Source organism: Cinclus cinclus, chromosome Z, assembly GCF_963662255.1.
Source record: "Cinclus cinclus chromosome Z, bCinCin1.1, whole genome shotgun sequence".
Taxonomy (NCBI): Eukaryota; Metazoa; Chordata; class Aves; order Passeriformes; family Cinclidae; genus Cinclus; species Cinclus cinclus.
The window spans coordinates 80617485-80761663 of NC_085084.1; the positions used below are offsets into that span (position 1 = coordinate 80617485).

The following is a 144179-nucleotide window of genomic DNA, read 5'->3' on the forward strand; positions in this document are numbered from 1 at the left end:
CCCAGATGTCAAAAGGGTTAGGGCATTCCCTGCTGACACAGACAGGCTCCCGAGAGGGGAAAAACATTTTGCCCTAATTTACAGCATGCTGGAGTGGGAGAGGGGGAGAAGGAAACAAGGTGGAAGATAACTGAGAAATAAATTGATTTACATTTAAATGTTATATTTTTATTACTATTTTTTCCCACTCTATGTGAAATCTCATCCTTTAAACTAGACAAACCAGGGTAAACTATTTTTCATGTGTGAAAAAAAATGATTGACATTCTGAGGTAATACTTTTTAAATTCCTCCAATTAAACAAAGCGAATTTAATTTTAAGTTTAATTAAAAGGAAATTTAATTAGAAAGAAGATTAAATTTTAATTAAATTTCTCCAAAATCCTTATCCTTGCCTTTACTGCTAATATTTCTCTCGGAACCAAATCCCTTTTTAATATTCTTAAATTCTATTCTAGTAAACTTCCCCTTTATATTAAAATTATATCTGCCTGGATGTACTTGCTACCAGGGAGAAAAAAAAAATCATTGCCCCTTTTAAAATACTTGAAGAGTACACCTGAGACACAGAATAACTCAAGAGCGACCAGTGGAACACTTGGATATGCTCTGAGTGCGACACCACTAAATTAACCCGCCTGCTGCTGAACACTCTGCAGGCAGGGAATCATCTGTGTGTCACCAGACACTCCTTTCCTGCATGCAGCTCTCTGCTGCTCAGCACACCCATGATACCTGTACTGCTCAGCACTTTCTGTGTGCTGCTTGTGCATAGAGTTTTCTTCTGGTGAGAGTTTTTTGGGTGGGTTTTATGCTTGTTTGCTTGCTCTGTTATATTTGCGGGGTTTTCATAGAATGGTTTGTGTTGGAAGGGACCTTTATGATCATCCAGTTCCAATCCTCTCTGCCATGGGCAGGGACACTTTCCACTGTCCCAGGTTGCTCCAAGCCCCATCCAACCTGACCCTGGACACTTGCAGGGAAGGGGCAGCCACAGCTGCTCTGGGCAACCTGTGCCAGGCCCTCACCATCTTTGCAGGCAAAAATTTCTTCCTAATACCCCAACTTTACCTGTCCTCTTTCAGCTTGAAGCTGTTCCACTGTGTCCTATCACTGAGGACCCTTGTCAAAACTCCCTCTCCAGGTCTCTTGGAGTCTCCTTCGGCACTGGAAGGGGCTCTAAGGCCTCCCTGGAGTCTCTCCTCTCCTCTCCTCTCCTCTCCTCTCCTCTCCTCTCCTCTCCTCTCCTCTCCTCTCCTCTCCTCTCCTCTCCTCTCCTCTCCTCTCCTCTCCTCTCCTCTCCTCTCCTCTCCTCTCCTCTCCTCTCCTCTCCTCTCCTCTCCTCTCCTCTCCTCTCCTCTCCTCTCCTCTCCTCTCCTCTCCTCTCCTCTCCTCTCCTCTCCTCTCCTCTCCTCTCCTCTCCTCTCCTCTCCTCTCCTCTCCTCTCCTCTCCTCTCCTCTCCTCTCCTCTCCTCTCCTCTCCTCTCATTTTTCCATCTCTGTAGTCTGCAGGAGAAGTTTGCCTCAGTCACAGCACCCATGATGGACTGAGTCAAAACTGTTTTTTCTTACCTCACATTCCTATGACATCAACTCCAGTCTACATAGCAGACTAAACTGTCTGGTGCCATAATGCTTCTGCTTGAAAAATGCTTCCAAAGCTCTGCTTGCAAGAGGCAGCTAACACACCAATGCACCGACTTTGCCTCCAGACTGTCCCCCTGAATCTCTTAGGATGCATATCTTGTGCACAACCCCACTGCTGTGCAACAGCAGGGACTGGACATCACCCAGCAGATGCAGAATGGAAGCAGCCATAGCAGGGAAATTCTTGTCCTGAGTCATGCTCTCTCCTTCTCACTTTCAATTTTGTTCTTTTTCCAGTAAAGGCAACCACATCCCATTGCAACAATCAGGTGAAAGGTGAGCTGGATGTGCTGAGAAGAGAAAAGGCACGATGGCACTTAGTGCAACTTTCCAGAGCATCCCTGTCAATCATCCCCTGATACTTAAGTGAAGCAAACTGTCACAGCCTCTGTCCACCCCTGTAACCCCACAGCCCAGCATAGTCTAGTGGGTCCAGCACAGGGTGACAGTGTGGCAAAACTGCTGTGAAAGAAGCTCAGCCTGATATTTGTGCTGGGACCAAGGGGTGGGAGGATGAGGAGTATGCCAGCCAGCACTGGCCCTTGAACTGTGGTCAGGGTTTCTGTCGCTAGGACCTTCCACACTCATTATAAGTATGTGACTCATCATCCCTGAGAGCAACCCATGTTTATTTTAGCCCGTTGCCATGGTGAGTACTAGTCTTGCCAATGGATACTGATTTGCCACACATCATTATTTGTGTAGTTACTCTTACAGGTAAAATCTCACCTGCTGGACTCAAATGCTATCTGCTTTCCCCAGCATCCCTTCTTTAAAGGAAGGACCAGACATCTCAGAAATTCCCTATCAGGCCATTTACAAAATCCTCACTATAAATGAGACTTTGTCACACCTCTACTTTACAAAAAGTACTGCAAATGCCTATGCCCATGAAACTCAGTTTTTGGTTGGTTGGTTGGTTGGTTGGTTGGTTGGTTGGTTGGTTTGGTTTGGTTTGGTTTGGTTTGGTTTGGTTTGGTTTGGTTTAGTTTTTTTGTAGTTTGTTTTTTTCCAGACATAACCTGCATGGGATGCCAAGTCATGCTGCAGAGTATTCACAAGACTTTTGTAGGACCAGACACAGAAAGCATTTTGCAGGATTCATAGAGCTCCATTTAATTTTAAAAGGAATCCAAATAAAATGCACCTTCCCTGCTGAAATTAAATAGGTGTTCCCAGGAGATGCTGTGTGTGTAAGGCCAGTCCCAACTGCCTCACTTGCATCCGAGCTGTCACAGTCCTACATACCACACTCTGCATCTTTAGAAATACTCTAACGTCTACCTGCCTACTTTGGCCATTTCTCTTCTAGTAGTTAACATTTCTGAGGTCAGTCAGGCTGTTCCTGAACAGCAGTCTTGGGATTTTTGAGGCACATCTTTTTTATTAAATAAACTTTCTATGTTCCCTTACCCTAAAGTTATCTATTTTGTCTGTGAGGGCATTATGCTCACCTTCTGATCCTCATGGTCTCCATGTGTCTCTCCCACACACTGCAAAATCAGCAGGAGCTGACCTTTCTCCTCACCAGCTGTCAGACCTGGCTGGAGTTTCTGAATAGAGGAATTATTGCCTTGTGGGACTTTCCTTTTTGTCTTCCCCATGTATCTTAAAAATAAACATGGACCAAAGTACAAAAATTCATACAGTACCATTCTGTGCTGCAGGCAGTAACCCAGTTATAGTGATTGGAAAACATGTGGAGGGGGGATTGATTAAAATATGGTGGGCCAATAGCATTGTGTATCTTATTTCTTTCACAGATGTAGACCTAAAAGTATTCTAGGACAGGCTTGAGAACATGGTGATCATCTTTTATTTATAGTGATTAAATCGTTTACATGACAAAAATTTATATTCTTGCTTCTGTGTGCCACTGCTTATTTCCAAAACCTCTCTTTTGGGCAGAAGATATTTTTATTACTGGCTTCACTTACAGTAGGATCAACACAGATGAGGTCTAATAGGCAGTGCTAAGATATAAATAGGAATGGAAACAGATAAAGAAAATAACATTACCACATTTTTAAGTGAGAAACTGAAGAATAGAGAAATAAGCTGTGGGTACCAACTACCTGAAAGTGCTCTCTCCAGTTAATTTAAAGAGTTTCGCAAAATTCACCTGGAAAATATGCTGCAAAACAGGGGCTTCAACCTTGATTTTCAGAGTTCTAGATGGCTACCTCAAGAAAAAAAAAATCATTTTTAATTAAAAACAAAATTAAGAGATAAGACAGAACATTTTTACTGCCAATGGAAATACTTTTATAAATATGATATCATATAGATGATGAAATATGATGCTGTCTAGATATGTTGGATAAAATCATGACACTATGATTTAAAAATGCAGCAGAAGTAGATAGCAGATGCTTGTGCTTATCACCTCATTGGATATTCTTTCTGAGAACATGCTCTGGACCATGTTTTTAGCCAGTGGGTTTTGTCACACTGAACTAGAAACTCCTCACACGTTGGTGTTGTGTCATGGTAAGTTGTGTCTCATGATGGCTTGCTGTTTGAGAAGGTGACTTTGAAACAAATCACAAAAACAGACACAAAACTGAAAATAAAAGCCCAAGAGCATATACTGGCTCCATTTAGTAGAGCTGGATTTTCCAGGTGATATATCCAACTTGTAGATCAGAATTTGTCTGCAGAGGAGATGGGATACAGACAGTGCCGGACTGCAGGAAGTCAGTGGTCAATCTGACTCAGTATGTCACTGGCAAGGACCAAGGAGGCATCAGAAGAAGGTTCAAGACATTTCTCTCATGAGAGAACTTTCCTGCTATCCCACAGAAGGTTAAGGTCTTCTCAATCTTGGATGTATAGGGATTTATTTCCTTCCTCTTGCTCGGGCTGAAAGAAAACTGTTCTTCGCCGTTTAGAGTATTCTGCAGACTATCTGGTGAGTAAGGAGCTTTCATCACATAGACACAAAAATAGAGAGAGTTTTATGGGGTGTGTTTCATTCCCATAGGGTGCCCACCAGCCATGACTAGTGCCCTTTGGGCCACACAATCAACCTCCTCACTCATGAAGATAAATGTCGTATCAGCCCTGCAGTAAGCCATCATCTATTCCTGAGAAACAAAGAGAGTATATAGCACGACCTTCCTTGAAATATTGGATCTATTTACACGGGTTTGCATGGACCACATTACTTATGAGTCACCAAGGGGAAACTGAGCTCCTTGTAGATAAAGCGATCAGTGCAAACCACTGTAAATAAATCTGAAATTTCTATGAAGGTCGCACAGTGTCTGATTTATACTTAGCACCCTATGAAATAATGTTGACCAGGTAAGTGATTTTCAATTATTTTTCTTTATTCACATAAGAAAAGGAAAAAAATAAAAAAGAAAACAAACAAACAAAAAAACCCCCACAAAAATACAACCAAAAATATATAAAAAAACAAAACAACAACCAAAAAAACCAAAACCAACCAAACAAAAAAACACAAAAATAAACAAACAAACAAAAAACCAAACCTTTTTTGTAGGATAAGGGACTGCTCTGTTTTAAAGTGCATCTGGTTAGAAAGATGACACATTCCCAGGAAGTAAGTTATTGTTTAGCATAAGGCTAAATGTTCCTGGACCTGGTTCTGCCACCCAAACTAGTCTGGATGACCTGAATGGGCATACAGGACAGAGAAACCCAGCAGCACCCACAGATGATCTGTAGACAGTTTGAAGCCCCATTTTCCTGATCAATTTATAGCTTTGTTTTCATTATTAAGCCCAGTAGAGGTCAAGCCTGAGTGAAACTTTCATATAACTAAAGTAGGAGCTATCATAAGCACCAGCTTTTGGTCTTGCAAGGTAAGAAATGCTCCAGTTATCCTATCAGAGTGGAAATCAGGAAAGTTGCTTCTATCATTAATCTGTTCTGTGACCAGTTTCACTTTCCCTTCCAGCTTTCATCTGACTTGTCTGTTAAAGCAGGCAAGCCCTTGGTATCAGAGAAGACTAACTGATGCAATTAGGAGCAATAATATGAGGACTCCATCTTAGGTTCAGGGATACTGATAGGTTTTCTACTTGTGGTCCATAATGGCACTGGAAGGCAAAAATGGTATCTAGTAATTGAACTTGATCACCTTGTATGTCCTTCTGAACTCCAAAATGAATGTTTAGTGTTTTAAAGAGGATGAAATAAAAACTATTTTAGAACACCTAAGCTTAGCATGAAAGGAAAAATATTTTGAGAATTACAGCAAGGCTGAATTTGCCTGGACTGTTATTCATTCTCATAGAAATAAGTTTTACTTTACACAGGAGAAAGTCAAGATTCAGGAAGACTGAAAGGGTCTTCAGAGACACTAAGCAGCCTCAGTGATCAGAGCAGATGAACTTCAAATCTGGCAAGGACAATGATGCTCTCTGGAAAAAAGAGAAAAGTTAGAGTTACTTCTTTCACAGGCTCAGTGAGAAGAGCCTTCTCTAAAATTTCCTTGAAAATACACCCAGCACTCAAACTTTAGCCCAGTTTTTAAAGTTCTTAATAACATGGTCTGAGTTAGAAGCTGATCTGAAGAACAGCCTTCCAGGGAGTCTGGCTACAATAAGGTTTTTCTAAACCAGACTGATATTTTAAAAAACAAATTGGTTAATTTAAACCTGGCTGGGACCAGCCTTTTGCCAGCATCAGCAGTTCTGCCACACCTCAGGACCTTTTATCAAATCTATGCCTCAGCAAATTTAAATGCTAGTTTAACTGCTGTTGTTAGTTAAATGACAGTTAATTGCATCCTTGTAGCTCAGATTAATCGCTTTAGCATATGAGTAGCTTACACATTGGACAGGATGGATCTGAAATGTCTCTGGAAAAGTCAGAGCAGCAGCTTTCCCTCCACTGTGAAACCACCCTTCTGCTCCACCAAGGGCAAACCTGAGCACCCATCACCTTCAATTCCATCCTCAGGAGCAGGTGGTGTCATCTGGGCTGGTGACTGTCTTCTCAGGGAAAGGATTGAGAACATCCTCATGGCACACTGGACTGGCAAAAGCACTGGAACAGGTTCCCTAAAGAAGCAGTGTATGCCACATCCCTTGAAATGCTCAAGGTTAGGTTGGATGAGGCTCTGAGCAGCTTGGTCTACATGAAAATGTCCCTGATCATTGAAGAGGTGTTGGACTAGATGGCCTCTAAAGGTCCCTTCCAAGCCAAACTATGCTGTGATTCTATAGGGTTGGAGACTAAAAAATTGTCAAAGTAGAATGATCACATTAAACAGGTGGGGTTTTTTTGCTGCTATAATTAACACCATTATGATTGTTCAGATTCTTCTCACAAGTACCAGACAGGAAGAAACCCCAAGCTGTCCCAGTCCCTGTCTAAACTCCAATCCACATCTTAGAAAACTGCCACTTAAACTTTACAGTTAAATTACATGGAGTGATCGCTAGTTAATTTGAGTGCAATGGCTTTAGAGTAATTGCACTGCAAAACCATCTATGCAAAACATTAATTAATATTTTTATTTATTTCATGTGGCAGTTGGTTTTGCTGCCTTCTCTTCACCCAGTTTTATCAGTAGTCTGGCGACCCTCAAAGACCATTTGAGAAGAGGTACAGCCTTGGCAAGGGCTAAATCCTAGCAGTAGACTCTGAAACTCACTGCAAAGCTCTCCCATTCTGTTGTTCCACAGACCCTGCTTCACCATCTGCCTCGCAAATTAGATTTTTTGTTGCTGTATTTCACAGATTTAAAAATATGGCTATTATGATCCATAAACCAGCTTTCACAGAGATTATTAATTAAGTTCCAAATATTGTACCGACGTGCTTTGTGAAATATATCTCACACGTCAGAGCACTGCTGCTGTTATGACCCATCTGCATAATATTATCTCAGAGTGCTTAAAGGCCCCAAGTTTTGTGTTTGCTGCAGGGGATGGGGGGAGGGGGAGTTTTGTTTTGTTTTGTTATCCCTCGTAGCAGTTCGAGAAGTAAAACCCGGAGCCTTAAAGTCAGGTGGGTGAGATAAATTGAAACGGATCTTATTGCTCCCAAACACTCTCCTGGAAACAATGGCATCTTGACATTTTATCAGTCACTCATGCGGTCATTCTCAGCGGTATCAGCCAGAGCTTGAAGGATAGAGCCGTAAAGAAAGGATTGTCAGCCATAAACATTCCTCAAAACCATGAAAGCCACAAATGAAAGCTTAAGTAATGGAGGACGGAATACCCTTGATATTTCAACAATTACCTGCAACAACAGGCTTTGTTCAGAACCCAGGCCATTTTTTTAAAAGCCTTTAGTTGTCATGGCCAGAATATGATGGGGGGAGGGGGGGGGGGGTGGGGGGTGTTGCAAAGAGGAAAAAAAAAAAAGAAAATAAAAAAGAAAAATGGAAAAAATTAAAAATAAATAATGAGAAGGAGAAAAGAGAAGGATCAAAAGCTCTGCTGTGAAAAGATAAACTTCAGTGGCTGCATATATGAGGAAGTATATGGAAATTTCTCATTTTTTAAAAATCAAGATTTATTGCCAGATATTAGAATTATTAGGCTGCTAGTAAGATACTTATTTTTTCTTTCTTTTTTCTCTGAGAGATCATTAGAAAGACATTCATGCTGCTGAGCTGTTACCTCTCTGGTCATTTCTGATGTCAAATTACAGAAGAAAAAAAATTACACTTGCAAGCACATGGCAATTTGAAGGAGCTTCAGTAGCAGGCAGGAGCAAGCAAGTGGAAAAGCAAAAGTGAATTCAACTTCATTACACTTTGGGAAAAATACCATATTTATGTGCGGGATTAAAAAAAATAATAATAAAAAAGAAATCTAGTTTTAAATAGTCTTTGTGCCAATATTTTAGCAATTTAGACCTCATAGAAACAAAGTAAAATGTAGTGCTTGGTATCCAAGTCAACCCAAACTCTGGAGGCAGCCAACATGAAAGATTAAATGCTCTAGAAATTGCATTTGTAGAGTTTCTCAGCTTAGGAGATTAATAGTTACTCAAAGCAATGGATAAATATTAGTAAAGGACCATTAGCAGGGAAAAACACATCAGTGAATCAGAGCTCCCCAGCTTATCAGATCAATTTTAAACAGGTTTGTCTTGGACTTTTCCAGCACCTTAATTAAGAAGAAATTGGGTTTTTACCCCACTTTGTTTCCTGAGATTTTGTTGATTTTTTTTGTTGCTTGGTATATCCAACCATTAATACAAATGGGTCAGTGTCATAAGAGTGTTAATTCCCTCTCCTTGCAGGTTCCTGAGTACCATAATTTTATGAAAGTTCCCTTTTATTAGTTTCGTCATGGTCACTAAAAATTTAAGAGCAAATGAGTTACTATTGTTCAATGTTTCCTACAAAGGAAGAAGAGACCAAGTAATGAATGTAAAAAGACACGGAAACAGAAGAATAGCTTTTTTTGCCTTTTATTATATACAGATATATATATATGTACATATATCTATATATACATATATACATATATACATATACAACAATAGGAACTGGAAGCTGGAGCTTCCACAGTAGCAGGAATAAGCCTGTGGCCAGAAAAAAAACAACAAACAAAACAAAACAAAACAAAACAAAACAAAACAAAACAAAACCTGTGTTTTCAAGCAAATATTGAACCAGTCAACTGAATAGGAAAGCTCTGTTTTAACTTTTAGATCTCCAGGAGATTTTAAAGAGCAAAACAAAATTAAACCAAACCAACCAAACAAAAAACATCAAAAAAATTAAAAAAAAAAAAGAAGAAGAAGAAGAATGATGGAGAGTGATATTTAAAATAAAGTCCTTGCTAAAGCAGCAGAATGCAGTCTTTGTACTTTATTAATGGTAGAGCTGAGAGCACAGCAGGCACTCTCTTTTTTAGCTACTCACTTGCTCATGTAGAAACCTGAGATCATTCAAAATGCTCCAGGACATGCCCGTGGCCCCTCACTGTCATTCCAAAAACACTGCAGGTCCCTATAAATCCTAGACCATTCCTGACATGGTGATATGGATCTCTTAAAACATTCAGGATTGTCTTAGATGATTCAAAATACCCAGGGGAAAGAAAGTGGAATTAACTTGGAGAGCTAAACTGTCTAAGACATGCAGATATCTGCCTTTGGGGCAGACATCTCATTGACTGTTGACTTCTATGGGCTTCAAATGACATTTGGCACCTAAATGGTTCTGTGTAGCTGACTACAGGATCTTTTTCCCTGGGGTACCTCTGTCTGGAGTTCACAAAATTGTTCTGCAACCTGGGGGCTGGGTTTTTCTCCTGACCACTTGAGTAAATCTTGATGATCCATTATCCACCTTTGCTTTCATCTGTCATTGTATGAGTTTGGTGCATTTAAATTGCTGCCTAAAAGGCTGAACTTCTCTATGCCACTGTAAACAGAGCCCAGACTCCTTTGGACACTCTCAAAGGCTGAGGTAACAGATTAGTTTCCACAGCCTTTGAATAGAGTTTGTCATTTAGGAAGGGTACTGGAAGCTATATATGCCCTAAGGGCATCTGTGAGATGGAAGGTAGTTACTTTGTGGACCTGTAAAATCTCATGGAGAAACTTGCCCTTGTCTCCAACAGCACCTGTATATCCCCTAGAGGAGGAACATCATGCAACCCCTTTCTACCCACGGATTTCACAGACCAGGGACAGCTGCTTGTTCTCCTCCTTAGCCATATAAACCTGTCAGGATCCTGCAAAAGTCTTAGTTTATATAAACCATAACTTTTCACCAAAAAATCCTAACAGGTTTTGACATCGGCAGTTTGTTTTATACATAATTTTGACATAGAAGGTCTAACAGGATAATTCAGAAATCTGTTTATACCAATTGCAGCTGACAAGCAGATGAAGCTGCCCTTATACATCTTTTCTTATAATCGGCATTGTCTGAGTTCTGCAAAGAATGATGTTAGGAAGCTTAGAAGTTTTCTAAACTGGATTTCTTTTGGATTCATATATTCATCCATTTTCATGACAAAAAAATGCTCTTTTTGTGTGAATATTTCACGCTTTTATAGGGGAAAAAACAGAGTTACCATGAGGTTAAATGTTGCAGTAGAGGTCGAAGCAAGTTGAAATACAAAGCAATGCTTCTACTTCCTCCAATGAAATATGCATTTCATCTTCCATGAAGACTCGTTTTTTGCTAGTGTCTGTCAGCAGGGGCCATCAACATAACAGTGTTTTGCTGACCTGTGAAAGAGCTTTTGGTAACCACTACTCAAGAGCTCCATTAGGATGGAATCATTTAAGCTGATTCTGTAACAATGCAAAACTTTTGTAAAATGAGGTTAGGAGGTTGATGCATTTTATATAACCATATGCAACCATTTTGGGCCTGAACTTGTGAGCTGCTGAATAGTCTCAGCTTCCATTAACGTCAGAGACATGCTCAGCATTCTATGTGATCAATATCAATGAAATTTAAAATCTTAAGATAATGTTTTAGTTACAGTAATAGCAGTGAAAGTGCATAGGACTTGGAAGGCATTTCCAAAATAAAAGAAACAAAATCCATGGCATGGTTATTTGTTAATGATGAGAGTTTCTAGTTAAATCTTTGCTTTGTTTTGCCTTGCCCTGCCTTACCTTCCTTCCTCTTTAATCTGTACTACCTTCTAGAATACATAGTAAAGCTAATCTAATTAATGACTTAATATATTTTTTGAAACTTCCTCAAACAATCACCAAGTATATTAATTTGTTAATAATTACTTGTGAAGTTCTAGTTTTTAATGAACACAACATAACACAGTCAACCCATCAAACATGAATGAAAGGGCCAGTAACCAATATAGATGAATCAGTTCAGAAGTCTAACCTGAAAAGAATCAAGTCCAGTTCCCTGGGGTTTTTCTCAGGAAAGTTTATAATTTATTCACACATATAAATGTACTAAACACTATTGCAAACCTTGTTAGAGTTCAATTCCCTCTAACTGGAGGCAAGTTCCACAGCCATATTCCTCTAATAGATATAAATGTTATCATGCTTTTCAGTCTAAATATATTCATTTATAACCTAAAAAAAGATTGTGACGATAACATAAATGTCTATGGCATCTGAACCCATAAAGGTTTTAAGTTTTTTCTGGGAAATGTTCAAGATTGTCCATTCCCACTGACTGCAGTAGGCCTGAACAGAGTCCACCAGGAAGATCAGAGCTAGGATACTTCCAAAAACTCCATCGGGGCAAGCAGAAAATGCGCTGCTAAGAAGCAGGTAAAATTATAATTTGTGGGAAGTTAAAAACCATTTCCCAAAAATATCCTTTCATCTTGAAACTTCTAGTACTTGAACACAGAGATCCTTCCTCTTTCTCAGGCTATTTATCATTTTTAGAGGCTATAAATTATACACACCGAGCACCAATTTTATACACCAACAACCATAACAATGCAGTTGCAAAACAGAAGACTCTGATGGGTATGTTCCCTTTTCAAAAAGGATAAGGAAGAATAATGATGCAATGCTCGGTCTGCAGTAACGTTTTCTTTTCAAGGACCTCTAACTGTTATAAGGGAGCCATTAACCTCATTAAACACCTGTAAGACAGGAATCTAGCCATTATCTTCACTGTTTTCCATGAAGAGGAAGAGTGGGGATGGTATCCTAACATTTGTGCACCTTAAGGGTAAGATTTACAAATGATTTCCACTCTTGCTATGACTGGTTCAACTCCATCAGTTTTAAGCAAATTCAGGAGCAATATATTGATTGTTCTGAGCCAAGACAGATTACATTATATATAACATGCTGACAACAATGCTGGATAGATCGGGCTCCTAACACCAACCGACTGATTGTTGTTAGTATTGACATTCCGTTAATTCATTGGGAGAAAAAGTTGTACTACAGAAATCAAAAGTGCACATCACCATCTTCTCTCAAGCCAGGGACTAACTGATAAAGTTTGGGATCTCCCATCACCTGGAAAGAAGCATCATTGTCTCTTGGGAGAGCTTGCCACAAATCAGAAGTGGGGAGTCACCTCAGCTCCTTGCTAAGGGGGACATCCTGATTGAAGAGGGATGAAAGGAAAAGCCAGGGCTGTTAGGGTGCTGCACGTCCTTTCCTCCTGGATAGTTCTTGGTGATTGCCATTTAGCTGAGTTCTAGATCACACATCAGATCTAACCTCCTTCTAGTCACTGAAGAGTGACTGTGACCTGGAAAAGATCCATGCTTTCACTCTTGTCTATCTGGGGAAGCCTAGAGCTGAGCTTGGCAGCCTGAGATTTTATTACATTCAGCAGCAATTCAGTCAGCAGCATATGGAACACTATTCCACCCACCCAAAAGCAGGTACTGCAGTCTGAATGCAGAACTGAATCCCTCCCTGTTTTAAATTGCTGCTATCAGGCATCCATTTTATCAGATACTGAGATGCCAGAGTCTCAGTCTTTTTCCTGTGTGTTTATAGTCTCTGTGACATTTTGACTCCTGCTTTTGCTTTATTAAAAACATTTTCTACAAAGTTTCCTAGAAAAACAGGCCTTGAGAGGCTCAACTGCTTACCTGGGGTCATCAGCACGGAAACAGAATACAAATAACCTGTATCTTCTGTGCCCAGATCACCAGGCATCACCTCCACACATGGAAAAGGTGTTTTCCACTAAGAGTAAGCTTATTTTGCAGATAAAGTCTTCTCTGAAACGTCTCCATGGCTGTCACCAGAGTTATATTGTCTCCATTCAAAATCACTCAACTCCATTCTGGAACAGCCACTGGCACAAGGAGGTCTTTCTATATTGTTGCATTGCTTATCTTTCAACTTTGATGCCTTTTCTCTTTTCAATACTAGATGTAGATTCTTAGGAGATTACAGATGTTATATATTCACACAAAAAATACATAAACTAGTAAGACATTTCTTAGCTACCTGAACAATTAAGAAATTTCAGACAGAACACAGGAGGAAATTTTCAATTTTTGCTTTGTTTTTTAACCATTATGAAGGCAAGTCTTTGTTCATCCTTGTTACCAAGTATATTTCATGAAAAATGCCAACATTTCAGCTTACCCAAAGTGTCTTTTACTTTGCTTTTTTTCACCAGCTTTTAGATAGATAGATGTGGTGAGAATATTTAGGGAGTTAGAGGTTGAGGGATGTGAGACATCAGTTCCCCAAACTCCAGCACAGCCATTGTGGTAAGAGCTGAACAAGACATGAGTCAGAGCATCCCTGAAGTGCTGAACAGGCAAGTGAGACAAAAAATGAATAAGGAAATGGCCAGAGTTATAGGAGAGGTCAAGGGGAGAATGTAACATGGATCACAAAGGTCTTGTCTTCTACTAAGTGCTCTTCCCACAAGGTGAAAAGGACTTGTTAATTTAGCCTTTTTATTTCAGTACCAATCACCACATGATACTCTGCTACCTGTTTTTCAGACTAATTATATATTTTTAAAATTGTTGAGGTTTCATCTGAACTCTCAGAAGTCAGAATGAGATGCAAAACAAAATGAGCCATGAGAAGGAAAATGCAATTTCTTTACACTTTCTGCAGTAATGTTCACAGGAAACACATGTCATCTGGTGATTTTCTAGAGAAGGCTTAATCACAGTTTTGCACTATGCTCTTAAACCAAAATCTTTCTCTCCTTTTCACCCTCCAAAGTACATATAAAACTCATAAGTATGCAGCATTTGCTCTTTATAAATATGAGTACCTGGAATATGAATTCAGTTTGCAGCATGTGCTTTGCTTGATCTGGAACTCACTTTGCCAAGAGGATACAAAAAAGAACATATAAGTGCTGACAGTTCTCCAATGCCATTTCCACAAATCCCCCTTCAGGGACAGATAAATAATGAATTGGCTGAATGGGAAACAACACTAAAGCACCTCAGCCTACAGAACCAAAGGATATGCACCAGACACACATGGGTGAATGCTGAAATGCTGAGAACATTTAGTAACACAGATAAGACTTTGGGAATCCTCATGCTTGTCTAGGCTAACTGAAGTGTAAATCTGGAGTAAATGGAGCAACAGTGATGCAGACTGTCATAACAGATTGAGAAGCAGATTCAGAGCTCCTACCATCTACCTACATGATAGGAAAAATCTTCATCATCTCTATATCAACACATATTTCTTGATATTTCTCTTTTGAATGCCTACGCTGCTGCTTTAGCAGCACTAAAATGCAAAATATTAATCTTGCACTTTCTACAGCTGACTCCCATTCTGTTAATTCAGTTATACAAGGCTTGACCCAAATGATCCCTCTCTTGTTTGTTTGGGTTTTTTTTATTGCTTTGCTGATATTGGTAGGCAGTCTTTATGTCCAAGGCTGTCAGTGAACTGAGTTTGATCAGGCAAATCTTTACTCCCAAAACCGTGCTGCTGAACTAGAATGGTAAAGTGTACTCTCCATTAAGTGCATTAAGCAAAACAGCATAATAGCATGCAGCATTTTAGACTTGTAGCCTACAGTCTCCCCTCCTGCCCATATCAGGGAGATCTATTATCCTGCAAGCACAGGATTTTTCTATTCAGTGACCACTTCCTTTCCTATTAATTGCTAACACGCTATTAACCATTTCAGCCACTGCTAAGAATTGAGCTGATGTTTGCAGAGGAGTACCTAAAATGATTTGAATAAATCAAATTTCTGATTTGACATTGCCTTTCTGATATTGTTAAATATGTCCTTAACTTCTTTATGGAATAGAGTGCTTTACCCTTGTTTAGCAGGTAGACTTAGGTTCCTCTAACTATAAGGGGACTATATACCACTAGGAATATATGTATGAACTCTGGGACTTCTCAGACACATTTTGTCTCCAAGTTTGAGGAATTAATGCTTGTTACTGAAAATATTTACTGCAGCTTTCTCTAAGCAAAAGACAATGGAAGGATCTACAGTCTTGCACGACAGTCATTAGGCTGTGGCATCCTACTCCCACTTAAAATCTTCTTGGTGTCTCCTCTCATCTCAGCCAGAGAGGTGCTCTGATTCAAGACAATGACATCAGTGACCCAGTTTTCTACTGTGGGTTTTAGCTATAACACATCTCTTTTAGTAACCTAGTACCATCTTTCTACTATCAAGCCAGCCAAGGGTTTCTTTCTAATATGACACATTTTGTTCTATGGGAGTTTTTCTGATTTTTATGAGAGACTGTCAACTTGGACCCACCTTTAACAAAAGGCAAGAAAGGGTCTTAAGCCTCTTAAAACTAGCTTAAAAGGGAAATGATTTTCATACAGCAGCTCTTTAGTTTTCAAATGGTTCTTGCTCATTGTGCTTTGATCCTATTGACACTGAATGCTCCCTTTCTATACCTCAGTGTGATATAATGGAAAGAACACCATGTGGTAGTCTGCAGAAAAGTCGATTAAACTAGCAGACATAAAACTGCAAACAGCTTTTACGCGTCACTAATGGACTGGGACCGCTTGGCTTTCATGATAGCTCAGAAAACCTTACACACCTGAGGTGCTGTAAAAATGAGTAACAGTTAAAAACAGGAAGAAATGTAAAGGACAAGGTGCAAAGATAGATGGCTTTTGGCATGAGCTGTTCAACAGTATCAGACTATGGTCTGTTTACAGGTACAAACAAAATGAGCTCTTCTTCTCATGGGAGAACTGCCTTTACCCCAAATGTACCCTGGAAACTTGGTGATCAAAAATTTGACTATTAGCAGAGTCCCTTTCCATCTGTTAAAAAGAGGCAATTGCTTTGGTCAACAGGGACATTTAAATTGTAAGTTCAATGTTTGGCTAACTAAGGAGGAGACTTGGGGCTTCTCTCAGACTTAGCAGAAACACTGGCCAATAAGTATATCCCCATATCATGTTTAGCTCTGGCCAGTGCTGCCTGTCATTCACTTTCAGACCGTCAAGGCTTTTTGTCTTGTCACCCATCTGATGCTCCATGGTGCTGTCTCTCCTTCAGGGTCTCAGGACTCAGAAGGACAAAAGTTCTGCCAAATCCTTTTCCCTTCTCCTCAACTGGCAGACACATAAGCTAATTCTCCAAGACAAACTTAACAAAGCAGTATCAGAGAAAAGACAAATTTCTATAAATAATGCTGAATACTGCAAATTATATGCCTGAAAAATCACTTGATCATTAAACAAGAGAAGATGTCTTCTGTAAAATAAATAAACCATGAAAAGAGAAGGCAAATTTGAAATTTAATATTCATAAGGTCTGAAATGTTCAGGAAGATCTTGGCCAAATGTGAAGACACTGTGTGTCATGCACTTTTGACAGATGCTGTCCCCAAAGAAAAGCTGAAGCCAAGTCTGATACCTGACTCATACCAAGAGGGAAGACAGAGAATTCTCCAATGCTGGCTGAACTAGGCAGGAGACAGCAGGGTTTTTTATGGCAAAATCTTTTGACTGTCATAAATTTTCATGCTCTGTACCTCAATACCATGATGAAAGGCGATGGATTAGATCCATTTGTCATTATTAAGATTCTTGCTCATAGTTGGAAGAAAAAAAGTTAACTTGCAGACAGTATAGCTCAATTAAGCGGAAACCACACATCCTAAAGAAAACCAATCCTAATTGCAGAGCTTTGACCTAAAATGAATCAGGTTTGGTCTTAACTGACTGAGCACCAGAATGTATATTCTATTATTTTTTATCTTGCTGTGGCAATTAATGTAAGAAATGTTTCATGCCAAGTTAACTTCGCCTGTAATGTCCTCAGATTAAAGAAATTGGAAATAGCATCTCTGTCAGAGTGGTTGCACAGTGTTCTCTTCCCCTGAAGGAAACCCAAGCTCTGCTGATTAGGAAGACTTCAGCTTTTGATCATGAGTTATTGGATATCGACCCATCATTCAGTCAGGGCTGCAGACTGACTGTCCTCAACTGAAAGGCTTGGAATCAGATCACATCCAGGGGGAACAGCTCTCCAAGCAAAACTTCCTTCTCATCTAAATCAAGTCTACAAATAGCAACTCACATTTGTCAGACATTCATCAAATGTGACATGCTTCATGGAGCTAGGCCACAAAAAACCACAGGAACCTGTCATAATGACCTCATGAAAGACAGTAGATGGTCTTGATGCTGTATGACATGCCAGGGAGCAGATATCATGCTTCCCGAGCAGGTGAATGTAAAACTCAATCTTGTAGAAAGAGAAATTGTCACTCATAAGTGAAGGGAGGGGGGAAAAAAAAAAAAAGAAGCCTATCTGATCCAATTAAAGTGTACATTGACTACCATCAGGTAGCAGAAATGCTGACACACAGGGATTGATCCTGCTTGAAGATGGTGCATGAAGCAGAAAGCCCCAAAACTGGGGGCTATTGGTATTTCCAAATCCACAAGAAGTAGGTAAACCCAGGCTCAAAAATTCTCCAGAGTTAGATATCTCAGCCTGTCTCTTAAAAACACTACTGGTTTGGGAAATGATTATCACTATTCTTTTTACTGTTCAGTACAGAATGCTGCAGTTTAGAACATCCTGCAGCAAACAGCTGCCTGCAAGTCTCCAGGCTATGCAAGCACCTGCTCCACCAAAACACACCAGACAAGATATGATGAGAAAGACCAGTCAGTGTCTATCCAAACCCAACTAGCTTCAACAGGGCAGCAGGACTGCAACAGGAGGAAGCACAAGGGGAATAATTTCAAATATAGCAGAAATCAACAGTGAAAATCTTTAAAAAAGAAGCTTTTAACAAAACTGTCTCCTTTAAAATTAGGGAGTGAGAGAAAGTAGGTTTACATTGAATATTATTCTGTTTTTGAAAGAGAAAACAAAAAAAAATCCTGCTTAAATAGATTTACTGGAAAAATCCTACAGCTAGTAACAAATTCATTTATTTTCTTGTCCTAAAAGAAAGAAAGGTGGATGGATTTGGTTCAACCAGTGAGTAGTTCAAGGACCCACTGTGTCCAGTTGTGTCGCATCCAGACACATCCACAACACTCAAATGTAGATGTTTCTGTGCCATAGACAGTATAAAATTATATTTACATTTATAATACTAAGCATATCCCCTTAGGTTAAATTACATCAATTTTCCTTGTGTCAGTTCACCCACCTTCAAATAAGGAAGAATATATGTCTTGTGAACACTTCAAAAATTCTATTTAATCCATTGACAAAATTATAGACAGAAAATATTTAAATACATGGACCTATGTATCTAATATATTGATAAATTTTCGATCAGTATATGAAGTGATGCTATACACCAATAGAAATATTCCAATTGAGTGGCCAGAAGTAATGTAAAACTTAGCCTTCCCATGGAAGAAATTATGACTGCTCAACTTTGACTTTTGGCCTTTAGCAAAAATAGGTAATTGCTGAAGCAGGCAATAGCTTATAGCTGATTTTTTTCACATAAAACAATAGATGTCTGCAGTTTGCAGGTAGAAATTATTTTCCTTCTGATGGTCAAGTTCTAAATTACTGTGACAAACATTTCATTAACAGCCTGTGATGGTTCAGAGGCTGGGTAACAATGCTCATCCAGTTTATGTACTGGATGTTGCGGTCTGCAAGCCTGAACTTACAAAAACCTCCCAAAACTGGAATGTACTTTGGAAGAATCTGCACATAGAACTTCACATAGGCATACCCCTCTTCCTAACAGAGGACATAAGAGATCTTTAATACCATGACAAAAAAGTGATAAAAACACCCCCTGGATGGTTGAGAATTGATGCTGTAAACAAAACATTATTTTGTATTGCAAATAAATAGGTCTGCTAAGTGCTGTCTAAATCCCCCCAGGTACCAGTGGTCCACAGCTCTGAGAAAAATGCATTTGCACAGCACTTAGTGTCAAGAAAGCCCATCTCTTGGTACCAAAGGGTTAAGAGCCTCTCCAAACTGGAGGATACACTCATTAAAATGGGCCATTACTGGAGAAAGAAGAATCCCCAAGACTCCTTCCCCATTTCTGTGCCAGGTTAGCAGGAGGAACCAAAGAGCATAATACAGGTTTGAGTGCACATAAAACAATAGTAAGCTCCATAAGGAATGAGGATTCCAAAGTAAATAGAATAGTGAAAGTCAGCAGAGGCAAAAGTTAACTTAATATAAAATACTTGACTCTCAGGTAAGGCATTAAGATGCTGTTTTGGCAGCCAGAACTAATAGCAGGCTTGCTGAAAGGGTATTGGCTTCAGAAAGAAGACAAATACAATCCTAATCCCTTTTTCCTGCCACACACTGGAGATGAGTGAAACCCAAGGGGGAAATTCTTATTACAGCAAATAGGTGCAAGTCCACAGGAAAAATTAAGTCAACTTGACAATTTACAAATTTCCTTTCAAGCACGAAAGGTGGATGAAAACAGAAGGTTACTTTTAAATCCAGACCACAGTATTTTGTGTCTGTTAATATCATTGCCGAAGAATAAGGGACATAGGAAAAGAGTCCATAATGAACACAAGCTTCATTTCACTGGCACAAAGCCAGGACAAAATAACTTTTGTTAGACAAGCAGTATTAGAAAATCTAATACTAGGAAGAGACATTTTTCCTTCTTCCCATCAGGGGCAGTGAGACCTGGCAATTTATCCACAGCTTTCTGGGTGAAGATGCAAACCAAGGTAAAATCTGCTTATCCCTGACTTTGCTGGCTAAGGAATATACAGCACAATGTTCGTCAGATTAAAAAAAAAAAAAAAAAAAAGAAAAAAAAATCTGTTACTGTGTGCTTCACGTTCCTCCTGATTTATTCCCCTGCAGACAAAAGAGGATTAGGTATAATCAAAGTTTGCCATCAGCATACCTGTACCATTCCACAAATGAAAGACCTTGAGCTGTGTGGAAAATACCCACACTGTTAGGTGGGCATCTGCTTAACTCTTATGGACTGCTAACACATGTTTTGAAATGCTCAGGCATGCCAAGACCTAGCAGTATTAAATCTTGCTTTTGTAGGTGGAAAAAATTGCAATCCACACTCTGTTACAGTGAATTGACTGTACAGATCAAATTATATCCAACTCACTACGTGGAGACAGATACGCTCCTGAATCTTGGGCTCAAATGCTCCCAACTCCCTTCTGGCATCCAACAAGCTACACTTCCACTGTTAATTTTGGGGATGGAAAATAAATACCTCCCTCTCCAAATGCATTGTGATTTGGGTGTACAGCAACACAGGCTTGAGAGAGTCAGTGAAGATTGTACCTGGGGCAAAAACAGCTAGTTTGGGGATGAAATGCTAAATACTAAAATTATATCTTTCTTTGGTGTTCCAAAAAGTAGTTGCTTGGCTTTTTTTCTCCCATTGTAGATCCAGATGTCTCTTCTTGTTGAAAGAGGAAATCAAAGCAGACCACTCTGTCCAAGTTGCTGTATGAGCTCTAAGCACATGTGCCTGCTATGAAAGCATGATTGACAAGGAGAAAGGATCTGATACTGAGGAGTAGAGAGATGCTGGGGGAAAAGAAACTGCATCTCAGACACTGGAAGAAAGAATTTTACTCTTATAGACCACATAGGAGGAGGAGTCAAAAGGAATGTGATAGATGAGATGAGAGAACTTGTTTGGAAATTTGCTCTGTTTCTCACAGAGGTCACATGGGTGGAGAAACATGTCCAGTCCTAGAGACAGTCTGTGAACTTAAGACTGAAGCTGTGCAGCAATAATTCCCTGCAGGAAAAAAAAAAAGTCAATTAAAATTCTGAAATGGAAAACATCACAGAAGCTCAAAACCAGTCAACATTTAAATGTCCCTGTCAGCAGATACTCTGCATTATCATGTGCTACCTCAGACAGCAAAAGAATTTCCAGCCAATAAATACAACAAAAATGCCCAATCACAACAAAATGATTCATGACATTTCCACACCAAAAGAGGAGTCCCTCTAGTAGTATTTTTTAATTATTCTGCTCTATATGACTTTTAACTTAATGTAATATAGATATATCTTAGCTAACATGATGGGGTCTAGTGTGATATAGAATAAGTTAATTACATAATTGCTACCATGACTTGCACTGTAATGCTATTAATATACAAAAAAGTGTTTGCAGGATTGGGACATAAGCTGCTACCCCATAAAACTTACCCCAAATTCCTAGTTAATTATTTTTCAATACTGTTCTTCTATGACAGCACCTACTTAGAGGACTGTTTGGTGAGAGATTTATATGATTATCTGTATTGATATATAAATATTAATATAAATAAACACATAAGTATCTATAGATGAATATATAAATATCTTTACATGGAGGCATTTGAGCCAACATCAAAATATATCTTCCTTCCAGCAGTGTCATCAAACAAGATGCAGACTTCTGAAAAATTCAGTTGGTTTGGGTTTTAAGATTTTTTGGCAAAGATTCATCCTCAATAATTTTAACTATTTAGTTATTTGTTATAAGTTAGGTTTTGGTTACCCTTGTATTTCTCTATAATTGAAAGAGAGAAGGAGATTAAGATCTTTGAGAAGGTGACTCTGCTCTTTTTTGGTTTTAATTCACTCTGAAGGTGCCTATTTCATCCCTGCCTAAGCAGCCAATATAGGATTACTTCTTATTTAACATACAGATTTTAAAAAATGAAATTGAATTTGGTGCTGAGTTCTAAATTCCTTGATCAGCCAAACAAAACAATGTTTTCTATTATCAGGAGCAGATCAGTAGAAAGGTGTTTGAAGACAGTGAATTAAGCCTGGTTTGTTCAGTGGCTGGCCTTATCTTGGGGCATGTATCTGGAACTGGTGACATCAATTCTAGAGGTGCCAGCCCAACGTGACTGACCTCACATGATTTTGTTACAACTTTTTCATAGGTGGAGTCACATGAAGTGCTCCTCTTGCTCTTCTTTTTATAAATATATAAGCATGCTTCCTCTCATCTGGGTGCATCTCAGATTTTCTTGAAAAGGCACACCTTAAAATTGAAGCACAGCAAGGATGAAACATAGTGGGGTTTCTTCTTCAATCCCTTACAAGACTGTACCTATCATTTGGGACAGAAAATTATTTAAGATTGAGCTAGACACCCAGGTTCCATCACAGATAATAGAAAGAGGCAAACATGTTCAGAGGGCAATTAATGCCCAGGGTTGGTCTTGATTTTGGTAAAGTGCAAGTGGTTTTGTGGTGGGTATGAAAGGGAGGAATGTCTTGGAACAGTGATAAATAGGAAGAGTCATGTTATGAGACAAGAAGAGTGAAGGCAACAATATAGCTGCTAAATATCTGAACTAGGGGTGTAAATGTTGAAATTCATCTCATCAAACTTCATCCACTTAAAAGATCCTTTAAAGTCAGGTCCAAGTAAATCTAGGCTCTTTTCTAGTTGATGGAGAGAGCATGACCAGAGGGCCCATCTGATATCTCCATTACTGGCAGACAAAACACTCATGGCATATACCAGCATTTGTCATCAACTTTAGCAAAACCTTGATAACTAGTTGCTGGCCAGCTTACTTTTAGCCAACTTAAGTGAGGTGAGAGAGATTCCATACCAGATATTTCCTATAATTCCTATAGAATTTGCCTAGAGGCAAATTCACTTTATTTAAATGTTGAGTTGAGAACAGGACACAGTCCTCCAAAAATTCATCTGTGCTCTCTGTCAGAGTGATGGTGGGTAGGACGGTCGGGACAGACAGAGACAAGAGATCTCTGAAGCCCGGTCTTGAAACGTGTGGCTTATTGCAAAGGGTGTGGGTGCAAGGACCCTGCTTGGAGCTGCCAGCCATAGCTTGGAGCAGGCACCAAAGAGCAAGAGAGAAAGAATAAGAGAGAGTAGATGCAAGAGCAAGAGCAAAAAGAAGAGTAAAAACAATAGTAAGAGAGTGAAAGAGCGAGGTTCCCATTACATTAAATCTTCTATGCTGAATATTCTAATTTTCACTAACCAATCTAATAAAAGATACAAATCCTATAACATTTACATACATACAGCCTATAAGAATCATTACATTACCATACTGTGTTGCATTTTAAACCCTAAAAACTACTCTTTGGAATCCTTCTGTCAAGCTAGTAGGGTCTGCTCTGACCATTGGACCTGTCTGCAAGCAGAGGGAATTGTACAATCAAGAGGGGATTACTTTCAGCTAGCCATACTATTGTTTTCTAGCTGTTCAGTAACTAAGGTTTGGTATCTCAAAGATGGCTTTCATTTCAATCTTGCTTATAATTTCCATATTCTCAAAATCTTTTGCCAGGCAATCATATTTATAAGGTTTTCCTGTTTCATCTTCCCCAACACTATCAGCTCAGGAAGTATAAAGCCTGGAAAAAGAGTATTAGCTCACCTAGTCTAACCAACTGGATATCATCACTTATTTACTGCCAAATAATTATAATTGCACCAAACCCAGACAGTGCTTTTGCTTAAACTTAATCTGTACCTGGCTACATTTACTTTTCAGTGTTGGACTGAAGACATCAAAAGCAAGAGAATTTCCCTCATCTCTGTAGCTTGTTCTGAGAGTTAATTCCCTTCCCCACTATAAATGTGCACATTTTTCCCCATTTGAATTTGCCTGGCTTACAGCCACTGATTCTTGTTAAGACTTTATCTTCAAGATTCAAGATCCTTTTACAACCCAGCATATTTCCCTTAGGAGGTAACTTACACATGGTCACAGAGGAAATATATAACAAAGCGAGGAACCAAACCTTACACTCTGAAATCTCAGGATAATGCCAAGATCATCAGCTCATCCATACTGCTGACAGCTCTTTGGAGAATGGGGATGGATAATGGTTATTAATACAGCATGCAGAAAGGGTTTTTACAGGTGAGAGTATGAGAAAGGACTGTGTTACCTCTGCCTCGTCCAGGGATACACTGCATGTGGCAGCTGAGGCACCACAGAAGAGACCTGGTTATACAGAACACAAATGTCTCAAGAACTCAGCAATCTATGGCTCTGGCCTCTCATGGGACAGACTGTTTCCAACATTTCTGCTTCAGCTTGTTTTTAACCTAATAGCAAATGTCTGCCTTGACTGTACTCTGACTTTCATGAACCAGACAATTCTCTCTGCAATACTGCAAGGAGCAGGTGCCCCTGAGCCTGACATCCCTCATCCTCTTCCTCCAGCTTCCCCTGCTGTCATCCTGAGGTTATTGTGGCCAAGACACATGAAAGGGCACACAATTTTATGGGAAGTGGCAAAATTCATATATGAGAAAGCACCTTCTCCCTCCCTGGAGCTTCACCTTGACGTTGTGAACTGCAGCTCTGCTCTCTGTCTGCTGCAGGCCCGCATAAAAAAGAAAATTGTTTCTCATAAATTACCTCAGAAATGCGCATTGCATGTTAATTGTAAAATAAACAGTTTAAATTCATTTCATTGAACACAGCATCAGAAAGAAAATGAGCCAACTGCAGTAGATTATTTTTGTTGGATAGGTTTCAATCATCTTTACTGATACCCTCCATTCTTCTCCTGATTACCATCACTAAAAACCCCCATAGCAAATTTCATCTGAGTATCTAAAAATAGAGATATTTATAACTTAGCTGTTTTTGTGTCACAGTTCTCCTCCCCCTTTCCTCCTTGCATTTCTGATCAGACTTATTTCAGAAATATGTAAAACATCCATACAACAACTATGTATGGACAGGAATCTGGGGACATCAGTACATTCTTTCATCTCTACTGTAGCTGGCCAAAGGGGTAGGTTTAGCTTATTCCCATTTGCTCTGCTCAGTGTTTTCCCATGAGACTTTTTTCTCCCAGCTGCTTATATGAACAGTACATATTGACATTCAGATCCAGCCAGGTCACCATAGAATTCCTAATTTGACTAAAAAAGTTCCTAATTCGGGGGGAAAAAAAAAAAAGTGAAGCAGACAACACAAATAGTCCATCTCTCAGGTCAGCAGCAGGAGCAGAAGGCAATAGGTGGGGCAAGACAGAGAGCAGCATCTTCTTCAGCAAGTTGAGCTACATCCGGGACATGAGTGATGAAGGCATAATTCCAAATTCTCAATTTGGAATGTAAGAGTCATAGCTCTACTTAGTTCACACCAGCGAGGAGTCAGTGAATAAGCTGGATGCAAAACCATTAAGTTTCACATGTCTCAGAGATGGGTGTATGTCACCCTTCTGTGTTTGATCTTTTGTTTGACATCCCCAAAATTAAGCAATTCATATTGAAGTCAGAAGCCTACACGCTGAGCCTACATGATCACTCTGTAGGTTGCAAGTCATACCTTAAGGCGCAAGATAACTTGAAACTTAGCCCAGGCTTGTTTAAAATTCAGCTCAGGTTCACAGAACTACAAACCTCAGTTAACCCTGTGAACTTGGCTCAGTTTTAGGGTTTGAACAGTCCAGCTCTAAACACATTTAAAATACTTTTTCCGTTTTCAAAAGCAGCCTGGACAAGAACTGAAAGCCTTGGGAAAAGTTCCTCTGCATAGGAAAATAGCTAATGCATCAAGTTATGGTTTCTTAATGGCATTCAATTAACACATCACCGTTGTTAGTTGATTAAAAATTAACTGTGAATACACATTTAACATTTAGTACTTACAAATGTTCCTTGATTTATTAAAATTGTCAGGAGTTAAGGAGTCTTGGGATAAGCAGGGAATATTTTCTTTGCCTATTTTGGTAACTCTGTAATGAAGCAAGCAGCTTGTAATAGAGAATTCAGACTTGTTGAAAACTTTTCTGTAAAGCACCTTATAAATCATTCTTCAGATATTAAACACTCACTTTGCTCAGTTCATGCTGTTTGTGAAAATGTGTATTGAGTAGCCGCCATTGCACTAGAAGAAACCCCCTACTTCAGAATTGCAAAAGAAGGGACTGTTTTTGGGGAAAGAGCAAATGAGTTTCCTCTCATATCATGTCTGCCAATGGGAAATCTCCACACTCTCTTTCTGAGTTGCAGTATGGCAATTAAATGTCACCATGGGTCTTTTGCTGCATGGTATCCCAATGCCACTGCTACATCAACAACGCAAGAGGCGACACCCCCAGCCTGCAGTTAGGAACAAGCAGATGGAAAGCCATGCTCAGGAGAAGCACAGCCAATGCTGGACACGATGTGCAATCCTCCACATGGAGGGTTTTCAGTGGCTGGTATTCCCACCCCACCTCTGACGTGACTTACAGGACCACTTCTGGCAGACCCATCGATGCAGCCAGCCTGTGTTCCCTGTCATCTCACACCAGTGTAGTTCCTCCTCTGTGGGCTCTCACTAAATTTGGATGTATCAGTACTGATGCTGTATACTGGGCTGGCTCCCGCTGCACGTGCAGTTACTGCAGTCACATGTTCAAATAGACATTTAAGCTTCTGAAGAAATATTTGTACTCTCAGATGTGGCTAATGTGTTTATTGAACCAGACCCAGGCAATGACAGGCATGAGGACACTGCGGAAATAGAAACAGTCCAACCAAGAAACAGCAATAGCAGCGCAAAGAGCTCAACATTTCAGATAAAAAAAAAGTCAGGGAAAAGAGGGCTTTCCTCCTACCTGAGCACTGACATTTCAGGTCTGCCTGCTTTAGTCCACGATCATGCCTCTCTGATAAAGTGACATATGGATGCAGATCACGAAAACAAGACCCCTACAATGTGAACAGTTGGTCACCCTGCTCATGAGATGCTGACAAAAATATCTTAAACACAGAAGCTTATTTTAAACACTAATTTTCTGTCTTTGCTCTTCCAATTGTGATATCCCCAGTATAAGACAAATTAGGGGAAAAAAGAAAAAAAAAGTAAGAAATGAAAAAAAAATTAATAAAACAAGCTTGGGAGCACTTTTTATCACGCTCCCCTCTGACTTGCGCCCAGGGAACACAGCAGTGTTTTTCCTTAGTTCTGAACCTAATGAAACTCTTGTCATGATGCAGGGATTAATCTGTTTATTTATTATTTGCATTAGGATGATACCATCTGCCCTTCCTTCCCCTCTCATCTATTCCTCTCTGAATGATTAGGGATCTGTTGTGTTGAGAAAGCCGGGCACTGTGTAAAGAAAAGGTGGCTATCCCTGTTTTAAGGAAGGGAAGTGAGCTGGGAGAATTTAGTGATTTAGCTGGGGTTTGTGGAAGCACAGTCAAAAACATTCTATCCATTTCTGTCGGCTGTGTATCAGGCCCTAAGCATAAGCCTGCTCTGCATAAAACATCACTGTGAGATACAGATTTAAATTGGCTCCAAAATACTCCAATGTCTGTAGTGCAGCATCACCACCCGAGGAGAGGCTAGTTCTGGCTGCTGAAACACACTGGTCATCCCAGCTTAGTGCTGGTAAACTGAGGTCCTGCAGCATCTTCATTCAAAGCTCAATATACAGCACTCCAGGCTGTTCAAACACAAACACCCAGAATAGCCTCACTCAACCAGCACAGAAAGCAGCAAAAGGAGAAAATAATGTTTTCAGTCTTAATAAGTACTTAACCAATATCCTGTCTCAAAGTGTATCTGCCATGCTGACAAAACAGGGTACAGGATGAATGGTAAATAAGAACATTGCTTTCAGATTTGCCTGCTCTCATGTATTCTGCTGTATTTATTGTGTCTCTTACCAGGTCTAAAAATCTAGTTTATGAGAGACACCTGAAAGGAGACCTCATCAATGCCTTTCAGTGTCTGGAGAGAGGTGTCAGAGGATGGACCAGGCTTTGTTCAGTGGTGCTCAGCAATAGGACAACGGACACAAACTGATGCACAGAGAGTTTCACCTGAACATGAGAAAGATCTTGAATTTAAGCATCCTTGAAAATCTGTGTCTTGTGTGCACTTAAAAATGAAGTGTCTGTGCATATCTGACACCCTTAACTGTTGAAATATTTTGCTTCCATTACTTACAGACAGTGATGCCCCAAGAAAAATCTAGCACTAATAATAACCCCTTTTGCCCAGTGGGGATGCTGACTTTCACTTGGTAAGAAGTCCATGAGCTGATGACCACATCCCCCGTCTCCCCAGACACACCCTACCTACTTAGTAGACTGGTCTTGTCTTGCCACTTGCTTACATGAACTACACACTGCTGTTACCAGCATTTACTGCTTAAATCTGAGGCTGACATTCTTCAAGGAAATGAAGGGAAAGGGCTTACTCACCCCAATGCTCTTCGTGTAACAAGGATGACAGAGCTTATATGCCTCAGAGATAAAGAAGGATCTACGCAGGCAACAAGAAAATTCAGTCAGAAAGCAGGTATTTGTCAGGCTATGAAATAAAAGGCTCATCTCCACACACACAGAGATGCCCAGAGCATAATAACGGTGAAGGAGGGGCACCCAAATAATTTCAGGGAAGAAATGAACCCCTGCCATAAGGAGCATCCACCCACTCTGGTGAATCACAGGAGCTGCTCTGTGGAGCACCTCAGGGACAGACAGAGGTCAGTACCCAGGGGCACATTATGAGGTCCACTAGAAGAGTATTTTGAGATAGGACAGAACTCATGGAAGTAAGAGAAGTAAGAAAACTGAAAACTTGGGAAAGGGAGGAGACAAGTGATTGGGGACAGCCAAATACAGGGAAACGGAAGGAAAATGAGATAAAACAGTCAGCTATGTGTAGACTGGCTAGTGCTGTTGTCTGGATTCTGTGTGCGTGTGGGTGTGTGGGTGTGTGTGTCTTTGATGGTGTGTGCAAGGTGTCTGTGCCGCCCTGGGCTGCAGCCTCCCATTTACAGGTGCCAGGGAGATTGGGATTCACAGGTAGCTACTGGTCAGACTGAGTGTCTGAGCCCAGCTACTGGTGGATCCACATTTTTTCCAGGTATGAATATTTTACACACTTTCACCCTGACCAGCCAGAGAGGGGACAGGATGGGCTGTGGGTGCTGACTGTGTGTGCGCAGTGTCTTTGAGGAGTGTGCATCTGGATGTATTTCTATATAAATACATACATGTTTGTGTGCCTGCAGAAAATACACATTCTGTCTCTGTACTCGTGGGACCTTTGGTGTGGATCTGTAGCAGTCTCAGCTCTCCCAGGCTGTTGAATTTGGTGTTTCCCTAGCAATATTTTCAAGCCACTAGAAATGCAGTTGTGCATATGCAACAAATTCTCAGTATTCAGAGTCAGACTTTGGAGGCTTGGAGAGGCTACTATATCGTAATGCTCTGTTTGATAAGCTCTGCCAGCCAGATCTGAGGAAAGGAAGGAGAAAAGGAGGTACCTTTGGACAGTCCTGCCAGGCAGATGGACAGGGGAGCTTTTCTTTTCAGTTGAATGATCCCAAGCACAATTGCAGGGAACAGTTTATGGTGCAAAAGGAAAGATAACAAGAATAAAATGTAGAGGAAATTTTCAGATTAACAACTGTCTTCTCACTCTCTCCACAGGCTGATATTGCTTGGTGCTTTCATTTTCTGTTACACTTTACATCCAAGCAGACTGTGATCTCTCTTGATGAAGGCACTGAGACAAAGAGCAGTTGGGTGCCTAAATATCTCTGAATATCTCTATGGACATAGCTCTGAAGACCCTGAGCATTCAAAATTCAAAATGGGGTTAGATTCCTCCAGCTGCATAACAATAACTTTTATAGCCCTTTTCCCCAGACAGTCTCAAAGCCTAGAGTTTGAGACTATAATGAGAAGTTTAGAGCAATTGAAGTCTCTTATTTCATATTCATCTGAATGAGGACAGCCTGGAACCTGGGATATTTCACTTTTTCATTTAAATAGCTAGACCTTTTTTATCTGTGGAAAGGGCCTTGAGTGAAGTAAGGCCTTGTGCTGAACTTGAAGACATCAGGGAGGGTTCAAGTTATACCTATCAGATTCAGAGGCTTAAGTTTGCCTAATTCCTGGATCTCACTGGGATTTGGGCAGGAGTTAGCTAACCCACTGTTCAGATTTAGGGGTGGCCAGGGTATGTTTCCAGGGTAAACAATAAAGACCAAGAGATTTATTATTCTCATGGATTAAACAGCTGAAAGGTGGTGTGGTTTAGATGACAAAGTGAGAGCATATGTGGAACCAAATTCCTTGTTTGAGAGTGTTCCTGTCATGAATTTATGAACAACAGAGCAATGGGCTTTTGCAGGCGCTGTTTGCAACAGGAAAAGGTTTCATCCCACCTAGTTTTTCCCATTCCATCAGGTAGCACTGAACCTTCCACTGACAGAGGTAAGCAGAAGGGACTCCTTCTGCAAGCTATGCAGCATGAATTACCTTCTTCATGGATGTGTCTCTTTCTTTCTCCTATAAGAATGAAATTGGATATTCATCTTAAAATGAGAGCAGGGAAGAAAAGATTAACCTTTCTTGGCATCACACTCTTCCCAAAGCCTTGTCCTAACTGTCACTGAGTTTAAACAATAGAAAACTCTGGGAAATGGCCACTCATTCCAAAATCTTATTCTGTAATTGGAAGATGTTCACTAGCATGATGCAGCTTGTTAATTATGAAGCATTAAACATACCAGGCCAGATTTTGACATTTTGACAATGATGGCAATCTTGTATACAAATAGTCCTGCTGTAATAAATTGGACCATTTGTGTAATGGGATCTACCCAAGGCTACAAGTGACTCTGTGAATCCAAAATCTGACACCTAATATTTATAACAGGGCGTTAGATGACTCAGGGCTTCGTAACAAAACACAGAGTTTTTCAGCCTCTGGCTACCTGCTTTAATCTCACTGCTGTCAACCGTGACAAAAAGTCAGCACCACATGACAGCTGTTCAGAGACATCCTAATGAGCAGGTGATGTTGGAGGTCCCGGCGGACATCACCCTGGGAAGCAGAGCTGTGCCCTGGCCCCGTGCTGGCAGCCACAGCGGAGGAGCACTGGCCTCCGGGTCAGGGTCGGACCATGTCGGGTGGCACAAAGAAACCGGCACCATCGCAATCCTGCGGCATCTGCTCCGGGAGAAAGGCATGTCTCGGCAGTCCAGCCACGGTGAGGATGCAGCACCCCATCAGCATGCACAACCAAAAATAATCTCTCCCCCCCCACCACCTCCCCCTCGACAAGTTTGGCTCACCACTGAGGCCTAAACCATGTATTCTTCAGGGAGTGCAGCAAACCCGGAGACCATAATTAAAATATGTTAATCTACACTGGGCACTTACCCATGGATAAACACTTCCATTTGGCACAGTTTCCTGCAATCTTCTGAGATTTGTGACTGATCTCAGAACCCCACTCCTTTCCCTTTTGTCATTTTTGGTCTTACTTTTGAGCCAAAAGTGAATAAATAACAATAAAATTTGAAGGAAAGAGGGGGGGGGGGGGAAATCACACTTTTTTCCTCATAAGCTTTGTAATTCCAGTTCATTTTTACCGGGGGTGGGGGAATGTTGTCGCTAAGCTAAGTGTTCATTACAGCCAGGGGGAAAAAATGAGGTTGGCTCCCAGTTTTGCTTATGTTGTTAAAAAGAGCCTCTGAAGCTGCAGTTCTGGAACAGGTCTCCTCTTTCTTTGAAAGCATGCTGTTTGATAGACTGTCATTTGTCCCCTCCTTTCAGAAGAGCCAGCTGGCAGCTAAGTGCTAAAGCCAGTGACTTGCATGTGTTTTTCTGACATTTAACAAATGGGAACAGCTTGCAAATCTGCATTAACTCACTCTGTCTCACAAATAATCATCGGGTACGCAGTGTAGACATTCGAACATTAGCGCAAACACAAAAGGGAGCAGGAGTCTGTGGGAAAAACAAGTTGGCAAATAAAAGATGTTTCACTAAGGGACAGATAAAGCTTTTTGGTTCAGATGGAGGGTTCGGATACAGTTCCTGAAGATGGGGTGTGAGTGGAGGTATGAGAAGAGCATGGTGAAAGGAACTAATCCTCTCCCTCAATCGCAGGGCAACTTATCAGATTTTCACCTTAAATTACAGTGTCTTTCCTCACCATTCACAAGTGTTTATCACTGGAGCATTTTCATTCTGTAGCCTCCACCTGAGACAGTCTGAGGAAAATACAGAAAGTGCTCCCAATGCCAAGCTGTTTACTCATCAGTGTTTCTGTGTGGGAGCTTATGGATGTCCCCAGTTGTTTCTCTTTTTAAATTAGTATAAGAGTCTGCAAGTAGCATAATAAATGCTATGGGAGTTCAGGTAACAAAGGAACATGGAAAAACTCAAAACATGATTGGTTCTGAGGCTGAAATATAGAAAGCAAAACATTTACTTTCTAGGCTTATGGCAGAGATTTGGACTTTTCACTTGAAAAGGAAATACCTACTTAATTCCTTTAGCCTCTCTGAAAACTACAGCCACAGATTTCAGGGAGTGAAAGACAAACCCAACTGTTACTTCATCTTAACCTCTGTTTCTTTCCCCCTCCTGGAGACTGAATAGGCTCATACCCAAGTAACAATGTGGACATTTTCCTCTGGTGTAAGCATACCTCTTTTCTTTGTTGGTAAACAATCTTATAGGCAATGGGGACAAATGAAATGTAAAATTATGGGAGAACCTTGCATACAGACCATAGGAGTTTGTGGTGATCATCTTCCTTTGAAATAACACTCAAGCCAGGACATTTAGACCAAAACACATCTCTTACTGAACCTAAGTCCTGTGCCTGAGAGTCAGCACAGACTTGTGGCACCTGCAGGTACATCTCTCAAGGCTGTGAATAGTGAGCTGCAGTGCAGAATTGATCCCTTTCTTAGGCAAAAGAAAACCCCCCACAGTAATGGCACAGTTATGATTTCCAGAAAGTACCTGATGGAGTTCAGTGCAATTACAAATTATTTTGCCAATAGAGTCAAAATGCTTTGCATCATTGGTAGCTGGGAAGGAAGCATGCCTTGGCTGTCTCATCTAGCACACCATTTCAGAAATGTTGGTGTTCATAAAAAGGGTGACTGCACCTGTATTTCTGACACAATTTAACCATGATTATATAATATCTATCTATATCTACATATCTATCTATATCTATATCTATATCTATATCTATATCTATATATCTATATCTATATCTATATCTATCATCTATATCTATATCTATATCTATATCTATATCATCTATATCTGTACCATCTATCTCTGTACCATCTATCTCTGTACCATCTATCTCTATCTCTATCTCTATCTCTATCTCTATCTCTATCTCTATCTCTACCATCTCTATCTCTATCTATAATCTATCTATATCTATATCTGTACCACTTTGTCCCTGAATTCTCCTACGGTAGTTGCAGTTTAAAATATGGATTATATGCAAATCTTTTACTTATCTTAGTAATGTTGAGAAAAAGAAGGCTAGGATCAAATCTCATGCCACCTTTTCCACTAGGCACAAGTCAGCAACCTATAAGACCTTGTGAGGACACAGCCTTTCTGGAACTTGCCTGGTCTATAGGTAAAGTCTTAGCGTGCTCAGGACATCGTAGACAGCTGAATTCCTCTTCCACTGGGAGCAAAAGCAGCCCCATACTTTCCTGGGTGTGCAAAGCCTGTCCCAGAAAAAGTGCTGGATGGCTGTGTCTCCCCTCTACTGAAAATCTGCAGGCAAGTTTTCTTGGGGGTTAAAGATTCAGGTTTCATTGAATCAGCAACAAGATCCAGTGGGTAGCATCCCTGCTTACAGCAGGGAATTGGGATTAGATACTCTCTGAGGTCCTTTCCAACCTGAACCATTCTATGACTCTTGGCAAATAAAATTATTATTTGTGCTTAGCTATGTTGCTCCTTTTCCTCCCAGTGTCCACCAGATATATGGTCTACTAGTAGGAAATCATCTGGTCATTCCAATCAGCTACAGGAAGTTCAAGACTGTGACTGATAAATTATATGCACCATCTCTAATTACTATGTTATCTCTTTTCTCTGAAGTACTAGGCAATTTCAATTAAACCTTAAGTACGAAACTCAAGTCATACTTCCTTGTCACAGACGCACTGTACATTGTTTGCCTCTCTGAAATATAAGCACTGCCATTTTTCCTGTAGCATCCATATTTCTTTTCACTACTTCCCTCTACATCCTTCTCACTCTCGTTCCTTCTCTTTCTCAAAACAACTGGCAAGTTTATTCCTGAACAAATGCCCATCTGTAAAAAATTAACAGAACAATAACACCTTGTAAGCATGATGTAAGTGTTGCTTGGGTTTTATTTTTGTACTGATACTTACATATTTAATTAAACAGAGTCCTGGCAGCTTTGTAATTGCTTAAGAGAATTCTAACAAAAGCTTAACTGCTGAAGTGGGCAGAATTGCATATTCCTTCATTTTTCTTGCTCTCCTTTAGCACATTCTGTGCAGTGCAGCAGTGAATGTAGATTTATTATTGTCCTGGAACAATCTCTACAAAACCTTTCTTCTGATTCCCTTCCCCACCTCTGCCTGCTCATACACATATACACATTTTCTATCTGGAGTGGTCCCAAGGGAAGACCTGATTCACCTTGTATAACTACCTGAAGCCAGTGAAGTTTCACCATCACGGATGAGTTTGGCCCCTTCAAGCAAAGCTCTGTGGTGGTTACAAAATATATGTGAAACAACCCAAAAGGTATTCTCTTCCAGATTATGAAGCAGCAGATCAGGCAGACAGATGGAGCAGCAGGCAGACAGGAACAGACAGTATTTTCTCTCCGAAAAAAAAAAATGGCAAATACTTCCATGGCTGAGCTCAGAGTAATGTAGCTTTGGAACAAATATTTGAAATGAATATCAGGGACTTGGAGGCAAGTTGCAACTAAAAAAAACCAGATGTTGTCAACTGCAAGAAAGAGGAAAGTGTTCTTAGGCATGCTTGTGCCAGGTTCAGGTCCTTGACCCTCTTGGTGCCACAGGGCACAACTAGGCAACAGATATAACCAGTGTGTGACTTCTGAAGATATGGGGGTGTATCCATATAAAATACAACAGAGTAAAACAAAAAATAACCAGAAGTTTACTTCTGAACAACATTCACCCTATAGAAAATAAGTTATTCTCAGACAATAGCTAGTCAAAATCAGGAACTATAGAGTAAACCTCACATTCAAAAGTTTCACACATGGTCTTACTGCCAAAGCCAACCCTTTTGGTGCAAAGCTATTATGCAAGAGCAAATCTCAGCAATGAGATCAATGCTAGAGTTATTCCTGAAACTTTGTTTTTGTGAAAAATGTTCCTGCTCACCATGACTGCCTTGAAACTAATGAATGGACTTTGTCCTCTGACAGAACTTGTCCTCAAGGAGCTTTAGATCAAGCCTAAAGCTGTTGGTTTTCTGTGATGAAACTTGGCATGGAAAAGCAAAGAAATATGAAGCAGCAGACAGAGACTGACCTTTCCTAAGGAAAAGCTAGGCCTAGGTAACAAAGTAATTCCCTACTAACTCTCTGGATCATTTAACACTTTATAACATTCTTAGATGTACATTTCCATCCTTAATGTCATTCACGGTTGTTTGTACAAAGATATCACAGGAATGTTTGGGTTTGCTTTTGTTGTTGGGGCTTTTTTGTTTGCTTGGTACCGTTTTTGTTTTTGTTGTTGGATAATAAGAGACATCAAACAAATATTTGGAGGGTTTAGAGCTCAATGACACAGAATACCTTAGAGACAAATAATTTTAGATACTTTTAGAAAATACCTAGCAGGATTTTTTTTTAGAGAATAAGAATCAGCCTAACCTTTCCATGTACATTGAGCAACAGTATCGATCCACAAACCTCCAGGGACAGTTTATAGGCAGAAGGGGTCAGGAAGAAATGCTCCCCGTTCCATAGCAGGGTGTTCATCGGGAGGAACCACAGAGGAGACATTTGTTATTCACGATTTCCTGGAAAATCTCACTGACCTCTCTCGTGCTACTCTGTGCTGTAAAAAATTTATGCGGAGAATGAGGTAAAACCAAAGCACCAGATTAAACTAGTGAGCCTGGGACCAAATTGGAGAGGTTATCCAAAACAAATATAAGAACAGGTTTGAGTTCAGGCTAAAAAGTCAGACTGAAAGTCCAAAATCTGCAGCCAGGTACACTTTTAAATTTCTGGGTAGCCCCTGCAATATCATTCTTACACATGGAAATTCCTCTCCTAGTTACTTTTGGAAATAGACTGTCATTTCTGGAAACTAGAATGGGGAAATGAGAGCTGCTGCAATTGAGCTGTCACTTCTTTCAAGCTGTTCCCTATTTCTTCCAGCCTTTCCCCCAGAAGTTGCAAAAATTGCAAAAAAACCCCAAAAGATAACATGAAGGCATTTATGGCTGTGCAGACATGTGTTTGCATGTATGTGAAAGAGACAGATGGGGAGAGGATTCCTGACCCAGAAGTGTGATTAAATCCAAAGCAGGTTGATAAAGGATCTACTGTAGTAGAATGTATTAAAAAAGAGAGTTATTGTATCTTCTGAACTGATCAAGGTGATAAAGTAACTGATCACATAGAAGAACTGCTGGAACTGCACCCAATTCTACTCTATAAGTAAACAGTCCTGTGGCTCATTCAAGAGGCTATAAATTTAAGCTTAGTATTTCAGGTCTATATCTAAAGACTGACAGAACCTCATATCTCCTGATTCATCCAGAAAGAATGCATCATCTTTTTGTACCAATCTAATCAGAAACACTTTTGCCACGTCCATTTTTCTTTTTTAAGTCAAAAAAAGGCACAGAAGAGATTTAGTTTGGAGTTTTCTTTCCCTCCCCTCCCCACCCCCCCTCCCTCCTGGATATGGAAAAAATAAAACCAACCTCGACTTTGCTAAGCCTCTGACACAGATACCCTCATGACACATCTCACAGCAGAGCAACTCATTCCAATCCTGTGCTTTAAGTACCATCTAGTGGTTACAAACATATTTGCATTTCTGTTGTTGGAAGATCTTCGGATTCAGATTTCCATACCTTTTAAGAGATTAACTAGCCTTATCATTTTCTGAAATGAAATAAAAAAGTAACACTCTTCCATTTATTCTTTCCCTTTTTTGAAAGACAATCTTCATGTCTTTTCATTGTACATCTTCTCAGTTCCACTGCAATATTTACCAACTGAAGAGAAAAGAGGGCTCAAGAAAAATGTAAATGTGTCTTTTTTTTTTCTTTTACAGAGAGAAAATAAATATCAACACATGATCCTGCATTACCTTTTATTTTTTTTAAATGATTTTCCATTAAGAGTTCAACACGTCTGAATATGCATTTGAGAAATGGCCTTCAATTTGAGCAATTTATTATTTTTGAAAGTACTGCTCCATCTACCTGCCTATCTTATATTAATATCTCTCTTTGTGTGTTCTCCTTTCCATATTGCCTGCCATCTGTTACATGATAACTGAGAGATAAGCCTGGTTCACTTGTTTGATTAGTTATCTTGCTTTCTATGTCAGTGGACATTGGTTAAATGTACCCATTGTGTTGCTCACCTGATATTAGCAAAGTTACACTTTAAACAGGAAAGGTGATCTCTTTTCCACCAAATCTATGTGATTCTCTTCCAGCACAAGGCTCCAAATGTCAGTTAAGTAATCACATTCAGGCCCCATTTAAACAATGGTTGGGGAGAAGTTAGATTTTGACTCATTCTAAAATAGACATTTATGACAGAGTAAATAAAAATGTTTAAGATACCTGTCTTCTCCCTGATTACAAAGATTGCTCATTGATACAGGTCAGGTTCCTTGCCATCGACCTTCAGTGATGGTCAAGCTCCTCAAAATAGAGACTTCAGGAGACTCTCCTCTGCCTGACTGGCAGCCCAGGGCGGAAGGGTACCACAGCAGCTCAAAGGGCCTGAAATCAGGAAGGATGAGATGAGTCCTCACGTGCTTCAGCTCTCTTGACATGCTGTGAGAGCCATCAGTCAGTGCAGCTCATGGAGTGAGGGCATGATGCTGTTCCAGGCTCCAGAACTACTCCAACTACCCCAGGAGTGACAGGCAGTGCTGTAAAGACAGCCGAAACGCCAACCTGGGCATAAACATCTCTAGGTGTCTAATTTCAAGTGTTTTATTTACAGACAATATCCCACTCAATACTTCAGTGAGCTAAAATTTGGCAAGACAAACTCCACCACAGAAGGTTACTAATTTCACCTTCTAAGTCTAACTGGCAAGTGATGTGAGAAAAAGAAAGACAATAAAACATTTATCATTCTCATACTGTTTCAGCACGGGTTATTACCCTCTCTGAGTTTGTCCCCACAAACATTCAATTTGGTGTTTGTCACAAGTGATGGAGCAGGATCCTGTAAAGAAGGTCCTGCTGCTGATGGAAAATGTTTCTGTCCCTGGTTCTCAGACCCAGCTGTTTATGCCCTCTCCTCCACAATGCAGATTTCCACCAATATTTGCATATAACCATAGTCTAACTGGAGCTACCAAAAATATGTACATGGGGAGAATTCTTATATGACAGTTAAGTTCCTAACCGAGAAAAGCACCATTTAACTATTCTCCATTTGACAAAATTTAGAGATTCCCCCTTTTCCTGATAGAATACTGTTCATGCTGCTTGTATCATACATCATAAATTGCTGCCTAATATTGAGCTGTGAATTTTCATCCTAGAAGTTCTGTTGGAGACATTTTGACATGAGCAAAAGATTTATTCCTGGGCAGCCAGTAGATCTGACATGTGTGATGACAGATATTCTTTTTTCAAATGAGTATAATGACACAGGAAAGAACAGGATCAAACTTAATGTCCCTGAAGTATTTTTCTGTGAGTTGCACATGTACCTGAATGCAGGTTTCTGAGGAATCCCCACCAGAAGCAGGAACATCACGTAGGATTATGGGAGCAAGAAAAATGTGCACATTTGTTTCATCAGGCAAATGCATCCTGCCCGCAGGGTAGGGGAGGGCAGGAGGGTGGAATGTGGAAACATGGATTGGAGCTAGTGGAGACATCCTGCTCTTACAGGGGAAGATACGGCACATCTGTGGGCTACAGCACATTTCTATTACGTTATCCAGAGTGAATAGTTTATTACGTATCATTACCTCCAAACAACAGATAATCAATTTGGATGTGTCCTTATTTACCTGGACAAACACTGAAAGGCTTTGCAATTTAATGGCCTAACTGTTTGTTAGAACAAATAGACCTATTCAATTCTGAGATCACAGTCAATCTGATGGTTTATAGCTGGTTGGTTTCTGCTTTCGAACTGTGAAACCCTGATTTGTTTTCAAGGTGTAAAATTAGCAGTAACATTTTCACATGCTAACGGATAAGTCCCTTATTGAAACATATGACTGCACTTGCTCACTGCAGAGTGAAAATAGCCTTGCTCAAAAACCCAGCACAAAGCCTGTGGCCTGCCTGAATTCCACACAAGCCCTGAAGTGATACCAGGTGGGAGCCAGCCCAGACACCAGCTGTCTGCTCAAGAGTAAATTTCAACTATTAATATACAGGTTGGAGCATGAGGTTTTCCACTCATTATTAAATTATATTATTTGTATACAGCCCTGCAGAGTAGCAATGGAGTGCTTGAACCAAGAATGGGCATTTAAAACAGTAATTCTCTGAAATTACTAGCCTTGGTAAGCACACTGAAAAGCGGTGTTACATCATCTTCCACTGGTTTAGTAATACATTCCACCTTGCAATCATGCTAGCGTAAATAAGCACAAGGTTAAAAAATGAAGGAATACATGAACTCAAACATCTGCCTGGAGATCTTAGAAGCCAAAGGAGTAAGAGGAAAGGAAAGGAAAGGAAAAGCAGCAAGAAAAGAGGTGAAAATGCATTTTACCATCTTAAAGCATCAGTTATTTTCTTCTGTTTAGTTGGGTGGGCCAAACTACATTCTCCAAATCAAAGAGCCAAGATAAATTTTGAAAATATCAAACCAGACTTCAGTGAGAGAGTTGAAGATGGAGAAAGAAAGGGTCTGGCAAATTAAACATCCTGCAAATCTGGCCAGTGTGGAATGAGTTGCTATTTCCAGTACAAACACCATGTTATCCAGCAATATCTCAGCATTAATCTACTTGAGAGACCTGCTGGAATACAGACTTATTTTAAAAAATCTATTACAATGCACTGAGAAATATATATGGAGTGTATATGATAAAGGAGATAGTGTAAATACACAGTGATATTCAAAGAGGATACTTCAAAGTGCCAAGTAGGTGTTTCCAGCACTCTCTGTCCAGAGGACAGCTGCACCCAGATATGCAACTTATCTGCACCTGTCAACATTTTTCATTGCTTTTATTTAACTGGAATACCATTTGTTCCCATGAGGAAAGATAATTATACAGCAATAACATTACACCCCCGCCTTTCTGCTGCCCCTTTTATTTTAAAGTCTAGTCTCTTTTAAAGTCTCCATGTAAAATAGGTTCTATATTCTCCTGCTAATTTTAATAGTCCTTCTCTGGAGCCACTCCATTTTGGACTTGTCTTTTTGTAGGCAATAGTGCCTGTAAGTTCCTGTACAATTTTTCTGTACTTGCCTTTCCTGTAGTTGCATCAGTGAAATGATTCACAGTCATCACACAACTTCTATGAAGCTTGGTTTTTTTCCCTTCCTCAATAATAACTGATCACTCTTTTAAAATTAGAAATGGCTAAATTACAATTCCTCCTAAGCTCATCAATGATACTACAGAACTGGTTTAAAAGGAACCCTACTAGCAGCCTGAAGAAAAGTCCACATCTGACACCATGCTTTTATTAAGTCCATTTACATTTTGGCTATTCACCCTTGGCCATGCTGAGATGGATTATTTTTGTTTAATAAATGTTCCCTTAAATCCCACTTAAATAATAGAAATTGCATATAACAATTTTCTGAACAGGGTGTTGCTTAATCACCAACCTACAAAGAGTAGACGCTTTATTGGATACATCACGAGCACCTTAAGGAGGAGAGGTTTCTGAGAAGTGAAACCACACACAGCACACAGAACACAACTGCCCCAGTAGCTCTAACTCGTAGGGGGGTATCCATGGACACAGTGTGCTTCACTACTATATTAAATTCCCAGTGATAACATGAACATCTCTGTTTTAAGACTAGATCACCCAATAATAAAGCTAACAAAACCATCACTTAGATTTTCCCATCAAAGAGCTTCAAAAGCTGTAGATTTTTTTGTTTCCAGTTTTTGTTCTTACCACTCTTCACATAAGTGGTATTTTTCAATATTTTACTGTATTTTCAATTGAAGGTTCTCAGAAAATAGAAGAAAAAAAGACACTGTGACTCCTTTTCCTTATTACCATTAACACTAATATTATCATTGTCATTATCTGATACAAAAGTGAGTTCTTTAGCTTTTAACAAAGCTTCTTGCCTCTGCATATCTGTATATATCTGTATATCTGTGAATGACATAGGACAGGCTTTTATTGGAGGTCCTGAACAAACTTGGAGAAACATATTTGGACCAGGGTGCTACGAACATTTATTCAGTGATTTCTAGGGATCCATCTTTAAATTAACTGTGTCTTTATAGTACAAAAGCTCTGCTTTTTCATTATTGACATAGCTTAATTGCTTCACAACCAGGGGGAAAAAAATGAAATAAAAAGAAGAAAGGAAAAAGAAAAAAGAAAAAAGAAAAGCAGAAAATACCTGCCTGAATTAACCACATTAAGCAGCATGGTGCAGAATATAACTTAACAGTCCAGTGAACTGTCAGTGGCAGAAGTAATTGGAAATTGGTGGGATAGTTCCCTATGTGATGGGGATGGGAGTTTTTCATGCCTGTTTTTAATGGGCAAATAGCTCTCAGGGCAGCTTCATATTCTGTCATTAATTTGTAAAGATCCTTTATAACGTAGAAAAGTTAAGATAGCAAAAAAAAAAATCCAATTACATGTTTAATGACTTGGCATTTGTGGTAATGCTATCTAGCACTAATTCACCTGTTAGAAAACAGTCTATCTTTTAGTCCCTGGGGTTAATAGAGTGCAAAAGCCTAGTCTTATCTGAGAGTGGGAGAAAAGTGAGTAATTTTTTCCTACCAATAACAAAGAAAAGCAATGACAAAATTGATTATGAGTTTTCAACTTGCTTTTTTGAGCTTAGCCCTTCTATTTATTAAACATTTTTTTAAAAAAAAATAACGTGCTTCTATTTGCTGGTGTCTGACTGCTCCCCTGGATTTTGCAGAGGCATGTGGGACTTTGTTCCCTTTGGAGCCAACATGAGCACCCACTGGAGTGAGGCTTATACCTATATCATATCACAGGGCTGCAGAGGCGATGCTGCAGACCCTGCCCTTGAGATCAAGGCCTGTTTCATTTCCACATAGAAATGGGATCCATAATAAATATGGTTTGGTCACTCAGTAGATAGACAGAAGGATTTGTCCTGGCCTCAGAGGCATGCTCATAACCCCACTGAAATCAGCTGTAGATGCTTAAAGGGGACTAAGAACAAATTTTTTTTCTAGAGCAGCAAAGAAATACAGCTTATGCAAACATACGTATTCATTTTCATGTCTCCCTTTATCAGTCACTGCTTTATTTGCATCTCACCCTGAATAAAAGGTTAGAGAAGGCATTTGTAATGAACACTCCCATTTTAAAACATTTAAATAGTCTGCAGTATAAATTGCAAATTCTGATTGCTCTGGTGTGAATTTCTGAGTCCACTGAAAGGAAGAGAACAGCATTTGCTGTGTTTATGCAACAACTTCTTTGCTTAATACCAGATTTGTCTGTGTCACAGCTAAACCAGGATTTGCAGAAGAAATGCTAAATTATGTTAGAATGCATACATTTCATCTAGCCAATGTAAAACATGGAAACACTGTAATGTCAAACAAACAAGCAAGCAAACCAACCAACCAACAAACAAAAAAACCCAACTGTCATTAGTCCAGTGTCTAAAACTAGGAGTTTAAATATAAGTTCTGACTAATGTTGGAACACAAGCCTTGAAAATAAAGACTTATGATCCCTGTTCCTAGCTCAGGTTGTGGTTCACCTGGCTGGAGATTGCTAATGAATGCTGAATACTGAGCATCCAGACTAATGAAACCCAGTGAATTCTGTAACCTTGGGTTTTCTAAGCAGGAGCCCCCATGACCTGTACCTGAACACTTTAGGGTCATTTATGGTTTTGTTCTTAGTGTTGGGTGGAGATGAAAACACTGAGCTTCATATTCCCAGTTCCTGACCACCTTTCCACTGGGGCACGGAAGATATAAAATCCAACACACCCTGAAAAATGCGTACATGTCTGGTGCTTGGAGAATTAACACTCCCAGTGTGCCCTTTAGTGATGTGGAAATTACAGAAAAAAATATATAAATCTCAGCTAAAAGAGGGATTCACCCCATTTAATATTAATTTATAAACACAGGGTTTAATACAAGTAGGTTGTCTAAGTTCCTTTTCTTTTCTAGGAGAAAAACAGGACGGCAAATGGTGGAACATCCTGACTTCACACAATTATTCAAAGTACTTGTGACTGTATTGCCCTTGAATATTACTGTCTCCTCTTGACTCTAATCCAAGATGAGATTACCCCAGGCTGGGGAAAGTTATGTATCCCAACATAACAATTTAGTTTTAAAGAAAATAATAATATTTTATTTTTGGCCTGAATCCTTATTTGTATTTGGATACTATGAAAATGGGAATCTTCTCTAACTGGATGGATGGATGGATGGATGGATGGATGGATGGATGGATGGATGGATGGATGGACAGACTTAATTTTTATTTACTGCATGGTCAAAACCTACCATAGGGTTGGTTTCTAGGTGTTTTAGTTGGGTTCTAGGCTTGTTATTTTTTAAAAGTTGCTATTATTATTATTGCTTCTTATTTGGAACAACCTAAAAGAGATGTTCAGCTGCTTTGGGGACACATGGGTTGCAGAGTCAAACTTGTTTTCCCTAAGTTAGTTGAAAGTGATGTACCCTCATTCCCATGGTAAAGAACATTTCCTTTAGGAGCTGACAAGTTTTTCAAGGTGTTTCTGCACATCCTGTAGGGAAAGCAAATTGTCATCAAAATTGAAAATTCAGAATATGTTTTTTTTTTCCCTGAAGGTCCTTAGGGCTCTTGAAATGCTAAGTAGAAAACTCAGCTCAATGCATATGGAGGAGATTTTCATATTTTAAAAGTCAGACAGAGTGTCAGCCAGCAGACGCAGCAACTCCAAGGATCTTCAAAAAGGCAGCAAAAAAGTTTACTGCTTGTTCAACGGACACATTATTTTAGCCTCCGTTCTGCAGATTTAGATGCAGATTGCCTAGGGTCAGAGGGTGACCCAGCCCTGCAGCAAGAGTATTATTATTCGTCCTTTTTTTTTTTTTTTTTTTTTTAAACTGCAAATTTACATTTGGCTGCAACCTGCCTCCTTAATGATGGATCAGCCTTTTGTGCAGGTATAAGATCTGACTGATGGAGCACAGGAATAGGAGAAAACAAGTTTATAAATTTGACATAAGATTTGAATCACAGCAGGAACTCTGCCAGTCTCCTTATGTATAAAACTGGACTGGCTGAAGATATGTACTGCATGTGTGATGTTTCAGCACTTACTGTTTTCATTCTATCTTTCCTTACTCAGTTAACAGACTACTGGACTTTTAAAATCTAGCAGACTGGGTTTTTTTGGTTTTTTTTTGTTTGTTTGTTGTTTTTGGGGTTTTTTTTGTTAAACAGATTTTATGATGCAGGCAGGGGAGAACATACCTACATGGCAGAACCTGATCTGAGACAACGGAATAAAATTGATTGATTTCACTCAAATAACACTGATTTTCTTAGGTGATGACCTAACTCAGTATTCTGATTTGGTTTAGCTGTTTTTTTGTTGTTTTTTTTTTTCCCCACTTCTGAATTGGCAGTGTTGACATTTCATGTTTCCTATTATTATTATTCCTTCCCCCTCTTTATTTTGGGAATTATACGGCTTATTGACTAACAGCATTAGAAAACTAAAGTTAATGGACCAAACTCTTCTTTAATGCAACTTTATTGAGTTCAAGTTATATAGAGATGAATGAATTCAGCAACTCCTCCAAAGAGAGTTATTCCAGAGGCTTATTCTATAACAAAAGGGAAGTCCAGAGCTTTCTTGTCATTTCAATGGAAATTAAAAGTTTAAATAAGTCCAGTGCTTCATATTCAGCTGATATGATGAGACCTGAGGGTATTGAGCACAAAAATGTAAAATCATACCTTGTTTTAATGGATTAGAACAAATATTTCACTACTATCAAGAATTCACTTAATAATACTCTTATTCATGTCTACCTGTTCCCTGGAGAACTGAAGCTGTAAGCGTAACTCAAGTGCACATCTTCTCCATCATTTCATCATTAGTAGAGGGAATTTAAAAGACATGGAGTTGAGGTATATGGGGACATAGGTTAGGAGAAAGTTTGGCAGCGCTGGGTAAATGGTTGGACTTGATGATTTCAAAGATCTTTTTCAATCTGAATGATTCTATGATTTTTAAAATCCGTTACTGGCAACAGAGGGCAGAGCTGGCAGTTACGACAAATGTCCCAGGGAGTAAGGTGAGACTGTGAGGATTGGGCTCCTAAAACTATCAAAAATGCACTAATCTGGATTGGGGGAAGTTTCAGGAAGAAGGGAAGTCTTGGGAAGTTCAGGGAAGTTCAGGGAAGGGAAGGGAAGTTCAGGGAAGTTCAGGGAAGGGAAGAAGTTGTGGTGCATGTCTATTTTATCCAGTTTATTGTTACAATGGTTTGTTCCTATGTACCCCTATGCTTTCCGCAGTTCGTTTGTCCCCAAGTTGCATCCACCCCTGAAACTACCTTCTTTGGCATTCCCCTTCCTTGTCCATCACTGTAACCCTGCCTTGTTCCAGTCCCTTCCTTGTCCATTGCTGTAACCCTGCCCCTTGTTCCAGAACCTTCCATGTCCATCATTGTAACACTGCCCCTTGTTCCAGAACCTTCCATGTCCATCATTGTAACCCTACCCCTTGTTCCAGAACCCTCCTTGTCCATCATTGTAACCCTACCCCTTGTTCCAGTCCCTTCCTTGTCAATCCTACCCTGGGCCAATCCCAGGTTGTTCCACCCCTTTGGAAATCCCCTGTTACTCCAGGCCCCATTGGCCCATCTGACCCTTTCTCCTCTCCCTGCTTCCCTCATTGTTTTTAACCCTGTAGGACCCTGCCCTCCACTCCTCCCCTAACGATCCCTCATTAGTTGATTGTTTGTACCCACCCCCTGATCTGCCCCCATATTTAATCCCAAGCACAGAGGTGCTTCAGGCTCTTTCTGCCTGAATCCTTCAATCCTAATTAATCCTTTGGAATCTCAGAAGCTGAGCGCCTCCCTCACCTCCTTTGTCCAACATTAGACATGGACCACACTGAAGAGCAACTAGCTCTGAAGGTTCTGCTCCCAGAAAATCCTACTCTAAGGCAGCTCCCCACACCTGGCACTGTGTCAGCGTGCCTCTGAAGAGCTAGCCTGGGCTACGGTGGGCCATGTCAGAAGGGAAGGGATGTTTTCTGAAACTCCATTCTTGCCCATATTTAAAGGAAATGCAGTAACTGTGTGCTAACCACTCCTCCACTGCAGCTGTGGAAACCTGATCACTAAGGTTGTACTTGAACAGCAGAAACTCTCTCTGCTGTACATCCAGCATGTAAAGTCTTTCTCAGGATATTGCCAGAGGAAGAAAGCAGTTGCCTAGTCAGTTTCATTCCATTTCTTTAGTGAGCCAAACTAATCGTCTGACAGATGAACTAAAGCTTATGAATAGTTCCTAGTCATCTCAGCCCAGTTAGTAGTGGACAGAGGTCAACATTCAGGAAAACTAAAACTAGTTGGACAACACAGCTACTTTCTGTGTACTTGTATGTTTGTTTTTTTTTTATTTTGTTTTCTGTTTTTTTTGTTGTTGTTTTGTTTGGGTTTTTTTGTTTGGTTGGGTTTTTTGTTTGTTTGTTTGTTTGTTTGTTTTGTATTGCTTTTTTTTTTCTGAAAGTCTTTAGAAGCAATGTAGGACATGGCTGGGCATCTGATCAGTCCTCTTCCCTATCGTGGTAGTCCCATCAGCAGAAAATAGATGGTGTATGAGGAATCAGTGCTGTCCTCTGGAAGATGGCATATATTTTTTGGTGGGATTGAGAGGTCAGATATTTCTCTGTGGCTATCAGTGGAATGTGAACTGCAAGTGACACTTCTGCTTTAAAACAAGAAAAATAGCTCCATTCCCTCCAAAGAGAATTGTGTCAGCAGCAGACCTCTCTATTGCTCCCACTGTTTTCTCAGTGCTTCAGACTTCTGGGAGCTGACAAACTATCAGACTGAAAAACAGAAGAGGGGTAGAAGGAGATTCTAATGCATGAGCAGAGCAATGAAGAGTGTCAATATCATGCTTGCTATATTTTTTCCAATTAAAAGAATAGCATAATATCAACAAGTAGCTAAACCTTCATGTAGTTAGCCAGTTACTTGCAGTCTTCATGAGTCAAAAACGGATTTATCTCGGTGGACTTTTATAAAAAAAAAAAATTTAAACACATATGCTGAGTTAAGTTGGCATTGCAAGATAAACACTTAAGTAAATGTCAGAACACTACAAGAATGTGTTTCTGAGCTGTCCCAGGGCTTTCCCACTGCATCCTCCAGAAAGAAGACTTTCAGTGCTGCCAAGGGCAGGTCCAGACCAAGGCATCAGGAACCTCTGTGGGGCTGGGACATTAGTCTAACAGTGGGAATTGGCTCAGTGGACTCTATGGCTGGGTCAGGCAGGGCTGTGGTGGAGCACTGCTTGGACACAGAACTCCCTGAAATGGGACTGTGGGCTGTAAGCAGGATGGATTGGCCAATAGTCTCCTCATGTCACTCTCAGCTTTTCTCCAAGCTTAGAAGGGACAAATGCCCCTTCTTCTGTTGGCACAATGTAGGTCAGAATTTGCACCAGGAGTCTTGACACTGGTTTGCTTCCAGAACATGTTCCCACTATCAACATATATGTAGTTGTATACTAATTCGCTCCTGGGCTCCCTTGTGGCATATATCTATTAGTCTCCTTAGAAAGAAACCAAGGGGGAGTTGACAGGAGTTTGCTTATGGGTGTGCTGCAGATCAGCAACAGAAGAACTGATGTGCCTTGTTTGAAATGCAAACACTTTGAATAATCCTGCCCTGCTTCAAGAGGCCAAAACCAGAAACATAACCACCACAAAGTGCTCTCATGACATGCCCTAGATGTCACACTACAAAAACTTGCCCACAGATCGTAAAACAACCCTTAAACCATGAAATTATAGAATGATTTGGATTGGAAGGGATGTGAAGGATCCCCTGGTTCCTACCTCCTCCTCCTCTGCAATGGGCAGTAAAACCTTTTTCTGCACCAGGTTGCTTCAAGCTCTATCCAACCTGGCCTTGAACATTTCCAGGGACAGGGCAGCCAAAACTTCCCTGGGAAACGTGAGCCAGCAGTCTGCTACTACATCAGGCATTTTGAGCTGGAAAACACATACACAATCATATCTTTTGGCCACAGGAGCGGTTGCTGAAGCTTAGAAGAGAGAAGAAATGGTGTAGTTGGGGTATGGATGGACCACTACGCACGGGCCAGCTCATGTGAAGGTAGCTGTGAGTTATATATATACTTGACTCGGGGCCAACAGCTCATGGTGGTTGCTTTTATCATTTAGTACAGATGTTGCCACAAATGTCAAGTGCCTTGAAGAACACACAGACATAGCAGCAGAGAGTAAAGCAGGAAAATGTCCTTATCTAGCTCTGCATCTGCTCCACAGAAAAGGTCCCATTTGGCTTTACTGGCTGTAGGTGTGTGGCAATACAGACACCAATCACCTCCAGCCAGAACTGTGTCAGAGCACAAGCAATGACCCTGGATGTTCTTCACTGCCTCTTCCAAGTACCTCAGGACCCTTCAAGCTGAAAAATACTCTCCCTATTTGCCTCTGTGGCAATATCTGAGAACCTAGAAATGTAAGGTTATTAACATGAGAAAGTGGTATAAAGTGACATTTCTGATTGAAATGGCATCTTTTTTCAATTTAATTGTCAAAAAAGTCTCTCCTAAACATTTTTCTCTTAACTATTTAGACAATCAGAATCTGAAAAGCTTAGGAGATAAACCACTTCAAAAACCTTAATGCCTTTTTTCAGAGGCCTTCTATAATATTTTTCCTTAGGTTTTTTTTCTTTTTGTTTCTTACACAAAGCTTCAATAATTACCTAAAAATGCCTGTAATTGAAGCAACAGACTGCGATATTATTAAACTGATACCACTAATTTCATTAATTGAGAAATAATCTAATTTTTCCTGACAAAAGACCATGCCAAAACAGGTACACACATGTGAGTGTACTTATTGTTTGTGCAGAGAGGCATACATTGCTTAGCTTTAAACCAGTGAGATTCATCAGTCTTTTAATTTTTTGCAGGATTATGTTCTACTTTTTCTTCACACCCAAGGAGAAAAATATGTTTATTCCTGTAACAGAAAGCAGGGATTTTACATTAAAAAAAACAAAACAAAACAAAAAAAAAGACAAAAAAAACCAATAAAAAAAACAGGGATGGAACCACAATAACAAACAAACAGAAGTCATAAAAAATTGTGAGGCAGGCAAGAAACAAATGGCAGCTGCCAGGACTGCTGAAAATGTAAATGTGACCAGAAAATGGAGAATTAAGATAGAAAAGATGGATAAAAGATCACCTTTATGGTGCAGAGACATTTTTAAGTTTAATAATACTTAAGTTATGTTTTGCACTCAACGATATATGCCACCATGGTAGTGGTGGAAATCAAAAGACTTCATTTTAGTGATGTCAATTCTGGGCTATGGACTTCTCCAGCTTCTTGTTTGCTTTGGGGAAAAGAAAAAGAAGGAAAGATCTGCTCACAGCACTTAAGGGGAGAACAAAAAGTGTTGAGGTTAAAAAATAATTTTTTTCTTAAAAGAAACATTGCTCCCCTGCTTTGGCCTCTTCCCTCATACCTGCTGACTTGCAGAAAAGGAGTAGCTGAGATGTCTTTCCGCATGCACCTGTCAACCCTGTCCTGCTGTGAAAATGGAAAACAGTGTTTCCAGGTGACAATGATTTTTTTTTTTTTTTTTTTTCAGTCTTAGTTGTGCTGTGAGAGAGCACCTGTCTGGATACTTCCTCAGGACTTACAATGTTCCAGTGAGCTAGAGTAAAATAGCCCTTCTTTTGTTCACCAGTCCTAAGAAGTCCAGCAGTTGTGATGGATCATAAAACACAAAACTTCTGTTGTCAGTGCTGGCTGCTTTGCCTACACAGACAGTAAGTATTGGCTAATCATGACTATATGCACGTAGTATGTGTATTTTTGCCACTAAAACGTGCTCACAGTGTGCAATAATTCTCAAAACACTAAATATACATATTTAAGTCATATGTTAATTGACAGTATTTTGGTTGTAGGTAGTTTCTGGCTGCCTGTGCCAGATAAAGAATCATTGTGTGACTGGTGAAGGCCCTTTCATTGAGCTGAGATTAGCTAACTTGTATGAAAACGACTTAATTAATCATAATGGAGGGGCTTTGCAAGAGGAGTCATTAACTGAACTTCTGTGTATAAATAATGGCATAGCTGTATGGATCCCTGAGCTCTGGGGGGAGCCCTGGTCTAGAGGAATATGTACCTGCCCATGGCAGGAGGCTGGAAATACAGGAGCTTTAAATTCACTTCCCAACCCAGACTACTCTGTGAGGATCCAAAGAAGCCCACGAGGATGGTGAAAGGTCTGCAAGTGAAATAGACTGACCTCGTAGTGGTCTTCGAGATTCTTATGAGGGGAAAAGGAGGGGCAGGGCCAGGAGGTGGACTCGGCGATTATTGGGGGTCCCTTCACACTCAGGGTACTCTGTGATTCTGTGAGGCTGTTGCTAGCCTCCAGCCTTTTCCGCCCTCAGGCGGCACAGGAGCCATCCAGCACGCAGCCATGCCCCCCGTGTCTCCGCTGCGCGCCGCCGCCGACATGTTCCGCGCTGCGCACCCACAGCGCCGAGGGCGGGGGGCTCCGCGGGCCCGCGGCCATTTTGGTCAAGGGCCGGCACCGTCCCTTTCTCCCTTACTCAAGATGGCGGCGACGGCGCATGCTCAGAACGCGGCCGGGGAGGTCGGTGCTGCTGCCCACGGGCGCTGAGGGGGCGGGCGGGGAGCAGCAGCAGCGGCGGCCATGGCCGAGACTGAGAGGCTTTATTATGTGTACAGCTGCGACCTGGACATCAATGTGCAACTGAAGATGTGAGTGAGCGGCGTCGGGGCTCAGTGGGAAGCGGTCGCTGCCGCCCTGGGGGATACCGGGCCGCCCGCCCCTCGGCGGGGTGCGCTGGTGCCGTAACCCGGCGGTGCTGGCTCAGCTCCGGGTGCCGCGTCCCTGCCAGCGCCCCGGCCCGCCGGGAGACGACGGGACGGGACGGGGCGGGCGAGGAGCTGGGCTGTGAATGCGTGTCAGATGTGCCGTGTCCTCAGGTGCTCCACGGCAGCGATTGTCAGTGCCTGGTTCCCATATATCCTTTCACCTGTCATAGAATCACAGATTGGTTTGCCTTACAAGGAACCTTTAAAGCCTATCCTGTTAGAATCGCTTTACACGGACACCTTTCACTATCCCAGGTTGGACCCAGCCCCGTCCAGCCTGGCCTTTAACGCTCCCAGGGATGGGGCAGCCGCGGTTTAGCTTCTCTGAGCAGCCTGTGCCAGTGTGTCACCAGCCTCACAATAAAGAATTTTTTTTTTTCCTAATCAATCTAAGGCTACTCTGTCTGAAGCCATCTCCCCCTGCTCTGTCGCTACATGTTCTTGGAAATAGTCTTGCCCATTCTTTCCTGTAATTTCCCTTCAGGAACTGGAGGGTCACCACTGTGTCACAGCTCACTCCTGAGTGTTAAGGGAATGAGATAAACTGGTGTCAGTCTTCCTGCTTGTTTCTATCGTCCTGTGAAAGCATGGTGCTCTTAATAGGGTGTTTTACTGTAGGAAGGTCCAGATGCTGCAGCATGTAAATATATTCCTACCTGAGCATGTGGAGCACTTTCGTTGAAGCTGGAGTTGCCACACAGTAATGTAATTTTAAATTTGTTGTTAAAGTTACTTTTCTTCATCACAGCAATGAGAAGTTTTGCATTGGAGGGATGCGGCTGATTCTCAAATGTTGTGTGCCCAACAGTGATGTGTTAAAGTATGTTCCAATTCTCAGGCAAGCTAACTTGGAGAAGCTTATTAAGGGTTATTCAACTTTTGAACAGGTGATGGTAGTGGAAGGTGGCCCCACTCACGACAATAATGGATGATCTTTAAGGTCCCTAGCAGCCTACACATTCTGTGCCATCAGTAGTCAGATTAATGTGACCTCTTTTATAGTTCATTCCACTAAACAAAGGTAGCATTTTTTCCTTGGTTTAGCACATGGAAATATATGTCATTCTTAGAATGTGCAGTGCCAGTTCCATGCAGGTAACTTGTTCATCTTCTCTGAAATGGTTTTGTGGAAACAAAAAGATGTTTGTTTGGTGGAGGATTGATTTTGTATGTTTTCCCATCACCACCACCTCAGTTCTTTTTTGTTGTTTTGTTGTTGTTTTAATTTGTGCATCCACAGACAGATATCTAATGGGCGTGACTGTTTTCATTGTGGTATTCCATCAGTTCCTCTTAATACAGTAAATTCTGCAAAGTTCTTCAGGACTTTAACCAAATTTTATTTGAACAACCTACTTAAGTGAACTTTTTTTTTTTGTGGATTTGAGAGATAATTGACTTCCAAAACCAGTCATACATTATACAGATGTTAAAAATTAAGATTTACTAACCACAGCTTTGGGTTTTATTTTCGAAATAGTATTTGGAGCTTGTGTAATCTGATATTTGTTTTGTCTTTTTTAGTAATACCAGCATATGTCTTCTCATTTATTGTTGCCCTACTTACAGTCTGTCTGAGAATCCACAGTTGTACTAGAAGTTACTTTCCTCTCAAAGACAAAGAAGTAGTTCTTACCTTCCCTGCTCTTCCCCCCCACTCCTGCCTAAATCATTACAGCAATACACTCTGTGTTTCCTCAGCATTTCACATGCTGACTTCCTCTCTGGTGTTGGGATTTCACTACAAGCAAGTAATGCAAAGAGAGAGTAGCCTCAGTACTGGGTAACCTAAATATAAACTACAGAAATGCATTAGGATTTCTACTACAGACAGCATAAATCCTGGTTTATTTACGTTTTCTCCTTTTCTTCCTCCCTTGCCCTCTCTCCCCCCATAGAGGAAGTCTGGAAGGGAAAAGAGAGCAGAAAAGCTACAAAGCTCTCTTAGAAGATCCAATGCTGAAGTTCTCAGGACTGTACCAAGAGACTTGCTCTGACTTGTATGTAACTTGTCAGGTGTTTGCAGAGGGGAAGCCTCTTGCTCTTCCAGTTAGAACGTCCTACAAGGCTTTTAGCACTAGATGGAAGTAAGTTGCTTGCCTTTTATTTCATATTCCTCATAGTTAGTGGGGCATCGAGTATTTATTTCTGTAAGATTTGTTTTCTGTTGTCTTCTTCAAAATGGCTTATGTTTCTTCAAGTATATACCTACGGTTAGTTTTATCCAGCCAGCACAAACCCAGCCTTTTTGTGTTAAGGGTAAGTATAAAATTGTTACTTGTGTACTTGGGCATGTCTTGCTGCATAAGTAACTTATGGAGCATGGATTTTCATGCTGTTCACTGACAGCCTCATCCTTGCTGCTCATAGAGTATTTTTCTTTTGGTCTGTAGTCTTTTAGTCATGCTCTGGACAGGTGTTTGAATGGTTAAAGCCCTCAAGAAGGTAGTCCATCTGCCCTAAGAAATTTTTATCCTGAGGAGAATCTGGGTTGTGCAAGCTAATAGAGAGTACCTTGAATTGTGTAGCTTTGACTAATAAATAGTGTTTCTCTGCAGCTGGAATGAGTGGCTGAAACTGCCTGTGAAGTATCCAGACTTGCCTCGAAATGCTCAGGTGGCTCTGACCATCTGGGATGTGTATGGACCTGGTAAAGCCATTCCTGTGGGAGGAACAACAGTCTCGCTGTTTGGAAAATATGGGTATACTGCTTTTTCTTCTCTGGTGCACATCTGAAGTTCACCTATGAATAGTAACAGCACAGGTTATGAGAGAGAAGTTTTTAAATGTTTTCTAAACTAGATTAACAGTTCCATGTTTGAAAAATCAGATATGTAGGTGACTTGCTTCATTTACTCTTGGGTGTAATTTCACATGGGCTGCAGTGTTGTATAAAAGAAGTCCTCTGTATAATGCCATTATTTTTTTTTTTTTTTTTTTTACAATCTACAAGCTTGGATTTTAAGATATCCAGTGCTGAAATAGCTTCACATCTACACCTTTGTTATGCGTGGGTGCCAGTACTGATTACTTTAAAAAAATTATTTAATTGGTTCGCAGTTAAGTTGTGAATGTCCTATTATTTCTAGGGAGTAAAATGTCACTCAGTAAATCGGCACACTTCAAAGTTAATATGCTGTGATCCAATAGAGGGTGTATTCAGTAAATTTGTGGATGGTAAGATTAAGGTGGCAGGGATTGCAAGTGTGCCAGAAGGTGAATATTACATCAAAAAGATCTTGCCTAACTGCAAAGCAGACTGAAAAAATAGTTTGTCGACTGAGGAAGATTATGAATAGCACAGATAGTTTCTTGCAATTGATGGTTATGACATACAGAGTAGGGAGCAGCTGCCCAGGAAAACAAAGGAACAGACTTGTAGTTTAAAGTGAGTCTTAAATTTTGTGTGGTTGAGCATCATGGTGCTCTTCTGAAAGGCACAAACAGCTGCAGTTTACAGGTATGTGCATCAGAGACACTGCTGAACCCTTTTCCTTTCTTTTTCTTATCCTTTTCACTGAGCTGGGGTGTGTTCTGTTCTTTCCAACAACTTCACTCAAATTTCTGATTACTGGCAGTCTGTATCATTGAATGTCTAGCAAATAGGTATGATGGAGGAAGTGCTATCCCTAGTCAGGCTGAAAAAAAAATAAGTATATAGGAACATTTTTCTAGTATGTGCATACTGCTGGAAAATGGGGAGAAATAGACTGTTTTACCTTGCCAGTGGATGAGAAGTAGTAAGGTTAGACTGAAGTGCAGGAAAAGTTTAGATCATCATTAGGAAAGCTGGTCTAATGATGCTTGAATGCAGAGAGCGTCTATAGAGAGAGGTTGTATGTCTCTCATTGAGGATACTGCTTTAACGAAAAGTAACGACATTGCATTAAGGTGCAAATTTAACCTGATCAGTTGGACTGTACCCCAAAGACTGCTGGTACCTGTTAAAGCATTAAAGCATAGAACATGGAAAAAGATAAATTTCATTTGTAAGTCTTAACTCCTTCATGTGAAATTTGGATGAAGTAGAGGGACAGAAACCAACAAAAATTTTTTGAGATTTATAGTTTTTAAATGAAAACCCTTGTAGAAGGGTTCCAGTAAGTGCTGAGTAAATTCAAGGTCAGATGGTCTTTCTAATTGTTAGTTTAAATGGTTCACTTTCCATAAATGTTCCTGTCGGTTGTATTTACCTTAAGTTGTTAGAATTAAGTGATCAGCTCATATTGGCAAAGACAATGCACTTGATTTCTTGGGGCATCTTGTATGGGTGGATCAGTACAATTAGGCAAGGTAAGCAGGGTTTTGCAGAGAAGAGATGTGGTCAGTTACCCTGCAAAGTTCTGTTCACTGCACACTTTATCAATTCAGTTTCAAGCATTGATGGGAAAAGTGGTGTGTGGAGAGTTGTGGCATTTTTTGCTTGGTGAGGGTTTTTTGGTTTTGTTTTCTTTTGATTGGGCAGCTCAGAAGGTTGCTTTATGTCAGTTGACCTTGAAATGCAACTTAGGTATTTTGTTGATGTTTTTTATATATTTTTATTATTTTTTTTTAATACTGGCAGAACTAGGGTTTCTGTTATAATTTGCAAGTCAGGAGGAATACTTTCTGCTTCATTACAAATAATAAGACTTTGAAGGTCAACTTTCTCTTCAGTTTGTGTTTGTATCACCCCACTGACTTCAGGAATGACCCATTTTTCTTCCACTTGCCAAATAAGTTATCTCTGACTTCACAATTTCTTCTGAACTTCATGTGCCAGTAAAGTAAAGGCTGTAGAGGTTGCAAGGTGCAAGACACTTTTGGAGTAGTGTGCAATTATGTAATTTTGAAGTTTTGGCAAAGGAAGCCACTTCATTTTCTTGGAACTGCTGCTGAACTTTGATTCCTGACAGCTGTATTATTTTGAATTTACTGAAATGATTCTGCATTTTCCCCTGCAGTATGTTTCGACAAGGAATGCATGACTTGAAAGTCTGGCCCAATGTAGAAGCTGATGGCTCTGAGCCCACCAAAACTCCTGGGAGAACCAGCAGTACAGTCTCTGAAGATCAAATGAGCCGCTTGGCAAAGGTAATGGAGTAGCAAGTAACCCTTAAAATGTATGTGACAAGCATGCACTTCACTGGAGAGAAATGAAGACAGCTTCTTGTGTGTTCTCACATGAGAGCTCTCTTCCTTTGGTTATTTTTGTGTTTCACAGGACTTATACACAGGAGTAAAGCAGATCATGTTTAATTGCTTCTGAAGTATTTATTTAAAAAACATTCTAATGCACACAGCCTTCTGTTGGAACAACTTAAGATCTAAGTTCTTTGTAAAGAATGAAAACAGAATATGCCTTGAGGGTGCTTAAAGCCAAAATTCCATCAGGTTTAATAAAAGCATTTACTAACAGTGACTTGTGAGGACAGTCTGGTTTCTTTCAGAAGCCACCTATTAGCTTTGAGGATTACTGGCAGTGTTCAGAAGTGGGTGACATATCTCTAATACTAGAAAGAACTTGAGTAGAACTGCAAAAATTAACCCAAGTTTCATTAATTTACGCTCATGAATATCTATGTTACTATTTTCACCTCCAAGCTTTTGATGGCAGAGTATGTTCTTGCCATCAAAACTGCTGGAATGGATCAGTGTGTTGGTTACTGGACTGTTTCATTAGCTGATCTCTGTTTATTCAGGTAAGCATACCCCAAGCTTTCCAAACTGCTGAGTTCACTTACCCAGTGAGCATTCTTCTTAATCTAGGTCTCCCAGGCTTTATTCAGACCTTTGTGGGACTCTGAAGGAAAGATGGAACCATTTTCTCAATTAGAGGTGTATGACAGTGATAAACTAACTATCATTTAAGGGTCCATGTTTTGTTAGTGCAGTTTGCATTGAATTTGTAATGGAAAGTTGATTAGAGCCAGTAGTGCCCATTTCTTGATCACAGTAGAATAAATGCCCTCTGGCCTAAGGGGTCTCTGTAGAGAGACACTAAATATCGAGTCTTATTTCCTGTTCATCACATGGTTATATGATGGATGCAGTGGGTTTCTGAGAAAGGCTTTTAGAGTGTAGGCCATGTCTTCCATGTTCTGTTACACAAACCTTACTATTTACTCTCTGTTGCTCAAAAAGCACAAATAAAGTGGAGTATTTCAGTCTTAAAATAGCTTATTCTGTTTTAGTCTGTTACTTTGGCATTTGGAAGATGATGCCCAAGGCCTCTGAGGAATAGGAAGGAATTATTTTCAAATCCCATTTCAGAGTTGTAGTTAATTCTAATAGAAAGCTAGTATTATCACTGCCCCCATTTTTCTCTTCTGAAAGCTGCTTTGGGAGACGCTAATTTCTGAAGGAGGAGTGTTTTCACTGGTATATTGTTGTGGTTCTTTTTATAAAACCATTCCACCATCAGATGATATGGAAATTAATAGGGTTTCTGGGTAGTGTGTCTGGGAGCTTTCATTTGCACAGCTGTTCACACAGCAGAGGAGGTTCTTGTGATTTGTCTCTCCTAAATAGCCATTGTTCAAACACAGTCACCTTCAGTTATTATGTGACGTACTCATCAGTTTCTGAATGCCTCTTCATGCTACTCTATGTGAAGGTATATTTAAGTGTAGGCAAAAGGACTAGGACTTACGTACATACACGGCGAGTTTGTGTGAACTTTGTTGTTTTTGGTTTGTTTTTTTTTTCTGTTTATTGGAAAGACTTACCCAATGTTGTGCTGTTGATTGGTATCTGGTACCAGAGCCCAGAATAGAATCCTCCAGATAGCAGGTAACTTTGGAGACGAGCTTGTGAAGGATCTTTTCTCCATCTGAAAGATCTTTTCTTGACATGCTTCTGAGTTTATGTCTGTATGCATTTTTGTTGTTGTTGTTGTTGCATGGAATCTTTATAAAACCAGTGACTAGGTTGTCAAGGGGTTGCATCCTTTTACCTTAAATAACTGATGCTGCGGCAAGTCTCCTCCTTCATGTTGGGGTGCCATATGGTTATGCTCTCACAAAACACATGAGTGTTGCTGGTAAAACTGCTAGTGATGAAAAAACTTGGCTTTGCATTCTGGAGGCATTGTGAATGCAGATTCTTTGTGTACAAAGGAATATTAATGGGAAGAGTGTGGAATATTTTGCATGCTCAAACATGAATGACATTAAAATGTTTCTCTCATGAGTGGTATGTTAATTTATTCTACTTAAAGTACTTTAAAGTTCTTTTTGATCCATTCATTTCCCTCACACCTTTTTCTGGCTTAATGAAATTAAGAGATAATAATAATGCTGAGATACTGGGTAAAGGAATGCATCTTACTTAGTAGCAGACGATTAATGATTCTTTCCCTGAAGGGGATATACTAGCTTCTCTCTTATTTTAAACTCTAAATATTAATTCAAGACAACAGTTCTTCATGTGTACCTGTCTGCTCACAGATGTTTCAGGTCATGTATGCAGACCTAATTAATTGCTGTGTTGCAATTTTTTTCCTCTATAAGGGAGGTTTAATGATTTAAAACATTAATAATTTTCTTCTGAAACACACAGAATGACTTTTATTTTCTTTATTCTTTAGTGCAGTGAGGTAGAAAATGAACTAAGAATTTGCAACCAAGTTTTTTTTTTCCTCCCAAGGAAGACAGACTTCACCCCAACATACTTGTGGCTGCACTGTTAAGACATCAGTTTAATGAGAATGTGAGAGAGAATAATGAAAGGGTACAATTGGTACAAACTTCACTTCTCTATCTTCATAGCCACTTTTATTTTTAGTGTACCTCTAGTGTTGTGCTATGGAAGGTCTAGTGCACGTATCTGACAGACTGTGCAACCTGGACATCTCCCAGTGTATCCCAACTCTTAAATCTTCTGTGTTGTTTTTTTGTACTAATACCATCTCCAGTTCTATGTGGAAGCAGCAGGCTGCTGTTGTGTTCCCCTGCATCCAGTACTTCCATTCCTGCTATCCCAGGTCTCTCTATCTTGCCTGTTCCCTAGCTGGGCGAGAAGTGGCAGCTGGTGTCAGTGTATGGCCTGTTCACATTCAGATGCTCATGGGTGGGCAGGCTGACTGCAGAACAAAGTTAATGAAATAATGGTTGTAACTTTTCGCCGAGTAAGAACAATTTTGAGGGGTTTGCTTTGCTAGCCATTTTCTGGACATTTACTGCTTTGTTCAGGAGATGAAGGAACTTGATGTCTTTCTTCTAGTCCCTCTGCATCTCTTGCATTCTGCAATAATTACTGCTGTTTTTTTGAAGAACACTTGTCATTTCTTAGCAGTTGAAAAGGTGATCTTCATATTTGTGTGGTCTGCTGCTGGATGTTTCATAAACAGTTGTGTTAGTGTATCTGAAACTCCAAGTAGTATGCTCTCATCTTATCTTCTATTCTTAATGAGTCCTTTAAACAACTTGGTTGCTGTTGCTACAGCAGTTTGTACACAAAGGAGTAAAACTTGAGCTACTTATCAAATGGCTAAAAGGGAGAGCAAGCTGTCTGTAACTTGCTCTAAGATCTTCAGCTGACCCGGTTATAGTCCCAGTCTGGAATCCTGTTTAGGTAAGGCTGACACAAGCAGAATTACTTAGTGTGGTTAGTTTTTGAAATAGTTTTGTTTTGTTTTTGTTTTTTTTGGCTTGGTGAGTTTTACTATATGAAACATAGTAATGTAAAAAATGGGATGTCTTTCTTAGATGACTTTAGTTAAGAAATAGGTTCCTGTTTTTTGCTGTGTTAAAAATGCAAAGGTGGTGTGCTTGGATAATTATTATGATCTCTGCTGGGATTGGTATTTTAGATAGTAGACTTAGTTTTTGTGGCATGATTTTGCTGTTCACAAGGTGCATAATGTGTTACTATGTATGTACAAGGTGAGGTTTTTTTTCCAGTTCCTTTATTTTTTTCCTCTGATTTCATATTAGTATCTCTGTTATAACTTTGGTGTTATTTTTCTTGCTTGGAGCTATTTAAATGTTATCATTGTGGATTTTTCATGCAGCTCACCAAGTCTCACCGACAAGGTCACATGGTGAAAGTGGATTGGCTGGATAGACTCACCTTTAGAGAAATAGAAATGATTAATGAGGTAAGTCATTGTACACCAGCTTTGGAATTTTGAGGGGTTTTATCATGCTAATATGAACCTTCACTTGTTCAGGAGATATAACTCATACCTGCTTGTGGGTTTTGGTTTTTTTTCTTCAACTGCCAGTGCATATGGTAAAGGAAAAAGTAATTCCTTGGAAGCTTAAAGTTCATTTTACTTTAGCAGTGATGAGAATCACAGAATAGATTCATTTAGGAGGTGTCTTTAAAGGTCATGTAGTCCAGTCCCTCTGCAATAAGCAGGGACATGTTCAGTTGGATCAGGATGCTCTGAGCCCTGTCCAGACTGTCCTTGAATGTTTTTGGGTGTGAGGTTTCCATCATCTCTCTGGACAGCCTGTGCCAGTGCCTCGGCACTCATAGTAAAGTCCTCTCACTCCATGCTCCAGCTCTCCTGCCGGTTCCCTTTAGGCAATGGAAGGGCCTCTAAAGGCCCTCGAGCCTCCTCCAGGCTGAACAACCCCAATTCTCCCAGCCTTTCTCCAGAGCAGAGGTGCTCCAGCCCTTGGGGCATCTTAGAGGCCTCCTAGACTCTGTCAGTTGGGTCCCCATCTTTTTCGTGTTGAAGTCGCAGAGGTGGATGCAGCTGTGCAGGTGGTGTCTCACAGTGCAGAGGGGCAGAGTCTCCTCCCATGACCTGCTGCCCACCCTGCTGAGTAGCAGATCAGCCCAGAGTTTGTTTTGGGGCATGGCCAGGTTATGCCCAGCATTTCATCTATCATGGTACACGGCTGTCTTAGCTCTTTTCAGCTTCAAGTGAACTTGATAATGGAAGATGGACTTTATTAATAGTTTGGAAAAGCTTGGACAGCAGCTCTTAGGCATGACTAATTTAGCTCAAGGATTTTTGGTTGTGATTGGAAGCTTTTTAGACATTTAGCCTTTACCTTGGCTTCAGACCTGTTCAACTTTATTTTTTTAACTTGGGTTGCTGAGGAAAGACATTTCTAGTTTTGAATGAATATTTTTTAAAAAGAAAATAATCTGGTAGTTTAATTCCTAGATGAGATTATAACCTTCATTGATCAAAATCATCTCAAACTATTTGTTACACTCATCTTGCACCAAAGAACTCTGTTTTTTTCATGTGCCCTGAGATTTTTGTTGTCTTACTGGTAACTTGAGCTTTGGAAGTCAGATCCTTTATTTAACTAAAATCTGTGTTTTTATAACCTTCTACAAATATTTCAATGCTTTTTAGAAATTAGCCTATCATACTTTTATCCTTTTTTTTTTTTTTTTCATTTTCCTCTTCACTGACCATAAAAATGTGGTGGAATAAAAGTTCCTAGATCTGTGCTTTAAACAGAGAACCACTTTGTCTGTGGTAGAAAGTCAAGCCATTATGAATGCATTTAATGAACTGAAAATACTCACTGTTAAACTTCTTTCTTGTTTCCCACACAGATTTTAAAGTTCTAAGCACATTTTCTAGGTAAAGCATTTAAAAAAATGGATACATGAGAAAATCTTCCTCTGAAGATGAATAAGCTGGCAATCTAATCTTTTAGACCAATTTTATTTTTCTCTCTTTTATGGTGTTGGTTTAAAAAGATGAATTGTTTTTTCTGTATCTTCTGTTTTTTTCTTGATGTGCATAATTATAGGTAATGATTTAGGAAAAAAAAAGTAAACACCAACCATCCAATGGTCATCTGATTATTCTGCATTGCATTTTTTTGTACCTGTAGCCCACAGCTGGAAGCAGTGGCCATTTTCATCTGTTAAGTGTGAGTGTGTACCATGAAGTGGGAATGTTAGGTAGAAAGAATGTCAGGAAGGTGGTGTGGTTCCAAACAGTTCTATGAAATGATTAACTAAATAATTGCTACGACAACTGATAACCTAATTAATCAGCCACAGCACAAAGGAAGTAGGGTAATTGCTGTACTGAGAATGCTGAAGATTGATGCCCTGCAATAAATGATACACATCTGTGGTGGCTCTTTCCTCAGAGGGAAAAACGAAGCTCCAATTTTATGTACCTCATGATTGAATTCCGTTGCGTCAAGTGCGATGATAAAGAATATGGAATAGTTTACTACGAAAAGGTATGTGCCCTGCAGGCTTTATGGTTGTCTTTAAAAAGCAGCATATGCACCTAAAATGAATGGGTTTTTCTGCTGAGATGAAATACTCTGCTGCAGTAGAGCAGCAGACAGCTGTCAGTGGCAACTGTTTATGTACATACAAATAAAATAGTATAGATGCAACAAGATTGCAGATGTCAGTCATTTCTGTAATAGAGTTCAAGATTACAGAATTTAACAAGTGTGAGTGATTAAAAACATCCTGATTTATGGTTCCTTTAGTCATCCAGCAGTACTTTCTGAGTAGCTGCATGTAAAATTATGACTTAGATCTGGAGGAAATGTACGTGTATTGAGTAGTAACTTTATAAAATATGAGTTGTTAAAACTTTGTGCAGGAGCTCTGCTGTTGAACATTTTATGTAAAATGAACAACTGTAGAAGTTTAGTCTTTCGTACTGAAAATGCTGTAGAGTAATTAAGTAAAAGACTTCTGTGTTGAAATTTCTTGCATCTTTTCTTGCTCTTTATGAAACAGATCTGCAAAGCAATGCCTTCAGTATTTTTCTAAAGTTAAAGTTCAGTGGGATGAAGGGCTAACAGTAAGAACAGACATCAGTGTAGTATTTGAAGGTAATATCACTCTTAAGGTCCTATGTATTGTGGAAAGACCCACTAAGATGGAATAATCAGTATATCTATAATCTGGTTTCAAAAAATTGTTTCTTAAATTTTTCATCATGTTTCGATTCATAAGTCAGTAAGTTACTGAATAATGCAGTTCCATTGGAAAGAAAAAGAAGGTGGAAAAAGAAACTGGAGTGTTGTTGAGACCAGCAGCACTAAATTTAAGCAGCGTTTATTCTGAGAATTTTATAAAGCTTAATTCTGTACACAAAATGTTAGCATAATGGAAGATGGATTACAAGTATTTCTGTGAATGTGACTATTACCAGTTGAGCTAGACTAAAAGAGCTGTGATCTAACTTAAAATTCTTGAAGGAAGGCAGTGAAAAATCCAGTAATAAATAGTAAAAAGCAGGATTAAAAAAAAATCATAATCTGCTTCAACTATTGGATATATTGTATATTGCAAGTTAGATCTTGGGGTTTTTGGCTTTCAAGAGTCTTTTCTGAGGGCACTGTTTGGTTTGGAGCTGTTTTGTGGGGGGACAAAGCAGATGTCTAGGCTTGCTGATTAGCATTTCTTTCTGGGAACTGTAGTTGACAGTGAGACCTTTTCACACATTTCAAATCCTTTTGGCTTTAGAGAGTAGCGTTTTTCACAGTGCTTCTGTACACTTGCCCTAGAACCAGCAATGGTAGAGGATTGTGCTGTTGCCAGACTGTCTTTTGTTACACATCACGAAGAAGCCTACAATGTGTCAGATTTCCCCATGAACAAAATAAAGGGTTTTTTACTGCTAGGGAAATAAAGGAAATACTTGTCTGGAGAGCATAACAGAATATGATTAAAATACTGAAACTTTTTACTAACAGCTAGCTCTTTACATGAAAGCATGCTATTCCTTTCACAGGTGCAAACATATGAGCACATGGCTTTGTGTCCTGTCAGCTCTTTTCTTTTTATAAATGAACATGGCATTCCTAAAAATTACTTCTCTCCCTTATCTCCAGCAGCCTGCCATTATAGATGAATTATTCCTGATTTACACACAACTTCCTTTTTTTCCCCATCATTGTGGTTTTATAGATGTGCATGATGCAGGAAAGAAGATTCAGACATGCAGATGCATGCATCTTTCTTTTGACAGATCTTTCTGAAGCATATTAAAAGTGCATGGAAGAGAATAATTATTAGTTTCCTGCTTTTACAGAAATATAGTAATTGAATCTGTAGTAGTACATATTAGAGCTGTAACTAACTCCAGTTTAGGGATTTGTTGTTACAAAGTAGCTTTCCAACAAGTTCTTGACCATTTTCTGACAGCAGTGGTTTCGAAATGGTACATAACTTAGTGCCTGTTTTCTCAGTTTTGTCATGCTTCCAATTACAGTCTGCAGTCTGTGTATTGGGCATTGCTAGTCCAGTGCACTGAGCATAATGAGAGAAGGTTCTGTTGTCACCTGCCTGTGACCGATAGTCAGAGTGGAGATTACTTGTCACGGTTTTGTTGATATATTTGGTTTCAAGTGTTTAGGAAGAACTGGCCTGTTAAACAACGACTGATAGGATTTGAGGTTCTTTGACTTGACATTCAATTACAATGAAGTGAGGTGGCAATGTCTCTTCCCATGTTCTGTGTTAACTTCATTTAAATACAGCATTCAAGGTGTGAGGGATAGGATCTGCCAGTAATGACAGCATCACTTTTGATTATTTGTTTAGGCAGAAATTCTGTGACTAACCAAGTACAAATAACACCAGCATTTTGCCACTAATGTATTTTTGTGCAGGTTTCAAGTGAAACATGTTTTTGGATAAATGATTGCACTGCTGTATCCAGTTCATCAAAAAATACAGATAAATTTTATTATCAAAGAACTTTTAATGGATTTAAAGGAAGAAGTAGTGTCTGCACCACTGGTTGTCTGTCTTTTTTGGTGGGGGAAATGATGGTTTGCGTTGTATTACTTTAAATGGTGTTTTGATTAAAGAATAAGATAATAGAATCTCGTTGTTTATGCTCTGAGACTGATTGTTGGGCAAGTACAGAGGAATGTTGCTGGTTTAGAAAATTCTGCAACTGTTTCTAATACTCGACCTTATTATAATGAAATATCTGCAGAGCTCTGTAACACGGGAGTTTAAAGCAGGTTAGTGCTGTTCAGTATGGATGCTGCTTTTGTTTCCCAGTGGCAAAATAGCAGGTCATCTCAGGTTCTGCCGGTGCTAGGAAGTGTTGCACACAAGAGGAGCAGATTCACTGAAGGAAGAGTCTGGTGAAGGCCCAGTGTTCGTACCGTGTTCTTGTGCTCTGGTCTATCTTTTATCACATCCCACGTGGCTGTTGGCAGTTAGAGGATGTCAGGGATTTCTGAGATTTCCATGACATGAACTAAAGCTGGGTATGATCTACATGGGTATGATCAAGAATTCAGAAGGAATGCACTTGGCCAAATTCAAATGCTAATTTTTTTCTTTTTTTCTTTTTTTTTTTTTTTTTTTTTTTTTGCACTGAGGCAAAGAGACAGCAATGGGTGTTACTACTGCTTATCCCCAGCAAATCCTCATGGGACCTGGATACTATAAAGAGTTCACAATCTTGTTAGTAGCAAGTTGCCACTGAATCCCCACCTGTATCAAGCTTTTCATGCAGGGTTTTTTTTGTGAAGGTTCTAAACAGAGTGGAGTCATATCACTGAGACATTGGAATCTCCTGTTTTTGTAAAAAGCAAAGTCAGATTACGGTCTTATAGTTTAGAATTGGAAGATAAAGTATTGGTAGATAGAAATCAGGTCTGTCATCAGATGTGTTTATGGAAAGGATTCCTCCCACCTGCAACAATTTCTTTTTTTTATGTAATTTGACTTCATGAAACTATTGTGACATGGTCTGAGCATTCTTCCTGGTGAGATGGCAGAGGCTTAGTGCATTATGAATGCTGATCTGTCATTGTGATTCCAGCCCAGTTCAGTCTACTGTTAGTGATGCAGCATGTTCTGTTATTACGGAAATACGTCGATGCTGTTACTTCTGTGCAGTGAAGTCAGAGCTAAGTTCATTACTTAGGCAATATGCTCTTAGAGCAGAGGTACTGTAAGTAAATGTCATCTTTGCCTCTTCAGTGTTTGCACGCATGTATTTTTTAAAAACTAATGAGGAAGGCAGCCTCCTCATGTTCTAGGACCATCATCAGCTACAGGCAGACTGTGTTTATTTCTCTTAACTAGGAAGGATATGTATGTTCTTACTGCTTTTACTTCTACTTTTGTCAAAATTGTTGCTTCAGAAAGGCATAGGACGCTAGTAAAAGCCAATCAAAGTGTCTTTATGAAGAAAGACACTGAAGAAGCATTTTCTGCTTTCTGAGGAAGGATTTTAATAATAAGAGATATGTTACTGTAGCCAGCAACACTAAATTTATGTAGTAGGAAAAAAGAAAAATGTATCTCCTGGGAGGCTAATGGCAATTTTAACTCTTGTTAAAAAATTATTCTTCCCCTGGAAACAACCTCTGCTTTGAAAGTTACCTCTGAAAAGCATAAAAGTAAAGCTATCCCAAAGAGCATATGTAATTGGAAAAGTAGGAAAAAAAATGAGAGTGGGGACAGAAAGAAACCTGAGCAAATTACTTCAAAACTTAGTTACTGGGGGAAATGTTGGTATGTTGAAAAAATTTTTGATCTCAAATTTTGGTCTCAAATTTGCAGCAAAGTAAATGAAAACAGACTAAGTATAATTACAGCAGAGCCCATGTTATGCTGGGCTTGTTTTGTTCTGAGCTTGACTGTTCTATTCTGTATTTTATTTGAAATGTCCTTTCATAGCTTTTATTAATGCTTAGTTGCTCTCTGGAGGTTACGAATCACAAAACCATACTGCTGTGTGTCTGGAAGACAGACAGAGTTGCTACTTCTGTGATGTGGTGGCTGGCTTTTAATTTTGTTTTCCTTGTGTCTGTGTCAGGAATCTTTCAGCTTCTCCTTTCCATATTCAGGCAGCATACATTAGACTCTAAGCATGTAGAACCTCTAATAGGGTTGCATATATCTTGCTATGTTTGTCTGTATTGAACCTTTAGGAGATACCTTCTGCAATGTGGTGTTTTTTTTGTAGAAGACTCTTGGGTTTGGTGGAAATACAGAGCCTGTCTTTATTACTCCTCATGCCAGAAGACATGACAGTGGTGGCAAATGTCTCCACTCACCTGTGTATCAGCATAGTAGTGAGCTGTCGAACTGCGTCTCCTCTGGCAAACTTCTGTCTGTCTTGCCATCATTTTTTGTCTGGGAAAAAGACAAGAAAAATAATATGTTTTTTATTTTATTTTTTTCCCCCTTAAAACTGTCAATAGTTGAATCATTCTTCACTGTAGTAGAGTTCATAATGCATTAACTTGAGATGTTTAATATGCCTTCAACTTTTTGCCATTCAGGATGGTGATGAGTCATCTCCAATTTTAACAAGTCCTGAAATTGTTAAGATTCCAGATCCCCAGATGTCTGTGGTAAGCAAGCTCTATGTAATGCCATCTGTATTACAGAGTTACTGTTGAACTTTTCATAAATATAAATGAAAGCTTGCCATCTTAAATATTTTAAAATTCCAGTGGAAAGATATATTTAACCAGTTGAGAAATATCGGTGGGTTTGAATTTTTTTTCCTATTTCTTCTGCTACTAGATTAAAATAAAGGGATTGATTTAATGCTTATGTTCACCTCCTCCTTTCCATTTCTAATGTGCTTGCTTCTGAGTTGTAAGAAAGCAGAGAAGGGGAGTTGTTGGCAAAGGAGGTCAGAGGGTGGGAAGGTAAGAGGGAGCTGAAGAACAGGAATGTGGAATTTAGAGACTGGTGCAGTAACTCTTGGTCACTTCTTCTGTTAAAATATTTTCTTCCTACACTCTCTTGTATGTTGTCTTTCATGTAGACAGTGCCTAAATACAGTTCTAGAAAAGATTTCCATTATTGTGGATGCCAATTCAGTGGGACTGGTATTGGCAGCTTTGGGAACGTTAATGTAAGTGGGCTTGTACTGGCAACACTGTTTGAGCACCGTGTAATCTAACACTGCAATAGCAAGTCTGACAATGCTGGAAACTGCCTTGGCTGCTGAAAACTCGTTGGCACTGTGGCTCCTATTGTGGCTCCTACTGTTGCTAACATGGTATTAACAGTGGGACAAGTTTTTGAGATGTTTTTTTCTTGCATACAAAGCTTTATGCTGCAAACATCATTCTAAAGAGAATGTTTATAAAAGTGTCTAGCACGTTTGAGTGCTGTCAATCATGGATGTGTGGACGGAAATGCTTACATGTGGCAGCAATTCACCAAAAGGCTAGGTGGGGTTTGTTAATGCTAAGTCATAAACTGAAACAGACCCTCAAAACTCCCAACAACCCTCCACATATTATTAAAGGACATTTTTTTTTATTTGTAAATAAACAAACAAGTACAAACAAAAACAGAAGATGCTGTACTTTTAGATGTGACTTTTCATTGCCATGTGTTTTTCATGAGACTGGTGAATCTTCGCTGGATGGTTTTGTTTCAATAGTAATTTTCTCTGAAATTTAGTATTTATAAATACTGACTTACCCTCTGTATTTAGGAAAACTTAGTAGAAAGCAAACATCACAAACTTGCTCGAAGTTTAAGAAGTGGACCTTCTGATCATGACCTGAAGCCTAATGCAACTACACGAGACCAGCTTAATGTAAGTTAGTCATAGGATGGCTAAATTCAATTATATTGGGTAGCTGGTAATAATATATGGTGACAGTTTAAGGAGAACACAGTTAATTCCAGTTAATAGAAAATAATTAATTAAATGTTTCAGAGTGCTTAGTTAGAAGGGCCCAACTCAGAAAGGAACGAAAGGTGCTTGTGCTTGTTCATTGTGTTTTGGTTTTTTTAAAACCATTGAGGGAGGTTAAGGATGTGTATTTTGTGCATGTCATGTAGGTGTGAATAGTACACTTAAAGAAACTGTGTTTGCTTGCACTGTCAATTCAATCAACCATGTAACTGGGGAGCATCACCATGATGCCATAGCTTTGTGTTACTGAAAGGCTTTTATCCTTCCCTAGCTATTTTTGTGTTGTCAGTGTTGTGCTTTCTCAAAGTATACTTTGTTAACTTGGTGCTTATGCCTGCTCACATTTTTAAACTCACTTTCTGACTGTGTATCAAATAGATCATAGTGAGTTATCCACCAACAAAGCAACTAACCTATGAGGAGCAGGATTTGGTGTGGAAATTCAGATATTACCTTACTCATCAAGAGAAGGTAAGTTGAGTCATTGAATGGTTTGGGCTAGAAGGGACCTTGGTACATGTATCAGTAAGCTTTTCCAGGTCTGTGCTTATGTAAATATAATCTGAATCTAGTTCTACCTTTGTGTGAGACATTAATTTTTGAAATAATTTCTTCTGGCTAACGTTTTACTGATGAATTGGCCAATCTCCTATTTAGGCCTTGACCAAGTTCCTGAAGTGTGTCAACTGGGATCTACCACAAGAGGCAAAGCAAGCACTGGAGCTGTTGGGCAAATGGAAGCCCATGGATGTGGAAGACTCTCTGGAACTTTTGTCATCTCACTTCACCAACCCAACGGTGCGGCGCTATGCTGTTGCCAGGCTCCAGCAGGCTGATGATGAGGTATTCACTGGTCTGTGGGTACATGGAAAGGTCAGCTGGTCTCAAGATGTTTAATCTCATTGAGTCATTGAAATATTTGTTGTTTTTTACAACTTTTTAGTGAATATTGGTAAAGGAAAACAAAAGATAATTCACTGTGTTGCTAATTATTGTAAGGTTTTTGGGGAGCAGTCTTCACATTATTAAGTGTCACACATTGATAATTGTTTTAGCATGAACATCCAGTAGTAGCTGGTTTGGTTAAATAAGGAAAAACTGTGGTATGCTCTCACCAAAACCCAGTGATAAATTTTGAGTGTTAACCTGTGGAAGTGCTCTGAACTTAGAGAATAGAAAGATTTTCAGCAGATATGGTAAATTGAAGCAGTATGTCATCATACTCTTATTTCCTAAAGAAAATAAGTAGAAGATTATCTGTGGAAATGAGGTTTTTCTAATTGTATACTGATTAGAATGTGATGAGCTGTGATTATGAATAGAGCCCACTTAATGGAATCTAATATGGTAAATATCAGTGATTTATGTATTTTATTTTGACAGTTAAAAAATAAAGCAAACACACATTTGAATGTATTGCTGTAACTCTTGAATATTTGGAAATTAATAGAGTTTAAAATAAAGAGCATAAATATAATTTTTCCAGCCTACTTCAGATGCCTAGGTCATATTGCTTTGACATTAAAAATGTACCTTTTAGAAAGTACTGGAAGGTAACTGAACAGTTGGACAGTAAAGGCAGCAAGTTGATTTTAAACAGCAAGTGGTTAAAATTCTGTTTTCCCATCTAAAACAGATTAGATATGTGTTTTTTTCTCTTAGATCCTTAGCTATACAAAGGATAAAAAACAGTCCATAAGAGATAGTCCATTCTTGATACCAGAGTCCAGATTTTATGCTTGAATTTTCAGTTTTCTTCTTGTGAGACACCAATTGAAAACTTTATTCTGTGGATGCTGGAAGCAATTAGAGAATCTTAACTCAAGAGAATTGCAGTAGTAATTGCACTTGAATATTACTAAACTAACACTGTCAGAGAATAGTAGAATGGTAATTCAGTATTTTTTTGGAGTCAAACTGTTTCCAACACCAGTATTGCTATCATATATTGCTTGTTTAGGGAGACCTCAGTTTCTGTGTTGTTAGAGGTAACTAAATCCTAAGTTTATCTGTAAATTAGAGTTTTGTAAACAGAAGGAGTTCTAGTTTGCCTTGACTGACACCCTTATTTCACTTGGATTTTTTTTTTCATCCATAAGGACTTGCTGATGTACCTGCTACAGTTAGTCCAAGCACTGAAATATGAAAACTTTGATGACATAAAGAATGGCCTGGAGCCTAGCAAGAGAGATAGTCAAGGTTCCATGTCAGAAGCTATGACAACATCTGGATCTAATGCTTCAGAAATAGACAGGTAAGAAGCTTAGACTTCAAGCAGAAAGGCAGAAACATGTAACATTCTGAGGCACCAAATTATTACATCTTTTTAGAGGAATATTGCATATTCAACATGTTATTTTGTAATCTGAACATTAAAAAAAGACCCCAAGCATAAAAGCAAACCCAACAAATCCTGAGCATTCATATGAAATGTGTTTCCTGATTACACATAGTTTACAGAGCAAACAGCGTTTAAGTTGTGGCCTTTGATCTTACTACACAAAAGGAAGAAACCTTCTATGGAGCAGAAAAACCACTGTCATTGCTTCCTTCTGTGTTTCCAAAAGTTAAGATGACTTCGCTGAAACTATATGAGTTTTCACTTCCCACTTTCATCAGAGAATGTGGATCTAAAAGTCCAATCAGTTTGAAGCAGAAAGAAATTTCATCTTGTTTATGCAAAGAATGTGTTGGGGGAGGCTTGTGGCAGCATACTTCTTATACTTGCAGCAATCCAAAAGAAAGACTGAAGTAGCTAATAAAGTATTAAGCAAAGTGCAAACGAACTTGGTAACCAAAGTCTTCTGTGAATATTTGTTATAGATTTTCAGTCTTAAGCTTCTAATGACTTTTAACATGAGGGTGTATTTTTTATGTTACAATTCTACAGCTTTTAATTGATCTTTCTGCGAAGCTGTAAAAGTGGGTGTGGTGGGAAGGGTAGTGTATTTTGAGGCTGCAGTGATACTTAGGAGAGCTATTTAATTACTTCCTTTCAGGTAAATTTACCATCTGAAAACTTTGCCTTGCAAATAAGCATTTGTCTACTCTGTTGTGTTTAGTTGCATTCCAAAGACTAGTGCTTGCAGGTGTGGTGTATTAGCAGTTTCATCTTGGAACATTGGAGAAAGCTCCTAAAAATGCAGATTTGTTGAATTCCTGTCTGTGTCTGCTTATTTTGTATGGAAGATGTAATAAAATGCAAAGTTAATTTAAGTGAGTGTCCTTTGCAGGCATAAACTGTATAGCTCTCTAGGCACAGATTTTTGCTGTTTTCAGGAACTGCAGCTGTCAAAGTTGCTGTTCATGCAGTTTGTTCTGAAACACGGTTGGGATGCTACCTTCAGAGATACTTCTCTTCCAGTTCTCTGAATTTATTATGCTGTGGAAATGAAATTCCTTGTGATTTCCTTGCATGCTGTCTGGCCCCTAAGCAAGAACTTCGAATTATGCCAATTATGTGCTTTCCTTTGTGTAGTTCCCAGATTATGAGTCCTATTCCACCTGTTTCCTCTCCACCTCTTACTTCAAAGACAAAAGAGCTTGCAGAAAATGAAAACCTTGATGTAAGTCACACCATTTACTTTGTATTTATTGTACTTTTCTGGTGACCTGGTACTGTTTCTTGCTTCTGTTCATGAATATTTGGATCCTTTGGGTATATCTGACTAAATATTTAAAGTTCCCAAAGAATATAGATTTAAATTAAATGCTAAGAAAATAGCAATAGCCTAACTGAATTATTTGCCGGGGCATCTATTTACATACATGATCACAGTATCCAAAACTGGGGACTGGAAATTGAATTCTTCTGTAAAGGAGAAAATTAATATGTGATAGCAAAGGCTATCACACACTGTTTAGACACTGACAACAGCATGTGTTTGAGGTGTCCTAAAACAGTCTTTTACAGAAAACAGTTATCCAAATATTTCAGTCTCAGCAATGTGTTCTTTCTGTAGCCATATTCTTTGGCATGTCGTCTCTTTTTGAACTGTGTTGATTTATTTTTGCCAAGGACTATACTCAGTTTATGCCAGAAGTAGACGAGTAATAGAAATGGGACTGGAGGAAGGGAAAGATAGAATGTAAAGACATTATGAAGGAATCTGATTTTAATCTGATATGCGGATTGCTTGGTCATTGAACTATAGATCCATTCCCTCTTGCAAATTGTCCTATTTGAGTCTTAATACTGCATAGAAAATAAGCCTCAAATTTAGCATATCAGTAAAGATACACAGAATTCTTGCTGCCTTGATTATTAAACCTGAAAGAAGCAGCTAAATGCTCTGTATCCTATACAAACTTAGTTTCTCGAAATGTAAAACAACTTCAAGATGGTTAGATGCTCTGGATACAAAACAGAGTGTGCAATCTCTGTGGGGGTTAAATGTTGTGGCATTTACAGCAAGGTGTAATTGCATAGAAAGAAAGAGTAATGTAAGTAGAATTGCATTAAAGGTTTCCTTTTGGAGAACGTCAAGTGCTTCTTATATGTTGGTTAACACATTACTGGACTAGCAGACCTTTTCCTTTTACTGATGTTGCTGGATTTAAAGGAATATTTAAGTTAATGTAATTTAGATTAGGTTGGATTGGATTCAGATTTTTGAAGGGAGTGTATCTCTCACAAGTCTTACATTTACTTGGTGTTTTTCCTTAACTTTGTCTCTCTCTCAGGTGCCTTGATTTCTTTATAACTTTTTTGTTTACTTGTTGTTTTTTTTCTCTTCTTAAATCCCTTCCAGCAAGACCTTTGCACTTTCTTGATATCACGGGCATGCAAAAATTCCACGTTGGCAAACTATTTGTACTGGTATGTAGAAACTGTTTATTTTCACTGTATCAACATGTAATTGAAATCAAAAATGCCCATAAGGATGCTCATCAAAAAATGACCTGTCTTGAGAGCTTCGGAATCTCAGTTTTCTGAGAGTAAAGTAGTAGATTTAAAACAATATGCATTTGGACACAGTAATTTATAAATGGAGGCTTATAAAATGCAGAAATGTGCTTTACTGTTAGACAAAAGAGGATGATGTTTAAGACATTAGGTACAGTGTCATAAAAAGCAGCCTGACTATGTTAAAAATTGTCATTCAAGTTATTTATGGTGTTGGGGAGGAGATGAAGTTCACCTTTGCTCTATTTTGCTGTCTGTGTGGTTGTAATTTTTTTGCTTATAGCATTTGACAGTGTTGGCTGGAATATTGAGTTTCTGCACTTAAATACTAATCAAAGTTGTATGTTAGGAAGATTCACAAAGCATTGTTTAATGGGTTTTTTTTGTTGTAACCTAATTTTAGTTTTATTCCATTTATGATTATGAGCACAAAGTGTCATTGCAGATACATGCATTCTTAAGGGGGAACTTTAGTTGTAAATATTAGTTCATCTATACTGTAGAGAAGTAGGATTGTTTATCTTAGGATCTTGTCTCAATGCATCAGCTCAGTGACTTAAGAGTAAAACTAGATGCTTAAGGTAGTAATCTGCAAGCCTTCTGAACAAGCATTTGCATGTAGGAATTTTCTCATTTGAAGCAAGCTGAGAAGAGTAGAGCTGTACTATGGAAGTGTGTGTCTGTGTATGTTAGTGTACAAACATCTGCATATGTACAACACTGACAGCTGTTTACTTGTATATACACATGTATTTTAAAAGCAAGACCTTAGGTGTGTTTTACATAGCTAAGTCATGATTCTCATTTGTAACCTTTGCAGCTGCATCAAATAACTAAAAATCCTAATGAATATTAACAAATTTTAGTGTGCTAAGGGCATTAACCACAGTTAAGTTATCAATTGGGAACTAAGTGTGATATATGATGTAAACATAGCAAACTGTTTTTATAAAATACTTAAAGAAACTTATAAACTACGCTGAGAAATTCCATTTATAACTTCAGACATATTATTGTATAATTTTATTTAGTAGGTTGACTTTTCAGATACTTAACTGAATGACTTAAGTACATTTGCAAGCAGTAGTTACTTCCATTGCAGTGGCCAAAGATAATGTTAGGCTTCATTAAGAATTACTTCTAAAAATATAAATTATTAAAATAATTGCAGGCTGAATTGGTGTGAGTAGAAACCAAGTGCTTGACCTAATCAAATATTCTTCATTAAGATAAATGATGGTAGCTTAGCTTATTTCTATCAGGTTGACAAAAACAGTTCTCTTACATTTCGGCAGCATCTCAGTCTACAGAAAGTTCAAACGTCCATAACTGTGAAGTTTTTGACTTATGACTTAAAAAAAAAAAAATAAATTCAACAAAACAAATAAGTTAAGTCCACCAAGCCAAAAACCGCAGTCAGTTTATTCTTTGTTTTCTTTCCAGACATCTCAATTTCTTAGTGACAAAATACAAATGTTGCAGCCACTGTTTGAGCTGATGTAGCCATAAATCCTCATGGCTGCTGATCAAGTGTATGTTTCAAGTATCCAGACACAGCATGCAGCTAAAGCAATCAGTGGAAAAAGTACACTAACCCTTGAAAATGAAACCTTCTGCTCAGTCACTTGTCACTGTAAAGCTGTACTGTCCTTTAACAGTGGCCTCAGAAGTCAGTGCTACTGCTTTTTCTGTCTCCTCTTCGGGCATGCAAGACACCTACCCAAGTATAAAGCATTGCTCTTTCTCCTTGTTTCAAGATACCTTTTAGAAACTGTTCAGGGCTTTTTAACAAATGAAGATGAAAATGGCATGTTTCAATTCATTTCTTCCTTTTTTCCTTCAAGTTTAGGTGTGCAGACTTCAGACTTAATTTTGTACACACATTGTGAGAGAACAATCTATAACACTGCATTAGCAAGGCCCTAGAAGGAATCTTTAGTTACATATTTCATTGGGGTTGTACACTTGGAATTAGTTACATATGCTTTATTCTAGTGGCTGTAATATATTGTGTATTTGTAAATAAGATTGCTAAGTTCTGATCAGCTGCAAATGGCAAACATCTAGTCTTGTCTTACATTCTGCCACAAAGAATTCTGCATAAGTACAAAAGGAAGGTGTAATCTTGTTGACAGTGTAATGTCCAGGAGACTGTCTTGAATTAGTCACTTTTGAATCCAAATGCAGTACTTGAGGATTTACTCTGATGATAATTTCTTCCTTTTTTAATTGTGTTTATTATGTTTTTACTTTATTATATGTTTATTGCATGTTTTTGCTGGATAGTACTAGGTGTACATTGACCAACAGACAGAGGATAGGTATGTAGCTTTCAATAAATGGTTACTTTTTACTTGTCAGTACTGCAAGTAGAAATTTTGACAAAAGCATTCCAAACGACTGCTTAACATCAAAATAAATTTTGAGTTTAAGTGTTCCAGATTGTACTGTTAAGGTTTGTATGTGATACATAATTTAGAAATGGAAACTCTAGGTGTGTAGATTCTGCGAAGCTGCTTTAGGACCAATACCTTTTCCTCTACTATTTCTAATGGTAAAATAGGGAGCAGGTAGGGTGGGATTCTCCTTGTACTGCAGGTGCTCTTGAATAGCAAGTTTGCAGCCATAAAATTATGTAGTAGGTGGTATCACAGTGGAAAACATGCTCAGTTGCACTTGTCTGGAGTGTTCATATGATTTGGACATCCTCTTCAAGTGATGACACTTCATAGTAAGTGAAAAACCACAGACCCTTGGATAGACTGTCTTGATCCAAATGGAATTGGGAACTATGCAATTTTCAGAGTTCAGCTGTTGATTGAGGTAAAGATCTCAAAGCTCATCTTCATTTTTAGTTCCATGTCTGTAATACAGGGGTACTGTGTTTCACTGTAACTGTGTAGCTCCCAGAGTATGGCATGACTTAGTTGTTTTTATGCTGCAGGTATGTAATAGTGGAGTGTGAAGACCAAGATACTCAGCAGAGGGACCCAAAGACTCATGAAATGTATTTAAACGTGATGAGAAGATTCAGTCAGGCTTTGCTGAAGGTAATGCCTCGGTATAAGGAAGTCCATAATGGTTTGGGATAGTACTTCCTTCCTAAAAGGTGCAGGTGTCTAAGAGGATGAGTTGGGTTTTTTAGTGTATGTATATCACATGCATTAAAATTTTACAAAAGCTTCCATTTCTGCTTGAATTCTGAATTTGTAGTAAGCTGAAGAAACTGCCAAAAAGGAAAAGAACAAATATTGAGAATTCTTTCTTCGCTTTAGTTGCTTGTCCTTGTTAATAGCATACTGTTTCTAAAATGCTGTGCCTTACACTGGGTCTAAAACCTTCTAAAAGCCTTGTTTAATTAAGGTGGTTTATTTACTGTTTGTTTGTTTATTTATTATAAACTCTTACCCTTGAAGTGCAAGAGGAGAGAGGGGTATGGAACTCAAAAACTGCACTTGCTGTTCTGTTTGTCGGCAGCAGAGGGCGCTGGAGCAGCGGGGGAAAAAGCCTAAAAGACAAAAAACTCCCGTGAATTGGAAGTTTTACTGTGTATCAGATGTGCATTCTTTCTAGATTTTCATCTGTCTTACACTTAATATTATTTCCAGTTTTAAGGGGGGTTTCTTGAATCTGACTCTTGTTCTTCATAAGAATATTTCGCAGTTATCGTTCCTAATTGACTTAGGCTGTATGAATTGGTTTGTCATGCATGACTGTTCACCGCTGAAATTGTTGAAGCAAATTGAAGTGCACTGTTAGGTCAGATAATTGATTGCCAGCTGCAGTGACTATGATTGTGCTTTACAGAAAATACCTTTTGAATTGACGGGAAATTGATCATTATTCACTTAACCTCTTAAAAGCCCAAAGGTCTAAGAACAAAGGAATGATTTCTAGACAAAATAATTACAGAACGAGGAATTAATTCTGTTTCTTTTCATTCTCTTAGGGTGATAAGTCTGTCAGAGTTATGCGCTCGCTTCTGGCAGCCCAGCAAACATTTGTAGATCGACTGGTTCATGTAATGAAGGCAGTGCAGCGTGAAAGTGGGAATCGTAAGAAAAAGGTAAATAAAGGATTGGAAAGCCTGTGTGCAGCTTAAATTTGACAATGGTTAAGAATGTTAGCTTCTCAGTAAAATTCCTTAGCACTGAGACCTATAACAGATGTCCATCTTCTGTAATAATTTTGGTTAACAGTGAATAAACTTTGGAAAGGTTTTAATAGTTCAAAGTTCCAAAGTGTGTTCCAAGTTCATAGATGGAAAAAGAAGAAGAGCCCTTGAGAACACTCATAGGGTGTTTTGGCCAAAGAAAGGTACGAGAATAATTAAACAATTGATGATATAAATGAACATGTTGGGGGGGACATGGGAGAGTATCAGGTGTTTGTCATGTGAGTGATACACCAGTACAGATAGTGAAAAATCAGCTCTCAGCAAGGCTTCATTTGTTCCAAGAGCAACAAAAGTATTCTTCTGTAAGGTATGGTTCTGCACCAGAACTCAGCTTTCTGTTGGGTCTCCAGGAAAAGGCTTTCTATTATATGTTTTAAGAAGCTTTGTCCTTCTTAGCTAAAGTGATTTAAGTGCACCTGACAGGCAGGTACAGGAAAGAAACTGGAAATCGGAGAGGGATTTCTACTTGTGTGTAACTTTCCTTTGACACACATCAGTATTTTTAAACATGAGTATTTCAGTGTGATGATTTCTTTAAATGTATGGGATATATTTATGCAGAAAAAGAGAGCCGTTATTTACAAAAAGTGAGGCAACTTCTGTATATCAGTAACAAAGGCTAAAAGAAGAGGGAAATTCTTCAATTTGTAAGATTCTGTTTCCTGCTTGTGCATTGATAGTGTTCCATTGTATATTCCTTTAGGAAGTTCCTGTAAAACTAAGAAACACACAGCTTTTACTTTTAGATTGCAATCTAGCTAGCAGCAATTAACCACTGGAACTATTCCTAACAGTTGTGGGCCTCCTTGGTGTCTGTTTGTGTCTGTTATATTCAGCTAGGGAAAAGGCTAGAGACTTTCATATACACAAACTTTATTATTTAGGACACCAAGTGTAAAGTACTCAAAAAAAATTGATGAGTTTTTTGTTTCTTATAGCTACATATATAGGAATGCTTAGCAAGTCTGGAAATCAGATCAGTTCAAAGCTACTGGCCATTTGGTTCCTTCGTGGAATTGAGGGATATAAAGTTTCTGAGTTGGATTTGAATCAATTTATGAAACATAAATAACATGTAATTTTGGAAAACAAATCATCCTGTGCTTTTTGTAGGCAATTTAGAAATTAGGTTTTTTAAAGACTTTTATGTGGAACTTAGAAAATTGCTTGACTATACTAACACTAGATGGAATATTTGTTACTCAGATTACTGCAAATAGAGAGTTTATTATCCTGGAGAATATGAGTGAAACCCTGATTCTTTGTACAGATAAAGAACTGAATAAATGTAGTATTTGTTAGTAATGCATCCTTTGTTTATGGACTTATATATGCACCTAGTGTGTATTTTATGTTTTGTGATATTTTTCTTAAACAAATTTTCATTCTTTTAGAATGAGAGGCTTCAGGCACTGTTAGCTGATAATGAAAAGATGAATTTAGCAGATATGGAACTTATTCCACTTCCTCTGGAACCTCAGGTGAAAATTAAAGGAATAATCCCTGAAAAAGCCACGCTCTTCAAGGTAAATGAGAGCTTCTGAACAGCTGAAATACAAATAAATCTTATGAGTTTTAAGCTTAGAAACATCAGTTGAAAGATTTAAAGGGACAGACATAGTCAAGGCAAAATGCAACTATATCATGTTCTTAAAGTGGTTAAACAACTCCTTATATTCTTTTGTTTTTCAATTTATTTTTTTTAAATTTTAAAGCAGCTTCTATAACAGTGTTACAGAGCTATGAAGTTCAGAGTTTCCCAGTATTTTGTTCCTGTGTTTAACAGGAGTACTACTTCAAGACCAAAATCATGCAAATGAAGGCAGGTGTGCTGTGTCTCATTTAGATCTGGGGATCCATTCCATTGCTAAATAAAGGTTAAGTTCATAGAGAATGTAAGGCACTGTGGCAGTCATTTCATGCAGTTGCAGTCAGCCTGGCAGGTAAATCCTATATCCCTGTGGTTGGTAATACCTTAAACCAAACTCTAGCAGCTGCTTGTGACCATAAAACAGCTGATGTACTGCTGAAAGGGCTGGGGGTATTTTGTTTATTTTACTGCCTGAAATGTAAGTTAATACTTGCAGTGTTAAGTTATTACCTGTGCTCGGTGGTGTTGGACCATTTTACAAATTTGCATTCAGTTCCTGTAGGTGACTGCGGTCTAATATTAGGATAAGCAAAATTTACTGTACAAGTCAGGCCTATGTCCTGACTTGTCTGCCAGTTAAGAAATTCATGCAGGCTGCTGTGATAGCCAGTATTAAATCTGTCATCTCTAATAGGTCCTAGATTTACTATGCGTGGTAGTTTCATCAGACTTCTTGTTGACTGTGTTGTAATTTGAGTTTATTTAAAATTGGAGATTAATACTTCTTGCATAGTTTTCTATCAGTTTTGGCTTGCTTCTTCCTGTATCAAGTTAGTTCCTTTGATGCATAGACTTCTGCAGTTGCATGCTTCTTGTACATTTGGTTGGAGGCAACATTGGAAAGATTTTCTTAGGAAAGCAAACTTCTTCAAACTCAAATCATCATTTTGTGTGAGTATGATTTAAGAGTTGGGGAAAGAATGTGGAGAAAAAGATTGCTGGTACAGCAGCTAAATGTCTCCTATCAATAATAGCTGAAGTTCTTCAGGACAAACGCAAGGCATTCTTTTACATTTTGGTCTTCTGTAGCTATGCAAAAAATAGAGGACCAAAAATGTGAGATGTAATTTGTTTTGAAATCAGAGATGGTTTTTTTTTTTTTTTGCTTCTCTAATTCTGACATCTTACATATTTCCATTTAATATCTCATTCTGGGCTTTGTGATAAAAACCAAACGGACTTAAAAAGGGAATAATTAATAATTTTTGGTGCCCTTGAACATCACATTAGCTTTTGTATGACTACGTAAAGAATAATTTTGCCTTCACTTGTGGAACTTAATAATTTTGTGATATTAATTTGAAAATCTAATGCAATTGCTGAAGATTAAATTCTGTACCTCGATTACTTTTGTTTAGTTTGCAGTGGAGGGAAGTGACTTGGTCAGTTGCAATAGGTTATATCACTCATGTAGGTAATTAATCCCCTTTGATCCATTTTACTTGGAGAAATTGCGAACAATTAAATGGGCTTTCTCAAACAATAATGTAAAAAGGCATTTTTGCTTCTGCTAAATAGATTTAAGGAAGCAATCAATTGTTTAAGATGACTAGCCCCTAGGAATTCTTTGCTGCTTATCGTATCATGCCGCATTTTGATCTGATCAGGTAAAATTTGTTTTGTTGTGACCTTTTGCATAGTGCCTCCTTTTTGTTTGGCATTACATGCACACAGAAAAAAATTGAATGCTTCCTTCCTCTTCTGCTGTTGTGGGGTGCAGGGAGGGAGAATGTTGATAAAAAAGGAAGGAAAGCATTATGGTATTTTTCTTTTTAAAATACAGTTGTACTGTTGATAATTGGAAGTGGTACACTCTAAACCATTGAGGAAATGCAAAGATTGTATTTCTGAGCTCCACTGTAGAAATGTGTTAATATGCTGTTGAACCAGCTTAGTAGAATATTTCCTTTTCCAGAGTGCCTTAATGCCTGCTCAGTTATTCTTCAAGACAGAAGATGGAGGCAAATATCCTGTAATTTTTAAACATGGTGATGATTTACGTCAAGATCAACTTATTCTTCAGATCATTTCACTCATGGATAAGGTGAGAATTACTAATCTTCATCCTTGTCTCTCTGTTTTCTTGATTTTCCTTGTCAAAAGCAAGACTGTTGAACACTGTTAAATGCAGCTTATATTGCTAATAATCCAAAGTTCTCAGATCTCTAGGTGGCCTTTTTTTTCCCATATAGACATGCAGTTACCTTGTGTAGATTAAGGGGGAAAAAAAAAAAAGAATTGCCTAACAGACTTTCACTCATTATCAGTTTCAGTGAAGAACAGTGGAGATCAGTGTCCAAGACACATCATTTTAGTAATTGAATTTGCCTTTCTGTTGCATTTATCTTTACTTTTGTGTATTGTTTTTTCCCAGCTGTTAAGAAAAGAGAATCTGGATTTGAAGCTGACACCCTATAAAGTGCTGGCAACTAGTACGAAACATGGTATGAATAAGTTTATTTCCTTAAAATACAGTATGGAGAAGAATCTTCTCCCAGTGCTCTTAGTGTGTAAGATAGTCTTAATAGAATGTAAGCCATGGAAGTTAACAACCTGAGTCACCACAGTATTCCATAGGTGAGTCAAATATCTTCATAAAAGAAGCCTGGTCTGGATACAGGAGTGTGTGACAATCAGCAGTTACCAATCTTTGTTGATGCCTTGCAGTGTGATTATGAATAAATAAATTAAGACTCCTATTTGGAGATCTTTGCATGAAATGGAGAAGAAAAACAGAAAAATCAAACTTGGTTACTTTTTGATACATTCTGGATAAATATGTAGGAAGCCATCTACATACTTTCTCTCATCTTGAAAACTTGTAAAAACACCTTTTGAAAGTCAGTTTGGTGATAATGACAAGTTGTTTTCGAAGTATTGAAGTCAGGAGATGGGAAAATGGGACAAAAAAGTGGTTTTCTTATGAGAAGCAGTAGCATGACTGTGTATTAGTTCTGTCCATTAATAAACATTTATTACAGAGTAGCTTGAAAATTCCATGTGTTGGAGATTTTCTCTTTTGTCTGTTTTCTGTCATAGGCTTCATGCAGTTTATTCCATCAGTACCCGTTGCAGAAGTTCTTGCTACTGAGGAAACTATACAGGTACGTGATGGGGGAGCTGTAAATTGTCTTCTGATTAAACAGCAAGCTGAAGGCTTAGATCTTGTGCAAAATTGTCTTAGTCTCTCAGCTGATTTTTTGATCTGTTAGAAGACAAATTACAACTGGAAATACTTGTGGTTATTGCAGCATATGTTTAAAAAGGTATGCACAAATGACCACTGAAGTATCTCACGTTCTAAAAGTAACACTATTTAAATAAATTACAGTAGAGTTTAGTTATGATGTTGAAATCTGAGTTTGCTGTAATGATGAATGGAAGATACCTGACACTTTTTGCTGCGTGGTTTATTTCAGAGTGCCTTTCATTCATTTGAGCTTGTCAAAATACGTTTTGATTAGTTCTTTTCTTTCTTTGATGAAGCAACTAAATAATTTGTTCATATAATTTCTGAAGCCTGTTTCCCCTCAATAGTGGATAGGTACAGTAACTTGGTTTTGTAAGCAGATTTTCTTAATTCTCATGGATTTGACTGGGTCACACAACTGAATAGTGGCACACAAAACTCACACTGGTTTCAAGCACAGCACACAAGCTAGGTAACAGAGATCAGATGGTTGAAATAAATATAGCTGGATAAAACCATACCAAATTGGTATATGAGGAGAGTAGCTAACAGGCTTTTTAATGAAAATAGAGCATATTTATTTGGATTTGATTTGTTATGGTAGCTTTTCTTTGTGATACTGAAGTTGGCATTTTTTTGTAGCTCATGACCTGTGAGTCCAGTCAATCTAGGTCTCAGCTCTTATGTATGTTAAAAATACAAAGACTTAAGTTGTTTATAATTTTTCATTATCATTTGCTTGACAAGTAAGTTTACCAAATACTTACCACATATAAAAAATGCTTGTCACTAATCAGTGACAAACATCAAGTTATTAAAGTTTGGGTTTTTTTAGCTTTCTCTTCCATAGAGGTTGTGATAAGGTACATCTGCACAGTCAACAACTTTATAGATTATAAAGTGCTTTCTTGACAATCCTTTGTTATCTTGAAGGTATAGTATTCATAATTTTAGTCCATTACATGTTTTTATAAAACAATATGTTTAGAAATGCCTGTGAAATGGTTTTCAATTACTTACAATATCATATTATGACTGGAAATAGGTGCCCTATTTCAGTTTTTATGCAGACATAAAGAGAAATTATTCCGGTGAAGAATTATTAATAAACTAAAGAGACAGTGCACCAAAAGAGTGAGGTTTTTTCTGTGCTGAGGCATGATAAAATAACTGGGCATCATAGGCCTAGGAAATGAAAAGTAATTGAATGCTTTTAGGTGTTGTGGAAGGTTGGTTTACTCTTGTAAATGTTTATTTTGGACTTCACAGCTGTTCTAGTAAAGATAATCACTTAAAATAACTATTACACTAACTACTGAAAAGATTTAAAGCCATAAACCAGTGCTGCCTGGTGAAATGCAGATCTGCAGGAAAGAAAAGGTGTTTTGGTGTTTCAGTGTTACTTGCCTTCTATCAATAACCTTAGAATTGCAGTTCATGTTCTAGAAGTTAATTCACTTAAGGGTCTTAGTTTTTCATAATGATTTTAGTAGCTTCATGCCATCCAGAGGACTCCTCTTGTAGTGCTTCCTTAGATTGTTCTTACTGGAAGTATTAGGCTTGGATATAACTGCATTTTTCTCTTACTCAAGAAGATTAAGAGTTTTCTTCTCACTGATGGGAGGATTGTTTGATCCTGTCCACATTTCACAGGAAATTCTAATTTTCCATTTGATGACTTAGGCTTATTTTCTTTTTATACTCAAAAGCAGCAGTTGGTTTGATTGAGGAAGGGAGGCATGTAAGGATGATAAACTGTGTAAGAGCATGCCCCCTCAAATGTAGTTATAAAGCAGGACTGTTAATCCTGTTCTAATTTTTGTTGATATGACCTAAACAGTTTGCTTTAGGAGTATTGTCACTCACAGTTACTGATTACTAACTTTTGAGTGCATTGTTAATTTTCTGAATTTAATAAAGGAAACTGCTTTTCAGTTTCTGTGTTAAGATTGTGTTGATTGAGATAGAATATAAGTAAAGCAATACTCAATTTCATCTTACAGGCTGTTTTGGAGGTAGTTGTTAGTTTAACAGATTGTAATAATGGCCATGTGTGATCTTGATTTAAATTCTATTTTTTTCCTAACGACCCAGTTTCGTATCATGTGGAATAACTAAATATCTTCATGGTATTCTCTCCCAGAACTTCTTCAGAAAACATGCCCCTAGTGAGACTGGCCCTCATGGAATCAGCGCAGAGGTGATGGACACGTATGTTAAGAGCTGTGGTGAGTTTTACAGTCTAACAGCTGGTAACTTCTTAGGTGAAGTCTGAAGGGGGTGGTGGATGGGGTATTAAGATATTTCAGTTTAGGTGGCTGCAAACAGGGCACTGTGCATGTACTTGCTGTGAAATGCAGTGAAAAGAATCACTTTAAGTCTGGCATGTCGCACACAAGTCCGCTCTTGGTTGTTCTTAAAGAAGAGTATGAGTTAAATACTTCTTGCTTTCCAGCAATAATCTTATCTCTGCCCTTTCTGTATTGTGAGTTGTGGGAGTTGGGGTCTTTATAATGCAGGGACATGTAAAGCATTTATATAATGATAAATAATCTGTGCCAAAATTCTAATTGGTTTTGAAAACATTAGGCATTTTGGGGGCTGTGGTTACATTTGTATGAAAAGAAAAAGTGGTAAACTTTTCAGTAAACTGATGACCATATTAAAATACTACATTTGCTGCTCATAATACTAAAAAATCCCTTTGTTTCTAAAAGAAAATAGAAGCATATTCAGGTGTGACTACTACACAGTATCCTTTACCCTTCTCTTTTTGATGGTGCAGTCTTGCTTCAACTTGTTTGATGCTTCAAACTCTTCTGGTTAGTGGGTGAAAGCAATGATTAAAACAGTTTGCTCTTGATCAGTGATGGTCTTGTGAATGCTGCTGATATGGATATCCAGGCTCATATCAACGCCTAATATTTGTTTACTGTGGCCTTAAAATAGCTTCAGTTCAAAATGTATGCATTCACTTTACTAAAATATTTCAGCTTCTTTTGAAGTACCTTTATCCCAATATTGAGCTAATTTAGTATTTTAGTGTTAGGAATGTAATTATATAGTGAGAAATTAAAATATGGACTGTAGTGAATAAGTTCCAGAGTTTTAGTACTTCAGATGTTCTTCACAGTCCTGATAATCTTAGATTATACTTCAACAGCACCACTCCTGCCCCAAGTTCTCTGTGCTGTATTTATTGCTAGTGAACTAGAGCTAAGATAATGTAATATACTGTTGTTAATTGTGTGGAACTTTCTGCTCTCCAGGAACGGTACTCATGCTGATGTTTACAATTTGCTTGTTACAGCTGGTTATTGTGTGATTACTTACATCCTTGGAGTTGGAGATAGACATCTGGATAATCTGTTGCTAACAAAAACAGGTAATTCTTTTTGGCAGTATAATTTTATAGCAACAGTTGTTTAATTTCTAATATGTTGGTACTTTTTTGTTGCATTTTCTTTGTAAATATAACCCACTGAGTATTGCAGACCACATTATATTTTACAATGTAAGTTATATTGTCTCGTTTAAGGTAATATTTTCTCCAGTGTATAATAAGATGATTTCTTAACTAGAGGAAATGAAAGATTTGAAAATAAAGCTACTTGAACTGTTACAATGGCTGCTTTGGGATAGAGGGAATTTCAGTTGTTGTCACTGAAAATAAGTTCATGTGTACCTGCATGAGCTTCACAAAGTTTTGACAAATAACATTTCTTAGAGAGGAACATCTATTTGAATTTCTTGGCTTATTTTTACTTGCTTGCTTACTTTTAACTACAGCTTCCCTAGTAGTTCTGATTGCTTGAATACCTTCATTATATGGTGGTGGAAAATTAAGAGTTATGGTTAAGTGTTCATTATGAAGTGAAATGTTTACTGAATAAGAAACTTTGAATTAAAAATGTTATTTGGAAAAAGAGACCCATCCATGTGGAAGGCTTGTTAGTTACAGGTAAATATGAAGCATATACTCCTTTTAACCATTACAGTCTGTATGAAAGAGAAGAAAATTAAGAGTTGGCCTTGATTAGGGTGAGAGGTCTTCCTCTGAGCCCATGGAGGAACAGCTAAAGCAAATGTATTTTACCTTATCTATTTGAAAATATACAAACATTCATTTAAAGATCTGTCTTGAGAGGTCTCATTTATCTGTGCTGGTGGGTATAAATCTTTCCATAGCAGTCTCTGCTTGCATGCTGAAAAATGTAATGGTTCAGTGTTTTGGTCTAGGGTAAAGCACCTTACCTGTCTGTGTTAAGAAGTACTACACAGTGGTTTAACTGGAAGAATCTGGGGAGTACAGCAGAGGGCAGTGCACATCCATCATACATTGTAGGTCTGAAAACCCGTGGTCTGCCACAAACTGAGAGCTTTTGTGAGCTATCAAGAGAAATCCTTATGTTCCACTTTTCCAAGTACAACAAAGCATTGCTACCAAGGCTTGTTTCTTGCTACTGAGAATCCCTTAGCCTTAAGTTGGAAAAAGCTCATTTCATTCTTCCCTTAAACAATGCATTCTCCAATCAGCTCCTTCAAAATCATATGACTCTATATGCATCCTTTCTTAATGTTATTTAATGAATTGAAGGTTTTCAGTCAGGTAAAGAATGCTGGGTACCAGTTGTAGTACACATATATTTTATGTATCGTTATCGTTTTTTTTTTTTTTTGGCTCAGCCTTTCATTTCAATAAAAGTAGCCACCCATATCTGTTAGACTCCTTCCAATAGAATTCGTGCATCATCTCTTCACATACAGATGTCTATGCTTATAATAGATCTATAATAGATAATTTAAATATTAAGCACTAGATACAGAAGTCTATAAAAACATAGTGTTCTACACAGTAGAGGTGTGGTTTTTTGCATGAGATGTCAGTTATCTAATGAAATAATTTCTGTTGTCTTTCAAGCCTCTATTTCCAGAAATAGAGTCGCTTTTTTGTAGGAGTAGTCTTCAATAAGACGTCTGGATTTTCAGTTTTTTCAGTGCTGTATCATTATAGTTGAAGGACAGCTGTAGAGTGTGTTTTTGGACAGAGATGAGGGGAACCTTCAATCAAAACATTCTTATCTGTCGGTAATGTTTAAAATTACAAAAAGATTTGCATCAGTTTCATAAACGTATCTTGGCTGATAACCCAAAAGTCACATTATATACTCAGTACTGCATGACAGGGATATTTATTTTCTCTGAAAACTTTGAACTTTTTGCTTCTCCTGGAGACAAAATGCATTTTCAATTGCTCTGTGTTTTTAACAGCTTGTTTCTAAATCTGTAGTAGATATTACTGCGGTTTGTAGATAATCAGACTCCGGTTTTCAGATGTATGCCTGGGTTTAGGCAACATCAGTACCTCGTTTTAGGATTACAGACTGATTTATATATTGAAGCTGCCATCTGATTTAACAGCTAGCATTCCTTTTGTTGCCTTGGAAGGAAGATCTGTGTGGTTGTGAGGCTGGATTGTGATACATGAGGTGTAGCATGTTCAGTTAACTTCCATGGAATATGCACTAGGCTTGTATATTGCAATTATACCATTCCTTTCCCTGAGAATACTTTGTTCAGCAGTTCTTACACTCTCTGATTTGATTGTAGAGTCAGAATTTTAGGTACTAATGAAATACCAGTTACAGTTGTCTTCATATTTGCAAGGCAGTCGTTAGAGTCATAAGGAGAGTTAGAAGGTATTTCAGTTTTCATAGACAAGTGAAGTCTCCTATCCCTAGAGGTATCTTAGTAATTTCAACTTGCTTTATAGACTTGCAGAGGTTTCACAAAGGTGCAGGCTATGTGTAGATATTGTAAGATATCCTAGACATTCAAATGGCTTTCTTGATAGCAGTGCTTATGTATGTGTCTGATCAACTTACTCTCATCCTTGTGAAGGCCAGCTTATCTTTCAGTCACCTGCATGAAAATGCAGGTTCCCGGTGTGAGTGCCTGAAGTACAGTGTCTTTGACCTGACCCATACACTTGAAATTGCTCTGTAACAGGAAGGAAAATTGCTATGCGGATAAAATTAGGTTGTTAATATCTAAGAGCAGGTCAAAGACTTGGTGCTCAGAAGTTGAAAACCACATTTGCTTTCGGCATCACATGTAAAAAGATGAAGGAACTGGGCTGTCTTCTTACTTAATACTTAGAGGAAGAACTGTGGTCAACTGACACCACATCTATTCTTCAGTCTTGGTTAGAAAAGGTTGTCAGGAAAGACAGCAAAGACCTGAACAGATTAATATATGAAAAGACACCATGTGTTTGTACTTCCTGTGTTTCTCAGTCAAAAAAATATTATCACAGAGTAGGTCTGAGATGGTAGAAATGGAACACCTGCAGGTTTCAAACATTCAGTCTGTATCAGTATTTAGAAAAGTGCATTTTTAAATACAATTCTGAATGTTACAAAATACTGTAGTATGTAAAATACAATTTTAAAAATATTTTTAAATGTTACTGGTCTTAATAGAGGGACATCCTTATTTTTATAAATAAATAAAAACTAATGCATACTTTTGTCCTTCAGATTTCTCTCTGGAATTCCATTTTCTGTGGTGCTTACTGCAAAAAGAACATAATTTTTTAGCTTTTGATATGCTAAAACACTTTCTCTTCTAAGTACCTTGAACAGCATTTGTCATCTAGTTTTAAATATCAGACCAAATTTATTCTTACAATATACCCGAATAGAAAGTATTTTGAGAATGGACAGCTTGGGGGAGGGAGGTGAGTTATAATGCTTAAGACAAGCTGGGCTCTTATCAGTTACGTGGGTGACAATGTTAAAATTTACCTCCACCTGCTGCTGCATACTGACTTCAAAACCTGTGTCCTGAACGGGTTCTTAAAAATTCTCATTACTGTCATTGCTGTGTAGTCTTGGAAGAGTTGTAAGATGCTGCTGATGAAAATTATTACAATAAATAAAGCATTCCAATTTTTTCATCGTGGCAGTGGTCTATTAGCAAAAGAGTAATTTTGGCAATAATATCAGAATTTGCTGTGAAAGCCAGAAAAAAACCCCATCCATACAGTCATTTTCATCAGAGGAGTTTTCATCCTAGTGCTTCAAATTTAAAATAGGATTTTAGTTAAAATAATCACTAAATTGTACATTTTTTTATATGGGCCAAGTTAAAATAATAGTGTTGCTTGAGGGCTGAGAAGAAATAATGAAATTTCAGGCTGTTTTGATTGGTTGGTTTTTTTGTTCTTCTCCAATAATGTGGACAGAGTACTTTGAAATAATTTCCTTTTTTACTGTTGCGAGACAATTGCCATCAGACTTCCTTCATTTCAGTAATTGCATCTAATTTGGTCTGTCCTCTGTATTTTTTTTTAAGGTTTTAATAGTTCTGTCTGGTTTTCAGTGTTTTTTTCCTAGCAAAATGAAACCATTTCTGTGCTGCTGTATAGGAACTTCTCGTGTATTAAAATCTAGGTATTAGCAGTGAAAGTGATGGACAGTCTACCCTCTCCAGCTGAAGTCAGGTGTTACTGGCTATTGCAAGCACCAGTTTTTGTTCTCTACAGGTCAGTGCTTCACTTAATCAAAGATCACTCTCAAGGCTGAAAGGGAGTCAGATGGACTTTGAAATCTCTGATGCCCTGCCTGGTAGTCAGGGTAACTTCCATGTTCTGTGCCATATCCTTGAAGTCTCCAGTGGCCTGCCCTCTTTAGTCCATATGTTAGAAAACCAAGTGTTGAGCCAAAAAAGGTAGTCAAAATTCACAGAAAAAAGAATAAAAATAATAATAATAAAATACTCAGAAGTATGCAACAGGATCAGCTTTTAGATTTTTATTTAAATCATTTTATATGTGTATGCTGCTGACTCCTGGAAACTTTCTTCAGTTTGTAAGTGCCTTATGTCTTGCCTTTTCTACAGTAAAATAAATGAGAAGGGCAGGGTGATTTCTAGTGCATTGGGTTTTACAAATGAGATTCACCTGATTCACCTGTTGTCTTAAGTAACTCTTGGTTTTACTTTAAATCATGACTGAAACAAGCAAGCCCCCCTCCCCAGTTTTATGATTTAGCACTCATTTGGGAACACTAGTAAACCAAAGTAGAGGTCCAGTTTTTTCTGTAATTTATGGGCATATCTAAAGATTAGAGCCCTTTTAATTAAGACGTAATAAATCAGAAGAAGTTGGATCATGGTAAAACAAGATGAGAGATAGCAGTGTATGTGTTATGACATACACAGTATATTGAAGGAAGGACATGTAATTGGTTTTTAAAACATGGAAGTTCAAAGCCTTTAGAGAAAGTAGTGTTGCACAAAGTTCACATGAAGGCTGGATTACTGGGAGGACAGGTGAGGGTAGGGTGTATATAAATGTCATTATGTGAGTATGAACTATTACAGGGAAGTGACTGAAACAGGTTGTGGAGAGACCATCCCTGGGGATACTCAGAAACTCTCTGGGCATGGCTCTGGCTAGGACACGTGGCTCTGTGTGTCTCTGCTCAACCAGGGGGTTGGACCTCCAGACGTTCCCTTATTCTTGCAATTGGAGTTATGCTGAGTGAAAATTGTCACATTCATTAATATAATGAAAGTAGAATATTCAGTGTAACATCCTGATCAAAATGACACTTGGGATGATATCTTGAGATACTTACAAACTTTTTATTTTTCTATTAAAGATTTGAAATAATTGAGTTTATTGACTTAAAGAATATAAACATGGCCTATTTTAAGTATTAAATATATATCAAATTTAATTTGTCCAAAGTGGGTTTGTTCTTCCCTTTGTTCAGTTGTTAAATCCTGGAGGGTAACACGAGTCATGTTCTATTGTAGAAATCTCTAGACCTTTAGTGCTCCCTCTGGCTGCTCCTGGTGTAGCAGCTTTGTGCAGACACCAGGGAGAACCTTTAGTTCATGTTCTGTAACATGGTGTGCTGGTTTAATCTTGCAGAAGCCAAATTAAAATCGGTCAATTCTGCATTTAATAGACAGGTTTTAAAAATATTTATTTAAATGTGTGCTTGTACATGTATTTTAAGTCAGCCTAAAAACCAGCTGAATTTTGAAGTCCAGCTAGGAAGCCTATAATAATGCAGAATGGCCTCATCTCACTTTCTAAGTGTCTATCACTCAATTTTTGAAATATTTTTGAATGTTTTAGATGTCTTTGTTACCTACGTAAATTATTAATTATCATCTTTTATTCCTTATCTCCAGAGCAAACTGAAAAAAAAAAAAAATATTTACTGCTGCAAGAGTTACTGTTTTATTCAAAACGTTTTCTTTTGACTCTGCAAGGTGACTGGTTTGAATAAGTGAACTGAAAGCAGTTCCCCAAAATTTCTTCATTAAACAGGTGTTCTAACTTAATGATGGAAGGGTTCTGTATGCGTTTACTTCCAAAAATTTGGTGTACAAAAATGATCTCTAAAAGAATCTCCTGTACCAGCCCAGAAATAATTTTTGAAGGAAGGCTTTTTTATGGCAAATTAGTTACGCCAGTTGTAATGGTAGTGGCATTTATCAGTCAGCAAATATTTTGCCTCTTGTTCAGGATACTTGTAATCTCTCTTAGAAATTGGACTGTCATGGAATTTGTTTCTTGGGTTGAAGAAGAATCCTTACAGATCTCAGAAAGCCTTTTCTATTGATACTACGATGTTATTCAAAGAAACAGTCAAAGACAGGTGATTAACTGAAAAATACGACTGCTTCATTTTTTTTTTTCCAGGACCACTGAGAACCTAATCTTATGAAATCTTAAAATGAATACACGTGCTGCGGGTTAAAATGCCCCATAGCAAATACACCCCGTCTGTAATACTTCTCAGTTCCATAATTCTGAAACAAGACTATCTTCTCTGCTGTGTTTGTCTAGATAACAATCATGTTAATAATTTTCAACCTTCTTGTTTAAAAGGTCTTTTATCTTGTATCTACATGCTTCTGCAATCTCACCATCTTTCTGTAATGGAGCTGTGGTATGGTTCAAGTCATTGCTTAAATTACACATTCCAAACTGAATGTACATTTGCAGAACACATTCAGAGACTTGACCTTTTAGTATTTAACTGAGTCAAGATTATAATGAATTGTTTTATTTGTATTAACATAATTGTTTGTATTTGTAAAATATTTATTCCTCAGTTAATCTAAGTATTTTAGATTTTTTGAAGTTACTGGTAAACTGAAGTTTACCAAGGGAAGTTCAATTGTTCATTTTGCCACCAATAACATCTCATGCATAGTTCAGTAATACTGGAAGAAAACACTCTGAATTCTCCCCGGTTGATCTGTGAGCATTATGGTGAGCAGCATGGCAGGCTCTTGATAGGAAGGGCAATTCCCTTGTGCATTTGAAGAGAGGAGGCATATGCAAGTTTTTGTTGAGTTAATGTGGGAGAAGTGTTCTAAATGAAGTCAGTTGAGCTGAGAAAGGAAAGGTAGTGATCAAACAATGCAATTTTGGTATGGCATGACTATTTAGTAGGGTATGACAAACTTTTTGGTGGATTTGAAATCCAGTTTCAAATTCAAAGTTGTAGTGATGTTTCTTCAGCGTATTTTAAAACCATTGATAAGTTTTTACCCTACCTGAACAACTCAACATATGTTTGAAACAGCATTGAACTCTGGTGTTCAGTGGCTTTGAAAGGTTGTTCATAGGATTACGAGTCCTGCTTTCTCTTTGTTACATTAGTTGTGTGTTAAATTTGTTATATTTGATGCCACAGCAATCAAATGCAAAACTCACATAAAGTATTAATACTTAAATTTGCTAACAAATTATAAAGAAGGTGCAAAGAATTAGTAGTACCTATTATGTAAACTGTGCATTTAATACCTGCTCACCAGTTTCAGTACTGGTTCAGTCTTCATGAATATATTCCACATGTTTAAAAATTTTAAAAACTGGAAAACTGATCTTGTTGGTACTCTTAATAAATTAAAAATCAGTTTTGCTTCTTTAAAGACACCATTTCCAGTTAACAGCTGAAGATGAAAAATAGAGTCTTATAAACCTTACAGACTTTCTGGGAACTGCTTACTATCTTCGTAATGATTCTGTTTTTCTAAGTTTTGCACCAAGAAAATGGCACAAACACATTATGTGCAGTGTTTGCCTTTCCTTCTTCTGCAGGTAAACTGTTTCACATTGACTTTGGTTATATTTTGGGCCGGGACCCCAAGCCCCTTCCTCCCCCGATGAAGCTGAACAAGGAGATGGTGGAAGGCATGGGAGGTACCCAGAGTGAGCAGTACCAGGAGTTCCGTAAACAGTGCTACACAGCCTTTCTCCACCTCCGCAGGTAACAGCACTGGGTTTATGCCAAAACTCATTAGAGCAACTCTAAAGCAGGAGAGGAGATGACTAAACAAATTGCTGAAGTATTTCTGTTGAAAATTCAGAGCTCATTTAAACTCGAATACAAGAACTTGTATTAAAAAAAGGAATGAAAACATAATGGTATTGGTGTAATGTGGAGGGTGAATGTAATTGTTCAAGTTAAAGTCCCCAGTTTTGCTTGTTTAATAACTTAAATAGCTTCATTTCATAACTCAAGTGGGATATGAAATTGTATTTCTTTGTGGGTATGTTTTTGCCCTTAAGCTTATTTTCCTCTGATTATTGATGATCAAGGAACTGTCATTTCAATTTAAGTCATTACTCATTTGCTGCTTTATCCTCCTCCAGTTTAAATTAGCGATGATCAAATTCTTTGGCTTGAAGATGACACACACATATGCTTAGTTCAGTTCAGCTCCTGTGGGACAAAAATTAGCAACTTGCAGTGACAATCAAGCATGTTAGAAATTTCTTTAAATACCCAGAATTGTGGCAGCTAAGAACTCCTTAAACTCTGGTGTCTGTGAACCAACTGATCTTTGTTTTAAATATGGAATCAACTTCATTATTTTGCAGTGTCTGTATTACTTACCCATCAACTTTCTGAGCTAAGTAGCTCATTTTTGTTCTGTTTGAATGGAGCACAGACAAGCACTCCTGGTCTGTCCAGGGATTTGATTTAGCACATCTTCAATGAAGAGCAAAGATTTTCATTTTAATATCAAAGATCACCTAATGAAAACCTTCATATATGTGTAAGAAATTGGTAATACGGTAAGCTTATGTGAAAAGTGCCTGGAATATAGAAAGCAGCCAGTGATACAAATAAAATGCTGCATGTAGTTCTTCAACTGATAAAAGGAAGAAGACTCAGGAGTTGGTCTAGGAACTGACATTATCAATGGGTTAAAAAGCCATTCAGCAATTTGAAGAAGTAGTGGCATGTTTTCAGTAAGCAGTATTTTTGGCTTCAGAGAACAGTCCAACTTCTGAACTCTGCTTAAAGCTATTTAGTAACACTGTATTTCTTACTTGTCATGCACATGAGTTATGTTTATTGTTTAAACCTAGCTGTTTCAGTGGAAAGATCTGTTGTGTCAGTGAAAGATTATTCATTGAATTAATTTATGTAATGGTTTGCTATAAAGATCATCATTAAATGTGTAGTATAGTGGTAACTGGGGTGTACAACTCAACTGTAAATCAAGACAATTTCATTTTTAATGTCTGGAATTGTAGTTGTAATTGTAGTATCACCGGTATTTACTCACTTTATTAGAAAATATTTTTAAATGGTTCTGAATAACTATCCTTAAGGCTTTCAACAGCAATACTGTATGATAATACTCAAAATATTGTAACTATTACTTTAAGCAGCTAGAATTAAAAATATTTAAGAATACTTGTTAAAAAAGAATCATGTGGAGCATGCAGAACACTTCAGTTCTAACAGTTCTGCATATTGACAGGAACCCACTCAGACACATCTGGCCAAGTAGTGTGAAATCATAACCTCTGATGGCTAAGACAAAGTGCAGACTCATCTCCATCAGATGGAGCTTTATTTTAGTTCTTTATTTCCCTGGGGAGTAGCCATTTCTCTACATAGTTAAAGTACTGTGTCTTGCTGAATCAGGATTCCTGGTGGAATGGACGTTGCATAGTGGAAAAAAAAAACTAAGGAATTTTAAAGTTACAGATGAAAGAATAGTTTTGTCCATTGTTTCTGGTTGTAAGCAGTTTGGCATATGGTCATTATTGTATGTTCTTTAGTTAGTTTGGGGGATTTTCTTGGGGAGTAGGAGCAAGGACATGCTTTGTACTTTTTTAATCAACACTAATCAGTCGTTCGTCAGCAGTGCTGTGGTGAAGGAGCAGCTGCTGTGTTCTGAATGTGTGGCAGGGCAAATTGTGTCTGTCAGCAGGACTTGCATATTCACTTGGACTGTAGCAGCCTTTTATACTTTCATTGTACATGATGAGCCTGTTTAAAGATGTTCAAATCCTGCTACATGTCAGTATTTCCTTTCCACCATGAATTTCCTGTTCTACATATGCTGTTACTTGCTTCAGCAGGTTCCATTGTATCACAGAATGGATCATTGGTCCCAACACTCTGCTCAAGAGCACATGGCACAATTATGTTCAGAATGTTCTGGAATACTGAGGGAGACTCTATGCCTGTCTGGGCAATCTGTGGCATAGCAAAGAATCCAGTCAAAGCATTTCAGAATTCTTTCCAGAGTGAGGCTCTAGATTGTTTTGTTCCTTCCAAGTAAGGGTTTCCCTTGCATTAGTCCTATGAGAAACTTGTTGTTCAGTTTGAGTTAGTGGGCATAGATAGGGCAAAGGAGTAGGAAGTAGTAGGAGTAGGGCCAGAAGCTGTAGTTGAGCTGAGGTTTTTTTCTTTGTGTGGGTGGGGTTGTGCCTCTGGCTGGAGCAGTTTTTCTCCAGTCTGTTCTGTTCAGTGACTGAGGGTGCTGTCCAGATCTGAATGGAAACACTGTGTGCATCAAATGGAAAGCTGTGGGAAGTGCTGCTCCTTTGGAAAGGTTGTTAGGCAGTGCAGGGTCTGGATAGTGTTTTAAAATATGGGATTAGGTGGTGAAGAGAGAAGAGCAAAAGCAAAGTTGGGTGGGATTAGGTCCATATTCACTGAGTTTGGACTGCAAAGAAATACTTTGGGAAGAATAAATGCCATAATTTAATTGGGAAGAATAAATGCCATAATTTATTATAGCCAACTGTGACATGACAATGATTAGGGAGTATTCATGCTCTTGAAAAGAGAATTGAGTCTTGGGGGACCCCATGTTCCACTGAACAAAAGGTAGTATCCTTAAGGCATTTTAAACTTAGGAATTTGAATTAGACCAGATAAGCAGGGCCTTAGTTGGGTACTACAGATAACTATATGCTTTCCTGTCCTTGTCTTGATAGTGAATGTTGGTAGCTTCAAATTTGATGGAGCACTGCAAAGTCAACAACCTAAATATTTGATTGGTTTAGGACATCTATATGCAAAGGGTCTGGTAAATATTGAAAAAATAAAGGCATGCTTGGGATCAAGCAGGTATTTGAGATATTACGTACTTGAAAACAAAAGTTGCTGTTCTCAGAAAGCACAGCAATGAGAATTTGACCTTCTGTCTGATGTGCATTTCTTTCTTGATATATGAGACCTCTTCTATGTAGAAGTAGTTTTTTGTTGAATTTCTGTAACAGTACTTCATGTACAAACCAGAAGTTAATCAACCATCAGTGCAACTGAGTCCTCATTTGTTTTGTGAGTTAATTGTACTGAGATTCAAGAAAACAAAGAATTATGTGAGAAGAATTTAGGTTTCAGTTTATGCATTTCATTAAACCTCTTTGAAACTGGGAGAGCCTTGCTCAGAATTTGTTCTGGCTCTGGATGGATGTCAGCCATTCCAGAGGCCTTTATAATGTAGATGTGAAAGATGAATTATATCCCTTGCTCGACAAAGGTGTTTGTTTTTTCACAAAACAGGCTCCTAACTCAGGTGATTCAGCAAAATCTCTCCCCTTAGATGAGTTTGGGCTGTCAGTTCACCTGTAAACCCCATGGCATATTTGCCGAAGATGTTGCCTGTAAGAAGGATTGCAGTTGATTACTGAGTTACAGAAATTTTGGGGTGAGGGGCAGAGGACAGACCTGCAGATAGTATAGTGAGCAGTTCTTCCTGAATTTTTAGGGCACTCCATACTCCCCCTAAATTACCTTTTCTTGATTTTTTTTTTCCCCCCGCCAAATGAGTTTCTTCAGGTGGTCTTATTTTTCAAGAAGCAGAAGGCTTCAGAACCATCTCTTAACAAACAATGATGCCTTGACCTTTAATTTTTTATTTTTTTTTACAAGCCTCCATCACATAAATAGCTCCAATAAGCTGTAGTGCTTATAAGCTCTTTTCCTCTGTGTTGAAGAGCAAAAGGGACTCTTGAGACTTTGGATTCTGTGTCAGTTTGAAGGGAAGACTACTGACAGAAGGTACCAGTAACCTAGGAAGAGACTTGAGAGCATGTACCTGTTTAAAAAGAAATTTGCTGGTTTCAGGCAGGTAGGAGAAAAATTCATTAAAACCTGTGGTATCTGTTCCTAGCAGCAGAGCAACCTGACTGCAAGGTTTCATAGCCAGACTTGAAATAAAATGGTAGAGTTAACTTTTCCTTCTTCTAATTATTTGTAATTTTCCTGACTCTGGCCCCTTGCCCCTGGGGAAGCAAAGTAAACAAGGCACTGAAGATTTCTAGCCAAACAGTTGATTTTAATGCTTTTCTTATAATGTCTTAAAACTTAATATTGGAATGTGTTAAGTAGTGTTAGTTCCAGAAAATAATGAAGTGTCAGGAGTTTTGGTTGGAATTAAGTTTTTCTGGAGAGATGTCTTTTTGAGCAATATTTACTTTTTAAAATACAGCTATGAAGCAGACCTTTTGTTTAACTGAAATACTTGGTGCTCCTTGCAGTTGTCAGCTAATATATATTCAGCAGCTTCCTAATAAACAAGTTTTGCTGCTAAGAATTCATTTTCTATCATCTGTGAAGCTCCTAGTTCTCTTAGCAAAGCAATATTTCAAATGCTGAAGTCAGTAACATATTTTGTGTTTTAAAGGGAACAAGATCTTTTTGCAGAGGAAGGGGAGTTTCAGTTTGTGTTGAGCAGCTTGAAATTATCCTTTGAGAAAGAAACTGACAGCTAATTTTCTGCAAGGGCAAAATGGTGTTGTTTAAAAAAATAGTCATGAGTGCTTCCAACACCATTTTAAAGCTGAAAAATCTTCTCTGATTTGTCTCTTTTAATGGTTATAGGTGACATTTGTACTTCCTAAATGTACTGTGCTGCTGCTATTACTGGAGTTTAGCTGAGCAACTGAAGACTTGGATCTGGTTAAATACTTAACTCATTATATCGAAAGCCTTACAGTGATTGGAAAAACAAGTTCTTGTACTTCTGAAGACTTAGTCTCTTTGAATATATATCATGCTGTTGTATCACTTCTTAGTAAAAAATAACCTTTGAGTCAGTATTCTAGCATATGTTTATCCTACCAGAGGTAGAAAATGGCATTAAAACTTAAAATATATGAAATCATAGTTTGTATTTGATGTGTCTCAGAGTAAATGTTCTCACAATTCTAGAAAATTGTAACAAAATTAGAGCATTTTATTCAGTTTTGGCAGTTTGAGAGATTGTAAAGGTTAAACTTTGATAGTTAATGTCAGTATCTTGTGTCCTTTAACATAACTACTTGAAACTAGTATTAAAAATGAATCTCTGAAGCACTAGCAATTCTTTACAAAATGATGAGTTAAGATGTTTACAAAATGTCTTTTGTACAAAGTGTTTTACCTCATTTGCTCTTCTGCTTAGGTATTCCAATTTGATCTTGAATTTATTTTCCCTCATGGTGGATGCCAACATTCCAGATATTGCTCTTGAACCCGACAAGACTGTAAAAAAGGTAATTGTGAAGCTTTCATTGTCTTTCAGTACCCCAGGGCTTCTCATTATGAAATTTTCAGTCACTTACGATGATGACTTATTTGTGTCTCACCTCAATAAATAATTGTTCCTGTTTTATAAGCTTTGAGCAATTTCTACAATCTTCTACTTCATTGAAGTTGAAGATAGGAGAATGTATTTGGAGAACACTTAGCACATGTGCCCATGAATACAGAATAGCTTTTTAGATCCATGCAATGCTCTACCTTCTGCTCTAGCACTCTGTTCCAATGGGTATTTTAGCTAAAAACAGCATTTCCACCTTAACAAACTATGGAGAAGTGAAGCAGTCAACACTGGCTGTATCATGAAATACTGTTCCATCTAGTCTAGAAACCTTTAAGACGTGGATGGTTTTATAAAACCAGTCTTCTTCTAGTTATAAAACAGTCTACTGAAGATTTAAAACAAATAAGCTGGTATATCTTCATCAACAAGAAATTTTTCATTTTGTTTGTTTTGGTTTTTTTTTTCTTGTGAAGGCAGACTTGTGTCCCATAATTCTAACTTTGTCCTTTATACCATCTTAAGTCATTCTTCTCCATTTGGTGTTTGAGCAATAGTTGACATGAAAAATACTGGATACATCTCCATCTAGATTTCATTACACTTACATTTTAGACAAATGTTGAGGTTTTTATAGCCTGATTTATAGTGAAGGGTTGTCTGCTTTAATTCCCCAAAAGACTTTGTGGAGCCTGTGTATCCAGTGGAAATTAGTTCAGTGTTGTTTTTATTCAGGTGGTAGATTGTCTCCCAGATAGGCTGTTCTTCACTGTTTTGAATAAGCTGTGGCATCAGAGATTCAGAATCTACAAATAAATATTTCATGTTTTAATATAATTTCGTTAAAGAAAACCAAATTATGACTTGCACAAAATTTTTCCTTTTCTCTTCAAGGATCCAAGCATTTCTATTTAGAGTTTCTTAGTTTCAAATCAATACAAAGAGTTCTTGCTACTGTTCAGTTTCATATCCAGGAAGCTAAGCTGTGTTTTGTGGTCAACATGACAATATTCCTTCCACTCAACTGTTTACCTGAGAAAATGACAGCAAATTATTTCTTCTTATCAATACTAGAACCTCACCTCTGTCCCTAAATACCCTACAGATTGAGTAGGTTACTTAATAGAATATGGGAGATAAAAGCCTAAAGTAGGCAACTGAAATGCCTCAATACGTGCCAAGTTCTGAAAGCAACTACACTTTTGTAGAAATTATGTAAATGCACCATAAATCCTAGTAAAAATTGAAGCATACATCAACAGGTAGAGCAGGGGCTAATTTGGGGCAAGTTTGTGCTTGACTGAAACAGTCACCGGGAGCTCAAAACAGTAGTTTCATTGAACTTCAGAAGTGCTGGTTCTTTAATGTTTGCACCAATAAGTTTGAGAATTATGACACATTTTAATCTTACTCCTTACTGGGCAAGTGTTCCCTGTCATTTGATCACAGAGTCCCAGAATGGCTTGGGCTGGAAGGGATTTTAAAGATGATCCAGTTACATCCCCCTGCCATGGGCCATTTCACTAGGCCAGGTTGCTCATGGGACAGTGTTGTTCATCCTTGCCTTGGATGTTTTCTTGTAAGCTCTGATACTTACCAAGAGTCTTTTGATACTTAGTGCTAATTAACATGCAATGTCCTTGTTTCTTATTAGTATCTTGGCATTGCATTTTAGGGTGGAAAACTCTAGAAATACTGTCCAAGGGTGTATGTTTTCAATAATTAATGATAATAGGATGTTAAGTTCTGTAAAATATGTGTTAATGATGGTTTTAATATAGCAATAGTTGAGTATTTCAGACGCTTCTAAAACTCTTTTAGTCTCTGTAAATTTCAAATATAAATTTATTGACTTAACAAATCAAGGTACAGAATTGAAAACCAGAAAGTATTTTCTACAGCTGAAAAGTATGTTACAGTTCACTTATGTACAATAATTAAAAATACAGATTATGTAAAGCATGACAGTATTGCATACATTTGGGGATCATTGAAGGCATCAAAATCTAAAAGGAAATTCAGAATCACAGAGTATTCTGAGTTGGAAAAGACTCACAAGGATCAAGTCCAGCTCTTAAGTGAGTGGTCCGTGTGGGATCAAACACACAACTGTGGCGTTAACCAGCACGCACTCTGACCACATGAGCTCTGAATTGGATCCATGTGGTAACTTCTAAATTCCATTACAAAGTTAATTGCATGAAAAGAGCAGGAGCTTAGTTGTTACATGACAGATCACTGTTAGATCAAATGCAGCGATTAGTTACTAGGATCCTGAGCTCTGACAGTGCTGCAGCTTGGTGAACTGTGACTTTCATCCTCATGGGAGATTCCAGGCTGTCCATTCATAGCGGCTTTAAAATGTGAAAGCAGATACAACTGATAAGGAATGCAAATCACTTTGAAAAGAAAGATCCTACTTCCCCAGGTTCTTTTAAGTTACTTTAAAGCATGTTTGTTCTTTAAAAAACAAAACCCACACTTTAAACTATTGGGAGGAAGATAAATTTTTCAGCTTTCTCAAGTTTTTTGATATCTTATGTAAGCTTTTTTTTTTTTCCCTGACAGCTCAGCTGTTTCTGACCCCTGTTGACAGTTTGGTCTTTTTGGTTCAAAAGTTACCCTTTAAATACACTCTTTGAATATGAGCAAAAGTAATGCATGGGATTACTTTTGATTAATCATTCTGGGATTCCTAAAGAGTGGATAAGCAGAGGAGCCTTCTATAAAGCAGTTGTTGATACTGCAATCTGCTGGATACTTATATCTGTGAAAGCAATTGTTTTATTTCATTTTACTATTTTACTTTAGAAAGATAAACCAGAAAATAGCTTTAAATGGACTAGGATCATTATCATCTTAACCTGTTACATAACGGTGAATAGGTCATTGTTGTTTGGGTTTTTTTTAAATAATGTGCTAGAAAACTTGTTTGGGTTATTAAATGCCCATTAGCCCATATGAAATCAGTTATAAGCTTCATAGAACTAATAAAAAAAGGAACAAGGTGTCTTGCCTCTCTTGGGGTGAGTGGCAAGTTGATTAAGTCATTTAACAAGGTAATACTGTACCTTGTTGTAGAAAAATTGAATAAATGCTTTCAGCATCTCAATTGATTTTTATTTTTTTCCTTAAAGCTTTAACAAAAAATCCATATATATTTCAACAGACTCAAATTAGGTAAAGATCCATTTCGGACTGACCTGCAAAATTAAATTACCTTTGATGTGTGAGACGAGTCAACCATTTCAACCAGGGTATCACTTTCACAGAAGATGAAGGTGGAGATATACAAATGTTTTTGTATCTAAGAAGGTGTCCTAGTGAAGAGTAGAGGTGAAGTTCATAGCCAGCATTTTCCTCATTGGTGCTGTAGTGGCAGCACTCATGCTCATTTTTTTTGTAGAGCCCTTCTTTTGCATTAAGGACTTGGAGCCATTCAGGCTCTGGGCTTACAGACAATGAGGTAGGTTACCTTCATCTCAGTTTGGAGATTAATCAGAATACTGGTTTGATGATTAAACTACAAGGAGAATAATTTCCTTTTTTGCAAAACAAAGGAATGCTTACTGAAGTAGTACATATCTTATCATGCCTATTGAAATACTGCACTGCAATTATTTTGTCAAACAATTTGTTTGGCATAAAGATCTTTGATACTTGAACTTTTTAGTAGGTGTAGGTGTATTGCTGTTATGAAGTAGGCATGAATTAGTCTAAAGGTTGTTGCTAATGAAAGACTTCTTTAATGGCCACAATTTTACTTCCTCAAAGGGAAAGCATTGCAATTTTAGGTGTTAGCTGAACTCCCAGTCTAATCTTTGTCTTAGCAAAGGGACATGCTGTGCCACCAGTGGGCAGGAAGGTACCTCGCAAAGTGTCTGCTTGCTGGTTGCAGTAAGGTGTAAAAACTGAATTCAGAAATAATTTTTGTGTTTTTTTCTTTTCTAAACTTTCAGCAAATAATCTACAGTGGTCTTAGAGCCAGAATGGAGATTTTATTTTAGTAACCATACATATATTCTAAATAAAATAAAATTTGCCTCTACCATGTGATGATGATGGCTAGAATCAAATAAGCTGAAATAAATAAAGGTCACTACTTTGATTTTTCCATGTCTTGATTTGTGGTGTTTCCTGTGGTGTATAGGTGTTTGATAATGGTATGCTCACTAGGTAGAATAGTTAAGAGAAGATGTTGGAAGGACTTTCTTACTTTTAGTCAGAGAAATTAACCAAGTAAGATCATAAGAAAACTTCAGTGAAACATACTTTTCTGTGAGGCCTTGGATGATTTGAGTGTGATGACTTTTTTTTAAGATTTAGTACTGATATGTTAAATGAGACCTTTTATATAAATAAAAGTGCAGAAAATATTATTAAAGACTGTAACTACTAACCTGAGGAACAAAGGCAGACCTTTTTTGGAGGCTTTTTTCCAAATCACCCTCTACCATCTAAAAACAGTGGATCCCAGGGAGCTCAATGACAGTGTAGTTGTATAATCAAGCCTAAGATCTAACAGAAGGCATATTGTCCAAGTGTTGTTTCTGTACAAAAGTTGTGAAATTTCTTGGGAGAAACATAGATTGAGTGAATGCAAAATTGGAACAATAGTTTATGTCATCTACAATGTTCTGTAAAATAAGTATAGATTGCAGCTCTTTGACATGTTTTATTGACACAGGATAGTCTAAGCACATCTGAGTGCTCTGTTCCTGTCCTCCCTGAAGGATCTTGCACAATCTTCTTGTTCAAAAGAGAGAAAACTATGCAAACTGGTTTATTCACCAAAGAAAGATGGCAATGGGGATAATTTTTTCCTGCTAGCATGAAAAGAAACTCCCTATGGCTTCTCCTGAAGTTATAGATTTAGACCACATCAGAATTTGGCAGTACCTTCTTGCTTACTTTGCATAGAACTTGTTTTCAGAAACTAAGTCATTGCTGACCTCAACCATGCATTCTCACAACTAAAATTGAACTGAAAACAAGTGAGTCAGAATTGACCTGAAAGCAAATAAAGCTCTGAAGTTTCACAGCTATTCTTGAGGAGCATATGGAACACTGGTTTCTGAACCAGCTGTCTGCTTGCAGTGGGTATACACAATATCACTCAGTGAGTTTACCCAGTATTTATGGAAAAATAGGCTAATATTTCCCAGTTGATAGAAAAGCTTGTTGTACTGACTCACTTCCCTCACTCCAGTTTTGATCACTACTTTCCCTATAGGAAACGCAGAAAACAGGGATTACCAGCTGCACAATATTGTTTCCATCCTCAGACCTGGAGAAACTCTTTCCAGATTCATTATGTTAGTTTTATAGTAAAAAGCCTGTCAGTTTTTGACCAAGAAAAAGTAACTTCAAAGCTTAAAATTAGATGTATTTTTGATCCTTTCATCTCCTTTTGTCCTCTCCATACTATATATAAAGAAAGCTGTCAGTATAGTGTGCTTCATCTCGTGGTTCATTACACCATCTCCTGCTTTGACTCTCTGATTTAGGCTTTTCTGAAAACCTGGCTCAAAAATGTCACAAAATGGAATAAAATTGAAAACTAGCAGAGGATCCCTCTCAGTTTGTGTCTTCCTTTCTTTGGCCTCTGAGATAATTGCCTTTAAATTTTCCACTCTCCACATATGCTTTTCCATTTCTCAGATTTCAGGGAAAAGACTGGGCTGAAATCATTATATTGACTTGTCAATGCCTTACTGATAATACAATGAAGATATTACTACACATACTTTTTTTCCTGCCATTGCTCCTTGCTGTTCCATTTCTAGAACAGCTGCAGTGCTAATTGCTAATTGTCAGGCTTTGTAAAATTAGCCAGTACTAAAAATTCTAAGTAGTAATGACTAAAATCTGGAGTTAATTATGTAGCCAGTTTTGCGTAAGGAAGAGGTGCACCCTCACTCTTCAAATGTAGCTAATGGATTCAGCATTGTCACCTCCTAACAAGAAAAGCTTTTTATTTTTCTACAGGAAAGCCAGATGGTTTCTATCTGTCCTTCACAGAAGATTTGACCTTTAAATGAGAAATCATCAGGGACCAGTGATTCATTGGCAGACAAAAGACTCAGCAGGCATTAAAGGACAGTGTCCTAATTGACTGAGCTCTGTTTCAGATGTCCATTGATTAAAGAAGGTGCTGCAAAGATGCTGCGTTGTAGGCGAGGTTACTGTGAGCACAGACACCACAAATACCTGGCTCACATAAGCAGGAGCTTAACTGCTGTTTGTGAAAGTAGCCTCATTCATTTTTGGCACCACCTTTGCATAGACACAGAAAAGGATAAAATCAAACTGTCCAGAAGAGAATAAAGTCATGTGTGTGGGGGTTGTGATACTGAGAGCACACTCTTATGTTTCCAAGGCTGTGTGAACACTGATGGGGGCTCACCTCCCTGGATAAGAAAAGGATCTAATTGTTTGGAAACTAGCAAAAAGAGAGAGCAGACATGTTTTGTTTTGTTTTTTTTTTCTTTTTACATTAAATATGTCAAAGTAAAATTATTTTTATTCTACAGGTATAAAAACTGAAGCAGAGATGTGACTAGAGGTACAGAAAGCTTCTGAGCTTTATTTCTAAACCTGAGCTAATTTTTCCAGTGTTTTTTTAATATGGCTTGTAGTGAAACTCTCACTGCTTTCCCCCTCCCATGTGCTTCCCAGTCAACCAAAGGATAAATGAGTGTTGAGTTCCCATGTTAGTGACATGGAAATGACTTTCTAAGTTGAAGCTTGATAAGCCTTTTTAGGCAGTAGATATCTGTCCCTTTTCACCTGACCAAAAATAGCAGTATTTGTTATAAGATGGTGCTAGGAAACCTTCCTGAGCTTTATTAATGCCTCTAGGAAATTTACAGGAGAAGTAAAATAATTTTTGCTTAATTTGAGTCTGTTAGTTTCATTTGTGTTTTCTTGCTGCGCTGGGGAGGCTTATGCTTTGTAAAAGTGTCACATTGCCACAGAGCTTATTTTGCTTCAGCAGACGTTCATCTCTGTCCATTTGGGTAATGATGCTGCAGCTGCACACCCAGCTTTTTTGTTTCTAGGCCGTTGATTTTTCATGCATATTAATTCATTTCAAAATATTGAAAAAATACAGAAGTTGGGGTAAACACCAAAAAATGAACCAAGTGTGAGAACACTCTTGTGCTGCTGTTGCTTTACATCAGTCTCTAGTTGACTGTAAGTTTTTGGCTGCTGTGATGAAATTCTGAGCTGAAACAGTGTCATCTTTGAGTACCGTGGTGGCTAAACCCCAGATTCTCACAGAAGTTCAATTCAGACATGTTCTCTAATACTCTTGTTGTCTTATGATTTAAAAAATAAATTAGAGAAGCCCTGAAAGGGCTTGTTTGGAAACCACATTTTGTTCAAATTGAGCTCTTGGAAACAAAGACTGTTGTCAGAATAGTCTCTCAAGTCAAGTTGTTCATTCAAATAAAGCATATGAATAGTTTGTGGTGTGAGTTGTTTGGACTGCAAGCAACAGGGATATAGCAGGAAAGTATTAACTGAAAAAGATGAAATGTGATAAGGATTAAGCCAAGCACTTAATGCCAATTTCTGCCACATGAATATTGGATGCTAACTACTGTAATAAGTACAAGGCAAAGCAGTAAAAATTATAATGAAAAAAAATACTGGGTTTTTTCTCGTTTTTTGCTGTTAACTGATCCTTGTCTAATTTTAGTAGTGCTTATATCCACTATATTGTGACCCACTGAAAAAGGACAATGAAGTCTGTCTTCAAAGCAGCTGAAGTTGCAATGAGCAATCCCATAGTAGTGTGATAAAATTGTATAAAACATCAGCAGTGTTTCTTTATGTTGCTGGAAGAATAAATACTAAAGCAGACCCCAGTCTTCAGAATGTCTGAAGACAAATTTGTCTGAAAATTAAACGGGATTAACAAAGAGTTCTCATATATACATCTTCTATATCACCTTAAAATGCATTACTACCGTCAGTTATTCTGAAGAACAGAGCTACAACTGTCCATGAAATACAGATTTGGAGGCTGCCCTGAAGATTCTTAAAGCTTCCACAGAATTTCCAAAGTTGAGCATTAAGTACCTAATCCATTTCAGATAGCATTTTACAAGTGAGAAGGTGCTTGCTAGTGAAGAGTTCCTGAGTTTAATATGGTAACTGTTGTCCATATTGTCCAGTAGGTCTGATTTGAGAACAAAAAAAGTCCATACAAATCTGCTCTTCAGTGTAAGGAAGAGGGCAGTCTTGTGCCTTGGGAACAAACGGCCCAAGTGAAAATCTTGTAACTGCAGGGAAGTGCATTTAACACACAGTAGTACTACTCCCAACTGTATTTTCATATGATTCCTCAATCCTAGGCCTGCCACACTTCCAAAAATACAAAATGGGCAAAGACAGAAGGTTGAATTTGGGGATTCATTCAGCTGAATGAAGACACTGGCCTGCCCATTTTCTCTGATCTTCAACTACCATTTTTAATAAGATGATTAGTGTTTTCTTGAATATTTCATCTCCTCTTTTTGTCATCATTTTTTTTTTTCTACTTTACACAGCTCTGTAGGGCTTAACTGTGAGTTTTTTTGTGATAGGCTTCTTAGGACATCTTTGATGCCATTTTCCAAGCATTACTCGTTTTAGTTCTCCTTGAAGACACTTCAAGGAAAAGAACAGAGTCTGAGTTTATCATCAGTTAACTGCCCATTACTCTGGTAGATGTTGTGCTCTTCCCCTCTGAGTTAGATTTTTGGGATAATCATAGTATTATCATGAAGTAGTATTTCCTTCTTTTTGTTCCTGTAAAATATTTTTCCCCTTCTTTGAGCCATTACCTTGCTAAGTTCCCTTCTTCTGTGTGATTCTGCTGCAAGTAATGACCACCTTTTATTATCATCATCAACAGTTAAGCCACAAGTAAATTACACTGGCATGCTTGTCACCCCAGCCTCACTCCCCCATATTTTCTTCTAAATTGTCCTTGATGTTCTTTTCCCCTTTTAATTTTTGCCTTTTGAAAAATAAAATAGCATCAAGAAAACTGACAGAACTTCCTTACAAAGTGCTTCAAATTTAACTGAAGTATAGCAAAATTTCTAGTCAAACAGTTTCACACAACTCTTCAATCCTCTTCTTCTGCACTTTGATACAAAACTATTCTCTGTTTGGGGGGATAGGAAATGGAGAACTTTAGTTTCAGGTTTGAATGTCAGTATCTTGGCAGACTATCCTTACTTATTCAACCTGTTCATCCTTGGAACATTCAAGTTCTGGTGTTGAGATCTAATGTTTCAAAGGAGTATTTGTATAACAAAAGGGCTTAATGTTTCCTTTTCTGGAAACAAAGCAACAGTTCAGCTAGATCAATCAGGCTTATTTTTTCTCTGTTTTGCAAATCCTGAACTATAACAAAGCACATGATTTAAGTATCGAAGTGGGAGCTCTAACCTAGTCTTTAGGTGGGATGTCTTTGATGCCTTCATGGTCGTCATCATTTGTAAGTGTGTAATAATTATTTCCCTCATCAGAATTTTACCCCCCAAATTTTCCTCTTTTTAACACCATGTAAGACTCTCTTCCTGTTGACCTCATCTGTGAGAAACTGTCAGCTTTTAGAACTCATCCCACATTGGAACTCAAGAGATTTCAAATAAGAATTAGCATTGCTTTCCTACAGGAAGTATAAGTCATTGTGTATTAATCTTCCTGCTGTTGCAGCTCAAGAGATAATCCGTAATTTTGTCTTTTTTCTTCTCATCTAGGTTTCAGCAATCACTTCTAATTCAGGGCAGAAAAACTTTCATACAAACATCTAATACTGGGCATCATTTGATCTTTCTGTTAATTGCAAACTGATTGCAAGATCTAACCACGGGTGAAGTTCTTTGCACATATATCACTGTTCCCAGTGTGTTTTGTGGGAAGTGGGTTTAATTAGTTATTCATTCCATAGAAGGAAGCTGCATGCTAATATTACTAACTGAAAATTCTGAGAAGGTTTTCCATGAGCAAATTATTAGATTGCCAAAGTGTTTGATTACTGAAGTTGTGTAAAAGAGTGGTATGGTGGTATTTTTTTCTTTTCTTGAAACTGGAGTTAATGATTTTGCTGAATTCTCATTAACATCACCTTTTCTGTGAGCACTAAAATAGATCCAAAAGAAATCTCTGCTGTAATTTTGGGATGTATTTAAGCTTTTGCATAATTGCAGGCATCTGAGTAGTCCATTAAATTCTGTTGGATTCTACCGTGTGCGTCATTCACTGTCTAAAACTTCTGATGTGGGAGTTAATAAACTTCCTTCTCATCCTGTTTGTTACGAAGATGAAAGTTCTTCGTAACAAGAACTTCTGGAATAATCTGCTAAATCTCTTAATGGTAACGTGCTTCATTGAAAGTTTGAGCTTTTTTGGTTTAATCCATTCTTTCATATTGATCAAACGTCTTTCTAAGAGGAAGTTGAGGAAAAACTCATTTTATGCTTACTTCAAACACAACAGCAACACAGTTAAAATGGTTATTTTGAATTAAGAAAGTTTATGATTATAGAACTCTTTCCTAACCTAAAGGATTCTATAGTTCTATAATCTTTGCCATAGTGTGCTGGCTAACTTAGGGTTTTTATTACAGTGCTGAAGGGCACTATTTTGGAATATGTTGCCTTTGAAAGGAGCACAGAGTTACACTAAACTGAAATCAGTTGACACTCAAGTGAAATCTTGGAGCATTTTTGCTGTCACAAAGAGGGTAGTTGAGTATGTGGTATCTTTGGTGCATAGAAAGCATATAAAATATGACATGAAGGTAGTATCAACTCACAAATTACGAAATTTTATAAATTTTATGATGAAAATTGTTGAAATCACTTGGCTCAAATTTTTGTCAATGTCTAAAAAATAGTGAATTCATGGAAAGTATTCAGGAAATATACGACTTTTACAGTCACAGCCATGAAAAGGTTAAGAAGTAAATCATTTGTTATTTGCCTACATGAGAGAGATTTCTTATTGACAGCTCTTTAATATAAAAGGTTTAATGAGCTCAACTGTTTGAGATGGAAATTGGACAAATTCAGATAGCAAATAAGTCATAGTTGTTAAACAGGGCAATTAATCACTGAAAAAATTTACCTAGTTCATTATGCAGGAGGCTGAAATACTTGAATATGATGGTCTGCACAAGAGTTAGAATTGTTTGAGATTTATCTTTATAAGAATAAAGCATGTGACTACATGGCAGCAATAATTCTTCTGCAACTAATGTGAATTTGCTGGGCAATTTACATACTGTTACCAGCACTACTTTGCAAGGTGACTATCACTATAAATGATGGCCATAGTATTACTTAGGCAGTTCTTGGATCTAGGCTTATTAGAAGAGATTTCAAGGAGAGTAAAAGCATAAAAACAGGCTTAGTGAAGTTAGGGCTGGACTCCAGTATGTTAGGGAAATTTTCCAGAACTGGATCAGTTCTGAACAATTTTCTTGGAATTAGTTGGAAGACCCAGGAGGGCATCTACTGCCCCTTCATAAATATTCTTGGCATTTTCCAAGATGGAAATTAAAAAATAAAGGTATTGCTAGGTATTGCTATATTCTTAATTACTGTGCATTCAGCTTTTGACTCATGTACAAGCTGCAAGTACTAAGCAGAATGTGTTACTGGTGCAATTTTGCAGTCAAAAGAAAAAAAGCACATAAGGGGTAGCAGTGTCTCCAACCAACTGTTCATGGACAGTGGATACAATCAAAGTTAATGAAAATCTCACTCGCCATACAAAGGTCAGTTTTGACGGAGTTGATTTGCTCATACTTCCCTCCCATTCTGTGCTCTTTACTTAACTGCCTTACAGTTTCTGAAAGACGAACATTACCTGAAAGTATATTTAGATTAACAAAGTGTTAACGTCCTTTCTAAAATTAGTAGGATCATCCAGCCTCTTCCAAGTTTGTATTTAGTATGCATAAGTTCTGTATTTTTTCTCAAATGGCATTTCATTCTCCAGTGAATGTTGAATGTTGCCTCTTTTTCTCATAGCATTTCAGTTCTGTTTAAACTTGTATTTCCAAGTGCTTCTCTTGACTTTTTGACTTTGAGCTTTGAAATTACTAGTTTGAATTAGGGGACTGTTTCCAGCTTATTTAAGTACTGGTTTTTATTAAAGGATTTGAAATAGGTGTTTTAAATACCACTGTACATCTCCAACAATCTGCTGTATCTTAGAAGAGAGAGATTCTCCACTAAACAGCCAAAATCACTGTGTCTATGTCTATATGTGTTGATAGAATAATGCACATTTTTAACTGTTTAACTTAACTTAGCCATCTCCACTCCCATTGCAGGTGCAGGACAAGTTTCGTTTGGACCTGTCTGATGAAGAAGCTGTCCATTATATGCAGAGTCTCATTGATGAAAGTGTCCATGCCCTGTTTGCAGCTGTCGTGGAGCAGATACACAAGTTTGCACAGGTGAAGTATTTTCTTCTCAGTTGCTGGTATCTGTGATAGCTGAGTAAGACAAGAGGTTGTGAGTGGTAGGTTGAAGGCATAACTTCAGTGTGTGATGCTTTGGTTCATTCATCATCATTCAGTGATAAAACGTTGTTAGGACTGGAGAAAAAGCTTGTAGAGGTCCTGTGCATTTTTTTTGAAGCACCTTAGCAATCATGCAAGGTCTGGTGTCTGAGACAGGGCAACTTCTGATGCCCATCCAGGCTGGGGAATGAGCAGATGGAGAGCAGTCCTGCCCAGAAGTGCTGTGGGTCAGAGGCTGGACCTGCCCTGCCCATGGCACTCACAGCCCAGAGAGCCAAACGTGTCCTGGGCTGCATCCAGAGCCCCGTGGGCAGCAGGGCAGGGAGGGGATTCTGCCCCTCTGCTCTGCTCTGCTGAGACCCACCTGGAGCACTGCATCCAGAGCTGGGGTCCAGCACAGGAGGGACAGGGAACTGCTGGAGCCAGTCCAGGGTGCTACAAGTTACCAGAGAGCTAAAGCACCTCAGCTGAGGAAACAGTCTGGGAGAGCTGGGTTTGTTCCGATGGAGAAGAAGAGGCTTCAGGAAGATCTTACAGCGGCCTGCCTGCTGATGATCTGGGTTGACAATAGATTATTGCCTCTGTTGTTTTTGTTACTACATTATATAGTGTATAAAGAACAAAATGTTTAACTTGTATCTTGTTCTGTGCTCTCTTACTACAATACACAGTAAGACAATAAGTTATTTGATTCCCATGTTAAATAAAACTGTTCACAAAAGCATTTCTGCTTTGAATGTCCAATTTTTTTTTCTCCTTAAAACCATCTGACATTTGGTTTGTGTTTATCGGAGATTTAAGATATACACTGTTTGCCTTAAGTATTAGACCATGACAATAAATGGAATTAAGGGGAAAATTTAAAGTGCTCTGAAAAGCTAGTCATTATCCTGGTTTCTAATTGATTCTTTCTTCAAAAGTCATATTCTGATGTGAACTGAGAAGTATTGTTACGGCTATACATTTTGCTAAAAAGCATTTGTTCTTTTCCTCAAACTTAGTTTTTATTTTGAAGAATTGCACCATAATGCAGGACGAGAAGAAATAACATCATTTCCATCTACATATATATTTGATACAGGTGATGCTGTATGAGATGTGAAAAAAGGATGTGTAATTACATGGAAATGTTGCAAAATTTGTTGTCCTTTACTATGGATTACCTTGAACTTCGAATAGAGGATGGTAATTTCATAAGACAAAGTGAAAAATGCCTGGCATCTTCCTTAGGGTTCAAATAAGAAAAAGGCTATTAGAAATATTAAAGATTGAAGTTTTAAATTTGTCCAGTATGCGTGTAGACCTTTACTTTCATCACATACTCACAGTCACTTTTTTAAAAACATGTCTTGTTACTTTATTGGCCTTAGGTGACTGCCACGCTCTCCTAGATAATTGTTACCATGTTTGTGAAAGTGTATTAGTAGGTCAGAGTTTACAGGTTTGATTCAGGTGACCTCTTCTTTTTTCATTCAGGCTTGCTTTTGTTTGATCTTTCGTCAGTTCTTAACTCTGCTTCTAAAAACACAGGACACATTTGTTCAGAATATTTAAAAGTACCCAAGAATGTTACTGGAGGCTGTGGGATGGGGGCTCAGAGCAACCTGGTCTAGTAGAGGGTGTTGTCCCTGCCTATGGCAGAGGGCTTGGGATTTGTTGATCTTTAAGGTCTCTTTCAACCAAACCATTCTGTGATTCTGGCTCCCAGGAATGGTGGTCTAAGCAAAAAGGTGATACACATTCCAGCAGGCACTGATTGCATCTTCCATTCATATTTTTGCGAGTTAATATGCAGGCCCACCAGTGTACTACATTTTGGATCCTAAATAAGCAGATGTGGCAGCCACTAATGTAGGCCTCATACAGTTGTCTTATTCTGGGTTTTTTAACCTCTTCAGCTGGCCCATGCTGAATTTCAGCACAGAGATGTTTTCCTGAGGCTCTGTGCAGTTTGTGTGCACTGCTGCAGAATGTGCAACTTACGTGCTTTTAGCTTTCCCTTCTGCTTTGGGCATCTGGTGCCTAAAGTGAAAAAAAAAAGTGTCTTGATTTGTAAGTGCTAAAAGCATCCCATGACTCCATGTGATGTTAGTTATGGAGTTACATTTACTGCCTTTACTCATACTCAAAAAATATTTAGGCTTGCAGGTTCTCTCCTGCAATGATACTGGATTTCAAGTGTGAGGAGGATGCAAAAAGAATAGACACAGATTGATCAGCAGTTGACAAATCTTAAGAATCTGTGCTCTATTAATGTATTTTTAAAAAATACTTCAAAAAACCACAGTGAAAAGTAAATGTAATTAATATCTACTCTCTATGTTATGGGTGAAATACGATGCTTTTTAGTGTTGCATCAAAATCATTATTTTTTTGTCTGAGGCAGTCTTAAGAATTTGCTTCTGTAGTCTTCATATGGTCTGCAAATAGAACAAATGAACAATTAATGGGTCATGAATTTGCCATAAAGGCAGCATCTTACTCAATGGTCAGTTGAAGCTTCCAATTTGTTCATCTGTAATTCTTCATTGAATTGCCAGGCCTTCTTCACAATATTATAAGTTATGTGGAAAAAACCCCAACACTACACAGGTATTATGACACAAGTGTAAACAGCAGATTTGGCCTAATGCTGCACAGTATTTCATTTTAAATGCTGTTCAACACATTTTTGGTTTACCAGTAGATACTTACTCTTTTACTACCTCCAAAATAGACCTACGAGGAATCTGTGCAGTCTCCTGCAGCACTTTAGAGCTTTTTAACAAGGTTGTTTATTATAGTAACCATTCTGTATGTCAGTCTGCAGTACGTAGAGCTCTTGGATAAAGTAGTCTGGATGTTTTGGAATCAGCTCTATTGTTCTTTATAATAATATTGTAAATTGTTTTCAGTTTACAGCTATAGTATTAAGTCTTTAGTTTAGTTTTTAAGGTGTCTTTAATCTGTTACTTTATCAGATATTTTACATACCTTTTTGTGCATTGCCTTTCTCCTTAATGGTTATTAAAAAAAGTTGTCTCAAAAGTAAATAAATTCAGTATTTAGAATAAGCTAATGGTTTTGTGCAGTAGTTCTCAAGAGGAAGAAACGGTGCATACTAATTTCAGTTGATACTAATGAAGACTGGATAGCTATTTCTCCCTGGAGAGTCATTTTCATTTTAGCAGCCTTACTTATTTCTGTAGAGGAGGGAAACAATCTGCAATTGGAGTGTCTCATTTCACATTTTATTTCTCTTGTAAATTTACAAATCAAGTCAGTTGCATTTAGGGCTGAAATGGTAAACAGTGATGAGAAAAGTGAAAGCTTGTGGGATGTGGGGTGTGTCACCTAAAATGTAACTGTCCAGTTTTACGGGTTTCAGCTGTAGAAGTTGCATGGATTTAGACTATATCCAGCCTGTGACCTCAGTGCTTCTGCTTCACAGAATGCAGGCACCTCAGCACAGAGCTTCTGTTTTTCTTCTACTGTATGCCAAAAGAAGATACGGAATGTCTACCAGCAGGACTGTGTGTATTGGATGAAGTAATTTGTCAAGGGGCATACAGAGTTGGCTTCCATGCTACTTTTTCCCTTAAAAGGTTGTGAAAATCATCTACCCTTTGGCATTTCACCATGTTTTTAAACAAGGAGTTTAATTTATACATAGCATTTGTTCTTTGAGGGTAAACCAGATTGGATAATCAGTGTGCTGTTTTGTTTTTTTCTTTTCTTTTAGTATTGGAGAAAATAAGCTTTTTGCCTGCTAATGGTGGAAACAAGAAGATGCTCAGAACACAGACTTCCTCAAGCCCTTGTGGACTTTACCAAACAGTTTTGGAGGGCAAAAGCTGCAGATTTAATAGTGTGAAGAACTGAGAACTCAGAAGGCAGAAGAGCTTTTTGAGTCTCTGATCATTAAAGGTTTAAAACCAACCATTTTTTAAAGGAATATGATTGTTTGTACCATCTTGGGAGCCTCAAAGGTTGAAGTAAGCAACTTCCTCTCAAGCCAAAGATAACTGGAAGAGGTTGGATTTAATGGTGAATTCTTGTAGGTGTTAATATATTTTCTTATTTAAAAACATAAGTAAATACAAAGCTAAAGCAGGGAGGCTGTAGTTTCTTGGTGCAGAAAAACCCCTCACTAAACTATGGCAATCCCCTCTCATCCCTCCCCACCCACTTTGTTTCTTGAGTAAGTTTTAAATATAATTAATATTATCCTTTATTTCCTGCCTTGGGCAATGTTACCGTTTAGAACGGACAGTCATTTCTTGCCTGCTTACAAAAGTGTTTTTAAAGTGCTGGTAAGTTAACCCAGCTCTAGGCAGCCAATTAAGTGATCACTAACAGGCTCAGCAATGGGAATGCACAATGAGAAGTTCAGTATTTCACGCTTTAACTCCAAATGTTTTCTGTACAGTGATTATATTTTGTTCACTCTAATAAAAACCTTTGTTATTGCAGTCTTCAGGTGTTCTGTCTTTTTAATCTTATCAGCTGAGACACTGCACACTAGAGGATTATGTTTGTAACGCCTGTCTTTTTGCAAGGATTTTCACTTCTCAGTTTACTTGATGCTGGAATAAGGCCACTCATGAAATTATTTTTGTGCCACATGTTGAGTTCATAATGAATCTGGTTTGTATGATCAATAACGTAATTAGCTCTTCATAAATGTGTGGCTCTCCTCAAAGGGTGCTCTGAAATAGTCCTGTATTTTTTTTTTAAATAACATTTTAAGTCAGGAAGAAATCCTTCCCAATTATAAAGATAAGAGACAACTGATTTGAATGTGAATCTGACTGGTATTTGTGAGTCAGTTTTGATTTGTGCTTTTGTCCCTTTTTTCCCCTGTATGTGTGACTTAAGAACTGCCTTATCCTAGTTGCTTAGTGCTCATGTTGTCTGGGAACACATAGTGCCACAGAGAACCCATAGTACCCTTCTTATCTTTAGCTCACTCTTCTTTGGAGAAGTAGTAATTATCAATTTTGTGGGTTTTTTGTTTTGTTTGTTTGTTTGTTTTTTTCCCGTCAGACTTAACACATTCTTACACTGCTTCTGTTTCGCATGAACTTGTTCTATGTACGGTGCATTGTGGTATCTTCCAAGTATCATTCTGAGAGCCTGGACTTCTCAGATGTTCTGGGAGAATTCTGGAAAAAAAAAAAAGTCTTCTTCCTTCTTTTAATAATATGTTTTGAATGTGCATCCTGTGTGCTAGGCAACTTCTGATCTTTATGAAGCAGCTGCACTTCGACTTGAGTTCTTGTCTCTGACCCCCCAGCCCTTTCAGCTAGCTGTGTATTGTAGGATTTTTCATCTATTTCTTTTGAAGGAAACTTCCTGTTCCTCCTGCTCAAGACTAATTATGAAGGATATGGGCATGACCTGCTGTGTACCAGTTGACCAGACAGGCCAAGGTTGTCTCCTTATTAAAACCCAAAAGACCTCATTAACTCAATCCTACAACACATTTCACTTTGCAGAGATGTTTATATATTGACATTTATAAATACATTACAAAATAATGCATAGTTGTTAAGCATGTCTTGTGTTTTAGAATTAACCTGTTCTTATGCTGGACTATGCAACAGCCTATTAATTAAAATTGTATTACTAAGTTAAAAATGTTAGCATGTGAATCCAAGTGGAACATGTTTACAGTAGGTAAGGCTTAGGAAGAACCAGACTTCACTGTAGTTCATTGTCCACTTTTTAAATGGAGAATATCAGGCACAAAAGCAGAAAAGCTTGCCTGAATCAGTGGAAAATAGTCCAACCAGTGTGTTCATCTGTGTTTCTGCATGTTGAGTGACTCTGCATATATTTTCAGTGTATTTTCCGAAGATTTTTTTAAAATAGTGAGCACTGACAAATTAAGTGGATATGTCTCTTATCCATCTTGTGGCTTTTTCAGGCTGATGACCATATTATGTTCCTAGCTCTTAGGAAAGCTTATAGAATGAAGAACAGAACAGCACTGAGGGTGCTACAACATATTAAATGTAAGTAGATTTGTACTTTAAGCCTTGTCTTCTAAATGCCAAGTATTATTGAAAATTGAAAAACATCAATAGGTTTGCTTTTTGTAACAATCTTATACAAAGTTCTGACTTTGTTCTGTAAAATCTGATGGCTCTTAGCACTTCATCTATAAAGTAAAACAGTTGAAGAAAAAACAAGACAAGCTGAGTTGCTGAGGGAGATTAAGTTACTTTGTTTTAAATGAAAGATTTTCTTTTAGGGTTTTTTTGGTGGTTTTTTTTGGGGGGGTAGTTTTTTGGGGTTTTTTTGGGTATGTTATCGAAAACTTTGACTTACTGGAGTTAGTATGTGTAATAGGTTATCTATCATGGCTTGATACCACTATATAATACTATGACTGTATTATGTGTCTTTTATCTTTAATAAATTCTGAATCCCTTGAATAACTACATGAAATTCTCACTTTAAGAGTACAGTTCTTAAAGGTGAAATCTTTGTGTATTTCACTATTGGGGGTTAAGTTTCTTTTCTTTTGTTCCTTCTTACCTATAGAATTTTTCCCATGAGTTGCTGGAAAACGCTGACTGCTGATACTCATGGGTACTTGAAAAAAGAGTTGGCTGGGCCCAGGTAAAAGGAAGGCAGGGGACAACTGCTGCCTCTCATTCTGCAGCTTCAACAAAAGGATGCTCAGAGCTGTTGCTTGCAAAAAAAGAATTCGCTGCAACTCAGCCCTCTGCTGCTGCTTGATTTTAGTCTTCTGCTTCTTTTTCCTCTGCCACTTCTTCTGCTTTTCTTCTGCTCCTCCTTCTCCTTCCTCTCCTTCTCCTTCTTCTCTTTGTTCTCCTCCTCCTCCTCCTCCTCCTCCTCCTCGTCCTGCAGCGGGGTGAGGCTGTGCTGCTCGTGTTCCCGGGAATCCCGAGTCCTGCTGGGAGCCGGCCGCGCTGCCCCAGCCCCGCCGCTCCTCCGGCCCCGCTCTGGGTTTCTCTGCTCGGCAGCCCCGCACCCCCTGCCCTGCCGGGACTTCCCGCAGTTCCAGTCACTGCCGTGGAGTTCTCTGATACATCTCGTCCACCAGCCCGGGATTTGCGCTCATTCCTGCCGTTCCAGCTTAGTGCTCCTCAGAGTCCTGCAGGGGCACCGGGACCGACTGCCCCAGGGTTTTGTAAAGCAAATCCTCTCCTCCTTCCTTTCCCATCTCTGCTGAGAAGGCTGTCATAGGGTCCCTGCTTCTGCTTTTTGTTAATTCCATAGTCGTTGGTTTTGTTTGCCTCATTATACACACTAGTAAAGAACTGTTACTCCTCATATCTTTCCCTGAAAACCCCTTAATTTCAAAATTAGAATAATACAAAACATTCTCCAATCCAAAAAAAAAAGTCCTGCCTTCCCTAGCAGACACCTGTCTTTCAAACCGAGACATTCACAAAGGTAGAACCCAATCAGGTGAAGGTCCCCACAGGAATGTCAGACAGGAGTTTATCCTGCACTTGTAATTGTGAGTGCGTAAGCAGGCGGCGAACACGCACACACACTCACAGCTCTGCATGGAGTAAGGCAGTCAGCTCCATCACATATACTGGACCATGGTGCAGTGTGTGGTAGAAAACCACGCTGTACCAGTTGTGTCACAGAGTAACTTGTTGAAAGTCACGTTGTTAAGTCTGTCCAGGAAGCATTACAGACCAAAAGAAATAAAACAGTGATTTTACCATGGACACATTTTGACCAGCAGTTTTATATAACTGGAGATATAAAAATGCAATAAAACTCTCTTGTGGGTGCTTAATTTGCCTTTCAGCATTATCTTTGTCTCATACCAATTTTATTTTTCATTAGAGATTCTGTCATGGTTCTTTGCGATTGAGGTTGGGAGAAGTAAATAAATTTATTTTTCCTTCCCTACTGTAGACTGTCAGGTTTTTTTCAACTGCCAGTGCATCAGGAGCAGAAAGTGCCTCAGCAGGCTTTTCTTTGGGGGTAAAGAAGCAATAATTGCCAAAGCAGTCTTTTTGGGGAAAGCAGGGTAGGGGAAAGAGAAAGATGTGGATGTGCTCTGTGCTTTTAATACAAAAGGCCTCTATCCTTCGACAAGAAACATCCCTCTTCTCATAGAGAGTTACCTAGTTTTGTTGTTCTTGTTTGTAATTGAAAATGAAAAGTGCTTTTGCAAGGCTTTACAGGAAAAATTACTTTGGAAAAAGGAAGAAGGAACAGTGAATGGGAATCTTAACACCCCCTTGCAAAGTGGGCATAGCAAAAAGAGAGGTAGTCTAAATGCCCTGCCTTTTGTACTCAGGAGAGGTTTTACTCACAAGACCTGGTATCATCAGCCGATGGTAAAATACTGTGGTTATTATGAAGGATCTGAAGCACATACATTTAAGGAGTCTTAAGGGAGTCATTGGAAACAGATTGCAGGTGGATTGCCTTAAAATAGATTTTTGTAACCTCTTCAGCTTGGCGTGATGATTCTTTGTAATAGTGAGGCTACTCAGAGTACGATATTGGTGCCCTCCTGTCCTTCTGTCATTTAGACTGGACCCTGCAAGGGGAAAAGAAATTTCTCCAACATTTTATTTTGGAGAATAAAATGCCCAACCCCAGTTGCTTCCTGAGTATTAGCAGTGGAGTGGTTCACCTGCCTGGGTTCAAACCTGAAACAGCAGGAACACTGCTCGGGGAAGAATTCATAGCTCATGTACACACAGGCATTAATCACTTCAGCTGTGTGTGGGACAATCCTTTCCAAAGGGAATTAAGCCATATCCCAGGGAGGTATTTAAATTCCAAATAAAACACCTCTACAACTAGAAGCTGTCCAAAATTTAACAGAACTGTTTGGAGTTCCTTCCCTTGATAGAAGTGTCCTCTTCATCAGTGGTGAGGGACCAGAAGGTGGAAGTTTACAATGGTCAGTGTTCATAACCTGCAGTGTAGGAAAAGTGATGTGAAGGTGTGGCTGAACCAGTGTGGACACTGGGTAGCTCTGGAATATTTTCTTCCATGGTCAGGCAATTTGCTTTGGTCCAGCCTCACAGTGACAGTCAGAAAATTCCACTTTCCTTGTCTTGCTCTGTGTTTAGATCTTTATCGGATTATGTAACAGGCAAATCATACAGATACGCATCCCAAAGTGACAAACAAATTGCTTTGTCTCTACTTCGTGTATAAAGTGGGAAGATAATTTGCCACAGTCCTTTTTTTCGGTGTGTCTTCTTTCACTGGGCATCAGAATATAAAGGTAATTGTAACCAAAGGGTTTTCTCTCTCATGCTTGATTTAACAGCTCTCACTGATTACAGTCTGAAAAACTCAGGTTACAAAAATAAGTGTTTTGTTTAAGTAAGTTCATTTTCTTGCACAGACATACGTGAACAGTTTTCTAGCTAAGAAGTAATTAGGTGGAATCTCCACTTTTAACAAACCATCCACAAACTTCTTCCCTTTTAGCTTCAGGAGGGTTAACCTAAGTTCCATATCTGGGTGCATTATAGAGATGGCTATGCATCTTGCCTACCTGATGGTGTAGTATCTCATCCTGTGTCCTCAGGGCAGAGACAGAGCTTTTATAATGTTGCAGTAAATACTGGATTTATTTCCCCCCACCCTTGTCTGGTGATGTCAGTTGTACTTAATGCATTCAGCTGTCCTGTCATTTTTCTATTGCTCTGTTTTCATTAACTGACATACAAGTGAGAGATTTGTGGTGAAAGCACAGCTGGTCTAGTAGCAGTGTATATTCCCTGAAGTAGACAGCTTCCATTTCAGCTTAAACTTGGAATTTTTCTCTCTTTGTCTGTCCCTGCTGGGAGCCATTCCTATGTAGATCATTTCCCTGATCCTGCAGTGACAGACTGAGATGCTGAATTTTCTGACCCCAGGGTGGTGAAGGGGGGATGTTGGTGCAGTGGTGGTTGTCTGAGTCATTCACCAACCTCTGGGATGAGGACATCTCTGGCATGGCAGGAAGCTCTTACTTTAAAGGAATGATTCAGCTGAGGTCTCTGGTCACATTCTGCTTTTCTAAGGAAAAGCACAGCTTTAAACCTTGTGACAGTGAATGAGGTTGTCTTAAAAATAAACTATATGGCAGAGACCTGGCTATGGAGACTTGTAAGACCTGTACTTGTTGAAATCCTGAATATGGGAAAAAAATGTGGCTACACAGTTCAGAGGTGTTTTGTGTAGTTAATCCACAAAATTCAGTAAAACCTGTAGGTGATATTTTGAAAGATAATGGGCTATATTGCACTTATCTTTTCCAAGTTGCAGTGTGCCAGTAACAAAGTGCTGTGTGACATCTTACTCTGCAAACAAGGACATGACAAGTCTCAGCTCCTGTTCTGCTTCTAATTTGATAAATGCTACTTTTAAAACGAGAACTGTGAAGCTCTGTGGTACAATCATGGCAGGTTGTCCATTGGCCTTGAGGATTTTTCCCTTCTTGAACTTCTATTTCCCTCCCAGCTCTGTAAACTCAGTGGTGCAGAACCCATTTTTAACTTGTCTCACACAAAATGTACCACAGCTTGGGGCTTTAATTTGAGATGGTTCTGAAAAGTGCCATTATAACTTGCCAAATAGCAGTGTGGTTTGATTGCACTTCATACTCAGACGTGGTTCATTGGATTTTGTTTGTTCCATATCTTGGAGCTCAAAGGTGCCTGAAGAAACTTATTTGCTGGAACCCCTGTTCGTGTCAAAGCAGTGTTCTGGCAGTTTTCTCCACCCTTCTATCTTAGAAAGCTCTAGTAAAATAGGGAAAATTAATATGTTTCTTTGCTTCCAATAACTAATTAATCCTACACTTCTGTACATGCACAAATAAAGCTGAACTGAAAATACAGCAGTTTTTCAGCTTAAGCAAGCAGTAGTAACAAGACACATTGTCAGGCCTTTTCATCAGTGTCCATGTTTCCTGTAGCCATGTTGTCCAAATTAGTATGTACCTGATCCTGATTTATTATGTCGTAAGTGATACATTCTTTCATTCAGTGAAGAGATACAGCCAGAAGGATAGCTAAAAGCTGTATGATCTTTTTTCTAGTTTATCACCACATGGAACACAAAAGGAGCTGTACAAGAACAACTGAGAATTACAAGTCCCAAAGATTATTTTCTTGTTTATAGTTTCAGATATGTAAATGAGCAAGAACAGTTCATTTAAAACTTGGAAATCAGCATAAATCAGGATGCCTACAGCTCAGTCTTACATCTTTATTATGTATGTATACCAAAGGCTTGCTTAGCATATGCTTTTCCACTATTTCATCATTTGGTTGGCCATGTTTATATCCCTGGTCATGTACCTACTAATGTTCCTCAATAGTTTTAGTGGTGAGCCTTCTGTTCAGTCATAAAGATTCTTGGTTTTGTTGTTCATACCGAGTTCTGTTGTAGCCATTGCCATTTTTCAGCCCTGGTGTTGGTACTGGGGCAAAGGCAGGCACAGCTGTGGTGGTCAGGTTACCAGCTGTCCTGAGTTTTGTGACTGCAGTGTCAGTCTTGGATCAGACTCTCTCTGAAGATGCAGTCACTAGTTAATGCTTGAATTCTGCTTCCACAAAATACTGTAGTGCAGGAGCATAAAGGAAGAATCTGGGGCTATTGCAGTTGCTGCCACATTGACACAGATTTGGGGCAATTGCCCCTATTTTAATTATACTGTATTAAATCTGCCAGCTGTATACATGTTCTGATCCTGTATGTTTCAGTATCTCTTCATCCATCCTTGAATAGAATAGCTGCTCAAGAATTTCTTCTTCCCATTTGCCTTGCCAGACAAGCAGGTAAGGATGACCAGCCTTAGCTTTTTATTTGGATCACAGATTAGGATTTCTAAAGATTGGCTCAAGGTAGGTCCTTGATTTAACCACCATCCCTCCTGTTAGTCCAAGTATTGCTCTACAAGAGTTTGTCACCCTGCCATGGCAGTCTTGGCTACCTCAGACCATTTCAAATGGCACTGTGTGCTTCATGTTAGCCAAACTGGATCATGGCCCATGTGCTTGCTTTAGTACAAGCCGATTCTGAAATTACTAAGTTAAATTACAATGCTGAGTAGATTTCTATAGACCATCCTGGAAACTTAATGCAGGTATTTCTGTGAAGCTGAAATACATGTGACAGTTCTGCTTGCCTGTATTGGCATGTTCCTTGCAAGAACCAAACAGAGTGTATTCCTGATGTCCCAGCTATGGGAGGTTTTGATGATTTTAAGAGAGTCAGGTTCTCCTAGCTGTCAGCAGAGAGGTCCAAGGCACTGGGCCATCTCCATCTCTAAGAGGAGGTCATAGCAGACTTTGAGCAGCAGAATTCACTGTAAGGTGTGGATTAGTTGTTCATAGAGCTCATGTTTAAACTTTAATTTGTTTGACTCTATAATCACAGGCTTTCCAAGAGGAGTCACAGGTACAGGAAATGTTCAGGGAAAGGGTTAATCCTATCACATTTTCATCCAGCTTGTTACCTTTGTCTCCTTGAGCCCAAAAGATCTTTGTTTCCATGGGTCCATCTTCACCAGAAATTGAGACCTTCACATACAGTGAAGTATAAGGAGTACAAGCCCCATCACAGAACTGTGACACTTTTCCTGCACTCAAATGCCCATGGATGGGGCTTGGAGCAACCTGGGCTAGTGAAAGATGTCCATGCCCATAGCAGGGGGTTGAAATGAGATGGTCTTTAAGGTTCCTTCCAACCCAAACCGTTCTGTGATTCTGTCATAGCTATAACGAGCAATTCCCCCCCCAGAACCATAGGAGAAGGTGGTGTCCCAAGAAGACAGAGTGCTTTTTCTTAAATTTATTGATGGATGATGTTGCAGCAGAGAGCACTATATTCTAGAAATGCCATCTTTTCAGAAGCTGGAGCAGACTCAAGTGTATTTCACATAACTGGACACATCAACCAAGCTTAAATCATGGAGGAGATAATTACATGGCTCCAGGCAATCAAGTAGCTGTTCTCTTATGCCCAGCTTGTGCTCTGAATCTTCCATAGCATCCAGTTGCCACAATAGCTCGGCTTCAGATGTGCTTTCTCTGATCTATTTTATTTACCTGCTTTCAGGTGTTTTGTGGAACTCAAAATAGCAAATGTGTTCAGCTCCTGGTTGTGGAAAGATGCCAGATGTGGCATAAATTATTAGCCTTTCTAAAGTAGAGATTTGCATTAATTATGTGAAATTAAACATTAATTTCTACTCATACTGCAGTTTTCAAGTGTCTCTTGAGGATTTTATTTTACTATTCCCTTCATATTTTGTTTAATTCTAAAAAGTCCAACACGACTGAGGATGAGAAGGAGGATTTTTTCTTATTTATCTGAATAACTGAAAAAATTAGGTTTACTTGAATCTGAAATAACTACAGTGAATTCCTGCTGGCACAAGAAAGGACAGACTTCATCCCAGTGCTCCATGCATCATGCCAGCTGTTTTCCATTTCATATGTATGAGGAGTTTTGCCAGTCCCCTTTAAATCCTGTATATCTGACATCAGGTATCAGGCATCCAAGTGGTTCTTATTTCATCTGCTGCATCCATCTGTGTTGTCTTCTCTTGACCTTTTAGATCTGCAAGCTCTTCTTAGCAAGGATTGTATCATTACATTTGCATAATGATTATTACCAAAAGTCTGGAATCAATGAGCATTCCTATAATATAAATAGTTATGGAAGAAACTAGCAATCCAAGCCCAAATGACAAGGCATTTGTAAATAACAAAGCTAGATCTTAAATTAACTGTCAAATCAGAAGGGACATTGGATATCTTCATAAAAGCCTGTGCATGAAATGTTCATTTTCATCAAAATTGTCTTTTTGATCATCCTGAAAACACCAGAAAACAGAAATTAAGGTTTTGGTTTCTACTCACTGTGAGAAGAGTAGTAAATTATTGGTTTTAAACTAAACTGTGTAAGCACAGTAGAATTTTTTAGTCAGATTTCTACACTGCACCAAATGACTTCTGGTGGAGAACAAAACAGGTAATATATTCAGAGACCTTAGCACTTCACAAGATAGAGCTGGAAAGACATCCAAAAGTTAAGCCTGAAAAATGTTATTGTTAAGGGGGCAGTAATGCCTTCCTGTGACTGACCCCATACCATGAAGCCATGTGCTGGATTGAAAAAAAAAAAGCATTATCCAAGGTTTATCTGTAAGAAAATGATGGAATGACAGAATAATTTGGGTTTAAATTGATGTTTACAGACCCCACACCCCCTGGGTTGATCTGTGCCAGGGCCTCAGCACTCTCATTGTAAAAAAATCTTTGTAATATCTAGTCTAAATTGACCTTATTTTAGCTTAAAAGTTCTTTTCCTCTTTTTTTCCTCTCTTCCTCTTTCCTGTTGCTAGAGGTCTAATAAAAAGTCTGTCCCCATCTTTCTTATAAGCATTCTGTAAGTTTCAAAAATCTGCTCAGTGGAGCACCACATCACCATAAGGAAAAACTGGCATTATGCAGCTCCAACTGTTGAAATGTAAGAGATTTCAGAGTTGTAATACCCAGAATATTTCAAGGAAAAAAATATTTTCATGCTCAGTAACAGTCAAAAAGCAGTTGAACATTAGGATTTGTTAGAATTAGAGAACATACAGAAGACATCCTCATGCTGCTGCATGTGTGCATGTGTATCCATGTACTGAATGCAAGAAAAGCTTGGCTGTCCCATTCCAAAATGGATTACAAAATGGATTGGGCCTAGAGAATAGGAAGATGAGTAAAAAACATAAGCAAGGGAAGAAAACGCCTCCTAACACAGGACCAGGAAGATTCAATGAATGAAGAAGGATGTGAAAGAGTTCTTAAAAAACCTGCAGTGCCATGTCCATCTCTGGGCTACCCAGTACAAGAAAGACAAAAACTTGCTGAAGAAGGGACTTTACTGTAAGGAGAGGTTGAGAGAGCTGGGGCTGCTCAGCCTAGAGAAGAGAAGGCACAGGGGTTTCTCATCCACATGTATAAACATCCAGTGGGAAGGAAGGAAGGATTCCAGGAAGGATTCCAGGAAGGATTCCAGGAAGGAAGGAAGGAAGGAAGGGAAGGAGGAAGGAAGGGAGGGAGGGAGGGAGGAAGATCAGACTCTTCTCCATAGTGCCCAGTGGCATGACAAGAGGTGTGAAGGTGGCCAGATCTGGGGACAGGTTGCCCAAAGAAGTATTGAAATCTCCATCAGTGCATGTGCACAAAACTGAACTGGACATCTGCTCCAAGCGGCCCTGTTTGAGCAAAAAGAGTTGGACCAGGTGGTCTCAAGAGGGTCTTTCTATAATAAGCTACTATGAAAATTCTGAGTTGTAAGGAGAAAAAAGCAGTAAAAAAGAAATTACTGTATTTTTCTTAGTGAACAGATGGTATCAAAAAGAAAATAACAAGACAAAGGTTGGAAACAAATGAAAGAGCTTTTTTACACCGTGCATAATTGAACTATGGAGCTCTTTATCATAGTGTTTGTGGATGCTAAATAGCAATTAGATAAATGCATGGAAGAAACATTCATCAAGGTCAGTTAAATACAGTATTATCCACAATTCATGTATTTTCTGAATCTACAAGTCATTGGAAACTGAGAGGATAAACAGAAAAATATTCATATATTCCTACCAATGTAGTCTCAGCCTTGTTTTGACTTTTGTTACTTGTCACAGTTGAGGATGTGACATGACCTTGCATAGCTAGCCCTATGTTTAGAAGTACAATGCATGTGCATTTTGTAATCCATTTCAGTGCAAATGCTCTGTTAATAGAAAATAAAAAAAAAAGAAGAAATGAGATAAATCAATGTTTGTCTTAGAAAAAGAAAATATACCTTAAGAAGAGAAGTTATTTTAATAGAGGTCAGGTTTGTTCAGCAAGAAAGTTCTATTCTCATATCTGCTTTTGATGAATGCCAAGGCTTTTTAAGAAATTGATCTTTAATATAGAATACAGTAAATTCCATACTGAAAGCTATTCAAGCGTAAGTGAATATTTAATATGCTTTTTAGAGGCCTGGTCTACTTCTGAAGTATGTAAGTTTAAATAAAATTACTTAAATGACTGTCAAATGGGAATTAGGAAGTCTGTGACTTTTTAAAAATATGAGTGTATTAGAAGACCAAAGATTTTCCTGTTTAAAAAGCAAATCTTACAGTTTTAAGAAAATCTGAAGCATATGCTGAAGATATGTTTTATCATAATTAATTTTTGGGCAAAATAGGGAAGAATTTGATTTGTGTAAGACAGAAGACTGCCTATTGTCTGTAATGGACTAAAATTGAGGTTATCTTTAGCTTTGATTACGTCAAATGAACAAGTTAATAAGCAGCTACACTACTAGCTTGCAGTGAAGGGATGAAAAAGTCTGGGTAAGAGGTTTCATACTTCCTTTTTGGCTGAAGACCTATGTGCTCAAACAGAGAAAAATAAGTGGATGTGACAGGATTCTGTGCAAAGATTCTGAACAAGGCTGAAAATGTTGAGAAATTGGACGGTGTGGGGATTAACTGAATTCTGGGCAAGCATGTTTTCTCTTGAAGATGAGAGCAGCTGAAGCTGCCTTTGAACTGATGTTACTGAGACACTTTGATTAAATACATCTTGTTTTTAAAGTACTGCCTGTGAAGCAATGTTATGAGCCAGATCAATTATGTTTCAGTATTCGAAATCCAGGTTACTAACACATGAAGGCTGTTAGTTTGGTTTGGGTAGGAAGAATCCCATGGACTATCTTCTCTTTCTTCCTCTAAATTTATTGAGAATATTCCAGCTTTAGGTTTTGGGGATTTGGTTTTATTTTCTTTCTTTACTATCTATGCTGGGTAAGTACTGAATTCTGTGGCCAGCACCTGAGCCTGATACATGCTGTGTCTTAAAGCTGTTGTGAGCTTCATCTGAAGAGCTGAACACAGCTGTAACTGTTCTAAGTCCCTTTGTCTGCAGTTCAATTGCTTTGATAATATTCTTCAATTATGTGTGATGATAATTAAAGAACATTTAAACCATTGTACACAGAAGAAACATGTAACTGTGCAGGAAATGGGATAAAAATTGCCTTTATTTAAATGCTGAGATGGTAGGGAAACAAAAAGGAGGAACCCAAGTGCTTAAAACAGCTTTCAAGCAGAATCTGAGTGTCTGTGGTGCTGACTCCACCCACTGAGTCAGATCACTTTGATCAATCTCTCAGTCACTCTCTTTGACCTTAAGGTTTTTGCCTGAGGTTGAGCATGATATTATGTCTGTTTTGCCTGGTTTAAACACCACCAGCACTTATATCAGGGCTCTGAGAGCAGGTGAGCCTCTCAGTTTGTGGCAGCCTCAATCTGATGGGTTTGCTCTGAAGAAATACGGAAGTGCCCTTCAGGAGAACCAGACATCACACAGAGTTTCACCAGCCACATTACAACAGTTGTCAGCTACTGATGAAAGTTCTCCAGAAGATGGAAAGCCAAGGCCTGTGTCCTTCCTGGGCTCCAGGCTGACATAATTTCCCTGAGTACTGCTTCTTTCCATGGGCTGTGATTTCCCTTGGGAATCTCTGTACTGATGAAGTCCCATCATACTCCAGGGAACATAGAACAAGGACATGGCCAAAACTTCTCTGTGTGGCATAATCCCCCAAACTGTTGGACTCCTCATTCATTAGAGCTCATAAAAGCAGCTAGTTTTGATGACTGATTGATATTAATTACCTCTAGGATATAATCCCTCCTGCCTCTGACTATTTAAATACTCTGCTTAAAAGTCAAGTGAGAAAAGGAGGAAAAAAATCCCTCTTGGAAACTGCTTCCATATCCACTATTCTTAACCCATTCACTGTTAATTATTCACTGTGTGTGAGTTCACACTGTACCTTGCAGAAAAGGCACGATGAAAGATGTTACAGAGAGCGTTTATGAACACAAAGAGCTTTATAAAACCACTTGTAGTCCACAGTAGTAAAGACAGGCCTACACTTCAGTGAGTCAGCTGCCTCTCAGATCATTTGGACAGACTTTTCTAAAACTCAGCACACAGTGATTTTGCTCTCTTTAATCAGTTTTCCACAGAGGGACCCACTATGAAAGCCAACCCTGGCACTGCTGATAAATATAACTGAGTGTATTGAGGTTTTCTCCCTTTCCCAAAAGAAGTCAAAACTACAGATATGTATTTTACATGTATATTTTGTTAAGGCTTGTTTTCAGCATAATGTTCTCAACTGGTGGAGCTGTTTGATTAGCTGAAATTAACTATAGTATATGGAACTTATATCTGCCACAGGAAAAAACCCAGAGTGACACAGCAGGACATGAGAAGCTGCTCTGGAAGAAATAGTTTTCCCCTGAAGGCAATAGAGCTTATTTTAGGATTCCACTTTAATCATATGCTGTGGTCTCTCAGTATGTAAAAAAAAAGACCCCAGTCAAAAGAGAATTACTGCCTGCAGATCACACGGTCCGAGAGACATGAAAAATTATGAGCTGCTTCCATGGGGGATGATTTACTGGCTCAGCATAGGTCCCTTAGAAAAAGGGCTTCTATAATTTTGTGTCTTCCTAAAGGATGAGGAGAGGACACCTGTGCTGTGGCTCAGAATACCTCTTTCAGATCTTTCTTACAGTGAGTTTCCACAGGAGATTGTCTCTAGGAGCAAACCCACTTTAGGACAGCCTCTTCTTTCCACTGTCCCCTGGCTCATTCTTGCCTCTGTGTTACACTGTGATATTGTGTGCAGTGAAATCATACTAATTAACATGAAACACAGTGAAAAATACAGGGTTCTCCTGAATGAAGAAATTGGATGAAAGAAGTTTAATTGAGAGATGTGATGAATGTAAAGTACTTCCAGTTCAAAGGAAGCGATGCTATGCCTTGTTAACACTTAAATGAAGATAAATCGACTTCTGTGCACTGCTTAGAGCCTCCAAAAACTGTGATATGAGTGAAAAAAGTTCCCTACATTTGAGGCATGCACATAAATTCTGAACAGTACTGTGGAAGGAAACAGATATCACAGAGTTCCATGTTTCCCAGCCTTTGGGGAATATGTTTATATTTTGGAAAGGCAGCTGAGCTTCCAGAATAAGTCCAGTTCTGTCTCCATGATCCCACTGCCTTCTTAGTGTTTTCTGTGAAGGGTTGAAATGCTTTGGAAAATTTTGTTGTGGGCTGAGGGTGGTTTAGAAGTTTCTTGCTCATTCATTTTGATGTCTAGTCTTTTAATTATCAAATAATCTAGTGGGATAAATGAATGGCAGAGAAACATTTAATGAGATGGATTAAAACTCTTGGAAACAAGGGGTTTAATAGCCATTAAAAGTCATAAAGCTTTTTTATTTGCCTCAGGCATACCAGAAAATTTATTGCAGACCACTGTGGAGTTTGAATTAGGTGAACTGAAGCTGTCTTCTAGGAGACATGCACATATGAAGGGAAGTAAACAAAATCAAAATCAGTTACAAAGGAGAAATAAAGACAGTGTTGGCTTTTCTTCCTTCTAAGTACAGATCAAATCCAAGGGGGCAAACTACTGCATTCGAACACCTGGTTCTTTAAACATTGGAAGTTTGAAGAGTGGAAGAGGCTTGTCTGCTCTAGCATGGTCACTCAGCTAATTTTTCAAATGGTGACAGTATTTTTGTTTTAGTTTTCAGTTTTTGTCTCCTAAAACCAGGGGATTATAAAAATTTGTTATGCCTTCTCTTTTTAATGATTCTTGCTCTACAATGAAGCTGTATTAATCAGCAAAGAAATTAATATGGTCTCTTTTCTTGATTAAAGATTCATTTCCATGAAACATGCATCCATAAAATCTCTTTGTGACTTCCTCAGTCCACCAGATACAGCTGAAACCAGCCAGCACCTTCAGCAATTATATCGTGAGGAAGCTCAGATGGATGAGAGGCAATGACGTAAATCTTCCAGCACTGAAAATGTACTCCTTAGAACATCTCCTTAGCTTTGATGAATAAAATTATGGTATATAATTTCTTCTCTACCAGCCCCCAGAATAAGGGATATTAGGAGCTTGGATTTTATAGTTTATATCTGAACCCAACATGGCATTTTCTTGAAAAAAATGCTCTTTTACCACCTTGGATCCAGGGACAAAACCATCGCCTTTGTTAAAAAGCATTAGCCCTCACTTCTCATCACCTCTACTGAACAAACTACTGTTTTAGACACTTTATTGATACTATTATATTTAAAACATTCCACATTGTCTGTAGTTTCACCTTCTGAGTATGCCCTTCCCACTGTCCTTCAGTCTATTGTTGAAGACCATGGAGCAAATCTGGGCAGCACTCTCATGGGTTCAAATGGGAAATATCCATGATGAAGTCTGGACCAATCCCCTTCAAGATAATCCTCGTCTACATTTTATTGCAAGCACCTTGAGCAGGCTCAGCCTGACGAAGGTTCAGAAGTCCTGCTCTGCTCCTCAGCTTTACAGACAGCTCAAATGGGGCAAAGAGCAGCATGTGGCTGGGATTACACAAAGTTCAATCAAGGAACAGCAGTTATAGCAGCCTTGTGCAGCTTTGTGATTTGGGTTTGAAGCTTTCCAATAAGTTATTCTTTCTACAGCTTTGATGGTCTGTGATTTCACCTTCCTTGCAGAGAACCCATTTTTCCCAAGTTTCAACATCTGCAGACAAGCTTGAGTGACTGTACGTAAGACAAGAAGGAAGAGGATGATCCCTCTGGCTAAGGCAGTGATGCACCTTAGGACACAGTAATCTTTCTCTCCAAGAAGTGATGGAAAAGGTCCATAATGGAGCAAACATTCCCTGAGCTGCACAGATGCCACATTAGCGCTGTACCCAGGTGTACAGAAGGAGCTAATTGAGGCAATTGAGCGGGACATGGGAGCATCGCAGGAATCGCCAGCCCAGAATGCAGGACCCAGGTGTGCTTTGGGAACAAATTGGATCAGAGACCAAAGACAAGATGAGGCTTTGACAGGGGAGACAGCAGGCTTGGGAGGGAGGAAAGACAAAATAAAAGAATAATTAAATTAAGATGTTTGGTACAGCAAGGAGTGGGGGTAGTGCTGAAAATCGATGCACAGAGCGTGTCTCAGTTCTGGGCTTTGGGGGAACTCAGTGGGATTTGATGGAAATCCCCTGATGGATGGAAACCCTAGGATGGAAACCTCCTGATGACGTATAGGGAGGGCTGTTCCTCAGCAAGACTCCCTGATGGTCCTGCTGCTGATGGTGCTGCTTCAGCAGGTGCTCAGCTGCAGCATCTGCTTCCTTCCATGAGAACCCAGCATGCAGTCTTGGAGGGGAGGAACAGACTGGGGAGCTCCAGGGATGTGTGTGCTCCACAATATCCCCATTGTTGAATCATGGAAGTTGGAAAAGACTGCTAAAATCACTGAGTCCAGCCACTGATCCAGCACTGAGCAGCAACCTTCCTTGAGCAGGCAGGATATAGGTCCTGCTTTTCTGATACAGGCAGGTGTCTACAGCACTAATTTCATGTCGATTTTGAGGCATTTGAACATTTCCTCCATTTTAGAGGCAGTCTGAAGGTTGCTCTGAGCTGCTGCTGGAGAACAGACCTGTCCTCCATTGGAGGATGTGGAGAGCCCGGCACAACAAGGGCCCTTCCCACCTCTGATGCCATCTTAAAATGAGCTATATCCCACTCAGGGGTAGTATCTCCTTCTAATCAAGTAAGGTTAGCCACCTAAAAACTTGTCTGCATCAGGCTCCTGTTGCTGTAGAATGTTGCAACATTTGCCTGGAGAGTTTATTTGGTCTGTGGAGTTACCCATGATAATCTTTGAACTGTTGTGCAGACTGAGAAAATACTTTGTGCACATTAACCTGTTGTACTGCTTCTATTTTCTGATGTAACTTAACAATTATGTGAAAACAGAGTCAGTTCTGAGTTTCTCATGGAGTTTGGCTTGTTTCACCACCATTTGTCTGCATTACTGACTTTCAAAGCTGTAGGCTGTGAGATAAAGACTGATAGTTTATCAAGCCACCTTTCTGATGTTCAGCTTTTTTTCTGAAAGACTGATGGAAACATGTTGAATCCTAGTCTTACCTTAGAAGCAGAGAGTCAGCCCTAAAGAAATTATGCTGAGACAGAGAAGGTTTAAATTGCAAGAGGGAAATCTTCAAACGGTGGTCAGGCACTGGAACTGTGGTCAGGCTGTCCTGGGGCAGTGGTGGTACCACTGTCTTAGAAAATGTTCAAAAATTGTTTAGATGTGGCACCTGGGGAGGTGCTTTCATGGTGAACCTGCCAGTGGTGGGCTAATGGTTGGATTTGATGGTCTTGGAGGTCTTTCCAACCTTAGTGATTCTATGTTTCCAAGTAATACCAATTCTGTAATGTCCTACAGAAGGTTAATGAAGTGGTTTAGACCTCATTGCACTGGGTATTGTAGGGCTCTTTATGTTTTTTTAAAGGAGAAAGTTCAAAACAAAATATACCCAAAAGGCAAGGAGAGGAGGTTTTCAAGAAACAGTGGTTTCTTGGGGGGGGGGGGGGGGCGAGGAAGATACTGTAGAGGATAGGATGGATCTCCTGTGATTTCTGCTACCAAAATATCAAGAAATACATTCAGCTTGTCCTTCATCATAGGCACCTGATGGTGCTGGCTTGATTGCAGGCATCTGAAGTGCTCTGGACTCCATATTTTTGGCTTACAGAAGACCCTGTAAAGGTGAGTTTTGTCCTGTTTTACACAGGAGTGAACTTCAGACTTCAGGATTTCTAGCCTGCCTTCTACTTTGTTGTTTGAGGATGTACAAAAATGTTTCCAGTAATAAACTGAGCACTTATTTAATTCACAGTAATTTCCATAGCACCTTGTTTTGGGTCTTTAAGTGACTCTTCAGATTTCTGCATTGCCTGTATAATTTCTTCTTATCCTCATTTAGATTCTGCAAAGTCAAAATTAGATTAGTGGCTCCAGTTTTAAAAGACCATTTAGGTACATTAACTCAGGGAAATAAAACCCCACCACACAACCCTTTGGCACTGAGCAAGGTCCTAACTGCCATGCAATCTCATTGAGCTGAATCTGTCCTAAAATTTGTTCTCCCCAGGCAGAATGGGCACAGTAAACCATTTGTCTGAATGGATCCCCTGGGACTAGTTGCATCCTGCATTTTTTTCGGCAGCACACAAAGTTCCATGCCATCCCTTCCGCACTGTTGGCACAGCTGCAGTTTAAACAAGATCTGTGAAATTATTTGGGTTAAAACAAAAAGCAAAACCTTATTTACTGCATCATTTTTATGTTTTTGCATTGTTCAGCATCACAATTCTGAGGGGGAGGGGAAGGGGGAAGGGGAAGGGAAAGGGGAAAGGGGAAAGGAGAGTTTCCTTTAGAGAGGGAAACTGAAGGAGTGTCTGTACCTCCATCCTTTTTTGCAGTGCTTTCCTTTCTTGATAGGCAAGGGTTTGAGCTGGGCACATCAGTAATACCCACTTCCCTTTCAAAAGGGAATAGAAAATGACAGTGACCCCCAAGTTAGGAAGGAAGCACAGGAATGCTGTGTAGTGCATGTGTTTTCCTGCCACATATGATAGATTTATTTTTAATACCACCTGCATTTTGTAATTTGAACTGCTGCCTGCTATTTGTTTTACTTTAATCTGTGTCATTTCTCTGTGTTTATTATCTTCCCCCTGTCCCTCAAATTCTGCATTTCTACTCAGCCTCCTACAATATTAGCAAGCCTTTTCATGAAGGAAGGACTGTGTTTGTGGCAAAAAAAAAAAACTTCAATAAATTACCCATGCAATTTGTAACTGTCAGAGAACAAAATACGAAGTACTTAAAAAAATAAATAAAACAAATGCTTGTATTTACATTCCATACTGGGAACTTTTATTTTCAACTAACACAAAACCCTTTATCTGAACTGTCAATATTATAGATGGTGCCTTTATATATTTAAAGATTTGCATAGTTTTTATCAAATTGATGCACTTAACTGATTTAACATTCCAGTCGCTTATTTAGAAAGGGGGAAAAGATAATATTTTAGAAGAATATGAAAAATGGATTGCCTTTATTCAGGTCCGTTCATTAATCTGCCTTGCATTAGTTCACTTCAGACATAGCAACTCTTTTTGGTGTTTATTCAGCATATAGTGTCTGAGAGATGCATTCTGGGATTGATCATCCATCTTGGTTTCCAAACTCTATTTATAAATTGTCACTCTTCCCATGCTCTTTTGTTACCAGAAGTCCACGCATGGTCGCAAATGCCCTGACCAACAGTGAAGATTAATTCAGGAACTGCTAGTTGAAGCAAGGAGGCGTGGGTTGGTTTGGTTTAGTTTGATTTGCTTTCTTGGAAGCCATATGTTAAGTTCAGGATTGCATTTTCAGAGTCTAAGATCAGCTTTAACTTACTGGCTACTGTGAGTTTTGTGACCATTCTGCACAGATGATGCAAATTTACTGCGGTTCCCCAAAACTGTGAATTTCTCACAGACTAACTCGGTCTGTCAGAGCTGCCTTTCCCTGTCCCAGTGCTGTGTAAGGCCTGTGCCTACAGAGTTCAGGCAGCAAGCCAACAAAATATGATCCATCACTTTTATAGTATTGGATCTCTTATGGCTGAACTCACTGAACTGATTTACTCAGTGAGCTCAGGAACACCAGGGGTGGGGCAAGTGGGACAGGGTATCTCTGTGGCAGTCGAAATTTAATTTATCCTGCCATGGAACAGAACCTTTGAACTACTTCATACTGTTGATACAGCAGATTTTAACACTGAAAGTGCCCATTTTGGTCCCTGGTGTCTGGTGTGTGATAGTTTATTTAACAATCTTAACTAGGGAAATTATATTAAGGAGTATTCAGTTCAATGCACTAAAGCATAATAAAATTGGATGGCAGGAAAGTTAGGTCAAATAAATTCAAATGGAAAATAATTAATTCAATCAAGGTGTTTAAGCACTTTGTAAGCATGGCAAAGAAAGTGGTAAATTCACAATGGAGCGTTTACACCAAGACTGGGTGTCTTATTTAATGATAAGCTACAGTTCAGCCACCAGCAAGTTATTGGGCATGATAGTGTTCAGCAAGGGAGAAAGAAAGAATAATCCCCTCCACCACAGTAGGTGAAATTCTGTGGCCTGTATTAAAGGGAAGGTCATGCTTGTAGAGGGCTATGATCAATTCTCCTTTGAGATCTATGAATCTCTGTTGGTGTTTTAGATTTCTATTTGCTCTGTGTTTTACTGAATATGTGAAGTCCCAGACCTCTGTATGTGAAATTGGTTGCAGCTGTATTAATCTTTCAAAAGCTCCCTGGCCTTTGAAAACATACATCTCAATACAGTGACAGACTGCAGTGTCGTCTAGGTACTCCCAGGTTGCTGAAGCCCTAGAATTTGTGTGACAGTATTAGAAGTTTAAATCCTGTTTCTGAGAAGGAAGTGGTGATTTGACACAGGCTTTTTCAAATTTAGAGTTTTGTACGCCATCATCCAAATGAGTTTTGGGCCCTTAGTATTACACAGCCTTGATTCATGTGTGTGAGAATCCAATGACTGAGAAAATGCAGCTCAGCAAATGCAAAACCCATAGCAGGTGAGATGTGTCCAAAAGTAGTGGCCATGTGCATCCATGGAAAGTCCAACTCTGGGACCAACTTTATTTTTTTTTTTTTAACCCAATGAAGCAACAGTTTCTGTTATTCTACCTAATACTTGTTTCAGTGAGGGTGGCTGTGACAAACCTCTAAGGTTCCCTGACTTCTGGGTGAGGGTGGTGAAAATAAAGGAGCAAGAACTTTGGAGTTGTGTGGAAAAGAAACACTTTAAATAGAAAAAACAGTATGCAGGACAGGGTCGAACTCCAAAGACCAAGAAATGGGGTAGGCACAACAATACATAAGGTAGGTCTGGGAGAAAATCTGAGGGTAAGGATCCAATCACAAACTGGGATTAGGAATATGCAAAACAGTGCAGCAAAAAACAACCAGTCAGGGGAGAGAACTGGGACTACTTAGCACAACAACCTCAAAGACTACTGGGAGAAAATCTCAGGCTCACCTGGCTGATAAATGTTTCCCAGGGCCTGAAGTTAACGCCTGGTTCATTAAGGACATAGTCCATCTGATTCTGAGTCCCAGTCAGGATAACACTCACAAATACTCTGTGTTGTATCACTCAAGAATGGGAGTTCAAACACTGCCTGGCTGACCTGGTGTTTATCCAAAGCACTAGGCATCATAGAATCACTCGATGCAAGGATCATGGAGTCCAACTTCTGTCCCTGCACAGGGCAGCCCAATAATTCCACCATGTGCCTGAGTGCATTACCCAAATATTTCTTGGACTCTATCAGGCTTGGTGCTGTGACTTTTCCCTCGGGAGCCTGTTCCAGCATGAGAGGGACCAATCTGATTTTCATTTATGCCTCAAAATATGTTGTATTCCTACAGGAGCTGTACGTGTGCTTGCAGCCCTGTCCCCAGGAAGAGTTCTCCCAGCAGTCAGGGCAGAGAAAGCCTCTGCGGTCAGACTGTAAGTGACCCAGCTCCACTTGCTGGTGGAGCAAAATGCTCACCAAAAATGCTCGCCAGAAGTGCCTGCAAAGTGGGGCTGTGGGAGGAGCTTTAGCCCATAAAAGCAGCTAACTGTGACACAACAGGGGCCACTTTCTTTGTGTATCCTGGAGGGACAGGGTGCTTGCCAATAGGGCCCACCTGGCCCTTTTCCCCACACTCCCACCTTTTCCACCCGGTGGTCCTGCTTCACCATGCCCACAAAACAACTAAACAGTTTGTCGTCGCGATGACCGCTCCACTGCATGTCTGACCAAACGGGCACTGCTGCAGCCAGTCCAGCCACCCCCGCCAGGGCTTCCAGAGCACAGCCCATCCCTGCCATGCCTCCTGGGCACCACTGCTGCCAGCCTGCATGCAGCTGAGCCTGCTTGCACCCACACCGTGTTTCCTGTGCTGCCCACTCCACCAGCCTCACCCATAGCGACCAGCCTGCCACTGCCACCTGCTCTCGGTGGTGCCCTGATCCTGGGAACCTGCAGTTGCTCCAGGACTGTGCCCATGGTCATGGCAGCCTGTTCTCTGCCAACAAAAGGAACATGCAGCCTGCTGCTGTTTGGAAATTGCCTCCACCCTGCCATGGGAGCTACACAGGCTGCCGTTCACAGGACACATGCTCCACCCTCTAACCTGATAAATTCTGTAAACAACTTAGACCCCGGGTGGGAATGAGCAAATGAAATTCAATTAGAACCTGTTAAAGTTACAAAGAAAAAGAAGGGGATAGCACTGGAAGCGAAGTGAGAGTCTTTCTGTTCCCCAGAGGCTCAGCTCTCAAAATCCACTTTTGATACACTATACACTGAGATTGTCTCAGCCTCATCAACATTTATGAGCAGTCCTTCTATGTTGACTTGGTAACCTCTCAAAGCCTGTGGCCTTATGAAGCCTCTGGCCGATCTTAGCCTGGCTGCTAGGGTCAGTGGCTTCAGGGAACTCAGTGACTTTATGCAGAAAGAAAATCTGACCCATTTGTTTGGGAACAAAAAAGCTTTAATAATAGAAAACAACAAACTGCAAGCTGAACAATTTGTATTGAACAAACCAGGAAAGATGGTACAGGAAGTCTAAGTCCATGAATGAGGACAATGGCAAAAAACACTATTAGGACATGGCAGGGGTATTTATAAACTTGGAAGAGGGGAGGAATTAGGGCAGAGTTTAGGGAAGGGATCCAAAAGGGAAGGGTGACTAGGAATATTAAAAGTTTTGAAGCAAAAAGGAAGCGATGGCAATAAGGGAAACGATGGTCAAATGCAATAATGACAAAGTCTCTTGGCAGCAGTTCTGGTCCTAACTGGCCTGTAGAGACAACGTGATGGATTAAATCCATTTATCATTACTGACCGGGCAGTTGACAGCTCCAGTCGGGAGCTGGATGGTACTGAGGCAGGCAGGTTCCTGATGAGACATTGGAAAAAGAGGTTTGGTGGGTTCTAATGTCTTGTTTGCCAGTGTGTAGCCATGGGGGCGACAGGGTTTCCTGTGTCTCTGCACACCACTGTCCCGCACTGTGCTTGGAGTTTCCCAGCTGGCTGCAGCCATGTACCTGGATTTGATGACCGGAGTTAGTACTTGGCCTGGTTTTATTACAGTCACAGAGTTTTTGAGGAGCTCCCTTTTTGCATTTGTGACAGTCCCTTGTCCAGTGTCCCTTTCAGCCACAATTAAAGCATTGTCATGGCTTTCGCTTCTGTTGTTTTGGAAAGCATTTTTGAGACTTAATCAAGGCATTAGCTAATACTTTTGCTTGGAGGGTGGCAACATACTCTGGAGTAGCCAGCTTATTACAAGTTTCCACCATCTGGAAGATAGTAGGCTCAGGTTGAGAGGGCGAAGCCTTCAGGACTTTCTTGCATTCAGGGTTAACATTGACCACAGCTAGCTGCTTCAGTAACCTTTCCCAAACCTGGTCTTCAGCTACTTGTTTATCAATAGCAAGTTTGAGCCTATTGAGGGAAGTCATATAGGACTCTGTAGGGCAAAGTCCAGACGTGGCTTATTGGCTTCAAGTACTTGCAACAAGGCTTTTTTTGCTGCTTCCATAACATAATTCAGCAGAGGTCTTTGCAAGTTTCTGGCCTGTTGATCTGTATCAGTATGAATTCCCTCCCCTGCTAGCCAGTCAAGTGCAATGCCAGCTAGTGCCAGATCCACAGCATAATCCAGAAGCAATTTATTTAAAAGTCTTTTCCACCCTAACTGCCACAGAGAAAGCACAGTAGGGGATAGTAATGATGTCATTAAGTATTTTAAATCATGGGGAGTAAAGGTACATACAGTGAAAGTTGCTGAAAGCATACTTGTGTAATATGGAGAGCTCTGGTCATGAACTCCAGCTGCTTTGCATAGCTCTTTTATCTCACTGAATGCTGGGACTTCCCATTGTGAGTTACCTCGCCTCTTATACTGTTATACTTTACTGGCATTATGTCAAGCTTGGAAACCAACTCCCATTCACCTTTTTTCAGGGTTGATATTTTAATCTCTTCCCAATTACTCTTCTTGGTCTCTGACCAGCAGAGATCTTCCTCGGAAGAGGAGGGAGTGGCATTCAGTGCCAGTTTCAACAAGGGTGGGAGTGGGCAGCCCCTCAGGGAGGTGGGTGGGCCGTGAAGGAGTGAGAGCGGGCTGGCAGGCAGAGCTAGAGGCAGGGACACCTGATGAACCAGGGCTTTGACAGAAGGTGTTAGTTGTGATTTCAGAATGGCCTCCATTTGCAGCAGGGCAGCTGGTGGGCTAACAGCTGTGAGTGCTGTTACTGGACGGTGAGTGCATGACGTTAGGACAGTGAAAGGGACAAGGAGCACACGAGGGCACCGGAGGGATGGAGAGGGGAGATCCACGATAGCCTGCACACTGCCATTGGGGGTCTTGGGTGGAGGGTCCAAGGACTACAGACATAGGACAGCAGAGTCACCAGCAGACCTGCCTAACTCCCTGGGTCAGCTCCAGGCACAGGCGTAAGCCTTCTGAGCCCCTTGTCTGTTATCAGGTTCAATTGCAGGAAAGAGGGTAAAGGACAGAGCAGGGTTGGGCGGTACTGGGATGATCTGTTTTCTCAGCTTCTTTCAATCCTTCAAATAATTTTTCCCCCATGCTTTGTTCCTTCTCTTCCAACTTGACCACGTCATATACTTTTTGAAAAATAGAGATTAATTTCTGAGCTGGGTGATTCTGATCTGCAGCCAAATTACAGAGTTTTGTCCCAGCCAAGTCCCAGAAGTGCACTAGGTAAAAATGGATTTTGGTAGCTTCAGGAGAGTTTTTACAGACTGATAGGATTACATTTTGAAGCTCCTTCTTTCTGGATTTCTTTTCCCAGTAAGCTAATTTAAATTTAAAATCCCTGCAGATGTCTTTCTGCTCTACAGATGTCTGGGAACCCAATTTTAATTGAAGCTAAACTTCTAACTTAAATGAGGGAAAGAGAATAGAGGGGACTGATGTCACCCTTCCTCTTACCTTCCCTGAAGGTGAAGTGCTGAGGCAGTCTCCTCCTGACTCCACAGTTGTCAATGGCTCCCTGAGTCTCAACTTGATGCTGGCATATACCACCAGGAAGGGCACGTCCTACTCTTGGCTCCCTGGAGGATGGGACCGAGTTCCAGCTGGTCTCCTGAATTTCAGGAGCCCCACATTGGGTGCCAGGTGTTAGGGTCGGTGGCTTCACAGCACTTGGCAACTATGCAGAAAGAAAATCTGGCCCGATTATTTGGGAACAAAAAGGCTTGAATAATAGAAAACAACAAACTGCAAGCCAAAGAATTTGTATGGAACAAGAAAGAAAAAAAGAAAGCTGGTACGGGGAGTCTAAGTCCCTGCATGATGACAACAGCAAAAAAGGTATTAGGGCATGACAGGGGTATTTATAAACTAGGGGCAGGGGAGGAATTAGGGCAGAGTTTAGGGACATGTCCTGGTTTAGGGCAAATTTGGGAGAAAACCTCCAATGGGCCCCCAGGAAACAAACTCAAGTGGTCCCTCCCCCAACTGGTTCAGGAAGGAATTTCCTCAGAGAGAAGTGGAAAAAACCTGTTTATTCAACAGGCAAAGAACTGCCCAGCACAAAAAAACCCAAAAAAAAACAAAACAAAAAAACCCCACCTCTCACTGCTCTTGAAGAGATGACAAATTCAGAAAGTCTCTCTCCTGTGTACTGTAGCTCGGCTCAGTCTGGTATCAATCCCCCTGGTTCTGGAAAGTGTGCGGCTGCCCAGGCCAGGTCCCCGTGGGCCACAGGTGCAAGCTCCTGATGCTCCCCCAAGGCTGCCAGTCCAAAACAGGTTCAAATAATTCCAAGAAAAAAAGAAAAAAAGGAAAAAAAACATTCTGAGGAACTTCCTTGCTTCAGTTAGTCAAAAACTAACTAAAAGCAGAGAAGAGTTCTCTCCTGCTGTCCACCACAGTGACACAAGTCCAGTAGATGAAGAGATGAAACTCCTCTCTCTATGTTTTGAAAACAACTATCTTAGACATTCCACTTCTTCTCCTCCCCCCCTCCTCTTTACTCTCAAATCCAACCCTAAAGGTACAAAACTTATTTTCTGGGCTAAACAGACAAATGGGAATACAATTCAACACCACAGTCACTCCAGGACAGGAGGGGATCCAATAGGGAAGAGTGATTAGGAATATTAAAATTTTTGCAGCAAAAAGAAACCAATAGCAATGAGGGAAACAGAGAACTTTCTGTCAACGATCAACATATGGAACTGGAGGATTCTGTGGTGACTTTTTACTCATGTCTATTGCAAAGGGGTTTCCCATGCCTTAAACCATGATCATCCACATTTTTATTTGCGTTACCTCCAACAGCCCTATCCATATATGTAGACTTGGCCAAGGTCTCTCCATCAGTCCTGCCTTTGGTTGGTGGAGCCCGTCTCATATCTTGGTTGGTGGCGAGATGTTATCCTGCAAAACCTCCCAGAAATAAATATTCCCCATCCCCTGCTGCCCTGTTGTGACAGGTGATGGTGAAGTGCC

The 144179-nt window shown here is 38.9% G+C and overlaps 1 protein-coding gene across 3 annotated transcripts; it reads left to right on the forward strand.

Annotated features, from left to right (window-relative positions):
- Positions 1-51544: 51544 nt before the first annotated feature.
- PIK3C3 (phosphatidylinositol 3-kinase catalytic subunit type 3) lies at positions 51545-117106 on the forward strand. Of its 3 annotated transcripts, XM_062513098.1 has the most exons (26): positions 51545-51667; positions 53683-53871; positions 54343-54486; positions 56728-56857; positions 60777-60863; positions 62839-62934; positions 67975-68046; positions 68469-68558; positions 69150-69254; positions 69735-69827; positions 70014-70199; positions 71456-71610; positions 72835-72922; positions 74108-74175; positions 77207-77312; positions 78212-78328; positions 79834-79965; positions 82006-82134; positions 82465-82534; positions 83130-83194; positions 85424-85508; positions 86591-86665; positions 94412-94580; positions 100012-100102; positions 112493-112618; positions 116406-117106. In XM_062513098.1, exons 1-26 carry the CDS (start codon positions 51600-51602, stop codon positions 116418-116420), a joined length of 2751 nt encoding a protein of 916 aa, XP_062369082.1. In that variant the 5' UTR covers positions 51545-51599; the 3' UTR covers positions 116421-117106. The 3 variants fall into 3 exon arrangements, with proteins under 3 accessions (XP_062369082.1, XP_062369083.1, XP_062369084.1); XM_062513099.1 differs by lacking the exon at positions 68469-68558; XM_062513100.1 differs by lacking the exons at positions 53683-53871; positions 54343-54486 and having other exon boundaries at positions 51582-51667.
- The last annotated feature ends 27073 nt before the right edge of the window (positions 117107-144179 follow it).

Bases quoted from the DNA above. Each gene is read 5' to 3' on its own strand.
- PIK3C3 (XM_062513098.1), top strand. From the start codon at position 51,600: ATGGCCGAGACTGAGAGGCTTTATTATGTGTACAGCTGCGACCTGGAC. The intron at 68,047-68,468 runs GTAAGCAAGCTC...TCTTTCATGTAG, and splicing joins CAGATCCCCAGATGTCTGTG to ACAGTGCCTAAATACAGTTC. The intron at 74,176-77,206 runs GTATGTAGAAAC...TTTATGCTGCAG, and splicing joins TTGGCAAACTATTTGTACTG to GTATGTAATAGTGGAGTGTG.